The sequence below is a fragment of the Macaca thibetana genome, chromosome 3, assembly GCF_024542745.1.
Source record: "Macaca thibetana thibetana isolate TM-01 chromosome 3, ASM2454274v1, whole genome shotgun sequence".
NCBI lineage: Eukaryota > Metazoa > Chordata > Mammalia > Primates > Cercopithecidae > Macaca > Macaca thibetana.
The window spans coordinates 130,076,274-130,207,678 of record NC_065580.1 but is presented as its reverse complement, the minus strand read 5'-3'; the positions used below and the strand labels follow the sequence as shown (position 1 = coordinate 130,207,678).

The window sequence follows — 131,405 nt, the reverse complement described above, 5'->3', positions numbered from 1 at the left end:
GTGAGGTATACTCTCAGTCATTTGGTATCCTCTCTCTGAGTATGCCAGATGATTAAATGGAAATTACTGCACCACTAAACACCAGTACTGCAAACTCTTATTTAAAAAATTGACACCTAGGACATAAAGAATGATCCTAGGCTACGCGTCATGGCTCATGCCTGTAATCCTAGCACTTTGGGAGGCCGAGGCAGGCAGACTGCCTGAGCTCAGGAGCTCAAGACTGGACTGGGCAACATGCTGAAATCCCGTCTCTACTAAAATACAAAAAATTAGCTGGACGTCACAGCATGCACTTGTAGTCCCAGCTACTCAGGAGGCTGAGGCAGGAGAATTGCTTGAACCCGGGAGGCAGAGGCTGCAGTGAGTTGAGATCATGCCACTGCATTCCAGCCTGGGTGACAGAGCGAGACTTCCATCTCCAAAAAAAAAAAAAAAAAAGAATGACCCTAACACAGCTATTTCCTTTGGCATTTATGAGATGGAAGAAATACCCATATTTGAGGGTTGGTTGGAAACTGTTTTGATATTGTATGAGGTATTTTAATACTGTGAACATGAAAAGATGAGAACCCTGCAGGCCCCGTGGGAATGGAGAGAAGGAAGTACATTAGAGGGTGCTGTAGGAAATACTTTCATTCTAGGCACTGCTTTTTAAACCACCCCTCAACTTTCTTTCCTCAAAAGAATAGAAAAAACAAAGAGGACAAAAGACAAAGAAACATTCCACATGACCCTCTGTACCCTTATTTGTTATAATAGAGGAAAAGCATTTTAGGGATTTTCTTGAGTGCAGTTTGTGATGTGATCCATGTTATTTATTATCTGTTAATGATTTTCAAAATTTCAATTTAAAACATTCAGAAGTTTAGCTTTATCAAAGTTAGTTGTTCACATGTACAACGAGTTTGGTTACCTTAATGTGTATGAACACATAGCTAGTGAATTGACATAACTATTAAACTGGAGAATCAACAGAAACATGCCAAGAACTGGCCCTTACCTTCCACAGTGACCTCAATGTCAGGAAGCCTTTCATTACTCTCAGGACTTCATGGTCTTTTTGGGGACTGCGAAGCTGTAAAATAAGCACAGAATTACTTTAGTCTGTAAAATAAGCACAGAATTACTTTAGTCTATTGGAGGAAAAAAATACAGAAGGAGACGCTTTATAAGAGCAGAGTATTAAAATTCATTCAGTTTGGCTCTTTTCCAAGAAACCTGTGGCTGGGCGTGGTGGCTCATGCCTGTAATCCCAGCACTTTGGGAGGCCGAGGCGGGTGGATCATAAGGTCAGGAGTTTTGATTTGAGACCAGCCTGGCCAACATGGTGAAACCTCGTCTCTACTAAAAAAAAAAAAGAAAAAAAGAAAAAAAAGATTTACTGGGCATGGTGGCACACACCTGTAGTCCCAGCTACTCAGGAGACTGATGCCGCAGAATTGCTTGAACCCGGGAGGCGGAGGTTGCAGTGAGCCGAGATTGCGATTGCGCCACTGCACTCCAGCCTGGTCGACAGAGCGAGACTCTGTCTCAAGAAAAAAAAAAAAAGAAGGAAACCTGCAGAATTAAACTTATAGTGTTATCCTCCACAAGGGGCTCAACAAAGCCATGGAAACATGAAGTGATATTGCAAATGTGACACTTCCAATAAAATGTTTTTTTTAAAGAAAAAGAGGTCCATTAAATAATATACCTTAAAAAGCCAGGAAACTAACTGCAAGTCCTACAAAGATAGTGGCCAATGATTCTGTGATTTAAGGAATGCTGATAAAGAATGTCTTAATGCAGCGAAATATAATATGAAGTACAGGTAATCTTCTACTTTTAGTGTTTATTTTATTAGCCATTACAGGAGGCAAGTAGAAAATAACTATTTCTGGTCTAGAAAACCAAGAAATGGTACAGTAGCCAGTACAATGGTAGCCTCACAGCTAGTAAAACGGTTGTGATATGACCAGGGTTTTTTCCTAAAGGTGTTCACAGAGTCATCCTGTAATGTCACAATAATTCCTATCACTGTGGATGAAAATCCTGACTTTTCCTTCCCATGACTGGCAAGTAAGTGTATGAAGAGTAAATTACTTCTATCATGAAAAAGAAAGTTAACACTAGTGTACTTTCTTCAGCCACTAAAATTCTGCAGAAACACAGATATAATAAAAAAATCATCAGGCCGGGCACAGTGACTCACACCTGTAGTCCCAACAGTTTGGGAGGCTAAGGCGGGTGGGTCGTCTGAGATCAGAAGTTTGAGACCAGCCTGACCAACTTGGTGAAACCCCATCTCTACGAAAAATACAAAAATTAGCCAGGCATGGTGGCACATGCCTGTAATCCCAGCTACTCGGGAGGCTGAGGCAGGAGAATCACTTGAACCTGGGAGGCGGAGGTTGCAGTGAGTCAAGATCGCGCCATTGCACTCCAGCCTGGGCAACAAGAGTGAAACTTTGTCTCAAAAAGAAAAAAAAGGAAAGAAACTCAGTTGTCAATATTTAGTCCCTAACAAGACTGACCCAGGAATAACAGAGCAGATAAAACCCAGCAGATTAAACTTCATTCAAGTACTAAGGCATACTGCGAGCCACCACAATGCCTCTGAACACCGTGGAGGCAGTGGTCACTATTCTTGTACTGATGAAGACGACTGGGTATGGGATGCAGGGTCCACGGAGAGTGCCAGGACCGTAGCTCAGAGCCAGGCTTTCCATCAAGGACTTACAGCCACACTTGTCACCTCTAGCTGGAAAAACATTTTAGTAGAAATGTCATTTTATTGTTTTAATCCCAGAAATGACCACAGTGGCAAATAGAACTTACTTTTTTATTGTTGTTGTTGTTGAGGCAGAGTCTCACTCTGTCACCCAGGCTGGAGTGCAGTGGTGTGATCTTGGCTCACTGCATCCTCTGCCTCCCAGGTTCAAGTGATTCACCTGCTTCAGCCTCCCAAGTAGCCAGGTTTACAAGCACCCGCCACCACGCCTGGCTAATTCTTTGTATTTTTAGCAGATACGGGATTTCGCCATGTTTGCCAGGCTGGTGTCAAACTTCTGACCTCAGGTGATCTGCCCGCCTCGGCCTCCCAAAGTGCTGGGATTACAGATGTGAGCCACCATGTCCCGCCTAGAACTTACTTTTTAACAACAAACTTGATTTTATTACTCTCACGAAGGATCCTTTCCAGTCATGGAATTCCAAACGAGAAGGGGTTCGAAAGGGGATCCCCTCTGGCAAGGCTTCTACATACAGGAACTCGGGATTTGATTCAAACAGGATATGGTACTTTTACTGCCTCAGTGAGTCCAAGAGCTTGAGCTGAAAGTTCAAGAGAACATAATTTGTGGAAAATAAAATTTGATATAGACCTTCTTTTATTTGTATCTGCATTCTCAGTACATTACGGACAAGTTCCCTACAATCGAGCAATATTCACTTCATATTGAAGGCATTTTGCTTAGGATATTGGGCAAATCTGAAGAACAAGCCTAAAAAATAAGTACTTTTAGGAGGAACATTTGGGGAATGTTCCTGCGAGCACTCCCCATTCGTTACTTCCTTCTCCATGACAGATACACCCAATCAACTCAAACACACTTTCTTGCTAAGCTTGCTCAGAATTGTTCAAGACAGCACTCCAGGAAACCACTGTCAACAAATCTAAGTATTTGCCTCACGTGTGTCAGCCAGATTCGATGTACAGATAGCGGAATGACATTTAGCCCAATGCCTCTCTTCCTCTCCCATCCTGACACATGAGAAAGCTGAATCCAAGAGAAATGAAGTTGTCTGCTTGGTTTCAATAGCAAGTATAGTAGCAGAAATAAACCAAAGCCCGGTTTCTGGGACCTTCCTCTTTTAGTTCCTGAACTTCCATAATTCATTCAGACATGATCCTTCATTGATATGTTATTAAACACCAACAGTAGGGGAAGGACTATGAGTCCCTTCATGTCCATATGAAAGGGTGAGACTCTTGTCTCCAAAAAATAAAAAATACCAAAATGTTTCAATTAAAAAAAAAAGGGGGGTGATGGTCTTTGGTAATGTTTAAATAGAAAATAAGAGTATCACTTTCAAATAAGCTGACACTTTCTGAACGTGTAATAACCAGGGTCACAGAATCACAGAGGCCAGTGAGAAGATTAAAAAGCACCCCTGTGAGCCCCAGTGACACAAACACCGCCAGGAACATTTCCTGTTCCTGTCCCTCCAACTCATCCACAGCAACATAATGTCGGCAAGTGGCACGATCTGCCTCCCCTACCTCCAGGCAGCCACAGGGAAAGTAGAGAGCAAAGGGACCATTCCCTGTGTCACTGATTAGTGAGGCTCAATGGGAAACACAAAGCATGAGGGGCACCCAAAGGTAGGTGACAAGTTCAGTGTCTCCCCTTTGTCTTCCTGCTTCATGTATTATCTGCATCTTCTGCTCTTCTCATGATAAGGAAGGAAGCAGCAATAGCGTGTCTACTGTGGAAATGTGGGACTACTCATCGGGCATCATGGAACTTAATGTAGAAGTTTATACAGCCCTGGGAGCTTTCAGAACCTAGTGTCCTAACACGTACATCCAAGTTTTCTAAGGCTCTTGACCAGGCAGTAGACTGTGAGCCCCCAGGAGTTTACACAGGTTTTCTAGGGTCTTCATACAGCTAACCACAGTCATGGCAACTCCTTAATCTCCTTTTTAAACAAGTGTTTTCCCAATTGTTCCCTTAAAATTGGGCAGTTTAGGTTGGGCACAGTGGCTCATGCCTGTAATCTCAGCACTTTGGGAGGCAGAGGTGGGCAGATTACTTGAGGTCAGGAGTTTGAGACCAGTCTGGCCAACATGGTAAAACCTTGTCTCTACTAAAAAAATACAAAAATTAGGTGGGCATGGTGGTGGATACCTGTAATCCCAGCTGCTTGGGAGGCTGAGGCATGAGAATCCCTTTAACCCAGAAGGCAGATGTTGCAGTGAGCCAAGACTGTGCCACTGTACTCCAGCCTGGGCGACAGAACAAGACTCCATCTCAAAAAAAAAAAAAAAAAAAAAAAAAAATTGGGCAGTTTAGAGCCTCTGATATAGGAAGTGAGTGTGCACAATGATTGGCGGCGATGAGCTAATAAGCATCATTAACTAGGCCATGGTGGTTTTTTAAAATTGTGATTTGCCTGGCGAAGTGGCTCACGCCTGTAATCTTAGCACTTTGGGAGGCCAAGGCAGGCAGATCACCTGAGGTCAGGAGTTTGAGAACAGCCTGACCAACATGGAGAAAGCCTGTCTCTAGTAAAAATACAAAATTAGTCAGGTGTGGTGGTGCATGCCTGTAATTCCAGTTACTCGGAAGGCTGAGGCAGGAGAATCGTTTGAACCCAGGAGGAGGTTGCAGTGAGCCAAGATTACACCTCAGCCCGGGCAACAAGAGTGAAACTCCATCTCAAAAGAAAAAAAAAATCGATACCCATCAGATGGTGAGGCATCCATAATGTGACAAGGTGCCAAGGAATATCCCTAAGGGTGGAACTACAGCAAAGTCTCCTGGATTTCCTTCCTTGGGTCCCTTCCCTGGGCCCACTCCCCACCCATATAACCACATCCTCACTCTTCTCCCCTAAACACAAATTGAGGGACACTCAAAGCAAGCATGGTACTCACTTCTTAACCGATCCATCCCCTCCTCCATCCCCAACACATGGGGAGAACTTATGTTAGCCTTGAAAATAAGAAACACTTACCAGCCTACAGTTATTTTTCCAGGCTGCCTTTTTTTACCCTCTCACCTGGCAGAAATTTATTCTCCTGGCCAGTAGCTATTTGTAAAACTGGTCTGCCTCCCTATTTTCACACCAAGATACTAATTATTTAGTAGAAAAGGGAGTATTCTAAATCAGACAATTAGCAAATCGCCTAGAATTTCCACCCCCTCCACAGAGGCACACAAACAAGAGAATTAACCCAATTTGTTGTCTGTAATAAACAGGATGTTCTACCCACCACTGAGCCCCAGAGCTTGTAATGGCTACAATGGCCCAGTTCCCTATTTTATTACTGTGTGCAGAAATTTGAAAGGCACCCCTCTCCCACCCCCATCTTCTCTTACATACTTTTGTACATCAATCCATTAAGAATCTGAAGTGTAATATATCTTACTCACTATTACCCTGTTAAATTGCTCTACAGCTGCCATGGGAGTAATTGCAGTGATCAGTGATTCAGACATCTTGAGCAAAGGGCTTTAAGTAGGTTTCATTATTAAACCTTCCAAAGGTCTTATTATTGAAATGAACCTGAGAGAGAGCAGTATGCCTCCTTGAGGCAGTCATACTAATGATTCTTAAGTTATGAAAAGATGTCAGACTCATCATCAATGTTGCGCTTGTGAGTATGAGTAACTGGGAATTTATCAACCAATAAAACCAACTGGCATTCTAAGAATGAAGAACAATAATCTCATTTTAAGTAGCATATGCAGTGCTGTGCAACCCTTTAAAAAGCTGCCTTTGGCCAGGCGTGGTGGCTCACACCTATAATCCCAATACTTTGGGAGGACAAGGCAGGCAGATCACCTGAGGTGAGGAGATCAAGATCATCCTGGCTAACATGGTGAAACCCCGTCTCTACTAAAAATACAAAAACTTAGCTGGGTGTGATGACACATGACTGTAATCCCAGCTACTCAGAAGGCCGAGGCAGGAGAATCACTTGAACCCAGGAGGCAGAGGTTGCGGTGAGCCGAGATCGCACCACTGCACTCCAGCCTGGGCAACAAGAGCCAAATTTTGTCTCAAAAGTAAATGAATAAATAAATAAATAAGCTGCCTTTGACCGGGCACAATGGCTTAGGCCTGTAATCCCCACCATTTTGGGAGGCCAAGAGGGTGGATCACCTGAGGTCAGAAGTTCGAGACCATCCTGATCAACACGGCAAAATCTTATCTCTACCAAAAATACAAAAATTAGCCGGGCATGCTGGTGCATGGCTGTAATCCCAACTACTCAGGAGGCTGAAGCAGGAGAATCGCTTGAACCCGGGAGGTGAAGGTTGCAGTGAGCTGAGATCTCACCACTGCACTCTGGCATGGGTGACAAAGCAAGACTCCATCTCAAAAAAAAAAAAAAAAAAAAAAAAAAGAGCTGCCTTTGCTCACTGAAGTATTGCTTATAAGAGCAAATACTGGAAACAACTCAAGTGCACACGTATAAGGAACTGATTCAATAAAGTAGGAGGCAGCCATCCACCCAATGGAATACTATGCAGCTCTGATTTAAGAATGAGAAAGCTTTCTCTGTACTAACAAGGAAAGATCCCCAAGACACACTGTTAAGGGCAAAACAGTACAGAACAGGTTACTATGAGCTACCTTTCATGTAAAAGAGTATGAGGGGGGTAAGAACAAATGTTCATATTTGCTTTTATTTATGTAAACACTCGATGGATATATAAGGAGCTATTAAGAGTGACATATGATAAGGTGGAGGAGTTCTACAGGGTGCACCAGACAGGGCTGGAAATAATATTAAAGATCTCAACATATGCCTTTCAAAATAACTTTTCATATTTTTAACTTACCTTTACTACCTATTTGTTTGGGTCAGGGCTCCATTTCCTCCACTTTGGGACCAGGTAATCAGGCTTCAGACTACCTACCTCTGCCTGTCAGAAGTCACTAACCTCATGAAAGGAGTAATTTAGGTTAAAGGAGGAGCAAAGCTATTACTCAACTGTTTCCTTAGAAAAGGAAAAACTGGGCTGGGCGTGGTGGTTCACGCCTGTAATCCCAGCATTTGGGAGGACAAGGCGGGCAGATCACAAGGTCAAGAGATCGAGACCAGCCTGGCCAACATAATGAAACCTCATCTGTACTAGAAATACAAAATTAGGGCCAGGCATGGTGGCTAACGCCTGTAATCCCAGCACTTTGGGAGGTTGGGGGGGGGCGCCGATCACGAGTTCAGGAGATCGAGACCATCCTAGCTAACACAGTGAAACTCTGTCTCTACTAAAAATACAAAAAATATTAGCTAGGCGTGGTGATGGGGACCTGTAGTCCCAGCTACTCGGGAGGCTGAGGCAGGAGAATGGCGTGAACCCAGGAGGTGGAGCTTGCAGTGAGCCGAGGTAGTGCCACTGCACTCCAGCCTGGGCAACAGAGCGAGACTCCATCAAAAAGAAAAGAGAAGAGAAGAGAGGAAGACAAAATTAGCTGGGCATGGTGGCACGGGACTGTAATTCCAGCTACCCAGTAGTCTGAGGCAGGAGAATGGCTGGAATCCACGTGGCAGAGGTTGCAGAGAGCTGAGATCGTGTCACTGCACTTCAGCCTGGGCAAGAGCGAGACTCTGTCTCCAAAAAAAAAAAAAAAAACCTGATAAAACATATGGGCCCCTAAAATTTGAACATTTAGATGCAAGACTGAGTTAAAATATCTTTAAAACAATAAAAAATGTACAAACAGCAGAGGTGTGACAATATGCTAAAAAATATATAAGGAGAGTGAAAGAGCAGGTTAGTGGTCCTCCTTCCCTGCTCCCTTTACAGTTTGATTTCATCCTTGGCTTTTCATAATGTACTTTTCTAAAGAGGGCAGATACGCATCCAGGTCTAGGATTACAACTACAGGTGTCTGTCTGTTTATTTGTTGAGACAGAGTCCCACTGTGTCACCCAGGCTGGAATGCAGTGGTGCAATCTCGGCTCACTGCAACCTCCACCTCCCGGGCTTAAACGATTCTCCTGCCACAGCTTCCCAAGTATTACAGGCACCCGCCAACACGCCAAGCTAATTTCTGTATTTTTTGTAGAGACGGGGTTTCACCATGTTGGCCAGGCTAGTCTCAAACTCCTAACCTCAAGTGATCCGCCTGCCTCGGCCTCCCAAAGTGCTGGGATTACAAGCATGAACCACTGTGCCCGGCCTGGATTGCAACTATTTTAAGACCACGTTCTGCACAATGCCTTTTTTAAAAAAAAAATTTTTGAGACGAAGTCTCACTCTGTAGCGCAGGCTGAGTGCAGTGGCATGATCTCAGCTCAACGCAACCTCCACCCCCCGGTTCAAGTGATTCTCCTGCCTCAGCCTCCCAAGTAGTTGCAACTACAGGACCCGCCACAATCCCTGGCTAATTTTCTGTGTTTTTAGTAGAGATGGGGTTTCACCATGTTGGCCAGGTTTGTCTCAAACTCCTGACCTCAGGTGATACGCCCACCTCAGCCTCCCAAAGTGCTGGAATTACAGGCATGAGCCACCGCACCCAGTCACAAGTGCTATTTTATTAAATACTTCTGTGGTCCCCCTTCCCCAGACAAAAAGAAAAAAGGAAAAAGGAAAGGGGAAGTCATTGTTCAGGGCCAGTAAAGGGTTTATCTAGCTTTGTGGTATAAACGAACTCGTAACACTTAATAAATTTAATAATATTTAATAATATTTAATAAATTTAATAAATGTATTAATATTTAACAATATTTAATGGATTTAATAAATTTATTAATATTTAGCAATATTTAATAAAATTAATCCATTGCCTAGTCCTTACATCAAAACACCAAGGACAACTAGGCCCTCCTACCTCCTCGTAGCTTCAACTAGATAAATGCAAACATGTTGGCTCACGCCTGTAATCCCAGAACTTTGTTTTTTCTTTTTTTTTTTTTTTTTTTGAGCCTGAGTCTCATTCTGTTACCCAAGCTGGAGTGCAGTGGTATAATCCCAAATCACTGCAACCTCCGCCTCCAGGTTCAAGAGATTCTCCTGCCTCAGTCTCCTGAGTAGCTGGGACTACAGGTGCCTGCCACCACGCCCGACTAATTTTTTGTATTGTTTTTTTATTAGAGACGGGGTTTCACTGTGTCAGCCAGGATGGTCTCGAGCTCCTGACCTCGTGATCCAACCGCCTCGGCCTCCCAAAGTGCTGGGATTACAGGCGTGAGCCGTCTCTTATCATTCATTCCCTAAACAACACCCAGAGCGTCTCCTCAAAACTTAAATTAGGCCAGGCGCGGTGGCTCAAGCTTGTAATCCCAGCACTTTGGGAGGCCAAGATGGGCGGATCACGAGGTCAGGCGATCGAGACCATCCTGGCTAATACGGTGAAACCCCGTCTCTAATAAAAAGTACAAAAAACTAGCTGGGCGAGGTGGCGGGCGCCTGTAGTCCCAGCTACTCAGGAGCCTGAGGCAGGAGAATGGCATAAACCCGGGAAGCAGAGCTTGCAGTGAGCTGAGATCCGGCCACTGCACTCCAGCCTGGGTGACAGAGCGAGACTCCGTCTCAAAAAAAAAAGAAAAAAAACTTAAATTAGATCATTTAATTCAGGGGTCAGTAAACTTTTTCTACACAAACCAGATAGTAAACATTTTAGGCTTCTGGGCCATATGTGCTCTGTTGAAACTACTCAACTGTGCTCTTGTAACATTAAAACAGCCATGGACAATATGTAAATCCATGGGTGACACTGTGTTCCAATATGGTTTATTCATAAAAATAGGCACCAGGCCAGATTTGACCCATGGGCTGCAGTTTGCCGACCCCTGATGTAATTGCAGTGCTTCCTACTCCATTGGAATTAATCCAGATTCCTTTCCATGGCCTAGAAGGTGCTCCATCCTCATCTGAGTATTACTGGCTCCTTCAGGCTCCACTATGCTCCAGCCACCCTGACCATCTTTGTGGTGCTTAAACACCATGCCAAGTCCGTTCACATCTCAGGTCCCTGCACTCGATGTCCTACCCATCAGGACCACTCTTGCCCAGATCTTCTTTGAGCTGCCTCAGCTCAAATGTCACCTCCTCAGAGAGGTCTTCACTGCCCACCCCAATAGGTCAGTTCCCATCCCAATGCCCAAATATTCTAACTCCCACAGCTCCATTTATTTTCTTCAAATTACTTATCACCATCTGAAAACATATCATTTGTTGCATGTACATAGCCTGCTTTCCCACCACCACATCACCACTAGAATGGAAGCTCCCTGGGAACAGAGACTGTCTTACTCATTCTCCCTAAGTTCCCAGCACCTAGATCTGTGCCTGGCACTTAGCAGGGGCTCAAAAAATATCTGTTCTCTAAACTGTTATTGCCTCTAGTCTCACTCCTTCCAACTCACTGGTATCCTCACTACCACTAGTGATCTTTCGAAAACACAAATGGGGCCAAATATGGTGGCTCATGCCTGTAATCGCAGCATCTTGGAAGACTGAAGTGAGAGGATCCCGTGAACCCAGGAGGGTCAGGCTGCAGTGAGCCATGATCATGCCACTGCACTCCAGCCTGGGATACAGAGGGAGACCCTGTCTCAAAAAAAAAAAAAAAAATTAGCACTGTATGGTGGTGCACACCTGTAGTTCCTACTACTTGAGCGGCTGACGCAAGAGGATCCCTGGGCCCAGGAGTCTGAGGTTAGTGAGCTATGATTGTGCCACTGCATTCAAGCCTGGGCAACAGAACAAGACTCTGTCTCAAAAAAAAAAAAAAAAGAAAAAGTGGGCTGGTAACAGTGACTCATGCCTGTAATCCCAGAGTTTAGTACCTCTTTTTAGCCTTTTAATTTCTGAAAAGCAGGAGGGCAGAAAAGATTAATCAAATTAAACACAACAGCAGGGAGGCCACAATGAGGAGGTCTCCAGGGGTCTTTTAGCAAACTTCCTAAAACATGTCTCAGCTGTGTAGAAATAAGATTTTACTGGCCGGGCGGGGTGGCTCAAGCCTGTAATCCCAGCACTTTGGGAGGCCGAGACGGGCGGATCACGAGGTCGGGAGATCGAGACCATCCTGGCTAACACAATGAAACCCCGTCTCTACTAAAAATACAAAAAAATTAGCCGGGCGTGGTGGCGGCGCCTGTAGTCCCAGCTACTCGGGAGGCTGAGGCAGGAGAATGGCGGGAACCCGGGAGGCGGAGCTTGCAGTGAGCCGAGATCGCGCCACTGCACTCCAGCCTGGGCGACAGAGCGAGACTCCGCCTCAAAAAAAAAAAAAAAAAAAAAGATTTTACAGTTGCGGTGGTGTGGGCCCGTAATCCTAGCACTTCGGGAGCAGAAGCGGGGCAGATCACTTTGAGCTAAGGGCAACACAGAGGAAACCCCCGTCCCCTCCCCCACCCCCCAGTCCCACCCCGGTCTCTACCAAAAACACAAAACTTAGCCAGGCCTGGTGGCAGGCGCCTGTAGTCCCAGCTACTCAGGAGGCTAAGGCAGGAGAATTGCTTGAACCCAGGAGGCAGATGTTGCCGTGGGCTGAGACCGCACCACTACCAGCCTGGATGACAGAACAAGACTCCGTCTCAAAAAAGAAAAAAAGAAAAACAAAACACAAGGTTAAGAGAGACCTCAAACCTTACAGATACAAGTTTAACAGGGACCCCAAAGCAAAAAATCCCAGTCTTTTTTCTCCCAATCATTGAAACACTAGGGGGGTGTAATAGTTTTGCAGCCTAGCTATAGCAGGCTGATGCCCACAAGATGCCCATATCCTAATTCCGGGAACCGGTGAACATGACCTTACACAGCAAAAGGGGCTTTGCAAGTATAATGAAATTAAGGGTCTTTGGCCAGCTTGTCCCCGCAGGGTTTATGTACTCACCTGGATCCTTATAAGAGCAGAGCAAGTGATGGAGAGCAGAGGGAGATGTAGCGATGAAAGCAGGAAACTCGCGTCACTGGAGAAGGGCAGCACAAGCTGAGGAGAGTAGGCCGCCTCCAGGGCCAGGAAATGGAATCTCCCGCAGAGCCTGGGAAGGCACCAACCCTGCTCCCACCTTGACTCCGTGGGACGGACTGTAGAATTCTGTGCTGTTTTAAGCCACTAAGTGTGTGCTAATTTGTTGCAGCAGCAACAGGGAACTAGTATTGTAGTGAAGCCTCAAAACCCACCTGAAGGGGCCAGGCGCAGTGGCTCGTGTCTGTAATCCCAGCACTTTGGGAAGCCGAGGTGGGCAGATCACTTGAGGTCAGGAATTCCAGACCAGCCTGGCCAACACGGTGAAACCCCATCTCTATAAAAAATACAAAAATTCGCCAGGTGTGGTGGTGCATGCCTGTAATCTCAGCCACTCAGGAGGCTGAGACATGGGAATTGCTTGAACCCGGGTGGTGGAGGCGAAGGTTGCAGTGAGCCGAGATTGCGCCACTGCACTGCAGCCTGGGTGACAGAGTGAGACTCTGTCTCAAAAAAACAAAAAAAACCCCACCTGAAGAAGGTTTCCAGTACTGCCAGCAGTCCCCCGTGCAACACCCAGAAGCAGACATTCCTTTGCTGCGGGCCATGGACAGGCAGAAGGAAGCGCCTCCTCATGGCAGAGGCCTACCCAGGAGAAACCCAAGGGAAGGCACTGCCAGGCCAGCCCCTCTGCCAAGGCCATTTTCTTTTTTTTTTTTTTTTTTTTTTGAGACAGTTTCACTCTGTCTCCCAGACTGGAGTGCAGAGGCACGATCTCGGCTCACTTCAACCTCCACCTCCCCAGTTCAAATGATTCTCCTGCATCAGCCTCCTGAGTAGCTGGTATTACAGGAGCACAGCATACCTAGCTAATTTTTGTATTTTTAGTAGAGATACGGTTTTGTCATGTTGTCCAGGCTGGACTCGAACTCCTGGCCTCAAGTGATCCACCTGTCTCAGCCTCCCAAAGTGCTGGGATTACAGGCGTGAGCCACCGCACCCAGCACTCATCAAGGTCTTTGATGGCAGGTTTTTCTAGGTGATCAGTCCTTGTCTGGTCTGGCTGTGTCCCACTTTCCCTCTCACCAAGTTGGAACCCCTAGCTAGTTACCAGAGGAGGAGAGTGTGTACCCCAATCCCAGCTTGGTATTAAGGAAGGAGACCACTACTACTCCTGCTGCCCTCCTCCCCGCACCTTGTCTAGTTCACAAGACAGGAGGAAAGAGAGAAAGAAACCAAAGTAAGATAAATAGCCAGACAACCTTGGCACTACCACCCGGCCCTAGGAATTTAAAAAAAAGTAGTAATAATAACATCAACCCCTGACCTAAACTACTTGTGTTATCTGTAAATTCCAGACACTGTATGAGAAAAAGCATTGTAAAACTTTTTGTTCTGTTAGCTGATGCATGTAGGCCCCAGTCACATTTCCCATGCTTGCTCGATTTATCACAACCCCTTCACATGGACCCCTTAAAGTTGTAAGCCTTTAAAAAGGCCAAGGATTTCTTTTTCCGGGAGCTCGGCTCTTAAGATACGAGTCTGCCAATGCTCCCGGCCTAATAAAAAACCTCTTCCTTCTTTAATCCGGTGTCTGAGGAGGTTTGTCTGCGGCTGGTCCTCCTACAGTATGGTTCAGATCTGCATTTAACTCATGAAGCCTGGTTGCTCCCCATGCCCTGGAGGAAAAAAGGGTCTCACTGCAGGTATGATACAGGACGGGCCTGTCCCCAGAACCCTGTGAGAGGGAAGCCCAATGTCCCACCAGGTTGGCAGGGCTGGGGAAGGGAGAGTTATGGTAGCCCCAAGACTAAAAAGACACAGCAGAGGAGCAGGACAGCGCTCCCGTGGAACTCATACCGCTGCCTGAGGGGGATGAGGGAGGAGTGCACCAGCGCGGCTTTTCCCCTCCCTCCCTGCCATGTTACTCTGATCCCCTCCAGGTGAGCTGCCCACTTTGGGCCCAGGGTTGCCGCTGGGGCCTGTACCCAAATGCAGCCCCCCATGGCCATGGCCCCAGGAGTGGGGCAGAGCAGGGAGGAGTCCTGGACACAGGAGACACAGGGGCAGGAGGGAATGGGCCTCAAACTCCAGGAGGGGACCCTTCTCATGGGTCCTGCTTTCTGGCCTCTCCTCGCTTACTCCTGGGCTGATGACCCTGGGAAGAACGGAGCCAACGTTTCTCACCTTCAGGTCCGAGAGGTTCAATTACCGTGCCCTTAGAGAGGTGCGAGCCCCTGAAACGATGCAAGGTGCCCGGCCTAATCTTTATATTATTAGTAGAGATGGGGTTTCACCATGTTGGCCAGGTTGGTCTCGAGTTCCTGACTTCAAGTGATCCGCCTGCCTCAGGCACCCAAAATGCTGGAATTATAGGCGTGAGCCAAAGCGCCCAGCGAGCCCTATTTATTTAAGCCTGTACATTTTGCCCTTGTTAAAGTATTTGAACATTCAATTATCATGTTTTCTTTCAGCAGTCCCTCCCGGTTGCACACTTGGATAGTTTTTTTATTTTCTTAGACAGGGTTTACCTCAGTCTCGCAGGATGGAGTGCTGTGATGGGATCACAGCTCATTGCAGCCTTGAACCTTGGGGTTCAAGTATCTGGGAAGCTGAGGTGGGACTTGACAGATGGGGTCGTGCCATGTTGCCCAGGCTGCTCTTTAACTCCTGGCCTGAACGGTTCCTTCCGCCTCGGCGGCGCGCGGACATAGTTTTCTAGTTTTGACCCACAGAAACACTGTGCTGGGTCAGAGTTTGTCAACTGCCCTTCTCCAGCCAGCAACACACAGAACATGCTGGGGAAATCGCGGTTACCAGGCTCTACCCTGAGGAGAAAACACCCCAGCTCCAGGCACGGTAACGTCACTGTGACGTCGCCGAAGGCTTTGCAGTATTATGTAGCCAAAGACCCGCTCTTGTGACGTCAGCGAGGTCACGCGCCTGTGACATCACAGAGACCCGGCCCTCACGTGGAGCCAATCGGAACTCGAGGAGCGGCCCCTGGGTTTTCCAGGAGCGCGTATGCGCAGACGCGTGGCCCCGACTGCCGGTCAATGTCCGCAGGCTGCGGGTTAGTATCCGCAGGCTCCCACCCGGCCCCCGCCACCGATAAGCTACAAGGAGGAGCTTTACCACTGGCTCTACTACTACTACTTGCGCGACTTCTCAGCCTGCGGCATAGGGCGCAGCAAGGGCCTGACGCTGAAAGAGCAGGCGCTGCGCGCCAAGCGGCTGTCGCCTGGCGGGCACAAGCACAAGGTCGGACAGAAGCTCCTCAGTGGCCACCGCAAGCCCGCTAGCTCCGGCTGCAGCCCTTGCCGCACACTCGCCTCACCTGAGCCTGGGTACGTCGCTCCCCAACACCTCCCCCAGCCACGTCCCGGGGACCCCGGCTGCGTCCCCGCCGCCCGGCGCCGCTCATCCTGTGCAGGGTCGGCCCCCTCTGAGGCTGCCCCGCATTAGGGAGCTGCACCCCCGGCTTGACCTCTGATGGCCGTTGCAACAACATCAAACTTTGGAACTTTGTAGGGGGGTACAAGGGGCTAGGAAACGAAGAAAACATCTTTTTAAAAATATAAGCGATCGGGCCGGACGCAGTGGCTCACGCCTGTAATCTCAGCACTTTGGGAGGCCGAGGCGAGTGGATCTTGTGGTCAGGAATTCAAGACTATCCTGGCCAGCATGGTGAAACCCCGTCTCTACTAAAAATACAAAAATTAGCCGGGCGTGTTGGCGGCCACCTGTAATACCAGCTACTCGGGAGACTGAGGCAGAGGCGGAGGCAGAGAATTGCTTGAACCCGGGAGGCGGAGGCTGCAGTGAGCCGAGATCGCGCCACTGCACTCCAGCCTGGGCGACAGAGCGAGACTCCGTCTAAAAAGTGCTCTTGCTCAGACTGAAGAAAGTAATTGGGCCGGCCCGGTGCCTCACGCCCTTAATCCCAGCACTTTGGGAGGCCGAGGTAGGCGGATTCCTTGAGCTCAGGAGTTCCAGACTAGCTTGGGCAACTTGGTGAAATTCTGTCTCTACAAAAATACAACAAATTAGCTGGGCATGGTGGCGCGCGCTTGTAGTCCCCGCTACTTGCGGGGCTGAGGCTGGAGGATTGCTTGAGCCCAGGAGGTGGAGGCTGCAGTGAGCGTGATCTCGCCACTGCACTCCAGCCTGGTCGACAGAGTGGGACACTGTCAAAAAAAGAAAAAAGAAAAAGAAAAGAAAGTAACTGATCTGTGTTTTTGTCTGATTTCCTACAGGATACCGAAGGACCTGTTCAAAGTATTTTCTGTAACTCCAACTGTAACTTGGTTCTAGGAAGACAGAATCCATATTTGGTCAACAGACCTTTTCGCCCTCACTTAAGTTTACTGCTTCGATATCTTTTCCTTACTAATTGATTGTTAATTAAGTAGTGTCCAAGTGAGTTAGCCTTTTTAGGGTTTATTAATTAAAAGAGAGCATCAAGAGTGACAGTTTAACTTCCAGGTTTTTTTTTTTTTTTTTTCCAGTTACTGTGGTAACTCTTTTCAAGTCCACAAATGATTTTGTTCTTAACTGTAAAGAAGAAGTTAGAAATGTAAGTGGGGAGAGAACAAAGTTAGGAATATGTGTAAGATTTCTACCTAAATATCAGCTGGGCGCAGTAGCTTACACCTGTAATCCCAGCACTTTGGGAGACCAAGGTGGTCAATCGCCTGAAGTCAGGAGTTCGAGACCAGCCTGGCAAACATGGCAAAAGCCCATCTCTACTAAAAATACAAAACTTAGATGGGAGTGGTGGTGGGCGCCTTTAGTCCCAGCTACTTGGGAGGCTGAAACAGGAGAATTGCTTGAACCTGGGAGGCCAAGGTTGCAGTGAACCGACATCATGCCACTGCACTACAGCCTGGGCGACAGAGCAAGACTCCATCTAAAAAAAAAAAAAAAAAAAAAAGAAAGATTTCTACCTAAATGTCACATACTGTTCTGAAGGTTAATATTTGGTATTCTGATGTATTTTGCACAGTGTGTCAACCTCAAATAATCAAAAGGGTCAGAATCTAAAGGGAGTTTATTCATGCAGAGAGTTTAAGGAGGGTCACCTGGGAAGCACAGATACCCAAGAGTGGAAGACAGTGTTCCAAGGCTTAGAAGTTTGGGATCACTTGCATAGACAAAGTTTAGGGAAGCTTAGCAGAATTTCAGCATCTCTCCGTGTAAGGCTTAATACATACTTAAAACAATCTGATTGGTCCGGGTGGTCTTTCTTTCACTTTGTCACCCACGCGGGAGTGCAGTGGTGCAGTTGCAACTCAATTACAGCCTCAGCCTCCCTGGCTCAAGCGATCCTCCCACCTCGGCATCCCTAGTAGCTGGGACTAGAGGCATGCACCAACACACCTGACTAATTTTTGTATTTTTTGTAGAGACAGGGTTTCACCACGTTGCCCAGGCCAGTCTGAAATCCCTGGGCTTAAGCAGTCCGCTCACCTCAGCCTCCCAAAGTACTCGGATTGAATGCATGAACGGCTGCACCCAGACAAGGTGGTCTTTTTTTTCAGGAAAGGTGTATTTAACCTTCTACACTGAAGATGTAAGTCATGGGGTCTTTTGTGCCATCTGGTGTGAGTTAGGTACAGAACAATAAAGGAGGCAGTTAATCTGTAACAAAGTTGAGTGATTGGAAGGAGAGGAGGACTAGTCTCTGGTCTCTCATAGTCATTTACCGACTGAAAATAATAAGGAAGGAATAAATTATAATTTAAGAAGCAGAAGTTACGAACATGCTATGTGACTCTGTCAGGGTGTAACTTCCCTCGAGGCATAGTAAATCTTATAGGGGGTCCTGAAACTTTTTTCTTTTTTAGTTACTAGGATCTCTGCACTGTTGATCCCACAACAATTCTTCGAGGTAGATGCTGCTATCCACTTTTTCGTTGTTTGTTTTTGAGACAGAGTCTTGCTCTGTCGTCCACGCTGGAGTGCAGTGGCGTGATCTCGGCTCACGGCAACCTCTGCCTCCTGGGTTCAAGCAATTCTCCAACCTCAGCCCCGCCAGTAGCTGGGATTGCAGGTGCCCACCACCACACGCAGCTAATTTTTGTGTTTTTAATAGAGACGAGGTTTCACCTTGTTGACCAGGCTGGTCTCGAACTCCTGACCTCAGAAGATCCACCCGCCTCAGCCTCCCAAAGTGCTGGGACTGCAAGCATGAGCCACCATACCCCGTCCGGGAGGGAGAGGTTACAGTGAGCCAAGATCACACTACCACACTCCAGCCTGGGTGACAGAGTGAGACTCTGTCTCAAAAATAAATAAATAAATAAATAAAATACTTAGGATCTCCATTTCTGTGGGTCAGGAATTCAGGAGTGACAGAGCTGGGTCATTTGGGCTCAAGGTGTCTCATGACATTGCAGTCAAGCTGTCCACTGAGACTGCAGTCACCTAAAGCCTGTTTCCAAGATGGCTCGCTCATGTGACTGCTGACCGGAGGCCTCAGTTTCTGTCACATGAGCCTCTCTACAGGCTACTTAGGTGTCATGGTGTGACAGCTGGCTCTCCCAAGTGAGTAATCAAAGAGTGAGCAAGAGGAAGCCACAGAACCTTTTATGATGTAGTTTACAAGGTTGCAAGCCATCACTTTTGCTTTTTCCCATCTGTCAGAAGGGAATCATGTAACCCAGCCCACACGGATAGGAACTGTGCTCCGCCTTTTGAAGAGAGTATCAAAGAATTTGTGGACGTATTTTAAATGACCATACTATGTTTAATTATTGCAAGTACCGTCACTGTAGAAAAATTGGAAAATAGGGACAAGCAAAAAAAAAATCACTTGTAATTTCACGACTCAATGGATAGCATTACTAGTTGGGTGTATATAATTCCAATATTCAAAATATATATTTTCTCAAAATATAAACACACTAGATGTACTGTGGTGTAATCTGCTCTTTCACTTAATGTATTTATGTATTATAAAAAATACCTTTCATGTCAAATATTCTTTCCTTTTTTTTTTTTTTTCATTGAGATGGAGTTTTGTTCTTGTCACCCAGGCTAGAGTGCAATGGTGCAATGTCCGCTCATTGCAACCTCTGCCTCACGGGTTGAAGCGATTCTCCTGCCTCAGCCTCCCAAGTAGCTGGGATTACAAGCATGCGCCACCACGTTGAGCTAATTTTTTGTGTTTTTAGTAGACACAGGGTTTCACCATGTTGGCTAGGCTAGTCTCAGACTCTTGACCTCAAGTGATCACCCACCTCGGCCTCCCAAAGCGCTGGGATTACAGGCATGAGCCACCGCACTTAGCCCCTCATAACATTTTTTAATGGCTGCACACATTTCATCATATGTATGTATCATAACTTATTTAATGAATTCTGTTATAGGACACTTAGTTTGTTTACAGGTTTTCCCTGTTTTACACATTTTGTTAAATGAACATCCCTACAGCACATTTATTTGTGCAATCATGACTGTTTCTTAAATCCCTAGAAGCAAAATTTTTGCAACACAGTTTGCATAATTTTAAACTTCAAATGCCTGTTACCTAATTTGAGCAGAATTTTTACTGCAATAATCAAGAGTCCATTTGGCCAAATTCCTTATCTATGACAACACCTGTGAAAGTTCAAATATTGATAACTGTAAGTGAATTTGTTGAGAGTGACTGAAATCACTATGGAATGAGAAGTTGCTATAAAAATTTTACTAAAGAGTGAACTGGCCAGGCGCAGTGGCTCATGCCTATAATCCTAGCACTTTGGGAGGCCAAGGTGAGCAGATTGCCTGAGCTCAGGAGTTTGAGACCAGCCTGGACAACACAGTGAAATCCCATCTGTGCTAAAAATACAAAATTGGCCAGGCGTGGTGGTGGGCACTTTAATCCCAGCTACTCGAGAGGCTGAGGCAGGAGAATCACTTGAGCCCAGGAAGCGGAGGTTGCAGTGAGCCGAGATCGCACCACTACACTCCAGCCTGGGCGACAGAGTGAGACTCTGTCTCAAAAAGATAAAATAGGGAGATGCGAGTGTGTTAGCACCAGCACCAACACACTACCAAACAGTTTTCCAAAGTGGGGGCACCAGTGTAAACTCCCATTAGAGCTGTATGGATTTCTCTTACAGCACGTCCTCTAAATCTTCGGCACTGTTAGTGTTTCCAGCTTTAGGATTTTTGGTGACTCTATAGAGGGATCTCATAGTGGGTATTTTGTTCATTTTGTTTTTGGGTTTTGGGTTTTTTTTTTTTTTTTTAACAAAATATATTCCAATTTAAAACAGAGTTCATTTCAGGAGAAAGATATGAAAAGTCAACTTCCATCGGTGTCTGGATTAAGGGCCAGGGCCAGTGGCCACGGAAGGTGACACTGAGCCGCTCCTCAGCCCCTCCTCCTGTCCCCCAACGTGCATGACACATGCATTTCAAACAATAAAAGCTTTGAAAACAGCATCGTAGAGCCAGGCACGGTGGCTCACGCCTGTAATCCCAGCACTTTGGGAGGCCGAGGCGGGCGGATCACGAGGTCAGGAGATCGAGACCATTCTGGCTAACACGGTGAAACCCCGTCTCTACTAAAAAATACAAAAAACTAGCCGGGCGAGGTGGCGATCGCCTGTAGTCCCAGCTACTCTGGAGGCTGAGGCAGGAGAATGGTGTGAACCCGGGAGGTAGAGCTTGCAGTGAGCTGAGATCCGGCCACTGCACTCCAGCCTGGGTGACAGAGTGAGACTCCGTCTCAAAAATTAAAAAAAAAAAAGATGAAACAGCATTGTATAGAATATTCTTTTTAAAATAAGGTTGCAATTGTTTGAAATCAGGACAGTGTAATATACAAGTATCACCGGGTCTTGTCCACTAGGCCAGCCGCAGGATCTGCTGCCACCACTGGGGACATTGGCAAGGGAATGACCCTCTAGGGGAGCCGGGGGACCCAGGACGTGGGTCTTGCGGTGGCCAGGGCCTGCTGCTGCCTGGGCATGACATGGTCAGAGAAGGTGGTCGGCACTCACGAGAAAGCATTGGCAGGTGAGATTTCACCAAGGTGAAAACGCACACCCCACACGTGGTCCCACACATGACACGGGTGGGGGTCGGCTGCCCCTTCCCTGACCTGAGGGTGTCACTGATGTGAGAACCACTGCCTGGGACTCTACTGGGGCAGGCACCCCTACCCCAGGCCTGCAACACCAACCTCTGCTTTTTTGAGGGGTCGGGGGATCAGGCACTCGGATCCAGAGGACCCAGGCCAAGACGGTTTGGTGGCCTCAACCTGGCTCTGGGATGCTTGGCACAGCCCCCTCCCCTGGAAGGGCTAATACTAAGCACACCCCCAGCCTGCACGCTGGGCGATTCCACCCTTGTGCCAGGTCCAGGTCCCCTTGTGCGATCTGGGCCCTCAGAGATGCCACAAGTCCAGGCCCCCTAGAGGGGTCCGCTGCCGGCAGTGGATACACTGGCCCCGCCAGGGGTGGCACCATCTGCTCCCCCAGGGCACGGCCGGGCCCCAGCACTCACCATGGGGGTTTCTGGCGCCAACCCTCTTAAGTAGACATTTGGCACCAAAAAAAGGACGCTTCTGGGAGAGACAAAAGCGGAAAAGTGGCGAGGGGAGCGGGGGCGCTGCCCGGTTTCCCAGTGGGGCTGATCACCAGAAATGTACCTGCCCCCTCCACGGGGCTCCCCCTCTTCTCCCGCCAGAAGCCAGCAGATAGCCCTGCGCAGAAGAAGACCCGGGCAGGCCTGACAGTGGCAGGCGGGAACTGCTGGTCGGGGTGGTCTTATTTGGGGGCTGTTTCTTTTATAATCTGCCAAGGCCAGAAGCAGCCGTCCAGGGTCCCAGAATGGCAGGTGAGGGCAGCACGGGCGATCCATCCTGGGACAGCTGTGCGAAGCCCAGACCCACGGAGTGCTGCAGTGGTCAGTCAGCAGCAGGCGAAAGAGCCACCTCCCCAAAAACAGTCCCCTCGTTCCCCACCTTCCGAGTCTCTGGGGGAGAACCAGTCTGGGTGCCTCAGTGCCTAAAGGGGCCCCGGGAGGCGGTCCCCCGGGCTGTGGCTCAGTGCGCAGCCGTGGCCTGGCGGGCTCCCCATCAGACCGTGGCTGTGGCCAGTCAGGCCTGGAAGCTGCCAGGGCCGGCGCCTGCTGCCACCTTCCACGTGGCCCTGGCCAAAGTGCAAGTGCTGGCTTCCCGCTCCTTGGAGGCGGACACAAGTGCCTGGGACAAGGCCACGCATGGAGATGCTGGCCACGTCCCTCTCTCTACGTCTCCGGTACACACCTGGGAATATTCTGTAAAAGTCCCCACTCTACCCCCACTGTTTCCAAATTGGGGACAACAACAAAGCAGAACAAAACGAAAAGAAATGGCCCCATCCAAGTGGCCTTTGGGTGTTACCGGGGACATCCCTCCAGCCTCCCAGTCCACCTGGGCTCCAGTGGGGTGCACTCCAGCTGGGGCAGGGTGGCCGTGCAGCCCTCTGGAGCCCCTGGGCAGCCCCAAGCAGCCAATGTCGCCCCTAGAGGCACAACCCAGAGGAGCCCCGAGCCTCCATGACTCCAGCCCAGGGACCCTTCCCATCCTCTGCAGAGGGATGGGGTACCTGGCCATATTAGAGGACCCTGGGCGTTTTTTCAACCTGTGAGGTCAGGCGGTTCTTTTTACAAAAAAAAAAAAAAGTTTAGACACTTCCCAGGGTGGGCGACTGAGGGAGTCCCCCAGCCCCTCTTCAGGAGACCAGTGGGCAAAACACAGCATTGAGTTGTCGAGAGGCCAGGCGCACTGGGCGTCAATAACTTAAAAAAGGGGAAAAATGTCAGTCCCCGAGTCTCCACACCTTTCCTGATGAAGAAGAAAAGAAGCGGGAAAGAGAAAGAAAAAGCACATGGGGTTGGAAGGACAGCCGCGGGAGGCTGCTGGTGTGGGGACCCCCATGCTGGCTGGCAAGGGGCTCCGTGAGGCCCAGAGTCGCTGGGGACACGGGGCACTCGTGTGTTTTATGTTTCGTTGGGTGTTTTCTTTTTTTCTTTTCTTTTTTTTTTTTTTAGAAAAAAGCCAGTCATAAGTCAAAGCCGGAAAAAGGCTGCCTTTGCCCGTTGACAAAAGGTGAGAAGGCGCGCGAAGTGTTCGGAGAGATATACATCCTCTGATAACTGTGAAATAAAAACCATTTCTTAAAAATATTAAAAAACAAACAAAACAAAGACAACTCCTCCGCAGGCAGAGGCCCCGGACCGGGCTCAGCAGCGCCACCCGGCGGCAGCCGCGGGCTCGGTGTGAAGGAAAGTTTGTCCGGGCCCTTGTCTCCGTCCGGTCTCCCTGGGCCTGGGCGCTTTCAGACCGGGTTGTGCTCCTTGAGGTTGAGCTGCAGGATGGTGCCCTTCACGGCCGCGAGCACGAAGCGGATGTTCTTCGTGTAGATGATCTTGTCGCCGTCGGGGTTCGTGTCCACGAACATCTTCAGGATGAACTCCCGCGCCGCTGGGCGTCCCGCTGGGGCCCGTCCAGCTCGGGGACGGAGCCCACCAGGTGCGAGTACAGGATACTGTCCTCCAGCAGGTCCTTCTTGTTGAGGAAGAGGATGACGGAGTTCTGGAACCAGGGATAGTTGACGATGGTCCGGAACAGGGCTTTGCTCTCCTCCACCCGGTTCTCCTTGTCCGACTCCACCAGGACTTGGTCGTATTCACTGAGGGCGACGAGAAACAGGATGGACGTCAGGTTCCCAAAGCAGTGGATCCGCTTCCTGGAGCCGACCGCTGTCCCCCCACATCCACCATCCTGAAGATGATGCTCTCCAGGTCGAAAGATGCCGGTGGTGGGCACGCGGCCCCGCAGCGCGTCCTGCGGGGTGGGCAGGTGGCCCGAGGCGGCCCTGCGGGCAGCGTCCGTCAGGCAGTACTTGGCCGGGTCCGAGAGCTGGCACTGGCGCCTGCGGTCGCAGCACTCCTGGATGCCGGGGTCGTCCCACAGGGTCCTGATGGCGCTGACGTACCAATGCTCGAAGGTGGTCACCTTCTCTGCGTCCACCTCTCGGATCAGGAGCCACTGGCCTTGTTCTGCTCCTCCTTGTGGAGGATGTTCAGCATCTCCACGGCCCGGATCGTGGCCTGGGTGGCGGTGAAGATGTGGTAGACGAGCTTGGTGAAGCCGCGCTTGGCCTCCTCCCAGTAGCAGGCGCCCTGGACGATGCGCGTCTGTTTGATGAAGATGCTCTTCCCGCTCTCGCCCCTGCGGAGCAGCAGCAGCTTGAGCTGGCGCCGGGCGTCGCGCTTGTCCCCTGCAGCTGCTTCTGGATCTCGGTGTTGATCCGCTCCTTCACCTCCTCATCGCTCAGGCAACGCGCCATCACGGACTCCAGAGTCATCGTCCCGGCCCGGCCGCCGCCCACCGGCCCCCCGCCCGCCCTGCCCCGCCTCGGCCGCTGCCTGCGAGCCGCCGGGTCCCCGCTGGGGCAGCGCCAACCGCGGACTCCCGCGCTGCCGCTTAGCCTGCGCTGCCGCCGCAGCCACCGCCAACCGCAGCCTCTGCAGCCGAGCGACAGCGCCCGAGTTGGGTTTTTTTTTGTTTTTTGTTTTTTGTTTTTTTTTTTTGAGACGGAGTCTCACTCACTCTGTTGCCCAGGCTGGAGTGCAGTGGCGCGATCTCGGCTCACTGTAACCTCTGCCTCCTGGGTTCCAGCGATTCTCCTGCCTCAGCCTCCCAAGTAACTGGGATTACAGACGCCTGCCACCACACCTGGCTAATTTTTTTTGTATGTTTAGGAGAGATAGCTTTTCACCGTGTTAGCCAGGGTGGTCTCCATCTCCTGACCTCGTGATCCGCCGCCTCGGCCTCCCAAAGTGCTGGGGTTACAGGCATGAGCCACTGCACCTGGCCTAATTTTTATTAGAAACTGTGTTTCACCACGTTGGCCAGGCTGGTCTCGAAGTCCTAACCTCAAGTGATCTGCCAGCCTCAGCCTCCCAAAATGCTGTGATTACAGGCATGAGCCACCATGCCCTGCCAAAAGTTGCAATTTTTCCCCCCCGGGGAGATGGAGTCTCACTCTGTCTTCCAGGCTGGAGTGCACTAGTGTGATCTCGACTCACTGCAACGTCTCCCTCCCGGGCTCAAGCTATTCTTCTGTCTCAGTCTCTGGAGTAGCTGGGATTACAGGCACATGCCACCATGCCATGCTAATTTTTTTCTATTTTTAGTAGAGATGGGGTTTCACCATGTTAGCCAGGCTGGTCTTGAACTCTTGACCTCAGGTGATCTGCCCACCTCAGCCTCCCAAAGTGCTAGGATTACAGGTATGAGCTACCACACCCGGCCCTTTTTATTTTTTTTTTTTTTTTTTTTTGAGACAGAGTCTCGCTCTGTCACCCAGGCTGGAGTGCAGTGGCCGGATCTCAGCTCACTGCAAGCTCCGCCTCCCAGGTTCACACCATTCTCCTGCCTCAGCCTCCCCAGTAGCTGGGACTACAGGCGCCCGCCACCTCACCCAGCTAATTTTTTGTATTTTTTAGTAGAGACGGGGTTTCACCGTGTTAACCAGCATGGTCTCAATCTCCTGACCTCGTGATCCGCCCGTCTCGGCCTCCCAAAGTGCTGGGATTACAGGCTTGAGCCACCGCGCCCGGCCTTCTATTTTTTTAAGAGAGGGAGTCTCACTATGTTGCCCAGGCTGGATTCAAACTCTCAGGCTCAAGCCATCCTCCTGTGTCAGCCCCCTCAGGAGCTGCGATGACATGCACATGCCACTGTGCTTGGCATCTTTTCATGTTTTTCCATTTCCACTGGATTGTAAATAAACTGAAGGCAAGGTCCAGAACCTGTGTGTGCTTGCAGGCCCATCAGCACTACAGATATGTAGCCTGAGCTGGACAGAGATTTAGGGCATAGAACTTTATTTTCATTTTATTTTTTGTAGAGGTGGGATCTCACTATGTTGCCCAGGCTGGTCTCAAACTCCTGAGCTTCCAGTGATCCTTCTGCCTCAGCCTCCTGAAGTGCTGGGATTACAGGTGTGAGGCACTGTGCCTGGCCTTAGGGCACAGAATTAACGCAGTGTGAAAGGAAGTGCATCTAGCCCAGCCCCCCATTGATGGATTCATCTACATTCACCAGACAAGGTAGGGAGTTCAGGATGAGTTGCTATTATTTACAAAGTGATAACGTTTCCACTTGAAATCATGGTCCTGTGCATTCATTCACCCTTCTAACTTTTCAAATCAGGAGACAGTGACTAGAGGCCCTGCCCACCATCCCCACAGCAAATGTCATGAGAATTTCAGGTCCATCCTGACAACCGTCCCCTCTCAGTGCCTTGGTGAGTTTCCTCGGTATTTAAGAATGCTTACCAGTCTTCGGGCTTCCACCCCAAATCCAAGAAGTAGATTTCTTTCAGCTTCATTGACTTTTTATTAAGGGAGCAAGCAATTTTCTCTGGCAGTGAAAGCATTCTGCAGATGTGCAGTTCTATAGAGGAAATGTAAACCAGATACCTACCCCGCAAACAACTCACTTTTTTTTTTTTTTTTTTTTTGAGATGGAGTCTCGCTCTGTCACCCAGACTGCAGTGCAGTGGTGTGATCTCGGCTCACTGCAACCTCCACCTCTCGGATTTCAGCCATTCTCCTGCCTCAGCCTCCTGAGTAGCTGGGATGACAGGCGCATGCCACCATGCCTGGCTAATTTTTTTGTATTTTTAATAGAGATGGGGTTTCATCATGTTAGCCAGGATAGTTTCAATCTCCTGACCTTGTGATCCACCTGCCTCAGCCTCCCAAAGTTCTAGAATTACAGGCGTGAGCCACTGCATCAGGCTCAACTCATTATTCCAGTAAGGACAGACAAGTCTCAGAACCTGCCAGAAGGGGATGATTCTACCCCTATAGCAAATTTAGAGAATATTAAAAAGGAAAATTAAAAGCACCTCTATCCCTCAAACCCAATGGTAACTACTGCTAAGATTTTGCTTTTTTTCCCATTTTCTCTTTTCTTTCCTTCCTTCCTCCCTCCCTCCTTCACTACCTTCCTATTTCTTTCCTTTCTCTCCTTCCTACTTTCTTTGCTTCTTTTCTTTCATTTTTCTTTCTTTTTCCTTTCCTTTTTCCTTCCTTTCTTCTTTTTCTTTCTTCCCTCCCTTCCTCTCTTCCTCCCTTCATTCCTTCCTTCCTCTTCCCTCCCTATCTTCCTTCCTTCCTCTTCCCTCCCTATGTTCCTTCCTTCCTTTCTCTTTCTCTTTCTTTTCTTTCCTTCTTCTTTCTTTCTTTCTTCCTTCCTTTTTCTTCTTTTCATTGTTCCTTTCTTTCTTTCCCCCATCCTTCCTTCCCACCTGCCTGCCTTCTGTGTGCTTTGCATCAGATTTTGAAACACATTTGGAACCATGCTTAACATTATGCTAGGACAGTTTTCTACATAGTTATACTTCAAAATTTTTAAAAATAAATAACACAAATGGGTGTACCATAATTTAAACATTCACCTGTACAATGTAAACAATGAAATCTTTTATTCCTATAGTCAATATTTGTATGTGCATTTTTTATATGTTTTTGATTATTATCTTAGGATAGATGTCTAGAAATGGAGTTAGTGTGCCAAAAAGTAAATTTTTTTTTTTTTTTTTTTGAGGCAGAGTCACTCTGTCACTCAGACTGGAGTGCAGTGCTGTGACCACAGCTCACTGTAGCTTCAACCTTCTGGGCTGTGCAAGCAATCCTCCAACCTCAGCCTTCTGAGTAGCTAGAACTACAGGTGTGTACCACCAAGCCCAAATAATATTTTTAAAAATTTTTTGTAGAGATGCGGTCTCACTGTATTGCCCAGGCTGGTCTTAAACTCCTGAGCTCAAGTGGTCCTCCTGCCTCAGCCTCCCAAAGTGCTGGGATTACAGGTATGAGCCACCACCACTCCCAGCCTAAAAAGATTTTTAAGGCTCACGACATACTGTGCTGAATTGCTCTCTGGAAATGTTACAATTTTTGCTTATCAGGGAGGTACATTTTTCTGTACACTCTACCTTGGGAGGCGGAGTTTGCAGCCGAGATCGCGCCACTGCACTCCAGCCAGGTCAACAGAGTGAAACTCTATCTCAGAAACAAACAAACAAACAAACAAAAATAGGCAACAAGGAAGGATGCTTAGGATGTAACACTAAGCAAAAGAAGAAAATTTGATTGTGCTTTGCTTACAACTGTGTTTCAAATGTAATCACTGGGGAAAAACAAGGGTATGGCAAAACAGTAGCAGTGCTAGGCAAACTGATTTGCGTTTATTTTCTAAATCAGTTATGATGCACTTCTAATACTTTGGTAATGAAGAAAAAAAACTATGCTTTGTCCAGCACGAACTGGGCATGACTAGACTTGACAGCAGTCTGTGGTGTAGCTATCCAGAGAGTTTGGTTGACGCCAAGCTCAGGCTGAGATGACAGCATGGCGTGGCAGCTAAGGAATTGACATGGCACCCAGCTGGGTTTCGCAGTGGCATTAGAAAACACCATAGAAGCCTCCATGCAGCACTCACAGCCAGAGGCTGGGTGGCACTGCAGGGGCTGGGGACCTTGGATGAGCATAGCACCATTGCTGTTTGTTTCACAGAGCAGAACACAGGCTCAGTCAGGCTCAGCCACCTCCCCACACAGGTCACACAGCCTTGGGCTGGAACACGTTTCCCATGCAGGGCTCCTTCCCAGGCACCCCAGTCAAACTCGATGAATTAAGAAAATTATGGCTGGGTGTGGTAGCTCACGCCTATAACCCCAGCACTTTGGGAGGCCAAGGCGGGTGGATCACCTGACGTCAGGAGTTCGAGACCAGCCTGGCCAACATGGTGAAACCCCGTCTCCACTAAAAATACAAAATTAGCTGGGCATAATGGCATGCACCTCTAATCCCTGCTATTTGGGAGGCTGAGGCAGGAGAATCACTTGAACCCAGGAGGCGGAGGTTACAGTGAGCCAAGATCGCACCACTGTACTCCAGCCTGGGTGACAAGAGCGAAACTCTGTCTAGAAAAAAGAAAAAGAAAATTCTGATGGTGATGCATGCCTGTAATCCCAGCTACTCAGGAGGCTGAGGCAGAAGAATCGCTTGAACCCAGGAGGCGCAGGTAGCAGTGAGCTGAGACTGTACCACTGTGCTCCAGCCTGGGTGACAGAGCGAGACTCTGTCTCAAAAAGAACAAAACAACAACAAAAAAAGAAAATTCTGAGATGTCCAGGACCACCATGGATTAGAGGATTTTGCATGTGTGTGCTTTTTCTGTTTACACATGTATGATATGAAACAGTTAAATGATACAGAACTGTGTAATACATTGAGCAGGTACAGTGGCTCATGTCTGTAATCCTAGCACTTTGGGAGGCCAACGTGGGAGGATCACTTGAGCCCAGGAGTTCGAGACCAGCTTGGGCAACATGGTGAAACCCTTTCTCTGCAAAAAAATTTTAAAAGTAGCCAGCCGTGGTGACGCACGCCTCTAGTTCCAGCTACTGAGGAGACTGAGGCAGGTGGATCACTTGATCCTAGGAGTTTACAACCAGCCTGGGCAGCATAGCAAGATCCCATCTCTACAAAAAAATAAAACAATTAACTGGATGTGGTGGTACATACCTGTAGTCCCAACTATTCGGGAGGCTGAGGTGGGAGATTTGCTTGAGCCCAAGAGGTTAAGGCTGCAGTGGGCTGTGATTGCACCACTGTACTCCAGCCTGGGCAACAGAGCAAGACCCTGTCTCTTAAAACAAAGCAAAACAAAACAAAAAATATGTAACATGTGAAGGAAAAAGCTCCGGTCACATCCTCCTCAGGCAACCACTAGTAATCCTAGTATCTACCCTTTTGTATGTTTTTTTTTCTATGTGCTAACTCATGTGATGACAATTTTAAACAAATTGTCCCGTGTTCTCACCTGGAATTTTTTTTTTTAGACGGGACCTCCCAGGTTCAGGTGATTCTCCTGTCTCAGCCTCCCGAGTAGCTGGGATTACAGGTGCCTACCACCAGGCCCGGCCAATTTTTGTATTTTTAGTAGACACGGTGTTTCCCGATGTTGGCCAGGCTAGTCTCGAACTCCTGGCCTCCCACCTCGGCCTCCCAAAGTGCTGGGATGACAAGCGTGAGCCACCATGCCTGGCCAAGGACTTTGTCTTGTTCCCACGTGTCCTCGGTGTCTAAAACAGACTAGCTTGGGAGGTGCATGCAAAATGTTCTCAGCCTGCTTCTGTGTGAAGGCCAGGGTGGGCACCTGTACGGAATTGGGGTCCCTGAGCCCATTGGAGTGGGTGCCATGCTTCAGAGTTGGGGCCCCCTGGCCTGCCATTCCCCAGCTCTCTGGTCTGACGTCAGCAGTGCGTGGCTTAGGAGATGATGAACGTGGCTTCCCGGCGTCCTCTGTTCTCTTTTAGACAAAGGTCCAAGTGAGGACCCTTAGCCCGAGGAGTGGCCCATGGAGGGTGAGGCCCTGTCTACCCCCCACATTTTATGCCCACCCCCACCCCATCTCTTCTCCCCTGCCCTCCACCTCCCCTTGGCCTCGGGGTCTCTTCCTTCTCTCCATCCCATCTCTCTCCAGCACCCTGGTTTGGGGATGGGAGTCCTGTGGGCTGCCTGAGGTGGGAGGAGATTTAAAGACCCGTCTTCCAGAAGGTCTTTAGGAGGTACCTGGTCAGAGCTGCGAGCGGTTCCCACTGCTAAGGGAAATTACAAGGCTTTGTTTTCATTACACACCCTGCTGCCTTCCGCAAAGGTTTTAAGACTGGGAACTGAGCCTCCTCTATCTGAACAAGTAGAATAGAGGCCTGAAAGCACAAAATTGGCTGTGTCCAGCAGACACGCCCATTCTGAGGAACATGAGAATTCCCACCCTGCTGAGAATGGAAGTAGGACAGAGAGAGAGGGAGGCCAAGGTGAGGGTGGGTCTGTTTCACCTCTGGAGTACCCTGGAATGGAATGAGTGAGTGTCAAAGGAGAGAACCCAGCCTGGCTGGAGGAACCAGGAAGTCTTAACACAGTTCCACTGCCACCTGGTGGCGGCGTGCTCAATTCGCAGGCTTAGTGTGTACCCACTAGTTCTCAGTCACGTACTATACTCAGTCACATACCTAGAAAGACCCATGGTCACTGCTAGTACACAGAACCTTCCAAATCTTCATTTAGACCGGTGGTGCCCTAGATTTGATTTCACAAACAAGATTGTGAGCCCAGGAATTGTGGATCTGTCTGCGTGTGACATTTCTGAGGAAATAAGTTATCCACCGCCACCGCCCCAGCCTTCCCCCATTCCAAGATCCCACCACAGGGCCAATCTTGGTACCAGCAGAGCAGGAACATCAGCCAAGAAGCTGCCACCAAAAAGCCTCAACAGACTGCCTTTTGCCTTCCAGACAGCCACAGTGACGTGATCCAGCCCCTGTGGAAGCAGGTGGAGCTGCTCGTCAACACACATTACAGTGAGCAACAAGTGGGACGGGGTCTGGGGGCATCCCGGCCCCCTCCAGCTGCCCTGTTTGCAGAAGGACTTTGGACCCATCCCCTTGCCTGCTCCCATCTGAGCTGCTCTCTGGGCAGGGACAAGGGAGGGAGAGAAGGGAGGAGCTGGGACCCTCCTTAAAAAGAAAAGAATAAGATAAGATTAACCTCAGTGGTGTGCCAGGCATGAGGCTAGGTGCTTCCCCATGTTTTTTTGTTTTGTTTTGTTTTTTTGTTTTGAGACAGAGTCTCACTCTGTCATCCAGGCTGGAGTGCAGTGGCACAATGTCGGCTCACTGAAACCTCTGCCTCCCAGGTTCAAGCGATTCTCCTGCCTCACTCTCCCGAGTAGCTGGGATTATAGGTGGCCGCCACCACGCCCAGCTAATTTTTGTATTTTTGATAGAGACAGGGCTTCACTGTGTTGGCCAGGCTGGTCTTGAACGCCTGACCTCAAGCAATCCGCCCGCCTCTGCCTCCCAAAGTGCAGGGATGATAGGCATGAGCCACCGTGCCCAGCCCCCCATGTTGTTTTATCCCATCTCACAAAATCCCCATGTCTTAAGACCCACTTTACAGATGAAGAGAACTGAGGCCTGGTAAAGGGGTGTGGCTCATCCAAGGCCCCACACTACTCAGTGGCAGAGATCAGGCTCATTCCACGGCGTGGTGTTGGGCCACACCAGCGTGTGGGGTTGCCTGTGGTGGCAGGAGGGACACTGGAGGGGCCTTACTGGAAGGGTGAGGTCAAGTGGACTTAGGGGGAGGTAATGCCGAATCTCAGCAGCCATTAGTGGTGACTTCTGTGCTGCCTGGGCATGAGGGCATGGACCCAGCGTGGGCCTTGGGGTAAGCATGGGTTGAGTTCTTATCCCCTGGCTCTGCTGTTCAGTGGCTCTGTGACCTCAGACAAGTCACGTGCCCTGTGAGCTCCAGGGTCCTTTCCTGCAAGCTGGGAGGCCACTCTGCCCACCTCCCAGGAAGGCTGGCAGGCCTTCAAAAGGGTTCTGGCAGCTTTGCCCCCTACATAGGCACAGGACACAGGGGTTGAGGCTTCTGGGTGGCCTTACAGCAGCCATGTCTCTGCAGCCAAGGCCATTGGCATCTCGGAGCCCGTCAAGGTGCCGTACTCCAAGTTTCTGATGCACCCGGAGGAGCTGTTGGTGGTGGAGCTGCGTGAAGGCATCTCCCTCCACAGGTCCAACTGCTTTGGGGTCGCCAAGTTCCAGAAGGTTCTGAAGGCCAGCAATAGCATCCAGTTTGTCTTCAAGAGGTAAGGCCCGACCAGGTCCACAGGAGACAGCGCCAGGCCTGCTCAGCACCCAGGGGCAGGAGCAGCACCGAACTGCCATCAAGCGACTCTTGTGCCTCAGCCACACCAATAGCTGGGACCACAGGTGTGTGTCACCATGCTCAGCTAATTTATTTATTTATTTATTTTTATATATTTTTTGAGACGGAGTCTCACTCTGTCGCCCAGGCTGGAGTGCAGCGGCCGGATCTCAGCTCACTGCAAGCTCCATCTCCCGGGTTTACGCCATTCTCCTGCCTCAGCCTCCCGAGTAGCTGGGACTACAGGCGCCCGCCACCTGGCCCGGCTAGTTTTTTGTATTTTTTTTTAGTAGAGACGGGGTTTCACTGTGTTAGCCAGGATGGTCTCAATCTCCTGACCTCGTGATCTGCCCGTCTCGGCCTCCCAAAGTGCTGGGATTACAGGCTTGAGCCACCGCGCCCGGCCCATGCCCAGCTAATTTATTTATTTATTTATTTATTTATTTATTTATTTATTTATTTATTTTATTTATTTAATTTTTTTAGAGAGAGGGTCTGGCCACATTGCCCAGACTGTTCTCAAACTCCTGGACTCAAGCCATCTCCTGCCTGGTCCTCCCAAAGTGATTACAGGCGTGAGCCACCATGCCTGGCCACTATTTCTTTTCTTTTTTTTTTTTCTTTAGACAGAGTCTCACCTCTGTCTCCCAGGCTGGAGTGCAGTGGTGCGATCTTGGCTCACTGCAACCACAGCCTCCTGGGTTCAAATGATTCTCCTGACTCAGCCTCTCGAGTAGCTGAGACTACAGGTGCCGGCCACCACGCCTGGCTAATTTTTGTATTTTTAGCAGAGATGGGGTTTCACCATGTTGGCCAGGCTGGTCTTGATCTACTGACCTCAAGTGGTCCAGCCACCTTAGCCTTCCAAAGTGCTGGGATTACAGGCGTGAGCCACCGCACCAGGCCCCTTTTCTTTTCACCTTTTTTTTTTTTTTTTTTTTTTGACAGCAAGGTGTTAGATGGGGTTTGGCTGCAGTTGGCACACATGAGGCTCCCCAGGCCTGCCAGACCCAAAGTCACTGAGCTGACCCCTTTCACAGTCTCAGGAGAGCAGTGTTCAGTTTGTCCAGATGCAGAATGGGAACGTCCCATCAGCTCACGGGTTCTCCAGGCTGGCGTGTTGGTGTCCTGGGCCAGGGGCTGGGGGCAATGTCCCATCGTCCCAGGATGGGAAAGTCTGGCAGTAGCTTCTCCAGGCTCTTTCTGTTTCCTTGAGCATGTTGTGTTTTTGCCAGTGAGGGCCCAGGGCAGCATCCGTGGATACACCATGTGTGCCCAGCTAGGATAAAAAGTCCCTTTGGAGAAGGTGGTGGCAGTTATTGAGTAAAAATGTGGTGGGGGATTTCAGGAACAGTGGCTCATGCCTATAATCCTGGCACTTTGGGAAGCTGAGGTGGGAGGATTGCTTGAGTCCAGGAGTTCAAGACCAGCCTGGGCAACATAGCAAGACTGTGTCACTACAAATTTTTTTTTTTTTTTTTTTTTAAGCTCTGATGTGGCAGCACATGCCTGTAGTCTCAGCTACTCAGGAGGCTGAAGCAGAAGGATCACTTGAGGCCAGGAGTTCAAGACTAGCATGGGCAACATAACGAGACCCCATCTCTAAAAAAAATTTAAATTAGCTGGGCATGGTGGTGCACACCTGTTACACCTGTAATCTCAGCTATTCAGGAGGCTGAGGTGGGAGGATCACTTAAGCCCAGGAGGGGTTTGAAAGCTCCAGTGAGCTATGATTGCACCATTGCACTCCAGCCTGGGTAGCAGAGCAAGACCCCTCCTCAAAAAAATGAAACAACAAAACAGGGAATGGGAGGATCATATTTCCATTCTGTGTTTGTTAATTCTGTGTTACTGTAATAGCATACATTTAGGCTTGGTTTACGGCTGGGCACGATGCCTCATGCCTGTAATCCCAGCACTTCGGGAGGCCAAGGCGGGCACTTGAGGTCAGGAGTTTGAGACCAGCCTGGCCAACATGGTGAGAGCCTGTCTCTACTAAAAATATACAAATTAGCCAGGCGTGGTGGCTCACGCCTGCAATCCCAGCTGTAATCTCCCTGTCGTCAGGAGACTGAGGCACAAGAATCACTAGAACCCAGGAGGCGGAGGTTGCATTGAGCTGAGATCACGCCACTACACTCCAGCCTGGGGAACAGAGTAAGACCCTGTCTCAAAAAAAAAAAAAAAAAAAAAAAAACCAGAAAAGAAAAAATTATGCTTGGTTTGCTTGAAAGTGGCAAGAAACAAGAGACTCTTAAGGGTTTATTCCTCCAGGGGAATAGATGGTTCTCAAACTGGGAGACTCACAGTGTCATTTTAGCATACAGTGGCGAGGAGACCCGCTTGGACAGGGAGCTCTTCTGCAGGGCCTGCTCTATGCCAGGAGGGAGGCTGCTGCTCCACGACACACAAAGAGCAGATAGCGAAAAGCTACACAACAGGGCTGGAGAGCAAGAGTTGTGATTTGTGCAGTAGAATCAAAGGCTTCAGCAGACCAGGATGAAATGCAGCCACATACCTGGTGTGTCTGGGCATATTAAAAGGAAGATTGAACTGGGCATAGTGGCTCATGCCTGTAATCCCAGCACTTTGGGAGGCTGAGGTGGGCAGATAATTTGAGATCAGGACTACTAAAAATACAGAAATGAAGGCCAGGCGCGGTGGCTCACACCTGTAATCCCAGCACTTTGAAAGGCCAAGGTAGGCGGATCACCTGAGGTCAGGAGTTCGAAACCAGCCTGACCAATATGGAGAAACCCCATCTCTACTAAAAACTACAAAATTAGGCCAGGCGTGGTGGCTCACGCCTGCAATCCCAGCACTTTGGGAGGCCGAGGTGGGCAGATCACGAGGTCAGGAGATTGAGACCATCCTGGCTAACACGGTGAAACCCCGCCTCTGTTAAAAATACAAAAAGGTAGCCGGGTGTGGTAGTAGGCACCTGTAGTCCCAGCTATTTGGGAAGCTGAGGCAGGAGAATGGCGTGAACCTGGGAGGCGGGGCTTAGAGTGAGCCAAGATTGCGCCACTGCACTCCAGCCTGGGCAATAGAGCGAGACTCCATCTCAAAAATAAAAAACAAACAAACAAAAAAACAAAGTTAGCCGGGTGTGGTGGTGGGTGCCTGTAATCCCAGCTACTCGAGAGGCTGAGGCAGAAGAATTGCTTGAACCCAGGAGGCAGAAGTTGCAGTGAGCCGAGATCGCGCCACTGCACTCCAGCCTGGGCAACAAGAGCAAAACTCCATCTCAAAAAAAAAAAAAAATTAGCCAGGCATAGTGGCATGCACCTGTAATCCCAGCTACTCAAGAGGCGAAGACAGGAGAATCACTTGAACTCGAGAAGCGGAGGTTGCAGTGAGCCGAGATCGCACCCCCGCATTTCAGCCTGGGGGACAGAGTGACACTCTTGTCTCAAAAAATAACAAATAAATAAATAAAAAGGGAAGATTGCATTTCAGGCGGTTTAAGGATAAACTTGTGATAGACATATAACCCATCAGATGTATGAAAATATAGGGAAATAAAGATTCACAAGAGAATATGTGTAATTATAGCACAGTAATTGGCTCTACTGTATACATGTATAGTACTGTACTGGTTGAAGGAGAGTTTCCTTCAACAGATTCCCAGCATGAGCAATGTGGTGAAACCACATCTCTAGGGGAAAAAAAAAAAAAAAAATAGGCTGGGCGCGGTGGCTCAAGCCTGTAATCCCAGCACTTTGGGAGGCCAAGACGGGCGGATCACGAGGTCAGGAGATCGAGACCATCCTGGCTAACACGGTGAAACACCGTCTCTACTAAAAAAATACAAAAAGCTAGCCGGGCGAGGTGGCGGGCGCCTGTAGTCCCAGCTGCTCGGGAGGCTGAGGCAGGAGAATGGCGGGAACCGGGGAGGCGGAGCTTGCAGTGAGCTGAGATCCGGCCACTGCACTCCAGCCTGGGCGACAGAGCGAGACTCTGTCTCAAAAAAAAAAAAAAAAAAAAAAAAAAAAAGCTAGGCTTGGTGGCATGCACCTGTAGTCCCAGCTACTCAGGAGGCTGAGGTGGGAGGATCACTTGAGCCAGGAGGTTGAGGCTGCAGTGAGCCATGATCGCACCACTGCACTCCAGTTTGGGTGACAGAGTAAGACCCTGTCTCAAAAAAAAAAAAAAAAAAAAAAAAAAAAAGTAATTACATTCTGGCTGGGCTCACGCCTGTAATAGGCCCAGACAGGAGGATCGCTTGAGCCCAGGAGTTTGAGACCAGCTTGGGCACTGTATCAAGACCCCATCTCCACAAAAAAATTAAAAAATTATCACACCTGTAATCCCAGCACTTTGGGAGGACAAAACGGGAGGGTCACTTGAGGCCAGGAGTTCAAGACCAGCCTGGTCAACATAGTGACCCCGTCTCTATTTTATTTTTAAAATTAAAAAAATTAGCCAGGTGCAGTGGTATGTGCCTGTAGTCCCAGATACTTGGGAGGCTGAGGCGGAAGGCGGAAGAATCGCTTAGGCACAGAAGGTCCAGGCTGCTATGTGAAGGTCCAGTGAGCTATGATGGCACCACTGCACTCCAGCCTGGGGACAGAGCAAGACCTCATCCCTTTAAAAATACAAAGAGAGGCCGGGCGTGCTGGCTCACACATGTAATCCCAGCACTTTGGGAGGCCAAGGCAGATGGATCACTTGAGGTCAAGAGTTCGAAACCAGCCTGGCCAACATGGTGAAACCCTATCTCTACTAAAAATACCAAAAATTAGCTGGGGGTGGTGGTGCTCACCTGCAGTCCCAGCTCCTCAGGAGGCTGAGGCTCAAGAATCACTTGAATCTGGGAGGTGGAGCTTGCAGTGAGCTGAGATCACATTACTGCACTCCAGCCTGGGCGACAGAGCAAGACTCCTTCTCAAAATAAATAAATATATAAATAAATATAAATAAATAAAATACAAAGAGACAAACAAACTAAAAAACCATCCTGGGCGCTTGCCGGGTCCCAGGCTTGCAGCCCAGTGGTAAATGCCACCAAGTCCTGCCCTGGAGTTGCTGATGTCACCCAGACAAAATCACAGTATCATGTCAGGTAGAGATAACTGCTGTGACAGGACGTAACTCAGAGTGAGGGGGAGAGAGGGACAGGAGGAACCTGGATAAGGAGGTGACACTGGAGCAGTGACCCAATGAAGGGAGAGGGCCAGCCAGGTGGTGCATAAAGAGTGTGGGAGCAGGCCAGGCGCAGTGGCTCACCCTGTAATCCCAGAACGTTGGGAGGCTGAGGCAGGCAGATCATGAGGTCAAGAGTTTGAGACCAGCCTGACCAACATGGTGAAACCCCGTCTCTACTAAAAATACAAAAATTAGCCTGGCGTGGTCGTGTGTGCCTGTAATCCGAGCTATTCAGGAGGCTGAAGCAGGAGAATCGCTTGAACCCAGGAGGTGGAGGTTGCAGTGAGCCGAGATCACGCCATTGCACTCCAGCCTGGGTGACAGAGGGAGACTCTGTCTCAAAAAAAAAAAAAAAGACTGTGGGGACAGAGAAAAAGTCATGCAAAGTCCCTAAGGCAAGAACGTGCTTGTGTGTTTGAAGGCTCGCAAGGTGCCCTTGTAGCTGCTGCAGGCTGAGTGAGGGAAGGATGGTGAGATTGAGGCCAAAGAGGTAGCAAGGGACCAGGCACGGTGGTCCACGCCTGTAATCCTACCACTTTGGGAGGCTGAGGTGGGAGGATTGCTTGAGCTCAGGAGTTTGAGAACAGCCTAGGCAGCATAGTGAGACCTTACCTCTATAAAAAAGAAAAACAGGTCAGGAGTAGTGGCTCACGCCTGTAATTCCAGCACTTTGGGAGGTCGAGGAAGGTGGATCACCTGAGGTCCGAAGTCCAAGACCAGCCTGGCCAACACGGTGCAACCCCGTCTCTAAAAATACAAAAATTGGCCAGGCATGGGGGGTGAGGGGGGCCTGTAATCTGTAATCCCAGCTACTCAGGAGACTGAGGCAGGAGAATTGCTTGAACCTGGGAGGCAGAGGTTGCAGAGAGCTGAGATTGTGCCACTGCACTCCAGCCTGGGTGACAAGAGCAAAAAAAAAACTCTGTCTCAAAAATAAATAAATAAATAAATTAATTAATTAATTAATTAAAAGAAAAATAAAAAGGTGGGCAGGGGCCAGATCACATGGGTTTGGGGCCAGCTTAAAGAGTTTGAGGCCGGGCGCGGTGGCTCAAGCCTGTAATCCCAGCACTTTGGGAGGCCGAGACGGGCGGATCATGAGGTCAGGAGATCGAGACCATCCTGGCTAACACAGTGAAACCCCATCTCTACTAAAAAATACAAAAAAAGTAGCCGGGTGAGGTGGCGGGCGCCTATAGTCCCAGCTACTCGGGAGGCTGAGGCAGGAGAATGGCGTGAACCCGGGAGGCGGAGCTTGCAGTGAGCTGAGATCCGGCCACTGCACTCCAGCCTGGGCGACAGAGCAAGACTCCGTCTCAAAAAAAAAAAAAAAAAAAAAAAAAAAGAGTTTGAATGTTATTTTATTTTTTAAAAGTTCTTAGAGACAGGCTCTCATTCTGGTTTTTGTTTTGGTTTTTGCTTTCAACGCCCACTCCCTCAAAGCATAAACCAGGGGCACCCGGGCAGCTTGAGGTTAGGTGCCCATTCAACAGCAAGTCCTCATGAGTGACATTTTCTATGGTTCTGTGTAGAGACATCTTGTGCTCATGAGCATTGGTTTTTTGTTTTTGTGTTTTTTTTCCCTAGTTTTTGAGAGAGTCTCACTCACTCTGTTGCCCAGGCTGGAGTACAGTGGCGTGATCTCGGCTCACTGCAACATCCGCCTCCCGGGTTCAAGCGATTCCCCTGCCTCAGCCTCCTGAGTAGCTGGGATAACAGGCGCATGTCACTACGCCTGGCTAAATTTTGTATTTTTAGTAGAGACGGGGTTTCACCATGTTGGCCAGGCTGGCCTCAAGTGATCTGTCCACCTTGGCCTCCCAAAGTGCTGGGATTAGAGGCGTGAACCACCATGCCCGGCCTTTTGTGGATTTTTTTGAGACAGAGTCTCGCTCTGTCACCCAGGCTGGAGTACAGTGGTACCATCTCGGCTCACTGCAGCCTCCACCTTCCAGGTTTAAGCAACTCTCCTGCCTCAGCCTCCCAAGTAGCTGGGATTACAGGTGCGAGCCACCATGCCTGGCCATAAGCATTTGTTTTAAGAGACAGGTCTTTCTGTAGCCCAAGCTGGAGTGTCACAGTCATAACTCACTGCAGCCTTAAACTCCGGGGCTCAAGCAATCCTGCCTCAGCCTCCTGAGTAGCTGGGACGGCAGGAGCACGCCACCACACCTGGCTAATTTTTACATTTTTTATAGAGAAGGGGAGTCTCGCTATGTTGCCCAAGCTGGTCTCAAACTCCTGGGCTCAAAGCGATCCCCTTGCCTCAGCCTCCCAAAGTGCTGGGATTACAGGTTGAGCCACCGCGCCCAGCCATGAGCAGTTTTTAAAGTCACGATGGCTTTCTCCACCTGTCATTTGGAAAGGGAGGCAGGTTAGCGCAGTGGCCGACGGGAGAGGCCATCTGGTGGGTTTGAGGCCAGCTCCTCCTGTTACTCCCCGTGGCCTTGGCAGCCGGCTGTGCTTTTTAAGCAGAACCACTGTCACTACTTGGACCTGGACTCAGGGGCTCTGCCCAGCTTCGGCCTCTCTGAGGTTACTGTTGGGAACTCGCTTCCCCTTTCGGAACCTGAGTTCTCCCATAAACAGGAGGGGCCTAAATGCAGTCCGAAGCCTTTTCTAGCTCCCGAGACTGTGGTTCAAGGCAGGGCTATGCTTCCCACTCCCAGCCCTGGCCCCGTGACCTCAGCTCTGTGCCTGGCACTGTACAGAAGCCCACCGCCAGAGTGGGCACCAAATCCTCATCTACTGGGGACCCAGGGGGTGCCCTCCCTGAGAGTTTGGCCCTTGGTCTCACTCCCAGGCAGAGACTCCTAGGTGCTGCTGCTTGATTACCCCTGTGACAGAGAGCTCATTACCTCTCCAAGTCCATTACCTCTCCAGAGAGTTCATTACCTCTGCACTCCATGGCCCACCCTGCCATCCCCCGACAGCCCTGCTCTGGCCAGCATGATTTTCCCAGTGTCCTCTACCCACCACAAACCCCAGCCCCCCAACAGGCTTGCTCTAAGGGGACAAGTTGTGCTGAAGATGGGGCCTTAAGAAGCAGTGCTCTATGATAAAGAAGGTTGACTCATGTCCGGGCAAGGCTTTCTGGAGTCTGTGGAGCTAAAGACATTAGTATAATACGGAGCTGGGCTTGGTCACTGGTGCTCCCGACTGCAGTGACACAGCAGTCTCAGATGTGAGCCATAGATCTCAGACCTTTCCAGAAGCTTGGAGTTCTTGCTATGTAGTGGGCCCCGACTGTTTCTACACTTTATTTATTTATTTATTTATTTATTTATTTAGAGACAGAGTCTTGCTTTGTCACCCAGGTTGGAGTGCAGTGGCGCTATCTCAGTTCACTGCAACCTCCCCCTCCTGGGTTCAAGCGATTTCCCTCCCTCAGCCTCCCGACTTGCTGGGATTATAGGTGCCTGCCACCACACCCAGCTGATTTTTTGTATTTTCAGTAGAGATGGGTTTCACCATGTTGGCCAGGCTGGTCTCAGACTCCTGACCTCAAGTGATCCATCCTCCTCGGCCTCCCAAAATGCTGGGATTACAGGCATGAGTTACTGCACCAGACCTTGTTTCTACACTTTAAACCAGCTCCACGGGAGGCCCTCTGAGGCCGCCTGCTCCAATCCCCGGCAGTGACAATCGTGCAATGTCCTGGGAGCAGGAGTGAGATATCAGACAGTTGTGTTCAGGACTGGGCGGGTCTCACTCCCAGCTGGACCCTTCAAGCCCAGCGCAGCCCCCCAGATTCCACACATGGGGCGACAGGGACTCCAGGCCTGAACTGTGCGGGCCCAGGAGGGTCCATTACAGGGATATGCAGACGGAGGCCCAGAGGGGAGGGCTGGGCAGTCCCACAGATGCTTGGAGGGACCTCTGTGATAGCCCCCACTTGTGTTTTCCAGGCCTGAGCTGCTCAAAGAGCCCATCGTGGAGAGTCAAGGTACCCAGCGCAGGGTTGTGGGCCGTGGTGTGGGTGGGCAAGGGAGGGCCCCAGGGGCCTCTGCCACCAGCCCCTCCTCCTGCTGCCTCTGTCCTGCTCCCATCCTGGCCCTGGCATTCTCCCCACACCCCCGCACTGGGTTTCCCCTAACGATGCCATCTTGGGTCCCAGGAACTGCCTCCTCACTTGGCTTCTCTCCCCCTGCCCTGCCCCCAGAGAGGGACTCCGGGGACCCTCTGGTGGACGAGAACCTGAAGAGACAGGGCTTTCAAGGTAAGGTTGAGCTCAGGGGGAGGTCTGTTGTCCCAGCACCATGACCTTGACCTGGTTTGGGTTTGGAGGGCCAGGCTGGAAGTGGGGAGGAGCTGGCCCCCAACCTCAGGGCCTAAGGAACCAGGCAAGCCAGGTTGGCAGCCCAGGCCCGGCTGTACCCTGCCAGCTCTGTGTTAGAGACTCCAGGGGAGAGGGGGTGCCTACAGGTGGATGGTGGGGGGAACTGGGTGGTGGGAGAGTACAGGGCCCAGGAGCCTGTCTGCTCCCCGCCGCCGGCCGTCCCCACTGAGGTAGCTGACACGCCCACTCCTTATTCAGCAATCAGCTGTGGTCTTAGTGCTTTGAAATCAGAATAGGAGGCAGGCGCAGCACCTCACGCCTGTAATTCCAGCACTTGGGGAGGTCAAGGAGGGAGGATGGTTTGAGGCCAAGAGTTCAAGACCAGCCTGGGCAACATAGAACCCGTCTCTATACCTATTTTTTAAATTATTATACTTTAAGTGTAATAATTAGGGTACATGTGCACAACATGCAGGTTCTAGGGTACATGTGCACAATGTGCAGGTTTGTTACATATGTATACATGTTCCATGTTGGTGTGCTGCACCCATTAACTCGTCATTTACATTAGGTATATCTCCTAATGCTATCCCTCCCCCTCTATGTCTATTTTTAAGAAAAGAAATCAGAGGCCGAGTGCAGTGGCTCACGCCTGTAATCCTAGCACTTTGGGAGGCCGAGGCAGATGGATCACTTAAGGCCAGGAGTTCAAGACCAGCCTGGCCAACATGGCAAAAACCCGTGTCTACCAAAAAAATACAATAATTAGTCGGGCGAGGTGGCGCGCACCTGTGATCCCGGCTACTTGGGAGGCTGAAGCGGGTGAATTGCTTGAACCTGTGAGGCGGAGGTTGCATTGAGCTGAGATCGTGCCACTGCACTCCAGCCTGGGTGACAGAGCAAGACACTGTCTCAAAAAACAAAAAAAAAGAGAGCGAGATGGTGGCATGCTAGCACTTTTTTGTTTGTTTGTTGAGAAGGAGTTTTATTCTTGTTGTCCATGCTGGAATACAATGGCATGATCTCAGCCTACTGCAACCTCCGCCTCCCGGGTTCAAGCGATTCTCCTGCCTCAGCCTTCTGAGTAGCTAGGACTACAGGCTCCCACCACCACACCTGGCTAATTTTTGTACTTTTAGTAAAGACAGGGTTTTGTCATGTTGGCCAGGCTAGTCTGGAACTCCTGACCTCAGGTGATCTGCCCGCCTCAGCCTCCCAAAGTGCTAGGATTACAGGCATGAGGTACTGTGCCCGGCCTTTTTGTGTTTTTTTGTTTGTTGCGGTTTTTTTTTTTTTTTTTTTTTTTTTTTGGCAGAGTCTCACTTTGTCTCCCAGACTGGAGTGCAGTGGAACGATCTCGATTCATTGCAACCTCCGCCTCCTGGGTTCAAGTGATTCTCCTGCCTTAGCCTCCTGAGTAGCTGAGATTACAGGCGCCCAACACCACGCCCAGCTGATTTTTGTATTTTTAGTAGAGATGAGGTTCGGCTATGTTGGCTAGGCTGGTCATGAACTCCTGACCTCAGGTGATCCGCCTACCTTGGCCTCCCAAGGTGGTGGGATTACAGGTGGGAGCCACTGCCCTCAGATGGTGAGTGATTTTTTTTATTGTATCTTGAAAGTTTGGGGTGTTATATTAGGAGGCTCTCAATCTGATTTAAATATTCTTTAGCCAACATCACACTGGTGGGAAAAGGGAGTTGCGACCTCATTACCACGGGTGGAGGTAGAAATCCAGGCTCCCCTCTCAGCCCTGACCAATACCACAGAGAGGGTGGAGAGGACAGGAACAAACACTTCATTCTCACCAGGCAGGGCTGGAAGTTCAGTCTCCACACAACGTCTACTGACACTGTGGAGAAAGGGAAGTGCCCTACATTTCCAAGAGCAGGAAAGGAGGAATTTCAGGTTCCCCATTCAACCTTTTTTAACACACAGAGGAACCTGGGGGGAAAAAACTAAGTACAAATTTCTTTTTTTGGCAGAGCGGGGCATGGAGGCTCATGCCTGTAATCCCAGCACATTAGGAAGCCAAGGTGGGAGGATTGCTTGAGCCCAAGACTTTAAGACCAGCCCGGACCGCCAGGCGTGGTGGCTCACACCTTGTAATCCCAGCACTTCAGGAGGCCGAGGCAGGTGGATCACGAGTTCAGGAGATCAAGACCATCCTGGCTAACATGGTGAAACCCCATCTCTTTTTTTTTTTTTTTTTTGAAATGGAGTCTCGCTCTGTCGCTGGGGCTGGAGCGCAGTGGCCGGATCTCAGCTCACTGCAAGCTCCGCCTCCCGGGTTTACGCCATTCTCCTGCCTCAGCCTCCTGTGTAGCTGGGACTACAGGCGCCCGCCACCTCACCCGGCTAGTTTTTTGTATTTTTTTAGTAGAGACGGGGTTTCACCGTGTTAGCCAGGATGGTCTCGATCTCCTGACCTCGTGATCCGCCCGTCTCGGCCTCCCAAAGTGCTGGGATTACAGGCTTGAGCCACCGCGCCCGGCCTGAAACCCCATCTCTACTAAAAATACAAAAAATTAACTGGGCGTGGTGACACACACCTGTAGTCCCAGCTCCTTGGGAGGCTGAGGCAGGAAAATCACTTGAACCCAGGAGGCGAAGGTTGCAGTGAGCTGAGATTGGGCCACTGCACTATAGCCTGGGTGACAGAGTGAGACTCCATCTCAAAAAAAACACCAAAAACCAAACAAACAAAAAAACCCAGCCAGGACAACATAGTGAGAGTCTGTCTCTATAAAAAATTTAAAAATTAGCTGGGTGCAGTGGCGTACATGTGTAGTCTCAGCTACTCAGGTGGCTGAGATGGGAGGCTAGCTTGAGCCCAGGAGGTCCAGGCTGCTGCGAGTTATGTTCGCACCACTGCACTCCACAGCCTGGGTGACAGAGCCAGACCCTATTCCCTCCCCACAAAAAAAAAAAAAAAAAAAACCCAAACCAAAAAAGAATTTCACGATGGCAGCTACAAAGCCCTAAAGTTCAAGCATGGGACCCTGTGCAGACACACCTTTGTGCTTCTCAATTTTCTGTTTTTCATATTGATCCTGAAAGCTCTTGTTCTCCATAGGTGATTTATATGTTTCTATTGCAAATTGATTTTTTCTCCATAATGTTTGCTAAGTGGTTAGTAATGGTATATAGGAAAGTCATTTTGTACAGTTAGCTTTTATGGCTATTTTTGAATTTCATCTCTCACTAATATAGAGATGAAATTCTATAGTTTCAATATAAATTCTCTTGGGTTTTTTTTTTTTTTTTTTTTTTTTTGAGACTGAGTCTGGCTCTGTCGCCCAGGCTGGAGTGCAGTGGCCGAATCTCAGCTCACTGCAAGCTCCGCCTCCCGGGTTCCCGCCATTCTCCTGCCTCAGCCTCCCGAGTAGCTGGGACTACAGGCGCCCCCCACCTCGCCCGGCTAGTTTTTTTGTATTTTTTTAGTAGAGACGGGGTTTCACCGTGTTAGCCAGGATGGTCTCGATCTCCTGACCTCGTGATCCACCCGTCTCGGCCTCCCAAAGTGCTGGGATTACAGGCTTGAGCCACCGCGCCCGGCCCTTTTTTTTTTTTTTTTTTTTAATTTTTTCGAGACAGGATCTCAGGCTGGCATGCAGTGGTGAGATCACAGCTCACTGCCACCTCAAATTCCTGGGCTTAGGTGATCTTCCCACCTTAGCCTCCGCAATAGCTGGGACTACAGGTACACACTACCACACCCAGCTAGTAGTTTTTGTAGAGAGGGGGGTCTCTACAAAATGTTGCTGACATTGCTCTCAAACTACTGGCCTCAAGCAGTCCTCCTGCCTTGCCTCCAAAAGCGATTACAGGCGTGAGCCACCACACCCAGCCTTCTCTTGAGTTTTCTACATAAAATAACCATCTACAAATAATAGCTATCATTTTTTCTAAGTTCGGACAACAACCCCATGAAGCAGTAATATTATTAACCCCATTTCACAGCTGACGGATCTCAAACAAGAGATTTGTTTAGGGCCAATTAGCTAATAACTAGCGGAATAAAATTCAAAACCAAATCCAAGTCTTCCAGCTCCAGAGTTCATGTCCTCACCACCAGACAATAACAGCTCTATACTGATTATGTTAACTCCTTTTTCCTCTACTTTTATGTCTGTTTGAAGACTGCCAGAACAAGGTTGATTGTGGTGACAGCAAATATTCTTGTCTTCTTAATTTTAACTGGCAAATGTCTTTCATGTTTCATTTTTAGGTATAGCTTAACCAGAAAACCTCTGTAGCATGAGAATATTAATAATAATGTATATTTTCCTAAGAAAGAACCAAATCAATTTTTGAAAGAGGGATGGATTATGAAACTTTATTGATAACGACTTCAGCTCCAAAGGTGTATTCCATTCACATTTACCCTACATAAAATACCAACACCTTCTTGTTGCAAAAACAGAAACTCCGGCCATTGTATTGATGCTGACTTAAGAAAAATAGAAACCTCTATATAAGGCAAGAGTCCATACCAGAAGAATTTAACCAATATGAGATACTTCCAAAAAAAATCAATTCAATGACCTACTTTATGGTATGTAAGAGACCCAAAAAAGTCAGCTTTTGAGGGAAGTTGATATGCAGTTTATTGAACAAACAGAGTGTACAGTAACTAAAAGAACTGTGTATTTCCAGGAGGAATTAAGACCACATATCTGGATTCGCACCTAAAAGCACATAGAAAATTAAACCAAAGAAAGGGAAGTTTTTTACTGAAATCACTTGGGCCCAGGTTATTCTATACGAAGATTCTCACTGGCATTTGATAGTAACTCATCACCTTCTGTGCGAGCTTGGGAACCAGCTGACTGAGTGAACTGCTTCCTGTCTTCAGTGCATGATGACACAGATGTGTCAAGCTTGATAGACCTTACATGTAAATTTTTTTTTTTTTTTTTGAGACAGATGATACGGAGCCTTGCTCTGTCGCCCAGGCTGGAGTGCAGCGGCGCGATCTCAGCTCACTGCAAGCTCCGCCTCCCGGGTTTACGCCATTCTCCTACCTCAGCCTCCTGAGTAGCTGGGACTACAGGGGCCTGCCACCTCGCCCGGCTAGTTTTTTGTATTTTTAGTACAGATGGGGTTTCACCATGTTAGCCAGGATGGTCTTGATCTCCTGACCTCGTGATCCGCCCATCTTGGCCTCCCAAAGTGCTGGGATTACAGGCTTGAGCCACCATGCCCGGCCCTTACATGTAAATTTAAGAATAAGAAGTTTTATACCCACCCTGGTTTTATTCCAAAATTACTGCTCTGCAATTTTGGGCTCCATCCTTAGGAAGATACTGGAAAAGCAAGGGAACCTTTCTCAGCTGCCTGTGTGAAGTGACGCTGTTCCAGAACGGTGCCCTGGGGCCTCATGCACTATTTCACAAGTATAGCTGCATAATCTATGGAAGTCACTGAATGGAAGAATCATCATTAATGGTATATTTAGGTTATGGAAGGTTCTTCTGAGATAAGAAAAGGTTCTACAATGCAGGTAGCTGTTGAGCCTCCTAAATATTTTACTCATTTAGTTAACATCACACTGTGCATTGAGTGCAAGATTCTTTGGTTACACCATATTAACCACCAGGAGCATAACTCCTGGTTTGTAAAAGAGATCAGTGGTTCTTAATGGAGGGTGATATGGCCCCAGGAGACATCTGACTATGTCTGGAGAGACCTGTTCACAGCTCTGGGGGGTGCTACTGGCATCTCGTGGGTATGGATGGCAGGAATGTTGCTGAATATTCCCCCAGGCACAGGGTGGCCCCACGGCAAACACCTCTCAGGCCACTAATGTGAACAGTCCCGAGGCTGAAATGTGCTGAAAGAGGTTCAGAAAATGTGTCTGGACTGTTGGAGAGTCAAATGTACATTATGGAGGCTGCAAGGCGCCCCCTGCATCTCACAGCTGAGGGACCCTGTCACCTCTCACCATGGGAGGCCAGTTCATTCCCGCCTTCCATTCCAGGCCCAGTGCCTGCTCCTTCTCACTGAAGAACCCAACAGAGATTTGCTGAATGAATGAGGGAAAAATAAGCTAGAAGCATGGTTTAAAGTCTTCCATTGACTACATTAAACAGCAATTTTATGTGGCCTAAAATTTATTCTGAACCTTAGTGGTGTCATAGTCTCTGACTATAAAGAACCTCAAAGTTAGGGCTAATACGTTCTTAAAGATGGAGTGCACATCTTAAGGGGAGTTTGTCTAAACACTTCTCGAGTCATTTTAGTAGGACAAACCAAATAAAATGGTGCTAAAGGCAAACATTCAATATACTTCATTTTAAACTAAAAAATTAACATATAAAATGCCATGCACAGCAGACACCATTCTTTTTTTTACATATTTACAATTTTACATATTTACTTATCAATATAATTTCTATCTTTACAATTATAAAATTATTTCGAACTGTGGACATACACTTTGTAGCATTCATTTGTTTTGTCCTTTAAAAGGCAATTATTTACCAAACCACAGTGAATGCCAGAGGAAGCACATAGGAGAATCATGGAGGGGAAAAAGATTGAGACAAAATTTGCACACAAGCCTTAAATGAATCTGTATCAGTAACTCAAATAAATAGTATTTTATTATTAACTAAGCTTCCCCTGCTAGGAAAAACAAAACAAAACAATCCCCATATACTGTACCTTTAAAAATGCTCTGACATTTATAAGCAATTTAGTTACATTCTAGATCCCAATCAGTTGAGTGTAGTAAGGGCTACCTACAATTTAGGCTCAAATAAATACTCTCCATGTAAACTGTGATCATCCTGCATAAACTTGAGGTTGCAGTGGTGGAGGAAGTTTATCATTTTCAATGTTTTCAGAGTCAATAGCTGCTAACGGTTGATTTGGAGGCTTAATTTCCAGCGGGTATTTCTCAACAATGTCTTGAACTTCTCTTGTAATTCCATCTGTCCAATCTATGAGGTCTTTTTCCAGTTTCTTGGCTTCATTCATGATCCTTTCTTGTCGTTCATTCAACTGAGACAGGAGATCCAAGTTCTTATACATTTGCTTGACGCCTAAGCAAGCATCAGGAGACCAACTCTCAGCTTCTTGCTTCCTGGGAGAGGTCTGGCCAGACATGTAGCGATCAAAATCCTCCTGACTTAAATTCAAAGACTGGGCGTCTAACTTCTCAATGAAAGCCACGGCACAGCACTACAAGAAGAGGACGTTAATACAGTCATATTAGGAAAGCTACGCATACTCCAATCGATTTGTAAAAATCTTTTGATCACAGAGAATTTAAAATAGAAGCAAAAGTAAACAAAACAAACTCATGAACTTCCGTGTAACTCAGCCTGGAAAATTACCTACTCCTATTCCCGGTCATGCTTCCTGTACACTCCCAGGAGCTCTGGGGCCAATGTCTGGGTGCAGCCTCCCCAGGTGCACCATGAAGCCATTCTGTCTGAGTCTTCCCAGACCTGCTATCCCCACCCAGGATACAGTGGGTGTAGGTCCTCAAGACACTGGTGTGGCACACGGACCTCTGATCCTCAAATAAATATTTTAACACCAAGTGGTTAAAAGAACAGCTCCAGGCCGAGCCCGGTGGCTCAAGCCTGTAATCTCAACACTTTGGGAGGCTGGGACGGGTGGATCATGAGGTGAGGAGTTTGAGACCAGCCTGGCCAATATGGTGAAACCCCGTCTTTACTAAAAATACAAAAATTAGCTGGGTGCAGTTATGGTGCCTGTCATCCCAGCTACCTGGGAGGCTGAGGCAGGAGAATCGCTTGAACCTGGGAGGCGGAGGTTGCAGTGAGCCGAAATCATGCCACTGCACTCCAGCCTGGATGACAGAGCAAGACTCTGTCTCAGGAGGAAAAAAAAATAAAAAAAAGAACAGCTCTGAAGCGACAGTACCTGAGTTGACTGTCACCTCTTTCACTTAACAACAACAGTGAGTGACCCTGGGAAAGTTACTTAAGCTCTCTGAGGTTTCTGTACCTGTAAATGGGGGGAAATACCATCCAGATTTATTGTGAGAATTAACAACATAGCACATGTCACGGGCTTCCAAGAGGCCTGCAGTGAGCAATGAATACATGGTAGCAATTACTAGTACAGAAATACCACTGCAAATGCCCAATTCAACAGACATCTGAGCTGGGTGTGTTGGCTCATGCTTATAATCCCAGCACTTTGGGAGGCCTGAGACCTGGAGTTCGAGACCAGCCTGGGAAACAGTTGGGGTGGAAACCTCACTTCTAGAGAAAAGGAATAAAGAAAAAGAAAAATGTGATTCATCCGAGGAGAACGGAAGCGCACGCCCATCTGGCTCATGGTGTGTGTGGAGCTGCTGTGGCCCCTGTGACTGGAGAGAGGAGGTGATTCTAACTCCTCACTTAGGTGAATGGAGACATGGCATGGCCACTAACAGAAATAAAGAATACTGGAAAAGAAACAAACATCTGAAGGGGACGTAGCTCTGAACAAATTATATTTGAGGTGCGATACAAGTGTGAGGTCAAGACAGGTGACACAGAGCTGTGGGTCATCACTGCACAGGTGAGTGACAGCTCTTTGACAGAGGAGATGGTGCAGGAAGAGATGCAGAGACGATGGAGTCCCAGGGAATGACACAATTCAAGGTGGAAGTAGAAGACACAGACTTTACAAAGAGACAAGGAAGTAGTGGGATTGTGGAAGCCAAGGAACAAGTTGCAGAACCAAGGACTCATGGAGAGTGCTACGAGAAGCGAAGGAAGATGAAGGCTGCGAGTGCCCGCGGGGTTTGTCAGCTGGAAACTTTTTACTTTTGCCAGAGCAGTTTCATTGGAGCAGTGGGTGCAGGGGACGAGACAGACTCTGAGTCAGGCCAGAAGAAGATGAAGAGGGAAGGCACAAAAGTACTTAAGGCTGCAGGCCAAAGGCCCTAGAAGCTGCTGAGTGTGTGCAAGCCAGCCACCTCTACTGTCAGTGACTGTGGCTACACTTGAATGTGTCCTGGTCCTCCTTCACTTCTCTCACTACCTGCCATGTCCACACTTCTTAGGGACTTCCAGGTTGTCTGACCTACTCTGGATAAAGAGCTGAATCCAAAAGGCTCTTCCCTCGCAGGCAAGTGTATGTTTCATTTATATTAAGAAATATGAGGCCAGGTGCGGTGGCTCATGCCTGTAATCCCAGCACTTTGGGAGACTGAGGTGGGTGGACTGCGTGAGGCCAGGAGTTCGAGACCAGCCTGGCTAACAAGGTGAAACCCCGTCTTTACTAAAAATACAAACATTAGCCGGGCATGGTGATACACGTCTGTAATCCCAGCTACTTGGGAGGCTGGGGCATGAGATTGGCTTGAACCCAGGAGATGGAGGTTGCAGTGAGCTGAGATCACACCACTGCATTCCAGCCTGGGTGACACAGCGAGACTCCATCTCAAAAAATAAAAATTAAAAAAAAAAAAGATATATGAGTACTTCTAATCTCATTCTATATGGGCCACTTAAACTTTAATACTATGGATTAAACCACCATGTGCCTGGGAGGATGGAAAACAGTGTGAATAAAGGTGAAAGCATCTGATCAAGAGCATTCCCAAGTCCCTCCACCTGCAAATCACTCCCGAGATGCTGGTGACTAGAGTAACACGTAGCTGAACACAATGGTCGAGGGTGATGAGTGATGGGGCAGGTCCAGGTATGAAGGAACCTGAGGCTTATACAATTTTTGGAATCTACTTACAGGAAAAGGAAAAAAAGTGACAAATACAAAAGTAAGTATAAATGTGAATATATACTTAGAATCTAGAAATAAATCATGACATATTTTTAGAGTCTCAGAGATTCAAGTACCTGTCTTAAGACATTTTTTGGCAATTTATCAGAAATGCCCCCTATGCATCCTGGCTTCCCCTCCCCACCTCTTAGTTCCCAGGCTCTCAACACAAAAAACCAAGTCCATAAGCTGCCCCAAGGCTCCAAATTCATTAGCTTCATAGTACATTCCCTTGAAAGCAAATAAGCAGAGTTTAGTAGGAAGAAAAAGGAAGAATTCAGGTCAGGAGTGGCGGCTCATGCCTGCAGTTCCAACTCTTAGGGAGGTCGAGGTGCGAGGATTGCTTGAGTCCAGCAGTATGAGACCAGCCTGGGCAACATAGCGAGACCCCATCTCTTTAAAAAAAAAAAAAAAAAGAACGAAAAAATTGGCCCAGTGTAATGGTGCATGCCTGTGGTATCAGCTACACAGCAGGCTGAGGTGAGAGGACTTCTTGAGCCCGGGAGGTCAAGGCTGCAGTGAGCTACGATTGTACCACAGCACTCCAGTCTTGGTGACAGAGTGAGACTCTGTAGTAGAATGAATGAATGAATGAATGAGGGAAATATTCAGCCTTATTAATTTAAATATAATTTGCCTTCTTCATGGTTGAAAAGGCCCAGCCAAGTGAAGGACTCTTCTACCCAGGACCGTGGGGAGTGATGCCCAACACATGTCATCTGTTTCCGTAGGACAAACACAAGCTCTGATCAAGTGCTGGGAGGCAGAGTGTCTGTATGGCCTGGTCCTTGTGCTCCCTGATGCAAAGTGAGCTTCCTCAGTCATGCTGCCTTCTCAAACAGGAGCATTCACCTGTCATGGGCCTGAGTCACCTGTCACATCCCCAAAACCACCACCTTCCTAGTTCTTCTCTACAACACCAAGAACTCACTTACTCACCAGATTGGTGAAATAGTAGCCATCCTCTCCAGTCATCAGTCGGCTTGGATTGCAGAAGCGTGTGATATACTGGATATTAGACTGAAGGCGTGGGGGGTTGCCCTTCAAAACGATGTAGATGAGGGTGGGGAGGAAGTCATCCGCTGACGCCGGCTCGTTCTTGGTGATCTTGATGGCATTGAAGATGTGCTTGCTGCACTTGGTGATGCAGGCCAACTTGTCTCGAGGCACACGCTTGGAATCCATTTCAATGATATCTACAAAGCAGAAAAGACAGTATTTCCCATGAGAAAAGAATCACAAAAAAGAAGCAATAGGAAAATCATGTTTTATCTCTAAAGTTATGAAGGAATCCTCACTAACCCCCTTTCCAGCAGTTAACTTAGTGTATACATGAGTTACTAAATATGATCTCACACTCACATAAAACAGAACCAAGAGCTAGGTACTACACAGTGTGCCCTACAAGCACATTTCTCTAATCTTCAGATTATGCAATGGATACTCTTATTAATATTATCCATTTTAGTGATGAGGGGGCTGAGGTTCAGAGAGGTTAAATGATTTGCCCAAGATCATACAGACAGTAGGGAGCAGGGTGGGAATTTGAAACCATGTCTACCTGACTGTAAAGCCCACACTCCTTTTTTTTTTTTTTTTTTTTTGAGAGGGAGTTTCACTCTTTGTTGCCCAGGCTGGAGTGCAGTGGCCTGATCTCTGCTCACTGCAACCTCTGCCTCCTGGGTACAAGCGATTCTCCCGCCTCAGCCTTTAAAGTAGCTGAGATTACAGACGCCCGCCATCATGCCCAGCTACTTTTTGTATTTTTAGTAGAGACGGGGTTTCGCCATGTTGGCCAGGCTGGTCTCAAACTCTTGACCTTAGGTGATCCGCCCACCTTGGCCTCCCAGAGTGCTGGGATTACAGGTGTGAGCCACCATGCCTGGCCAAGCCCACACTTCTAATCACAATGTAAGCTGCCTCTGAGCTCCATGGAGAAGGAAGAAGTTGTCTGATGAAGAATCTTTTTACTGCTTCTGTGCCTCTGTTACATTTTAGAATGTTTTCGACAGTCCCAGTTTGCATACTGCTATTTAGAAATGTGGTTACTACACAAAGCATCTTTGTATTGGATGTGAGAATACAAAAATTAGCCGGGTGTGGTGGTGTGTGCCTATAGTCCCAACTACTCGAAAGGCTGAGGCAGAAAGATGGCTTGAGCCCGAGAGGTTGAAGCTGCAGTGATCACACCACAGCACTCCAGCCTGGGCAAGAGAGCAAAATCCTGTTTTTCTTTTTTTTTTTTTTTTTAAAAAAACAGCTACTGGAATCCAACACACTTAGGTCTACAGTGACCAACTCTCCAGCATGTGGATCTCCCCTAGCTACAGAAATCATGACATTCACACCTGCTGATTGGCAGAGGGGATCAAGCAAGGGAATACATTTAATCTCAAAATAACATTTTACCTCTCCCAGGGAAAAATTTCACTACCCACGACTACCACTAAGTCCAAGCAGTGGGCTCTCATGAACGCCCACTCTTTTCCAACGAGCCTGGGGGACAGCGAAGGGTGCTGAAACACACGCTGACAGCACTGCTGGAGAGGGAGCGTGCCTCTGGGGGTGCACATCTGCCGGCAACTTGGAACATCATAAAATAGCCAAGGCAGCTTAATTTTACACCAAATTCTTGCCACTAGCAGGAATAAAAGTTTCAGACTCGGGCCAGGCAGTGGGGTCTACCAAAGGGTTCTTTCTGTTCTTAGATCATCCCTGAGGTCGCCTCCTAGGCCCATCTGCTATGAAAGACAACGTGTAGGGGACAGATGTGCTAGGTAGTGCACAGGCCTTATTTTAACTTATGAGTGCTTTTACTCCCTTACTTATGAGGCTACTGTGTGAATTACATAATTTTTGCTTATTTTATTGTTTGCTTCCTTTAATCCTTTAATTCTGGGTTATAATTATTGTTATACTGATCTATTTATTTTTCTTTTTATATGGAACTTATTATACATAAGAATTGGGTAAGATTGGGTAAGATTTTTTTTTTTTTTTTTTTTTTTTTTGAGACGGAGTCTCGCTGTGTCTCCCAGGCTGGAGTGCAGTGGCGTGATCTCGGCTCACTGCAAGCTCCGCCTCCTGGGTTCACGCCATTCTCCTGCCTCAGCCTCCCAAGTAGCTGAGACTACAGGCGCCCGCCACCACGCCCGGCTAGTTTTTTTTATTTTTAGTAGAGACGGGGTTTCACCATGTTAGCCAGGATAGTCTCGATCTCCTGACCTCGTGATCCACCCGCCTCGGCCTCCCAAAGTGCTGGGATTACAGGCTTGAGCCACCGCGCCCGGCCGGGTAAGATTTTTTAAAGCCATTTTTACTACCTTGATTTATCTTTAGCTTTCTACCTTTTATTGATTTTTTCTTTCTCTTTTAAAGTTTAAACCACTTTCTTGTTAACCTTTATTTATCAGTGTTCTTTCATCTGGCATCCTATTCATCTTTATTGTTGACATTTTGAAAGCGAGTAAAAAGTGAATTATGTTTTATCTGGATGTGTGTGTGGCTGCTATTGCCATGAGGCAGGGCTGGGGTGGAAAAAGGGAGAGAAGGGAAGGAAAAGGAGAATAAAGGAAGATAAACACCCCCAGGGACTTCTTCCACATGCTTCATCCTGCAGATACCCCTTCCTAGCATCCTCCAGCCTGAAGGAAGTCTTCATGGAACTCTTTGGATTCCCATCCTGGTGTGCGATTCCACGATTTGCATTGCTTCAAAGTCTCAACTAGGAGATATGCGAGTAGAAAGCAACACCCAGGAAACTCACTGCTGTCTAATAATTTCCCTCCCCAGCCTGCCTGCTATGATTTACTCTTCAGAGCCCTGCATAATTGCTCTATGTCTTCTCCCAGGGCTCTGCCTTGTCGTGAATAGGAAGCACAGGGCTGAGTGTGCGCTCCATCTCTGCTGGGTCCAGGTGTCCAGGCTTATCTTTAATGGAGTTGTGAAATCAAAGGCTATACCTCCAGGTCATGGTTTCTCTACATGGACACTCCTGACATTTGGGGCTGAATAATTCTTTGTTGTAGGGAACTATCTTGTGCATTGTAGAATGTTTAATAGCATCCTTGGCTTCTACCCACTAGATATTAGGAGTACCCCCACAGCTGGACATTTTAAAATGTCTCCAGGCCTGGCTCAGTGGCTCACACCTGTAATCCTAGTAAGTTAGGGAGGTAAAGGTGGGAGGATCACTTGAGTCTAGGAGTTCGAGAACAGCCAAGGCAACATGATGAAACTCTGTCTCTACAGAATGTGAACAAAAATTAGCTGGGTGTGGTGGCACGTGCCTGTGGTCCCAGCTACTCGGGAGGCTGAGGAGGGAGGATCGCTTGAGCCTGTGAGGTCAAGGCTGCAGTGAGCCACGATCGTGCCACTGCACTCCAGCCTGGGTGACACAGAGATCCTGTCTCAAAAATAAATAAATAAATAAGTCAGTCTCCAGATGCTATCCAATGTCTCTGGGGGACCACTGGTGCCTGGCTAAGAACCACTGCCCCCATAGCCACACAGAAGTCATGCAGGCGAAGCCAAATGGGAAAGGGTGTCTGTCAACAGATGAATGGATAAAGAAAATGTGGCGCACACACACAGTGGAGTACTATTCAGCCATATCAAAGAATGGGATCCAGTCATTTGCAATAACATGGATGAAACTCCGGGAGGATATTATGAAGTGAAATAAGCCAGGCACAGAAAGACAACCATCACATGTTCTCACTCATTGGCGGGAGCTAAAAACTTAAAACAATTCAAGCATGTTTTACCAGAAAGATGGTTACCAGAGGCTGGGAAGGGTAGTGCGGGGCATGGGGGATAGTGGGGTATAGCGGCCAAGGGGTAACCAGATAACCAGAAAAGTTAGAAAGAATGAATAAGACCTAGTATTTGCTAGCACTACAGGGGAACTATAGTCAAAAGTAATTTAATTGTACCTTAAAAATTAATTAAGAGAATATAACTGGATTGTCTGTAACACAACAACTAAATGCTTCAGAGGATGGACCCCATTTCCCCTAAAGCAATTACCACTCATTACCTGCCTGGATCAAAATAGCTCATGGAACTCATAAATCTATACACCTATTATGTACACACAAAAATTAAAAATTAAACAAAACAGAGAGAGAAAGGGAAACTTCCACCATCAGCCACAGGCCCTGACACTCTCCTTGTCCTAAACTCTTGGAGCTAAGAGGAGCTGATGATGGACTCTCTGGTCCCCTTCCTGGGGTGACACACTCTTCCTTTCAGAAGTCCTGAAGAGTGTTCGACCTCAGGGCAGAGGCCTTGAAGACTCTCAAAATTTTATGCAGTTCTCTTCAACAGACCTCGTATTTGTTACTTGTCAGCCCAGAACATGAGTCTCCTGCCCTAGAAGAATGTGACCCACACTGCGTAACTTGATGGGCAGCCTCTCGTATCGAGTCCCACTATTCGGGGAACACAGATACACTTCCCTGATCCCTCAGGCCACCCACCTCTACTTTCACCACTGATGCGTCACACAAACACTTGCTACCAGCTGATGCCCCAGTGAACCATGCCCTACCTGGGAGAAAGAGGCCAGGAAGCCTGGGGACTTCCCTGTTAGCAACAGGCCGTAAAGGCTACGTTGGCTTGGACAAAACTCCCATGGAACACTCTAAATATAAACCAGCTGATCTTGAAGTTTCTAGTAAAAGTCAGAAAAAACACAAGTCCCAGGTCCGTATTCAGGCTTTTAGAAGGCCTCCACCTTCAACCTCTTATGGGGTTCCCGGAGCAAACGGTGCAGGAGGCAGAGTAGTCATGACCTATGCCATAGCCTAGCAGAAAAGCTTGCAAGAAAAAAACACAATAGTATTGACCTGGGCCACTTGGATCCTACCTCCAGAACTTGCACAGGAAATTATAGAAACCAGTAATTTACTTAATAACAGGAGTTGACATGTGAAGATACACAAAGAGAAGCAGAACCCGAGAAAGTGGAAGAATCACATCAGCAGAGAAATGCCTGGAGCAGACCTTCTTGCCGTTGTAAAGGCAGTAAGATAGCCCACTCCCTGGAGGAACCTGGGGGGTAGGGTCCTGAGAGACTTCGCCTCCTTTATAATCCTGATAATACCCTCAGCAAACCTCCATCTCTTCCTGTGGCTTGAGTGAGTCTCTGGTTCCTATAACAAAAGGAGCCTACTCGATGGCCAGCCTCCAACACTACTAATCAACTGACCCGCTTCCTTTCCAGTAGAATTTCATTAACAATGTCTACATGAACAAGCCTTTCTAAGTCTTCTTTCTAATAAAGGAGACACTGGCCAAAGTTGAACATCCCTTCATTAAGATTTTTTTTTTAAATTGAAACGTTTGTGTTGCAGTCTTGCTGGGTCATTCCCATGAATGACAAACAAACCTTATAAGGAGGCTGCACCTGTCTAGAACGGCAGCGCCACATCAACCTGGGGCACTTCATTTATTTAGCGATCAAACCAGAAAAATAACTCTCAGGGCTTCTCTAATTAACAACCAGTCAGAGGCATCATTTTAATATGTTCCTCCAGCATGGGGATTACCTTGCCTTACCAGTTCCCTTCCTCTCTCCAAAATTATTTTGAATATATAAATGCAACTGAAACTTAAGAAATTTGTAGGCCAGGCGCGGGGGCTCAAGCCTGTAATCCCAGCACTTTGGGAGGCCGAGACAGGCGGATCACGAGGTCAGGAGATCGAGACCATCCTGGCTAACACAGTGAAACCCCGTCTCTACTAAAAAATACAAAAAAACTAGCCGGGTGAGGTGGGGGGCGCCTGTAGTCCCAGCTACTCAGGAGGCTGAGGCAAGAGAATGGCGTGAACCCAGGAGGCGGAGCTTGCAGTGAGCCGAGATCGCGCCACTGCACTCCAGCCTGGGCAACAGCGCGAGACTCCATCTCCAAAAAAAAAAAAAAAAAAAAAAAAAAGGAACAAATTTGTTCTATCATGGGAACAGTCAGCTAAATAAAAAGAGAAAAAAATATTTATTCTGTATTTGACCTTAGTTGAGTTCAGTGCCCAAGAAACGGGACCATAATCCCTGAAAATAAAGGGGGAAAAGAGTTAACCTGCTCTTCTGAATGCCATCAAATTCATAAAACTAACAATCTCACAAATCACTTTTACTACATTCCAATGTACCTTCGACAATCTGCATTTTACAAATGTATAGACTAATATTACAGCAACATGTTACCCTTAAGGGGAGAACATCCCAATAAAAAGGCTCTTGGTTTCACTGACCTGTGATCGCCTTCACCACCATGTCAGACACTTCTGGGATGTCTTCATTAACAGGGACACACAGCATCTGAGGCGTAACCCAGCGCAGGGCTCTAAAGAGAGAGAGACAGTAAACAAAGGCTCCAAGGATGAACCGTGGCCATTCGTCTTGTCACCTCCTTCAGTTTAGGGAAAGCCTGAGGCATCATTGATCACTCAGACAATCCCAGGCCCACACACATCAACCCTCCAAGTACTAGGAGGTCAAATGACATGACAAAGCAGCTAGGATCCTAAAATGAGACTTGTACACTTATCACAAGAATGGAAGGCCATCTTGCTGACTGAAATGACATTACACAGTACTACCAACACTGAAATGCACTCGGTATTTGAAAGTCACCATTTGAGAACTGGCTGCTGCCTGTCCTCACTGTCTACAGCATTAATGTTTTTTTACACTCAGTCCTCAACCTTTTTTTTTTTTTTTTTTTTGAGATGGAGTAACTCTGTTGCCCAGCTGAAGAGCCGATCTTGGCTCACTGCAGCCTCTGCATCCTGGGTTCAAGCAATTCTCCTGCCTCAGCCTCCCAAGCAGCTGGGACTACAGACGCCCACCACCATGCACAGCTAATTTTTGTACTTTTACTAGAGACGGGGTTTCACCCTGTTGGCCAGGCTGGTCTCAAACTCCTCACCTCAGGTGATTTGCCTACCTTGGCCTTCCAAAGTACTGGGATTACAGGTGTGACCCACTGCACCTGGCCTCAGCCCTCAATTTCTGAGGCACACTGGAGTTCGTGTAGGAGGCCACGGGCAGGATCACCATGCCTGAATCACTCACTGTGTGTTTCCTGGTCCCACCCTAACTGCACTCCAACTACCCTGCTGCGGGCCTCCCCTCTTGCTTGGTTACTGCTTCCATTCTGTATCTTGGTCCAGGGCCCCTCTGGTTACTTCTGACTCCTGACCTTGGGCTCTGTATCTTCAACCTGCCCAGTATCAACTCCTCACTTCAGCTGTGAAACTTCCAATACAGATCTGGCAAGTACCAGCCCCTGTCTGGAACCTGGGACTCCAAGGCCCCTCTCCCCTTAAAACACCTCATCAGCTCAGCCTTGGCCCTGTTCCCACACTTAGGTGGTCTTTTCCTCACTGTCCACCACAACTGGAGTGCAGAGTGCTGGGGCTCGCCCCAGTGAGCCTGGAAGACTGGGTGCTGTGGGCAATGTCATCAATCCAATGCTAGTGAAAGATGTGACTGGGGAATGGTGAAAAATGTGCACCCCTGGGAGGAATGAGGAAAGATGACATCCACTGACTTGTTATTTTTTTGAGAAGCAGTCCTGCTCTGTTGCCCAGGCTGGAGTGTGGTGACACGATCTCGGCTCACTGCAACCTCTGCCACCTGGATTCAAGTTATTCTCGTGCCTTAGCCTCCCAAGTAGCTGGGATCATAGACGTGCGCCACTATGCCTGGCTAATTTTTGTATTTTTAGTAGAGACGGGGTTTTACCATGCTGCCCAGGCTGGTCTTGAACTCCTGGCCTCAAGTGATCCACCCACCTCAGCCTCCCAAAGTGCTAGAACTAAGGTATGAGCCACTGGGCCCAGCCAACATCCCCTGCGTTGATACGGATATTCACAGCTTCCTGCTTGAGGAAATGGTAATGGACCAAGAACACAGTCCCCCAATTCCTTGGCGATTTCAGGGATTGAAAACAATCTCAAACGCCAAACACAACTCTTACCAAAAGCTGCTTTGACAGAGATGGATAGGTAAAGTCACATTCCTTGTCTTTCTGACACAACAGAGCAGCTTCCACTCTAAGGAAGCAGGAACGTGAACTGTTGCTTTCCCTTAAGGTTTGAAAGGCAGGTGCCTTATTTTCCCCCAGTGTGTTCTTCCATTAGTAAATAGTAAGTATAAAGCAAAACAAAATAAGCAACTACCTGATCCTCTTTTGAATGGCAAGATCTTTCTTCTCATCATCAGTAGTTTCTGGACAGAACACGTGTTTATAGAGACGAGTCATGATGTACTTTTCAATCTGATCCATTATCTTCTCGACTCTTTCTGGAGGCACTGAAATAACCAGACAGAGAAAAGATCAAGATATATATATATATGTGTGTGTGTGTGTGTGTGTGTGTATATATATGTGTGTGTGTATATATATGTGTGCATATATATGTGTGTGTATGTGTGTGTGTGTGTGTATATATATATATTTTTGAAAACAGAGTCTGGCTCTGTCACCGAGGTTGGAGTGCAGCGGCATGAACTTGGCTCGCTGCAACCTCCACCTTCTGGGCTCGAGCCATTCTCCTACCTCAGCCTCCCAAGTAGCTAGGACCACGGGCACACACCACCATACCTGAATAATTTTTGTAGGTTTTTTTCTTTGTAGAGATGGGGTTTTACCATGTTGCCCAGGCTGGTCTCAAAATCCTGGGCTCAAGCAATCTACCTGCCTCAGCCGCCCAAAGTACTAGGTTTATAGGCATGAGATAGCATGCCCGGCCAAGAGTATGTTTTCATAGTACGTTCTACACAGCAAAAAACTAATTTACTAGAAATACATTAAATACACTCAGAACAAAAGTATAAGAATGTTATATTTAAAAATATGCTTACAGGCCGGGCGTGGTGGCTCACGCCTATAATCCCAGCACTTTGGGAGGCCGAGGCGGGCGGATCACGAGGTCAGGAGATTGAGACCATCCTGGCTAACATAGTGAAACCCCATCTCTACTAAAAATACAAAAAAATTAGCCAGGCGTGGTGGCGGGCGCCTGTAGTCCCAGCTACTCAGAAGGCTGAGGCAGGAGAATCGTGTGAACCCAGGAGGCGGAGCTTGCAGCGAGCCGAGATCGCGCCACTGCACTCTAGCCTGGGCGACAGAGCGAGACTCCACCTCAAAATAAATAAATAAATAAATAAATAAATAAAAATATGCTTACAAAATAACTTACTGGCCAGGCACGGTGGCTCACTCCTGTAATCCCAGCACTTTGGGAGGCTGAGGCAAGTGGATCACCTGAGGTCAGGAGTTCAAGACCAGCCTGGCCAACATGGTGATATCTCCTCTCTACTAAAAATACAAAAATTAGCTGGGTGTGGTGGCACGCACCTGTAGTCCCAGCCACTCGGGGGCTGAGACAGGAGAATCACTTGAACCTGGGAGGCAGAGTTGCAGTGAGCCGAGGTCACACCACTATACTCCAGCTTGGGCGACAGAGTGATATTCTGTCTCAACAAAAACAAACAAACAAAAAAACTTCTTTCAAATGTTGGGCTGCCTTCCACAGCATCCTCAGTTCTAACTGAAGTTGTCTGGCAGGACCTAACAGTGTACACCCTGCCAAATGGGGAGACCTCAGCAAGGTCACTCCCTGTCCTACATTGAAAAGGCATTTGCAACTCCCAAGACTGATGAATGCTGATGAAATTTATCCTTTCATTTTTCTGAGGTTTACCATAACACCTTAGAGCTCTCGGAGGTATACAAATGGAGCAGATTTCTCAGATACACACATGTCCTGAGTACATCCTAAAGTCTAACATCACTGGAGGTTGAATCCATAAAGAATCCCTAAAAACCTGAAGTGCCCTCCCCCCACTTTTTTTTTTTAACTATTAATACAATGACTCACCAAAATGGTGATTCCAAGATGGGAAATTCATTTAGCAAAGCCTTCCAAGAAGTTTTTTTCTTTCTCTCTCTCTCTTTCTGTTTTGGAGACAGAGTCTCGATTTGTCACCCAGGCTGGAGTGCAGTGGTGCAATCTCAGCTCACTGCAACCTCCACCTTCCAGGTTCAAACAATTCTTGTTCCTCGGTCTCCCAGGTAGCTGGGATTACAGACACGCACCACGACACCCGGCTACTTTTTGTATTTTTAATAGAGGTGGGGTTTCACCATGTTGGCCAGGCTGGTCTTGAACTCCCGGCCTAAAGTGATCCGCCCACTTTAGCCTCCCAAAGTGCTGGGATTACAGGCATGAGTCACTGCACCAGGCCCTAAGAGGTTTTCGTCTGCTCCACCCCTGCCCCTAATGGAGTTATTAAACATTACTCAATAAATTATCCAATTGCTCCTGGAAAGATACACATGGCACAGTTAAAGGCACTGCTAAGTGTAAGACCAGTTCCCAGAATGTCAGTGAGGTTACAGGATGAAGTCTACAAAACAGCCAGACCATCAGGGAAAGAAAGAAATTGCTAAGAGACTGAGCAGTCGACCCTCTGCAATACCCGCAATCTCTCAATGGCTAACAGTGTTACCTTTCCCGCGAGTCTGCATCCTTTCGGCCACATTGTGGTAGAAATCCTGAGCACACTCTGACTGTTCTTCAATGCTCAGATCCTGCAACAGAGAGACAAAGTGGCCACTTGTAGCTGAACAAAGTGCAGAAGCACAGCTCTACATTCTAAGAACTTTCCAAAAGCCACTCCTTGTACTGGTAGTAAGCCTAAAAGTACTCACAGGTTATATTAATCCTGCAGGAGAGTAAATCCTATCCATTAATATTATTTCCAATATCCACTGTTGCCAGACTTTTCCTTAGTTCAGCTAAAGATGGGGTCCTTGTCTGTCTCACGGCCACAAAAATTTAGGCTCACAGACAGTTTGAATGGTGAGTAAGACAGGGTTTTATTAGATGAAAAGGAAGAAAAGGGGGAATCAGAGACTCTCACAAGGCAGAATCCCTGCTAGAGTGCTTCCTGCCAGCAGCTAAAATCCCAGGCTCCACACAGAAAGAAGAGGCGCCAGGCTCCTCCCCGCTACAAATGGTGCAAACTTTCCAAAGCTCCACCCCGGGGGGCAGGCCGGCTGGAGTTTTTCCGGGGACCCCTTCCCACCTAGCAGTCTCACCATGACCATCTCACTCTTTTTTCTATATCTACATAGTCTTAAATAGATTTAATGCATGTTTTGATAATTTACATATTTTATGGACATTTCTCTTTAACCCACTGAATCATTTTTGGTGGCTTTATAACATTCCATCATATTAACTGACTTATTTGACTCTTCTCTACCACTGTGCATTTGAGTTGCTTTCCCTCTTTCACTGTTGTGCATCGTAGCTATAAATAATTTTGTAAGGACTATCTTCTTTTGGGTTACTTCTCTGTGATACATTTCCAAAAGTGGCATTAACCACTTAATAAGAATAAATAACGTTATAACTCTAAGCATCTATTGCTACTCATACTCCTCAGAAACTCAGTGCACACTGTCATTAACCACGTGTATGTGCTTATTTCCCTATGGCCCTGACAACATTGGGTCTGATAATTTTCATTTGGTTTTACTGATTTTATAGGTGTAATATATGTATGTTTCTCACTTTCTACCAAAGAGAATTTAAAGTCTATTTAAAAGATATATGCAGTTCAGCACAAGAGACTAGAAAATAAAAAGAATAACAAATAACTATAATCCCAGTGCTCTGGGAGGCTGAGGCTAGAGATCGATTGAGCCTACAAGTTCGAGACCAGCCTGGGCAACATAGTGAGACCCCATCTCAGAAAAGAAAAGTTAAAAATTTTTAACAACAACAAGTTAAAAAAAAAAAAAAAAAGCAAATTAAACACGGAGAGAGACGGAAAGCAGAGCCACAGATGACAAGACAGAAATGTTTTCCTGGAAGATGTCTAAATTAGTCAAGAGTCAGCCCATACACATCTGTTTCTAACTAAACTTTTTAGCAGTCATCATTAAGATGAAAACAGTTACATAATTCAGGGTTCAAAAGACGAAAGCAAACCAATCCTTCAGGTGAAATTCTGACATCAAAATCAAAAATTTCTCCCAAGGGTTCTCACAAGGATGTCACGGTAGAAGAGCATGAATAAGGCCAAGAACAAACCCCCTGGACCAGCTGTCACAGACTTCATCTACATAGGCCATTGACATCACACGCCAAGGGCCGATACATCCTGTGGAAGCCTGCAGCAGTCTGACGGTCTGGCTTAAGTCTAAAAGAATGGCAGGATTCTCAGGGTCACGGGCAGTCACCTCGTTCCCTCAGTGAAAAAGGCCAAAAGCACTCACGGCACTTTGTGATCACCGTGACTGCAGCCCTCGTTACTGTCGACTGCTTACCCATATCCATGCCATTTGTTGAATTAAAACTGATCCCTCATCTATAAAAGCCTAGGAACTACCTTTAGTAAAGTTCAGATATTTCACTATATTAAGCTCTTATTTATATTCATGACTTCCCACTGTTTTATTTTCTATTGCACAGATATTTTTTTTAAAGTTAATACTATTAAGCCTTTTATCTGGTCATTAAAAACAATTCTTTTGGCCAGGCGCAGTGGCTCACGCCTGTAATCCCAGCACTTTGGGAGGCCGAGGCGGGTGGATCACCTGAGGTCAGGAGTTCGAGACCAGCCTGGCTAAAATGGCGAAACCCCGTCTCTACTAATAATACAAAAATTAGCTGGACATGCTAGTACACACCTGTAATCCCAGCTACTCAGAAGGCTAAGGCAGGAGAATTGCTTGAACCCTGGAAGCGGAGGCTGCAATGAGCCGAGATCACACCATTGCACTCCAGCCTGGGTGACAGAGTGAGATTCTGACTCAAGACAAACAAAGAAATTCTTTTTTTTTTTTTTTTTTTAAGTTTTAAATTTTATTCCTCTTTTTACTTAATTTTTTAACACATATAGAGACAAGGTCTCACTGTGTTGCCCAGGCTGGTCTTAAACTCCTGGGTTCAAGTGATCCTCTGGCCTTGACCTCCCAAAGTGCTGGGATTACAGGTGTGAGCCACTGCGCCCGGGGAAAACAATTTTTTGATAGTTCAATTTTAGCTCCTCTTTACAGCTGAAATACATATCCTATCTACTTTCTTTTTTTTTTTTTTTCCGAGATGGAGTCTTGCTCTCTTGCCCAGGCTGGAATGCAGTGGCGTGATCTCACTGCAACCTCTGTGTCCTGGGTTCAAGCGATTCTCCTGCCTCAGCCTCCGAAGTAGCTGGGATTACGGGCATGCACCGCCACACCCAGCTAATTTTTGTTGTTGTTTTTTTCTTTTTTTTTGAGACGGAGTCTCGCTCTGTCACCCAGGCTGGAGTGCAGTGGCCGGATCTCAGCTCACTGCAAGCTCCGCCTCCCGGGTTCATGCCATTCTCCGGCCTCAGCCTCCTGAGTAGCTGGGACTACAGGCGCCCACCACCTCGCCCGGCTAGTTTTTTGCATTTTAGTAGAGACAGGGTTTCACCGTGTTAGCCAGGATGGTCTCGATCTCCTGACCTCGTGATCCACCCGTCTCGGCCTCCCAAAGTGCTGGGATTACAGGCTTGAGCCACCGCGCCCGGCCTTCTTTTTTTTTTTTGAGACAGTCTCACTCTGTCACCCAGGCTGGAGTGCAATGGTGGGAACTCGGCTCACTGCAATCTCCGCCTCCCGGTTCAAGTGATTTTCCTGCCTCAGCCTCCCGAGTAGCTAGGATTACTGGCACCGGCCACCATGCCCAGCTAATTTTTGTATTTTTAGTAGAGACAGAGTTTCACCATGTTGGCTAGGCTGGTCTTGAACTCCTGGTCTCAAGTGATCCAGCTGCCTCGGCCTCCCAAAGTGCTGGTATTATAGGCATGAGCTACCATATCAAGCTCATATCCCAATTTACTTTCTTCTCAATACTTTCACAGTTAGCTCTTTGATTTGGCTGAAATATAAGGTGCATGGTATGAAACACAGAACTAAAATAAACTTTATACAAGCCTATCTGTCATCAGCAGCAGTTAGTAAAGCATGACCTTATTCCCTCTTGTCCTCCCAGTTGTCATATAACTTGCTCCTGAGAAATGAAATCTATTTTTGAAATCTCTGGTTTATTTCACTGTTCTATATTTTCATTTTTTACCTAAATCTTATCTAGGTGTGACAACTTTCATTTTAGAACATATTTAAAAGTCTGCTGGATTTAGAAGCCTCCCTGCTTCACAAATTCCTACTTTTTACCCCTCACACAAAAAAAAATCATATGGTATATGTGTTTTCCTGTTTTTCTAGAATATTGAAACATTGTAATTTAAATGATATTTTAAGTGTTTATACTGACCTGCAAAGTTTGTCCTTTTTTTTTTTTTTTTTTTTTGAGACGGAGTCCCAATCTGTCACCCAGGCTGGAGTGCAGTGGCGTGATCTTGACCCACTGAAATCTCCGCCTCCCAGGTTCAAGCAATTCTCCTGTCTCAGCCTCCTCAGTAGCTGGGACTACAGGTGTGCGCCACCATACCCGGCTAATTTTTTTATTTTTAGTAGACATGGGGTTTCGCAAAGTTGTCTAGGCTGGTCTTGAACTCCTGACCTCAAGTGATCCACCCGCCTTGGCCTCCCAAAGCGCTGGGATCACAGGCGTAAGCCACCACACCCGGCCACCATCAAACTGTCTTTTAATTCTTTGAATGAACTTCTAAGTTGCCACATTAAATTCTCAATATTTAACATTCTTTATTGCTGTTGTCTTTTAAAATTACTTTTTTTTTGAGATGGAGTCTCACTCAGTCACCCGGGCTGGAGTGCAGGGGCGCCATCTCGGCTCACTGCAACCTCCACCTCCCAGGTTCAAGCAATTCTCCCGCCTTAGCCTCCTGTGTGGCTGGGATTACAGTCACCTGTCACTACGTCCAGCTAATTTTTTTGTATTTTTCATAGTAGATAAGGGGTTTCACCATGTTGGACAGGCCGGTCTTGAACTCCTGACCTCGTGATTCGCCTGCCCTGGCCTCCCAAAGTGCTGGGATTACTGGCGTTAAGTCACAGCACCTAGCCTAAAATTACTATTTAAAAAAAAATGCTAGGCTGTTTTTTTTTTTTATCACTAGTATGTACACTGTAAGTAAATTCTGTGGACTTATCTTGCCATGTTGCTGTATCTGTGCTTCTATTACTGTTCTGTTTTCCCTTGAATTTTTTTTTTCTTTTTTCTTTTTTTAAATCTTTTAACAAATGGTTTATTGATACTATGTTATAATGCATGACAAAATATTAGTATCTAATTCTAGACTTCATGGCCACCCCACAGGATGAATCTTTTTTTTTTTTTTTTTGAGACGGAGTCTCGCTCTGTGGCCCAGGCTGGAGTGCAGTGGCCGGATCTCAGCTCACTGCAAGCTCCACCTCCCGGGTTTATGCCATTCTCCTGCCTCAGCCTCCCGAGTAGCTGGGACTACAGGCGCCCGCCACCTCGCCTGGCTAGTTTTTTGTATTTTTTAGTAAAGACGGGGTTTCACCATGTTAGCCACGATGGTCTCGATCTCCTGACCTCGTGATCCGCCCGTCTTGGCCTCCCAAAGTGCTGGGATTACAGGCTTGAGCCACCGTGCCCGGCCCACAGGATGAATCTTTGGAACAGAAAAAAAAAATAAAGATTTTGTTTTCCCATAATCATAAAGTTATTATACTCAGTCCAGGCACAGCTAGTACAACATTCTGCTCAACCCCACAGGCTCCACTCCCTTTACCACCTATTTATAATGTGTTTGGGTCACTCATAGGAGTGAAACACTGTCAGCATCAATAGTTAGTAGCACTTTCAAAATACATTTTGTTGTACTGAATAGAAACCGTAAGTATTCAATTAGTCCAGTAATTCCAAATGGTCTTATTACTTCTATACCTAAGATATGATCTTACAACATTTATGTAGCTAAATACTTATACTTCCCATGCTTTTTGAGGATTCCCAAAAGACTTTAGGGGGTTCCCAAGACTTTTAGGGGGTTAATTTTTTTTCACAATAAAAGAAAGGAACAGTGTCAATCCATGAGAGTCAGACCAGCAGTTTAATAAGATCCTCTTCATAGCTCAGTTCCCGGTGCATACAGAAATTCAATACAGCCCCATCACTCTCAGTTCTTAGAAGAATTTGAGAAGGATAAGAGCAGTAACTATCAGTTTTGTTTAACAGCCTAAAAGTGAAAACAGATGTCAAAAAAAAAAAAAAAACCAGCCAAATTCTTTCATCCCAGGATGTCTGAAAAGGAGAGACTCTATGGAGTGTGGATACAGAAAAGGAGTTATTCCCACCAGAAAAAATTGAACTGTGGACACAGTCACTCAAGACCAGAGAAACCACCACTGTGAGTAAGTAGCTTCAATTTCACTGTTACCGGGGGGGACACACCAGAAAGCCTGGGACAAAGCCTGGGCTAGAGCCCTTAGGATTCATTCTCAGGCTTCCTGGTGCTGTGGTTCAACAGCCTTTGTGGGGATGGAAAGAACCAGATACTATCACCATCACGTGTAAAAAAGAATACCACAGCAATAGCTGTCAAAAACCAGCTGGAGCTGAAGTTACACACCATTTGAAATCCACACTGTACTTGCTTTCTTGTTGAAGGGCTTGAGACGTGTGCAGAGACACCTTAAACATGTGTAGGTGACCTTCCTTTTGAAAGGCAGAGGAGGGCCTCTTGTGAACTCTTTCTACTCATTTGTTTTCCTATCAGTTCACCATTTCAACTAGAAAAGATGCTGTAAGCTACCTCAGCTGGCTTCTAATTTGGACATAGCACCAATACTACACACACAACTGAATGAATGACCACATCTTCCTGGTTCTTCCATTGGGCAGGGTCAATATGCTTCTTTTGGACTGAAAAGGTGTGATCTTGTTTGAGAAAAGTGTGTAAATGTAGGGCCAGATTTTGTTTGTCTCCGTTCCGGAAAATTGGTGGAGCACTCCTCGGCTCTTGTATAATTCAATGACTGGCTTTGCCACGACTTTGTACTGTCTTAGCTTGGCAGCAACTGCTTCGGGTTTATCATCCTCCTGCTGGACTAATGGCTCACCAGTGACATCATCAATACCATGTACATGAGGTGGATTGAAGTCCAGGTTATATACCCTTCCGCTAGGAGGGTGAATTCAATGGCGGCTGAGACGATCTTTAAGTGTTTCAAATGGAATGTTCAAACTGATCACTAGATCCACTTCACAGATTTTGTCCAGGGCTTCGGCTTGTCCTAATGTCCTAGGAAAACCATCAAGGAGCCAGTGCTGGCCACGCCTATTCTCCAACTCAGACATCATTAGGCGTGTGATCACATGGTCTGGAACCAAAAGACTTCTCTCTATATACTGCTATGCCGTCTCACCAACTTCGGTGTTGGCCTTGATGTTCTCCCCCAAGAAGTGGCTGCTGGAGAGATGCTGGAGGCCAAAGTTCTGGGCGATCCTCTGGCACACGGTGCCCTTGCCCGAGCCGGGTGGCCCGAGGATGACTGCGCGCAGGAGTTTGGAAGCCACTGTCTTCGCGAGGACGGGGGCAGCCAAACGCGCAGCCCCGACCACGGCCCTGGAGGGGGCCCTGGGAATTTTGTTTCTCGGCCCCCTACCTCTGGCACCCTCCACTCGCACTGGGACTCGCCGGCTCCCCTTGGATATTCTTAGTAAGATGTTTTCCTGAAGTTCCTAAAAATTACATTTGTATTCATTCTAAAAGCACTCATTACTCATTACACGGTGAGTAGAACTCAAGTCACTGTACCAATTCTATAAAAAAGTCAAGAAAATGCTCAGATGGCTTTCAATTTACATGGGAAGACTGAATGCAATAATTATAATATTCTGTAATTACAAACAAGAAGGACAAAGTACCGTGGGGTACACTGTAAGTGTCACTTTTTCTTACTGGAGCTGTCTCCTTCTCTAGATTGGTACGGTGGTAGCAGCAGTAAGTGTGCTTATTTTATACTAACGCCTGTGGTGAGATGGTGGTGACCAGATCTTTCTAGCGATGCTTGCGAGAAAAGTTGTTACCTTCCTGCTCTGAGGTGTGAACCCAAGTAGATCCAGTACTACTCTATGAGAAAAGTCCTGATGCTACCCACCCTACCCCAGAGTTGACTGTGAAAGCAGGATGGGCCTCGATCTGAGCATGCTCCGTAGGTCAAATGCGTGGGTTTTTATTACCACCACCCCACACCTCTATTTCCAGTTCTCCAAGGAGACTTCCATCTAGCCCTCACCTATGAATTGATGAAATATATTTACATGATACATTCTCTATCTCTGTACTAAATTAGATCACCAGACAAATATATCCATGGACTATACTTTAGGTTTGCTGGAGATATTCTTTCAGAGAACTAGTTTTAGTTTTCAGCCTGGACTTTCTGTTTTTTTTAATCTTTTTAGACAAAAGTCTTGCTGTGTTGCCCAAGCTGGAGTGCAGAGGTGCCATCTCGGCTCACTGCAACCTCTGCTTCCCAGGTTCAAGTGCTTCAGCCTCCCTTGTAGCTGGGATTAAAAGCAAGTGCCATCACACCAGATAATTTTTCTATTTTTAGTAGAGACAGGGTTTTGCCATGTTGAACAGGCTGGTCTCAAACTCCTGGCCTCAAGTGACCTGCCTGCCTTAGCCTCCCAAAGTGCTGGGATTATAGGCATAAGCCACCGCACCCAGCCTATGCCTGGACTTCTATGTAGGTAATCGCAGTAGTAGCTACGTGAAGAATATGCCCATAAGAACATGTTTTTAACTCCAAGTACCATCAAATTATGACCCTATTCTCTCACTGTTATTTTAAATTAATTTTGTAAACCTCAAATCCTTTCAATAAGCAGAACGGGTCTATATAACAAAACGACTACCATTATGGAATGTAAGATTTTTTTTTTTCTTGAGATGGAGTTTCACTCTTGTCACCCAGGTGAAATCACCCATCTTGTCACCACCCATCACGCAATGGCGCGATCTTGGCTCAATGCAATCTCTACCTGCTGGGTTCAAGCAATTCTCCTGTCTTGGCCTCCCAAGTAGCTGGGATTACGCCCAGCTTGTTTTTGTATTTTTGGTAGAGACAGGGTTTCATCGTATTGGCCAGGCTGGTCTCGAACTCCTGACCTCAGGTGATCTGCCCACCTTGGCCTCCCAAAGTGCTGAGATTATAAATGTGAGACACCGCGACCAGCCAAGATGAGTTTGTTTTTTTTTTTTTAAACTATTAAACCCTCAAGTCTAACTTTATTATGGGGGACAACATTTTAACTGATATTTGAATTTTCCTTTATGGCGCTATAATTTAACTTGTTATTGTTTTATTATTTTTTCAGAAATTGCATTTGACTACATTGCCTACGATGGAGTGTAGTAGCTATTCACAGATGTAATTGTAGCTCACTGCAGCCTCACATTCCTAGGCTCAAGCAATCCTCCTGTCTCCCTCCTGAGTAGGGGGGACAGCAGGTACACACTGCGGTGCCCAAATCTATCCTTCTAGTTCATGTATTTTCTGCAAGAGCTTATCCATTCATTTAATCTTCTTAGGTAGTTTACACATGGTTTTACACCTTTCATTTGCACCAAATTTTAGCACTTAGAACAAACCATATTCATTCTTGTGATTATTATTACAGGTCTGAGCATTCCTAACCCAAAAATCAAAAATCTGAAATGCTCTAAAATCCCAAATTTTTCAGTGGCGACATGACACCACAAGTGGGAAATTCCACATCTGGCCTCATGTGACGGGCCGCAGTCAAAAAGCAGCCAAAACTGTTTCATGCACAAAACTGCTTAAAATGGCCGGGCGCGGTGGCTCAAGCCTGTAATCCCAGCACTTTGGGAGGCCGAGACGGGCGGATCACGAGGTCAGGAGATCGAGACCATCCTGGCTAACACGGTGAAACCCCGTCTCTACTAAAAAATACAAAAAACTAGCCGGGCGCGGTGGCGGGCGCCTGTAGTCCCAACTACTCGGGAGGCTGAGGCAGGAGACTGGCATGAACCCGGGAGGCGGAGCTTGCAGTGAGCTGAGATCCGGCCACTGCATTCCAGCCTGGGCGGCAGAGCGAGACTTCGTCTCAAAAAACAAAACAAAACAAAAAAAAAAAAAAAAAAAAAAAACCTGCTTAAAATGTGGTATATAATATTACCTTCAGGCTACGTATGTAAGGTATATACACAACAAATGAATTCTGTGTTTGGACTTGGGTCCCAGTCCCAAGTTATCTTATATAGGTGTAAATATTCCAAAATCTGGGAAAACCCCAAATCTGAAACACTTCTGGTCCCAAGGCTTTCGGATAAGGGATGCTCAGCCTGTAGTGCTTGCTTCCAACTAGAAACTCTCTGAGTTCCTTTTAGAGACCCGAGCGGCCTGTCTTACTGGTGTCAAGGGATCATGTTCTCCTCAGTTCCACACAACCCCTACAATTTTTTTTTTTTTTTTTTTTTTTTTTTTTTGAGACGGAGTCTGGCTCTGTCACCCAGGCTGGAGTGCAGTGGCACGATCTCGGCTCACTGCAAGCTCCGCCTCCCAGGTTTACGCCATTCTCCTGCCTCAGCCTCCCGAGTAGCTGGGACTACAGGCGCCCGCCACCTCGCCCGGCTAGTTTTTTGTATTTTTTAGTAGAGACGGGGTTTCACCGTGTTAGCCAGGATGGTCTCGATCTCCTGACCTCGTGATCTGCCCGTCTCGGCCTCCCAAAGTGCTGGGATTACAGGCTTGAGCCACCGCGCCCGGCCAACCCCTACAATTTTACAGTACAATGCAGAAAACTCCTTTTCTATTTCCACTGCAGTTTATGCTCCAGTATTTATTTCATAATGTAAAAGAACTCCCCTGCCACTCTGTCTCTCGTCCCGCTTTCCATTCTTGTAGGACTTACACTATGTTACAGATCTGCTTATTGTCCATTTCCCCCACTAAACTGTTAGCTCCACAAGGGCACCGTTCACCACCATATCCTCACGCCTAGAACAGGGCCAGGCACATGGTTAGTGTTCAGTATGGGTTGACTGAATGAATGTGGCCATTTATTACCATTCCTCCCTTTATAAGATGGTGAAGACAATTCTCCATAGATCTCTTTCTACCCATCTGTGAGCAAAGACAATGATTGCCTTTGTTTTGCAACATCTTTTCAAGGATTTCTGTATAGCAAACAGCTTTAGGAGACAGAGATAGTACCTCCTTCAAGAGAAAAGGCTAGACTGCTTACTGTCTAATAAGGATGCCTAAGTCCAAGGTTCCTCTCCTCTAATACAACTCACTGCATGCACAGGCTTTCCCTGGTCTTCTCTGCATTATCCCATAGCAACAGATACTCAGGGGATAAGCACAAATGCAAATACTCTGGCTACTGCTGCTGCTGTAAGAAACTGGCCTTGTCTCTGACCCAGGAGACTCGTGTCTTCGGCCAGTATCTGTGAAACCATGGCAGGTTAATTTGTTAGCCTGCAAATAAGGTAACTCTCAGGCCCCTCACAGTGTTTGCCAAAGGGGCAAAGTGAGAGCAGGTTTGTGCTGGTAAGTCCTTTTAGGCTCAACAGAACTCCAAAAGGTTTGTCATAGTCTTCCAAGAAAAAAAGATAGTAGAGCAGTGAGCAAATCCTTTTCCTCAAGTACTCTCTAATCATTGTATGGGATCATCTTTTCTATAACAGCTTTTTTTTTTTTTTTGAGATGGAGTCTCACTCTGTCGCCAGGCTGCAGTGCAGTGGCGCGATCTCAACTCACTGCAACCTATACTTCCCAGGTTCAAGCAATTCTCCTGCCTCAGCCTCCCGAGTAGCTGGGACTACAAGCATGTGCCACCACGCCAAGTTTTGTATTTCTAATAGAGATGGGGTTTCACCATCTTGGCCAGGTTGGTCTTGAACTCCTGACCTTGTGATCCATCCGCCTCGGCCTCCTAAAAGTGCTGGGATTACAGGCGTGAGCCACCGCACCTGGCATCTTTTCTACAACATCTGAGTAAAGTTGTCATTTTATTTTATTTTTCTAAAATAAAGTTTTACTTTGTGATTAAGACATTGACAAGTGGGTGTCTATCTTTGAATATTATGCTGAGAGGCACTCTATACACTTTCTTAACGGTCTGGCTGAGATCTTTGTTTCCACTTCCAGTTTTGAAAACCTTTGACTATTTTCCTTGACCATGTTTTCTGTGTATTTCATCTGGAACTTCTGTCATTACAATGTGAATCGTCACAGTCTATTTTCTGGGTTCATTAAATTTTGTCTGTACTGCTGTTAACTGCTTAACCTATTTAGGTTTTAGCTTTGATGTCCATATTTTTTTGTATTATCAATTTGTGCTACCTTCAATAATTTTTTAAAGGAAAAGAAACATGAGGGCTTTAATCCTCTTTAAAAATGAAACACACATTTAAAGAGTGCCAAGGATGCAGCCCTCATATTCTGAGAAAGTCCATCTCACCAGGGAATATATCTTGAGGTCATTAGTAACTAGTAGAACACAGATTTAAACATTTCCACATTTAGATGAAGAAAACAGGGCAAAACTAACTGATTTTCTCAAATTCAATTACTGGCAAAATAAAGGTGGTGGGAACCATTAAGGTACATATGCTCATTTTGCACCTCCAAAAACAAACAAAAAAGCCAGAAATCTGTCATTTTTAGCAGCTAGACAGGAACTCACATGTTCTTCATAAAGGTCATCATAAAATTATTTTTAGCACAAGAAATGTTTCGACCCTAGCTTTCCCTTTATTGAATGAAATGTGTAGTGGGCTAAGAAATCCAGTAACTCCCATGCTACAAGCTGCACAAGAGAGACACAGTGCAGACGGGAGTGTCCAGATTGCCAAAAAGTAGAATTCCCAAAGACATTTTGTTCATTTAAAATACTTTGATGTCACTAGAGTCTGAGCAGATACAGTGTGATTAATGAAACTCTAGATAACCTGTAGTGTCCTATTGGCCTTTTTTTACTAAGTAAGTGGAACGATTAAACATGTGGTACTAAAAAATCAAAGAACACTCCTGAATACGAGTTCATTAATGTAACTGTGAGATCAGCTTACTGGGCTGTTTACCCACTGGTTACTTCTGCTTTCCAAGAGCCTTGGGGAAAGTAAAAAGTATTCATAGATGAGAAAAGATGAACCAGCTTTTCATGAATTATGGAAAGAGATTTAAGGAAAAAAAAAATCTTGTAAGAGGCAGCTAAGCCTTCTTCACCATACCAACAAGGGCGGGTCTCAGGAGCTGCCCATGCAGCTTGAACCTCACTTTAGTAACCAGAACCACTGGGCTCAGCTCTTTCCCCTAAACCAGCATGTGGAACAAGACCTCATGCTAGATCTTCCTGTGATTCGTAAGTGTGACGGTTGGGTTTTCACGCTGGGTTTTCATGTGTGAGATATGCCTCCCTCAAACCTTGTTACAACACCGGCACATTGCCTGTCAGATGTGAACAAAGATGAAAAAAAGACCGCATGCTCATAAGGGTGGAACTTGGCACTGACAGGGTTCGGCTTGGCAGTGCTTGCTGAACACTTCCTGAATCTGGACTTCACTCATTGTGAGAGTCTCACAGAGGTTCTTCAGGTGAGGGTTACTGTCTTTAATTTCTTCTTCTGGAACACACAGTGTTGCCTTCTCCAAAACTTCTGCCACCTCTAACGAGTCCTCGCAGAAGCCCTGAATGCTATACATATTTGCCTCCTCCACCAATTTTTGGCTGCTCTGCTGCGAGCCCTCAGTATCTGCCAATGCTTGCTTATCTTCTTCCACAGCCTCCTTCAGCTGCTCTTCCAACTTGACTTCTTCCATGAGTATCTTGTCTGTAGAGGGAGTATCTGTCCCCCATTTGGTTTGGATCCACGTCCTCCTCCAAGTGCTGGCAACTGTTCTTTTGTTTTGTAGTTGTGTGCAGAACTGAGAAGGTCTGGAGACACTGCCAACACCGGGAGACTGCGTGGCACCAGCCTCACGCATGGAGCCACCATGGCTGCCCCGGGATGATGATATAAGTTTCCCCTTGCCTATCAGTACGTGCTTCTATGAAACATTTTAAATTATTTTTATTAATTCAACACAATTATCAAATACATCATGTATCTACTTTTGTTCCTTATGACATAGATTCAGAGAGCTCAGAGCTATTTCCACTGCCTCACTTCTCATCCTTGGTGCTTCTAATTTTAAAATTGGGTCCTGGGTTGCTACCCCTACTGAAGTTCTCACAATAATTAAAGCCTATTTGCTGGCTAAAGGTTCTTTATTTTGGGTACATACTTCTGTTCTTCTAACAGTAATTACATGGCAGGGCAAACTACTCCTTGATTAAACTTATACTTTAGAATAGCAGAGTCATTTTAAGGTATAGGAGGACACTTATCTTTCTACTTATTCTGAAAAAGAACATGGGAATTAAGATATAGCCATGTCTTAAACTGTGTATTTTTTTGTCTTCATTCAGGTACAAAGCTTTAAGTCCATAAAATATAATTAGTATCAGAATTTTTTTTTTTTTTTTTTTTTTTTTGAGACAGAGTGTTTTGCTCCTGTTGCCCAGGCTGGAGTGCAATGGCGCGACCTTGGCTAAGTGCAACCTTCACCTCCCAGGTTCAAGTGATTCTCCTGCCTCAGCCACCCTAGCAGCTGGGATTACAGGCACCCACCACCACGCCCAGCTAATTTTTGTATTTTTAGGAGAGACGGGGTTTCACTATGCTGGCGAAGCTGGTCTCGAACTCCTGAGCTCAGGCGATCCACCCAGCTTGGCCTCCCAAAGTGCTAGGATTACAGGCGTGAGCCACTGTGCCCGGCTCAGTATCAGATTTTTATAGAAGGACTGGCTAGAATAACAGTGAAACAAGCAAAAGGTGTTATGTTATGCTTAACTGCTTCCTTAGAAAAAAGAGCTTATCGGCCAGGCACGGTGGCTCACGCCTGTAATCCCAGCACTTTGGGAGGCCAAGGCGGGAGGATCACGAGGTCAGGAGATAGGGACCATCCTGGCTAACACAGTGAAAGCCGTCTCCACTAAAAATACAAAAAACTAGCTGGGCGTGGTGGTGGGCACCTGTAGTCCCAGCTACTCAGGAGTCTAAGGCAGGAGAATGGCGTGAACCCAGGAAGCGGAGTTTGCAGTGAGCTAAGATTGCACCACTGCACTCCAGCCTGGGTGACAGAGTGAAACTCTGTCTCAAAAAAAAAAAAAAAAAAAAAAAAAGAGCTTATCAGAATGACTATTAAGAAGTCTTATTGTAGAAACTGAATTGATTGCCATGAATGGAGTATTAAGGGATTAATACAAATTTAAAAAATAAAAATAACTGAATTGAGAAACCCAAAAAATGAGGGGTGTTTTTTGTTTGTTTGTTTTTGAGATGGAATCTTGTTCTGTTGCCCAGGCTGGAGTGCAGTTGCATGATCGGCTCACTGCAACCTCCACTTTTCGGGATCCAGTGATTCTTCTGCCTCAGCCTCCTGAGTAGCTGGAACTACAGGTGAGCACCACCCTGCCCAGCTAATTTTTGTATTTTTAGTAGAGACAGGGTTTTACCACATTGGCCAGGCTGGTCTTGAAATCCTGACCTCATGATCCACCCACCTCGGCCTCCCAAAGTGCTGAGATTACAGGTGTGAGCAACCGCGTCTGGCCCCGAGTTTATTAAAAAGCATTAATGCAATATCCAACAAATTAAAGGGTAGGTACTTTGAGGAAGTAGAGCCTGCCCCCTTTAAAAGTAGGACAAGCTACACTTTCAGAATAGGGAAAAAATGTATCTGAGGGATTTACTAACACTTAGCAAGGGCAGGATTTAAATAGGTTGAGCAGCAAAAGAGTTTTTCTAGAAGTTTTATTTACTTTTATTTAATTGCTGTCTAAAGATATCTTAAAGTGAGCGTTTTCATATAAATAATTTACAGAAAAAAGTTCGTTACAAAGCCACAGATCTCATTCAGTTAGGTAATATGGTTTTCTAGTTATTATGGGAAAGGTTAACACTTAACTGGGTCTCTATAATGCTATAAAATTACCCTCACCAAATGAAGCTCTGTACAGATGACAAAGAGAATGTATACCTCTTCATAAGTGACCATATATACTCCTGAATCCTCCTGAATCCATAATCACTCTCAGACCTGTGTGAAGCTTGGTTCTTAAGGTGAGATTCTTAAATTCAAGTTAGGCCAGGCATTGTGGCTCAATCCTGTAATCCCAGCATGCTGGCAGGCCAAGGTGAGGCTAGGAGATTATGTGAGGCTACAAGTTCATGACCAGCCTGGCCAACAGAGTAACACCCCGTATCTACTAAACATACAAAAAATTAGCTGGGCATGATGGTGCACAACTGTAACCCCAGTTATTCAGGAGGCTGAGGCATAAAAATTGCTTGAACCTGGGAGGCAGAGGCTGCGGTGAGCCGAGATCATGCCACTGCATTACAGCATATGCAACAGAGCAAGACTCCATTTAAAAAAACAAAAAAACAATCAGGTCAGGCATGGTGGCTCATTTCTGTAATCCCAGGATTTTGGGAGGCTGAGGCGGGCAGACCACTTGAGGTCAGGAGTTCAAGACTAGCTTGGCTAACATGGTGAAATCCTGTCTCTACAAAAAAAAAAAAAAAATTATCTAGGCATGGTGGCACATGCATGCATAATCCCAGCTACTTGGGAGGCTGAGGGAGGACAATCACTGGAACCTTGAAGGTAAAGGTTGCAGTGAGTAGAGATCACACCACTGCACTCCAGCCTTGCCAACAGAGCAAGACTCCTATCTCAAAAAGAAATAATAATAATTCAAGTTATGTTGTACAGATTAGGTTTTAAAAATTAAGCTTTATTAATTTGGCTCAGCAATTTAAATTCTTGCTCTGATGACTTGTAAGAACAGAAAAGTAGCTGATGACAACTGCATTTTCAACATAAAAGGATTCTGTGTTAATGACATAGCTGCCTGTCTAATTTGCAATGGAAATATCTTGTTTTAAAGAATGTATAGAGGTACTATAAGAGTATACATGTTTTAACATTAAGTAGCTAGTAAGACTAACAAGAAAGAAAAAAGAGCAAAATAAACAAGCTTCAGAAAAGTATTAGCAAACAACAGTATTTGCTGAATAGCACTGGGCGCCGTGGCTCACACCTGTAATCCCAGCTCTTTGGGAGGATAAGTTGGGAGGGTCACCTAAGGTCAGGAGTTCAACACCAACCTGGGCAACATAGGGAAACCCCGTCTCTACAAAAAATAAAAAACTCAGCCAGACATGGTGGTGTTCGCTGACAGTCCCAGGGAGACTAAGGCAGGAGGATCACTTGAGTCTGGGAGGTCAAGTCTGCAGTGAGCAGTGACTGCACCATTGGGCTCCACTCTAGGTGCAAATACAAAATAAATACAAACCTCCACGCTGCTTCAAAAAAAGAAAGGAAGGAAGGAAAGGAAAGAAAGAAAGAGAGATGTGTTGCATAGTAAAGCATTACACGTCAATACTGCAGTGGGTATGAAAATTATGTAGGTGCTGAAATTTAAATTCTAAAAACAAAAAAAATCTAAGTGTAGACAGATAAAGTGTTTCTTGATAAAGATAAAATGGCTTAAAAATTTTAATGCAGTTCAGAAAAGATGTAATTTTCTAGACTTGACCCATATGCTGAAAAGACTGCTCACTGCTGGCATATACTGGGATTGGAGAAAACAGAAATGATGTGGGAAAAGATGTGGGCAACAGCAGATCACTCTTCTGGATCTCAGAAATTTTAGAAAGAATAATACTGTGGGATGCAGTAGGAACAATTAACCGTTTATGGCAAGGCCGCCAGGGCAGTTTTTAAACAGGTAAGAATGAATTCTCATATTGCATAGGCCCTTAGGATACCATCTGGAAAGTTTAGTTGGTGGTAATAACATTAATTTAAAGGTTTTGAGCAGTTTTGATAAATTGAGTACAAAGGCTATTTTATACTACCACATTCTTCACAATGTCAGAGGAACTGCCCCAAGAAATTTATATGATTACTGATCTGAAGTTAGTTAGGTTAGTTCAGGTGTAAAGAATGTTTATTTACTTATTTGTTTTTTTTTTTTTTTTGAGATGGAGTCTTGCTCAGTCGCCCAGGCTGGAGTGCAGTGGCCGGATCTCAGCTCGCTGCAAGCTCCGCCTCCCGGGTTTACGTCATTCTCCTGCCTTAGCCTCCCGAGTAGCTGGGACTACAGGGGCCCGCCACCTCGCCTGGCTAGTTTTTTTATATTTTTTAGTAGAGATGGGGTTTCACCATGTTAGCCAGGATGGTCTCGATCTCCCGACCTCGTGATCTGCCCGTCTCGGCCTCCCAAAGTGCTGGGATTACAGGCTTGAGCCACCATGCCCCGCCTTATTTACTTATTTGAAAGGACATTAACTTGTGGCCAAAGGCCAAAAGGGCTTCTCTAGGGACATTCAGTTTAAAAAACATCTCTTTCATATGCAGTATGTGCAGACTTCACACTAAAGATACCTGAGATACATGCATAGGACTTGGCCACCTAACCATGAAACACATAGTATAGAAATGGAAAATAGGTGGCTTAGTGGCTCTTAAAACAGGAGGAATCTGAGGCCATATCCAGGTCTCTGATATAAACTAGTGATGCCTTACAAATAAATATGGTGATATTTGTACCAGTTAATTACCTCTTTACTTTAGTATACTCATTTAGAAGTCTACTAAATTATCATAGAATAAGAACACATCACACTTCTAAGGAAAAGAGAAACAACAAATCTGAGTTGTGCAATTTTCTAAAACATATTATGATACAGCATATATGCTATAAGTACTACAGTATACATATACTAATTTAATATAGCTATCTCATCAACATTTCATGTGGGCTCAAGAAAAAAATAAATACAAAACCTCAGTTTTTAGTTCTGATAAAAATGAAAGATAGTGTCACATGAACTCTGAATTTTTCCATATTAAGGATATCTATCTGGCCGGGCGCGGTGGCTCACGTCTGTAATCCCAGCACTTTGGGAGGCCAAGGCAGGCGGATCATAAGGTCAGGAGATCAAGACCATCCTGGCTAACACGGCGAAACCCTGTCTCTACTAAAAGTACAAAAAATTAGCCAGGCGTGGTGGCGGCCGCCTGTAGTCCCAGCTACTTGGGAGGCTGAGGCAGGAGAATGGCGTGAACCCAGAGGCACAGCTTGCAGTGAGCCGAGATCGCGCCACTGCTCTAGCCTGGGCCACAGAGCGAGACTCCGTCTCAAAAAAAAAAAAAAAGAAAAAAAAAAAAAAAAAGATCTCTATCATGGTTCCTAACTTAAGAAAAAAAAAAGATCAATGAAAGCTTACTTGTTTTAACTCTAAATGTTTTACTCTAGAGAGAAAAAATACCTAAAGAAAGAGAGCTACTTACTTACACAGTCTAATTACATTTCTGAAGGGTGAGAAAGCCAGCTTTTCTCCTTTACAAGCTGAATTCAATATCTAAAAACTATTTTGACACAGGTTTACTGCTTATTAGCCTAGTGATTGCTGACCCCAGCTAGAATATAGCTGAACAGTTAAACACTCTGCTGCTTTTCTAATTTCCTTTTTCCAAGACTTCCTTAGAAAGAACTTTTGGAGCTAATTCTGAGCTTAATGGTTATAGAATGTTACAACAGAATTAATCCCTATTTACAAAATGAATTCCTTTACAGGCAGTCTTATGAATTACTGCCACTGAAATTATGGGTAAAAGTAACAGGTGTGAAAGTCACAAGTTCTGCTTGACATTGGCAAAATCTAGCTGTGTAACCTGGACAGGTCACTTATCCTCTTTGGCTCTCAACTTCCTCATCTATAAAACAAAGGGACTGAAACTCCATAGCTGCTAAAGTTCCTTTCATTGTCTAAATTCTATCTGTCCTTTCTCTAACTGAATGAGAAAAATTCTAAATCAAAATACAAAAAACAAAACAGAATTCAACAACAACCACCACCCTTAAAATTACTGCAACAACCGTTAAAATTACTGCCACCAGCCTGACGATGGTTGCACAGAGTTAAAGGTCGTCTATGGCGGTTTATACCGTTTACAAGGTTACAAGTCAAAAAGGCCTGTTACTAAAGCACATCATTCAAGTGGCTTCAAGGTCAGATTTCCACACAAAGATGATCCAAACACCACTGAGTTGCAGTGGAAAAGTACTAGCCTGAGAGTCGGGTTTTGGCTTGATTCAGAGGCTTTTCTTAGGTAAGTAATTTAACATCTCTTGGTCTTGATTTTCTCAGGTATAAAATGACAACGTTACACTATATTATCTCTAAGACCTTTCCTCAAACCAAAACTCTGTGTTTCTACGTGGTTATTCCCAACCTACCCTTTTGTAATGCATTCCTTCCAAAAACAGCTTGGTCTGTTTATAGATTTCTTGGCCTGTCTTGTGGAAGGTCTTGAGAAATTCTATGAACTCCTTAGACACTCTATCCGTTTCAATGCTGGTTTGCCGGTTTATGGAAGGACTGGGAGCTTTTGCTTCCTGAATTTCTGCTGGGAAAATTAAACATAGTAAGTTTCATGACATAAAAGATCCATGCATGGAATTACTTTAAGTATGTAACTTAAGGTTATTTAAATTATGTTTCATCAAAGTTAAACTTGAATTTAAATCATTTTATGTTTGAATGGTTGGACAACTTTCCTTAAAGTAAACTAAATCTGTTTTACAAGTAGGAAGTATGAGTAGACAAAACTACATTATCTAAAAGATATTCCTACTGAAATAAAAGTTGTTCTATTAGCATTTTCTTTGCCAAAATATATCATGCTTTGATCTATATATTCAATCATGAACACTGAAATGGCACCACTAGGCTTCTCAAAGACTGCTTGAGTTTATAAAACTAGTCAACAAATAGAAAACAATCAATAGAAGCACTGAAATGTCAGATGACTTATAAATGTTAGACAACCTTTCCAAATCCCATTTTACTTGACAAAAAGGCAAAGGTTAATGTGTTTATGTGGAGACTCACAATAATTTACCCACCATTTCATTGGTGAGTCATACTGATCAAAGTGAAAGAATGCATCCAAAGTGTTAATAGCATGATGAACACGACAAAACACACGATGAAGAGACAAGGGAAACATGCACCACACTATCTGATCAGCTGGGCAGACAACTCTTTCCCCTCTTCAAATAAACACACTGAAAGGAAAATGGGACATTTACACAAGAGAGATAAGGATGTTGTAACAGGCAGTATGTGCTTTTAGAAAGTACGAACTACCACTTGGTCTCTGATCACATTCTAAACCTCCTGATTTTGAACTATGCTCTCTAATGTTTATAAGGAATTTAAGTTTCCCATATCCCAATGATTTCCTAAAAAGAAAAATAATTTTTTTAAAAAGTACGTTTTATTTTGAGACAAAGTCTTGCTTTGCCACCCAGGCTGGAGTGCAGTGGCATGATCTCAGCTCACTGCAACCTCCACCTCCCAGGTTCAAGCGATTCTCCTACCGAGCTACTCAGTCTCCGAGTAGCTGCTCTCTCTACAAAAAGTAAGAACATTAGCCAGGCATGGTAGTGCATACCTATAGTGCCAGCTATTTGGGGGAGCTGAAGCAGGAGGATCGCTCGAGCCCAGGAGTTTGACACTGCAGTGAGTTATGAAATCGCCCTACTGCACTCCAGCCTGGGCGACAGAATGAGACCTTGTCTTTTCAAAAAAAAAAAAAAAAGTAAGGTATGTACACTGTGCTATGTTTTATGTAAAATGGGGTAGTGGGATAAGAATATATGTGTTTATAACTCAGAATAAAAGCACAAAAGGATACACAAGAAAGTAATAACAAAAGTTGTCTGAAAGTGGGAGAAACAAAGCAGTGTTGCTTAGGAACTAGATGGGCAAGAGACAAACTAGAAACGAAACTTCTGACCATACCTGTTAGCGCCATTTGGATATACTACCTATTTTTTAAGCACATAAATAAATCATGTACAATCTAATTCAAAACAAAAAAGGGAACATCTTTTCTAAAATATTGTTTATCTCAATTGAAAACCAAAGATTGTGCTGACATCGGTATGATTAGAAAAAAATTCTTTAGTGTTTGGAAGTGAATCCTTCTCTGATAACTCCGCTTCTAGTCATGATGGAAAACTCTGATCGCATCAGGTTTACCCTACTATCTTAACAATTGGAAGGTCAGACAAATATATGAACAAAAGGTTTTCAGACACTAGATGACAGGCAAACAGCAGATTAACTCCTGAAAGAAGGAAAACAAACATAGTCTGTCCTAGAGAGTCCCAGCTCACTGCTGGGAGAGTTTTAAAGTCTTGGCACAGGGAGAGGCCACTCAAACAGAGCATAGCTGACTTGCTGAATTGAGGAGACAGCATTTGGAGTTCTGGGAGGCCAATGTGACCAGAATTTGCAAGGCAAAATATCATGCAAATGCTATGGAGGGGAGAGGACTACACAGAAAAAGCTCCAGGTAACTGCAGAGGGTTCCCTTGAGTGTGGCTGAGTACTGCACATGCGTATGAGGAAATTACCCAAGATGAGAGAAAGAACCACCAAGTAACATGTAGAACCACAGCACAAAGGACGGGAGGAAGAAATATAAGAATCCTGTTTCGGCCGGGCGCGGTGGCTCAAGCCTGTAATCCCAGCACTTGGGAGGCCGAGACGGGTGGATCACGAGGTCAGGAGATCGAGACCATCCTGGTGAACATGGTGAAACCCCGTCTCTACTAAAAAATACAAAAAACTAGCCGGGCTAGGTGGCAGCGCCTGTAGTCCCAGCTACTCGGGAGGCTGAGGCAGGAGAATGGCGGGAACCCGGGAGGCAGAGCTTGCAGTGAGCTGAGATCCGGCCACTGCAACTCCAGCCCGGGAGACAGAGCGAGACTCCGTCTCAAAAAAAAAAAAAAAAAAAAAAAAAAAGAATCCTGTTTAGGGAGGGGAACATCATACACTGGGGCCTGCTGGGTGGTGGGGGACAAGCGGAGGGATAACATTAGGAGAAATACCTAATGTAGGTGACAGGTTGATGGGTGCAGCAAACCACCAGGGCATGCATATACCTATGTAACAAAACTACACATTCTGCACGTGTAACCCAGAACTTAAAAGTATAATAAAAATAAATAATAAATTACATGTAAAAAATTCCATTTAAGATTCTTTTCTGTAAAGTGGTATAATACTATTGTTTTAAATTTTTTTCTTTTTTCTGTAAAGTGGTATAATATTACTTGAGGGTAGATGATAAGTTAAAGATGTATTCTGTAAACCCCAGAACAACCAGTAACAAAAACAGAACAAAGAGGTATAGCTAACAAGCTGATAGTGGAGATAAAGGTGTGGTCATAAAGAAGGCAAGAAAAGAGGAGAAAAGGAACTAAGACAAGATGAGATAAACACAAAGAGCAAGATGGCAGGGGTAAACTTTCCCTTATCGAAAATCACATTAAATGTATGTGCTATAAACAGTCTGATTAAATGTCAGAGATTATCAGATTAGATTAAAAAACAAGACCCCACTTCATGTTGTCTGTAAGAAATTAACTTTAAATATAAAGATACAAACATGTTAAAAACTAATGAAAGGAAAAGGATACTCTGAAACAATGAAAAAGAGCTTAAGTGGTTACACCAATGTTAGACAAAGTAAACTTAAGAACATGGACCATATTGGCCGGGCGCAGTGGCTCATGCCTGTAATCCCAGCACTTTGGGAGGCCAAGGCAGGCAGATCACAAGGTCAGGAGATCGAGACCATCCTGGCTAACATGGTGAAACCTCGTCTCTACTAAAAATACAAAAAATTAGCCGGGCATGGTGGCGGGCGCCTTCAGTCCCAGCTACTCGGGAGGCTGAGGCAGGAGAATGGCGTGAACCCGGGAGGCGGAGCTTGCAGTGAGCTGAGATCTTGCCACTGCACTCCAGCCTCGGCAACAAAGCAAGACTCCGTCTCAAAAAAAAAAAAAAGAACACGGACCATATTACCAAGAACAAAAGGGCATCTCATCATAAAAAAGGGGTTCATTTTTCCAGAAGACACAGCAATCCTAAATATGTATATACTAATAACACTGCTTCAAAACACAAAAAACAAAATCTGACAGAACTGAAAGGAGAAACAAATTTGGACATTTCAATATTCCTCACTTAGTAATTGACAGAAAGGTGATTTTTAAAAAGTCACTAAAGACAGAAGACTTGAACAATGCAATGCTATCAACCAATTTGACCTATCTGACTCTGACAGAACACTCAACCCAATAAAAACATAATACATATTCCATCTGACAAAATAATAATGGTAGTAACTTACATATAGATAATGTCTATTAAGCACTAAGTACTTTTACAATGCTATTTTGTATAATCCTCACAAGTCTATCGGGTTATACACTTATGATATTTACAAATGAGGAAGCTGAGGCTTGAATATGTTAAGTAACTTGAGTAACGTTGCAGTCACTTATACAGTAAAGACTGGAATTTGAACCCAGCTCTGTGCGCTTAAATCCAAGGCCTGAGCTGTTGACTATGCTACAACTACCTCAGTAAGCCAAAGAGAGGACTGAAGACTCTTCAGAAGAACACCAATCCCTCTGACTTTGGAGGTCTGTAGGCCAGTCAAAGACAAGAAAACCCTACTCATTTCCTTTATTGCTTTGCTTACAATATGCTTCCCTCCCACATATACTTATCCAAAGAGACACTTCTACTTTAAAAAAAAAAAAAATCCCCTTTTAAAATGTAAATGAGGATTAATTCTATTAGCTAGTTATGATCATACAAGTTACTAAAATCAACACTTGGTTGTTTTTCTCTAAGCTTCCTAAAAATTAACCCCTACTAAGAGGCTAGAAGTTTGGATTAGAGAGGGGAAAGTGAGAGACGGTTCAGGTGTTCGGTACACAGGGAGGACGTGAGTTATGTCTGAATAGCCAAACAGGGATTCAATGTGTAAGGTGAAAGAAGTCAAGAAGAAGAAAATATGGAAAAGAACAATGTCACCCATATTACAGTTTATAGTTCTGGCTAGGGCTCAAATGGCAAGTGCTTGCTCTTCAACTTAAAGTCACCTTGTGTTTTTGGTTTTTTTTTTTAAATCAGGGTCTCACTTTGTCACCCAGGCTGGAGTACAGTTGCATGAACACAGCATACTGCAGCCTCAACCTCCCAGGCTCAAACGATCCTCTCACCTCAGCCTCCTAAGCAGTTGGGGCTACAGGCACTAGCCCAGCTATTTTTAAATTTTTTTAAGAGATGAGGATCTCACATTGTTGCTCAGGCTGCGGTGCAGTGGTACGATCTTGGCTCACTGCACTCTCCACCTCCGGGTTCAAACAATTTTCCTGCCTCAGCCTCCCAAGTAGCTGGGATTGCAGGCACACGCCACCACCCCCGGCTAATTTTTGTATTTTTAGTAGAGACAGGGTTTCACCATGTTGGCCAGGCTGGTCTCGAACTCCCGACCTTAGATGATCCACCCGCCCCGGCCTCCCAAAGTGCTGGGATTACAGGCATGAGCCCCTGCACCAGCCATATTTCTCTATTTTACTAAATTAACACAAGGATTATGATTTTTGTTCAATCAGTTTTACTTCATTTATTGTTCTTATTTATTGATTTCTTCATTTTATTTTATTTTATTTTATTTATTTATTTATTTTTTGGAGACGGAGTCTCGCTTTGTTGCCCAGGCTGGAGTGGCACGATCTCAGCTCACTGCAACCTCTACCTCCCAGGTTGAAGCGATTCTCTTTCCTGTTGTTGTTGTTGAGACGGAGTCTCACTCTGTCGCCCAGGCTGGAGTGCAGTGGCAAGATCTCAGCTCACTGCAAGCTCCACCTCCCAGGTTCACGCCATTCTCCTCCCTCAGCCTCCCGAGTAGCTGGGACTACAGTCGCTGGCCACCGCGCCCGGCTAATTTTTTGTGTTTTTAGTAGAGATGGGGTTTCACCATGTTAGCCAGAATGGTCTCGATCTCCTGACCTCGTGATCCGCCTGCCTCGGCCTCGGAAAGTGCTGGGATTACAGGCGTGAGCCACCGCGCCAGGCCTCAAGCGATTCTCTTGACTTTGCATCCCAAGTAGCTGGGATTACAGGTGCTCACCTCCACACCTGCCTAATTTTGGTATTTTTAGTAGAGATGGGGTTGCGCCATGTTGGCCAGGCTGGTCTCAAACTCCCGACCTTAGGTGATCTGCCCGCCTCGGACTCTCAAAGTGCTGGGATTACAGGCGTGAGCCACCGTGCCCGGCCTTATTGTCCTTATTTATTTGGACACTCAAATTATCCCAGACTTGGTCAGTGGAAATCCCTCCAAGCTGGCTTCTGGATCTTCTGAACTGTCCCCAAAATATTGAAGGGGCCTTTTTTCCCTGCCCCAGTCCCAGAATCAGTCATTTCTCCAAGAAGCCCTGGTTCACTTTAAAGAATAATAGTATTTAGAGTCTAAGGTCTGGGTGGTATTGGTATTTTTTTTTTTTTTTGAGACAGAGTCTGGCTCTGTTGCCCAGGCTGGAGTGCAGTGGTGTGATCTCGGCTCACTGCAAGCTCCGCCTCCCGGGTTCACGCCATTCTCCTGCCTCAGCCTCCCGAGTAGCCAGGACTGCAGGCGCCCGCCACCACGCCCGGCTAATTTTTTGTATTTTTAGTAGAGACGGGGTTTCACCATGTTAGCCAGGATGGTCTCGATCTCCTGACCTTGTGATCCACCTGCCTCGGCCTCCCAAAGTGCTGGGATTACAGGTGTGAGCCACCGCACCCAGCCGGTATTGGTATTTTAACTCTAAAAAAGAAAAGATATGCTTTGTAGGACCACTGTCTTCAGATCCGTTCGTGAAAGAGGTACATAAGATGATACTTGGGATGACAAGATTACAGGAGTTCTGAAAGAAAAGGGCACTTTGAAATGTATAAGCAAGTATCTCAGCTTGGCCAACCACTATGACTTCCTCTATACAGCTCACTCACCCTGACTGTGGAGACTAAAACACTTTAACTGAGTCTTTACAGTCAAGATATTCCATGTGCTTTCTCTGAAGGCATATCCAACTCTACAAGAATGTGAAAATATCTTCAAATTCCTTAGAAGGTTATTTGTATTTTGTCTGCTACCAAGCTCCTATGTATGGCGTAAAAGCTTTCCTTTATGCTACTAACAGAAACAAATAAAATACCAAGAGCAAGGGCATCACAGACTAAAGAAGATCAAGAATACGGAATACAAAAAATCTGTTTCTAGTCTAGACCCAATACATTAAAACTGCACTCAGGCTAACCTTATCCACACATAATGGCCAAAGAAGTAATCAGTGTGAAATGCAAAATTTACCTGGCTAAGTTCTATTAAGTGGTCTGTGAAACAAAGACATAATGGAATCTTCTTTTCTAACATGAATTTTTAAAATACTTTAAGGTCTTTATCCCCAAAAGCTTTCTACAGACAAAAAGCAACTAAAGAACAAAATATCTAAAGTACAAATCTAACATTCAAAAAGATGGGGGGCGGTGGGGAGACAAGAACAAAAGTAAAAACCATTCTGCATACATATTTTTTAAAACAAAATTCACTTGGATTCTTTCTTTTTAATTAATTACTTTTTTTAATGTTGGTGTCTCACTCTGATGTCCAGGCTGGAATATAGTGGCACAATCACAGCTCACTGAAGCCACTAACTCCAGAGCTCATGTAATCCTCCTACCTTAGTCTTGCAAGTAGCTGGGATTATAGGTAGGTACAAGCCATGGCACCCAGCTCCAGAATTGTTTCTTTTTAAAGTACAGACTCTGTACTAAATTGTAAATCTTCTTTCCATAGTATAATGCAAACTGTACAGAGGCTTTTGGGACACAGGTTTTTAAAACCACCAAGGAGAGTCAGCGAATATAAATGATGATTATGTACTTAAGTAACAGAAATTTCATATATATATTATTTAATATATATATTAAATAACCTGAGTTTCTGAAGTATACACATTGGATAAAGGAATATAATGGAAAAATATAGACCCAGGAGTTAGGAGACCCAAGATCTCATACACAAACTCATTGTGCAACCTTGGGTAAATTAGTTAACCTTTATGGACTTTCATACTGTCACCTGCAAAATGAGGCTATTAGAGCTGATAATTTTATAATTTTTTTTTTGTTGCTGTTGAGATGGAGTCTCACTCTGTCGCCCAGGCTGGAGTGCAGTGGCCGGATCTCAGCTCACTGCAAGCTCCTCCTCCCGGGTTCACGCCATTCTCCTGCCTCAGCCTCCCAAGTAGCTGGGACTACAGGCGCCCGCCACCTCGCCCGGCTAGTTTTTTGTATTTTTTTTAGTAGAGACGGAGTTTCACTGTGTTCGCCAGGATGGTCTCGATCTCCTGACCTTGTGATCCGCCCGTCTCGGCCTCCCAAAGTGCTGGGATTACAGGCTTGAGCCACCGCGCCCAGGCAATTTTATAATTTTTAAAATTATTTTATCTGCTATAAATACTTATTTCACTACATATCATCAAGAAACAGACCTTAAGCTAAATAGGAATGAGTAGTCTTAATAGTAAATGCCTTTGCGCTCCCTGCAAGATTATTCTATCAGAAGAACAACTTCCATTTTAAAATAGCTAACACTTACTGGAAATCTACTGTGTGTGTCGGGCACTGTGCTAAGCTCTTAACGCGCATTAACTCACTGAACCCTCATCACATGCCTCTGGTAGGTATTACTGTCCCTCACTTTTGACAGGACTCGGAGTCGTTAGTCCACCCAGGGTCACAAAGCTGGTAAATGACAAAGTTAGGACTCAAACCAGGGGTGATTCCAAAGTCACCTTACTAACCATCTGTCTATTCCACCTCCTAATAAATAAATCATGAGCCCAATACATTCTTATTTAATCTCTGGCAGGAACTAATTTTTTTGCTCGTTTTTCGTAGAGACAAAATTGCTACAACTGGCAGCCAACCAAGAAACAACTTCAAATTCATCATATAATCCATCTTTTTTCTTTTCTTTCCTTTTTTTAGACAGGATCTTGCTCTGTCACCCAGGCTGGAGTGCAATGGCACCATTTTGGCTCACTGCAACCTCCACCTCCTGGGTTCAAATGATTCTCCTGCCTTAGCCTCCTGGCCTCAGCTGGGACTACAGGCATATGCCACTGTGCCTGGATGATTTTTCTATTTTTTGTAGAGACGGGGTTTTCTATTTTTTGTAGAGACGGGGTTTTATGTTGCCCAGGCTGGTCTCAAAAACTCCTGAGCTCAGGAAATCCATCTGTCCTGGCCTCCCAAAGTGCTGAGATTATAGGCTTGAGCTGCCGCACCAGGCCTGGTATCCATGTCTTAAAGAGAAGCGTGTTTTTGGTTATAAGCAATATTTCCTTTTAATAAAACAAAAGGAAACAGCAAAAGTCACAAAACCTAGAAGACCGGCAAGGATCTTAAGGGGTAACACTGTCTTATTTTTCATTCCGTTGCCTCCAGGAGAGAAGACCTCATTACAATTACCCCAGGGCAGGAACCGGGGAGCAAGTGAGGGGGCTCCCAGAGAACAGGTCTTCTGACAGCATCAGTGGTGGTTCCCAGTCTCCCTCATTATTTCACGTTGACTGCATAACTCTGAGTAACAACATACATTTTCAGAGACCGAGGCCCGACAACAAAGATTCTTTCCTGCTTCATGTTGGGCCACTTCAACTGGCTAGGCTGCTCAATCGTAGAACAACTGTGACTTAAGTGACAATCCTCTTGCTGGTTACATGGCATTTTAAGAAGCAGGGTGAATATGATCACCTACATACAAATCCATGCACTGGAAAATAGCTACTACGGCTCACTCTCATCCCCCCAGGAGCCCAACGTGGGCCTTTTCCTATATTTTCTCAATACACTTTCTCAAGACACAAGTTGTCTCTCAAATAAGCTCTCGAGCAGAAAATCTCTCTCAGATGACTTTCAAGCCCAGAAATCACCATTTCTGACAAGCTGTGAACAGTGAGGGTATTACACCACAGAACAAACCAGGATCCACAAATAAAGACACAAAAAAACAAAACATCCAAAGAGATAAAGTCATTTGGATGGGGATGACTTTCATAAACAAAACTACCTATTTCAATTCTCTTTATTCCTCCTATAAACAAATTTCTCTAAAACACAATGTCTTTCAACCAAAGAGAGTATTGGTTTCATATATTGTCTGACCCTCAAACCCACTTTCAGTCTCAAATCTGAGCTGATGTTCTCAAAAAGTTGACAGAAATTACAACCTGAGCCTGTGAGCATTGTGGATCTACTCTGTGTCTCACTCAGGCAGAGAAGAAAAAAAGAGTATCAGAACATTACCCTTCTTTGATCCGACCCTGGAAGACGCACTGAAGAATTTCTTCACTGTGGTAACCTTGCGGGTCTTCTCGTTGGTTTTCTTTTCTTCAAACTTGGAGAATGTGAGGGATTGGGCCCCTTGGCTGCTCTGACTGCTGGCAAAGGCCTCTTCTTCCTCCCGCTGGAGTCTGCAATTCAAGAAAGGATTAGAATGATCTAGATATTCTCCAAGGTTTCTCTTTATCTGAAGGTTATTACTCCACTAATTCAGGAGGATCTCAAGATTTTAGAACTAGAGACTAAATATACCAAATCAGCCTGAGGTCTCACATAGCTACAGGATGGACTGCTCTTCATGCACTACAGATTTCAAATGGGATCTTCTCATGCTCATTCAGCAACTGCTCTAGGGCTACATGAAAGAAATCAAGTCTAGTCCTTTTCCCTAACAAGCTCAAGGCTGGAACAGAGAAAAAGGTAAGTAAACAACTGCTACATAATGGGACAGCTGCTACATTAGAGAGTAAAAATTGAGTGCTGTGAGAACACAGGAAAGAACAACTCAATCTGCTGGGGGAGTCTGTTGGGGCCTTACAACACTGATGTTTGGGCTGGGTCTTAAAGGATAAATAGGATCCTTTTTTTTGGGTTGTTTTTGAGACACAGTGTCACTCCATCACCCAGGCTGGGGTGAGATGGTACGATCTCGGCTCATTACAACCTCTGCCTCCTGAGTTCAAGCGATTCTCACGCCTCAGCCTTCCAAGTTATTGAGACTACAGGCGCACACCACCACGCCTGACTAATAAGGCCGAATAGTATTCTAAGTGAAAGGATATTCCAAGAAGGAGGAACTACAAATGTGCAAACCTGTGGTTTGCTTCACAACAAGCTGAATGTAGCCAGAGCACTGGGAGTGTAATGAATGGTGATGCTGGATACACAGGAAGGCACCAGAGGGTAAGGAATCTTGATTGCTAAGCCCACATTCTGGATTTCATCATGTGGTGGGGAAGCAAGAAAAACTGTAAATCCAAGAAGTTATCGTTGTCAGATCTGTGCTTTAGAAAGATCATGCAGGTAGCTGTGTGAACAACTTGAAGGGTAGAGAAACTAGAGACAGGGACAAGAAGTAAGAGTATATTACAAAGGTTTAAGTAAAAGAAAATAAGTACCTGGAAAATAGGAGTAGAAAAGGTAAAATTCAAAAGACTTTTCTGAATTGGAAGAAACAAAACTTGGTCGGCCGGGCGCGGTGGCTCAAGCCTGTAATCCCAGCACTTTGGGAGGCCGAGACGGGCGGATCACGAGGTCAGGAGATCGAGACCATCCTGGGTAACACAGTGAAACCCCGTCTCTACTAAAAATACAAAAACTTAGCCGGGCGAGGTGGCGGGCGCCTGTAGTCCCAGCTACTCGGGAGGCTGAGGCAGGAGAATGGCGTGAACCCGGGAGGCGGAGCTTGCAGTGAGCTGAGATCCGGCCACTGCACTCCAGCCTGGGTGACAGAGCGAGACTCTGTCTCAAAAAAAAAAAAAAAAAGAAACAAAACTTGGTCAAGTTGTAGGTAGCAAGGGAGATGAAGGAGAAATTAAGAATGAAACCAAGATTTTTTAGCTAACTTGGTAAATAGTGATGCCATTAATTGAATCAGAAGGGTTAGGAGGAAAATGTTCAGAATGGGGAGAATAATAAATAAAAGCAATAAATTTGGCTTTGGATTAGCTGCATGTGAACCACCTGTATTAATTCCCAAACACAGGTCAGGTGCGGTAGCTCACGCCTGTAATCCCAGCGCGGGGAGGCTAAGGTGGCCAGATCACTTGAGCTCAGGAGTTTGAGACTAGCCTGGGCAACATGGTGAAACCCTGTCTGTACATAAAATATAAAAATTAGCTGGGTGTGGTGGCATACTTCTGTAGTCCTAGCTACTTGGGAGGCTGAAGCAGGAGGATCACTTGAGCCCAGGAAGCTGAGGTTGCAGTGAGTCAAGACTACACCACTGCACTCCAGCCAGGGTGAGAGAGCAAGACCCTGTCTCAAAACAAATAAACAAACAAACAAAAACAACACAAGCACTATCTAAAAGACAATGATTTTCCAAGTGTGATTCCCCAGACAGCAGCAGCAGCATCACTAGGCAACTTGTTAGAAATGGAAATTATCTGGTCTTACTCCCAAGCTACTAAAATCAGAGACTCTGAGGGTAAGGTCCAGCAGTCACTGCTTTTACAAACTTTCCAAGTGATTTAGCAGGGTTACAATTAAAAGCAGTAAGAAATAGAACAAAAGTCACAGGTGGAGGTGCTAAGCCTGAGGATGGAATCAGGACACCTCTTTCTTTGGGACAGACAAGAAGTTAATATAAAGGTATTAGTACATTTTTATGTGGCGAGGGGATGAAGCTGACGGAGTTTGTGCCTAGTGGCCTCTACTCTGTTTTTGAAACAGGATCTGCTACTGACAGCATCAGGCATGCAGGGGAAACCTTGAGGAGATCATTCATGTTCTGGGCTAAAATTTTCTCTCTTTGATTGACCACAGTCACTGAAAGCAACGTGTGATTTCTAATTCTCTGCGTTCACCACAGATGTCAACAAAGTAGTCACTCAACAAATATTGGCTGACTGGATGAAAAAACAAAAAACTAGCTAGAGGAGTTGGAAGAATTCCATTTGACTCTCTTCTGTTGAAGCAGTTTTAGAATTTCTAGAATGCTCTGGCAAAGAGCATTTTATTAGTTACTATGCTCACTAGCCTTCCCATCATTTATTTATTTATTTATTTATTTATTTATTTATTTATTTATTTATTTTTTGAGGCAGAGTCTCACTCTGTCTCCCAGGCTGGAGTGCAGTGGCACAATCTCAGCTCACTGCAACCTCCAACACCTGGGTTCAAGCAATTCTCCTGCCTCAGCCTCCTGAGTAGCTGGGATAACAAATGTGCACCACCACACCCAACTAACTTTTTAAATATTTTTAGTAGAGACTAGGTTTCACCATGTTGGTCAGGCTGGTCTCGAACTCCTAACCTCAGGTGATCCTCCTGCCTCAGCCTCCCAAAGTGCTAGGATTAGAGGCGTGAGTCACTGCGCCCGGCCCATCGTTTAATTTTTAATTTTTAACATCATTATTTTTCTGGATAATATCAACTGCATTTGACCTAATTTTTAAAGAAAAGTTAAATTTCTACAATGCAATGACTATATACAAGTCAACAGATTTCTACTACAGTGTTTTATCACTGAGCTAGATGCAATGCTGAATATATTAAAAGAATGAGGGAAATAATGCTTGATGAGTGCCATTTGCAAGCCCTGCACTGGGTACATATTTATTAGCTCATTTAATCTTCACTAGGAAATATGTCTATCTCCATTCTTCCACTCCAAGGAGCTTATTATCTAAATTTGAGAACTAAAACTAACACAACCCAAAGAAAATAATCAGAAGTTAAGACAAACACAAAATGAAGAAACTACTGAAAGCTGTTCATTAAAAGTTAACTGAGAAGAGGGCAAAACATCCTTTTCCTTAATATTAAACTGACGTGCTGATAGCTTAAAGCAGAAGTGAAAAAATGTATTTGGAAGGTGACAGAACTACGTATCCAGTCGCGTCACTGTTCAATCACCCCTAGTTAAGTCCTTTTACCGCTCCGCCAGCTCCCAGTCCTCCTGAATCTGCTTCTGCCTGGCCTTGTGGTACTCTTCCCTCCAGCACTTGGAGCAGAAACCCTGCCAGGCTGGGTTGCCGTAGTAACCACATCCTTTCTTGCACAGGAGGTCCGACTGATCCACATGAATTCCTCGGCGTTCAGACTTCAGGCTCATCTTCTTCCTGCTAACCAATGAACAAACAAGAAAGTGCTGTTGAAAATGGATTATCATTCTACTAACTAAAATCTTACCAATTATGAACAAAAAGTGAGTCATTCCATTATCTTCAAGCTGTAAGAGAGGGAAGGAGGAAATGAAGGAGGGAGGGAGGGAGGGGAGGAAGAAAGAAAAAAGAAATATTAAATATAGTAAATTTCACGACACAGCCATATGAAAGAAAGACTTATTCCCCACCCAAAATACCAAAAAAAAAAAAAAAAAAAAAAAAAAAAAAATTAAGAAAGGGCTAACATTAGATTAAAGACCTAAATGTAAAGGCTGGAAACTAGAAAACTCCTAGAAGAAAACTTAGGGGAAAAGCTTCCCGACACTGGATTTTGCAACGACTTCTAGGATATGACACCAAAACCACAGGCAACAAAAGCAAAGTCAGACAAATACATTCCATCAAACTTGAAAATGTCTGCACAGGCTGGATGAGCTGGCTCACGCCCGTAATCCCAGCCCTTTGGGAGGCCGAGGGGGGCTGATAATAAGGTCAGGAGATCGAGACCATCCTGGCTAACATGGTGAAACCCCGTCTCTACTAAAAATACAAAAAAATTAGCCGGGCGTTGGCGGTGGCTCATGCCTGTAATCCCAGCACTTTGGGAGGCCGAGGCAGGCAGATTATGAGGTCAGGAGTTGGAGACCATCCTGGCTAACATGGTAAAACCCCGTCTCTACTAAAAATACAAAAAAATTAGCCGGGCGTGGTGGCGGGTGCCTGTAGTCCCAGCTACTCGGCAGGCTGAGGCAGAAGAATGGTGTGAACCCAGGAGGCGGAGCTTGCAGTGAGCCATTCTGTGAACAACACACAGAATGAGAGAACATATCTGCAAACCACATATCTAATAAGGGGTTAATATCCAGAATATAAAGGAACTCTGACCACTCAATAACAAAAAAACCAAGATAATCTGGTTAACAAATGGGAAAAGGACTTCAATAGACAATTCTCCAAAGATATACCAACAGCCAACAAACAAGTGAAAAAATGCTCAGCATCACTAATCATCACAGAAATGCAAATCAAAACCACAATGAGATACCATTTCATACCCATTAGGATGCCTACTGTAAAAAAACAAACCCAGGATGCGCACAGTGGCTCATACCACTTTGGGAGGCCAAGGTGGGAGGATCACTTGAGGCTAGGAGTTCAGGACCAACCTTGGCAACACAGCAAGACCCCATCTCATCTCTACCAAAAAATGCAAAAACGAGCTGGGTGTGATGGTGTACGCCTATAGTCCCAGCTACTCGGGAGGCTGAGATAGGAGGACTGCCTCAGCCCAGGAGTTGGAGGCTGCAATGAGCCATGATTACACCACTTCACTCCAGCCTGGGAGACAGAGCGAGGCCTTGTCTAGAAAGAAGAGGAGTGAAAAAAAATTGAAATAATATCATAATTTCCAAAGTCAGTTTTCTTTTCTACTGTGTAATATTTAAACTCATTTGTTCATAGTCTCACAGCTGTATGGTAAATCGCTATGCAACAATTTCCTTTCAAACTGAAACCACATGGTCTTCATTCTTCTCCACAATAACAAACTGCCAAACAAGCACAGAAAAAAAGCAGCACTCCTCACCATTCATTCAAGAGACACACATGTGCAGATAAAATTAAACCCTATATCTTGGGGATCTTATTAATTTAACTCAAACATTTACTAAGTGCCAACTGTGTGCAGAGAATTGAGCTAGATGGCACTGGTGATGCAACTGATAGAACACGTCCCTTGCCCTCATGAAGCTCATAACCAAAAGTACAGGCAGACTGAAAAATGCAGAAAAAGAGGGTGTTAGGAAACTGTTGGGGAGCAACAGACATAGGACTTCTGACATAGGGAGTACAGAGACCACTTGGGGATCCTGGTGACAGACCTTAAAGAGCCTTGTGTTGAAAGGGTCTCGGAAAGATGACAGAAAGAGGAAGGACATTCTGGACAGGAAGGATGCCTTTCACAAAAAGCTCAGAAGCAGGAAGGCAAATTTAAAATATGAATGATTTGTATAGACAGAAGGTAAACTAAACAAGTTAGGTGGGAAGTCAAATCATGATGGCTTTTTAAAACTCTAAGCTACAGAGTCTGGACTGAAAGTCAACACTGAAAGCTCCTGAAAAGGGGAAAGCATGGTAAGATCTCTATCTTAAGACATAAAACTTGAGATGTAGAGTTCTGTCTTCTAGCATGACCAAGTGAGAAGGAAAATAAATCCCCTCCTGCAAAAGCAACTGTAAAGATGGACAAAACTTCCACTTTCTGCGATGTATCTACGTCCAGATCAAGGAATGAACTCAAATGTCAAGCCCTCCCCTCTAACTTCGCTCTTATTTTTGCAGGTTTCTCCTGTGTCTCCTCTGTGCATGCACAGGCTCTGCTGATCAGAGTGGAAGCCTAACTAAAAACTGAGATGTTTGGGCGCAATCTCAATCTTTGTCTGAACCAACAACAATCTTTGGCTGAATATTAAGGTGTGCAGACATGGGGGTGACAGCTAGAAGGAAGTCAGGCATAAATGAAAACAAGGAAGAAAAATTGAGCACAGCGACTGCAGTTGCTGGGGAGAGAGGCCTCACAGATTTCACCCAGCTATCAAACCTGGTCAGTATGCACTGTGCACTACTTTTGAGGATTCTGAAAAGCAAAATGGAGAAGTGGGGAAGACCAGAATTGGAAGTACTACCCAGCCGTCTAAGAGATTACCTCCTTCTCCCATCCAATACCACCAGCCAACCTGGAAATGGGCCCCACAGCACACAGAAAGCTCCTCTAGATCGGGCTCTAGGCATGTGAAAGGGAACTCATAACAGCCAGAGAGAATATGGGGATCTCTCCACTTACCATCCCCACTTTCTCTTGAGCCACAGTGCCCAGCAATCGTGTGCTTTGTTTGCAGCTATGGCTGAAATGAGAGAGTACAGCAGCCAAACTCTGAGGCAGGAGAACTATCGATTTTTCCCAATCTCTATCCTTGGTCTCAAACGTATAGGCAGTGGTGGAAGGACATGACAGAGTGGGATAACTAAATCCACAGTTTTCTGGACAAAGAAAGGAAATATGAGCTCCTGGGGAACAAAAAGTATGGGAAAAACTGCTGAGGAGAACTCAAGAAAGCAATTTCTAGGCTTACCCTTAGGCTGCATATGCACAGATCTTATGCTATTCAGTACCAAAGGTTTCTAAATTGGGACTAACAGAGAGACCACTATGCAGATCTCAGATCAGCACATGCATGAAACAGATGGAAACAGCACTACAAAACTCTGAACAATGAACTGACATTAAAGCCACAGCCCACAGAATCTGCATCCCAAACTTGGCAACAAAACATTTTGCTCTGGGAATAACTGTTTTTTGTTTTTTGTTTTGTTTTGTTTTGTTTTTTTTAGTAGAGACGGGGTTTCACCATGTTAGCCAGGATGGTCTCGATCTCCTGACCTCGTGATCCGCCCGTCTCGGCCTCCCAAAGTGCTGGGATTACAGGCTTGAGCCACCGCGCCCGGCCAGAAAAACTGTTTAGAAAATAAAAAGACAAGCTACAAGTACAGGAATGGGAGAACATACTTGCAGCAAATCACCAATTTGGCAAAGAACTTACATACCCAGAATGTATAAAGAACTCTCAAAACTCAGTTGTCAGAAAACAAAACACCCAACTTAAAAATGAGCAAAAAACCTCAACAGACACTTTACCAAAGAAGACAGACACACTGGTGTCGCACATTTCCGTGAGAGGCCTTTGCTACATACTGTCCAGTCAACAATGTTTGTATATTGAACATCCTTACAAGAGAAAGATGACAGTTCCTTCCACAGCAGAAGACAATTTGTTAACTGTCCAGTACAGTAAATATAATGTCTCCCTTCACATCAAAGGTTTGAAACGTTTGTTTGCCATCCCTTATGGAGAGCTGAGTTCCCTGAGCTTGGATTTCCTACTTGTGTCATTGCCCACAGGGAACTTACAGGACAAAGGTAGTCAGTACATGTGAACATGAAGCTGGTTCTGCTGATGTCCTGTGACCTGTGTCCTCCTCTTTTGCCTCCAACCAAGAAGTTTCTCGTCTAGGGACAATATCCATGCAACTATGGAGACTAACTTGCTACTTTTAAGTAGGGAGGATTTAAAACTCAGGTCCCTTGCAGTTATTGATGTGGTGGCAAAGCAGCACATGAATAGTTGTTCAACATTGTTCAGTCATTAGAGAAATGCAAACTAAAACCACCATGAGATATCACTCAAATCTATTAGAATGGTTAAAATAAAAAATACTGACAGAGCCTGGGCAACATGGCAAAATCCACTCTCTACCAAAAAATACAAAAAAAAAAAAAAAAAAAAAAAATTAGGCAGGGATGGTGGTGCATGGATATGGTTCCAGCTACTCAGTAGGCTGAGGTGGGAGGATCACTTGAGCCCAGGAGGTGGAAGCTGCAGCAAGCCAGTATCATCACACCACTGCACTTCAGCCTGGGTGACAGATGAGACCCCACCTCAGAAAAAAAATAAATACTGACAATACCAAGTGGCAGCAGGGATGCAGAGTAACTACAACCCTCATACATTCCTAGTGGAATGCAAAATAGTACAGACACTAGAGAAAACACTTTTATAGTTTCTCAAAAATGTATACATACAATGACCATCCAACCATACAATCCCTCTCCTGGGTATTCCCTCTAGAGAAATAAAAACTGCTATTTGCAAAATTCTATATACAAACAGTTATAGTAGCATTATCTGTGATGACAAAAAAATGACAACTAAAATATCCTTCAATGGGAGAATGAATAAACAAACTATGGTACATCCATACAACAGAATGCTACTCAGGAAAACAACAGGTATCAGTACACCCAACAACTTCGATGAATCTCAAAGGCTTTATGCTGACAGAAGCCAGCATCTTAGTTCCTTCTGGCTGCAGGAACAAAATACCATAAACTGGGTAGGTCACAAAAAACAGAAATTTATTTCTCACAGTTCAGGAAGCTGGCAAGTTCAAGATCAAGAAGTCAACAGATGTTGGTGTCTGGTGGTTCAATGAAGGTACCTTCTCCCTATGTCCTCACATGGTGGGAGGGGAAGACAGGCTAGGCTCTCTGCAGTCTCTTATAAGGGCACTTATAAGCCCCAGTCATGGGGGCTCCACTTTCATGAACTACTCACCTCCCAAAGGCTCCACCTCCTAGTAGCATCACTTTGTGGTTTAGAATTTCAACATATGGATTTGGGGGACACACAAAGATTCAGACCATAGCAGCCATCTTAAAACTTAACACACTGTATAATTCCATTTAGGAACCAGGGGTAGGAAAGGATGTGACTATAAAGGATGAGCACAAGAAAGTTTTTAGGTGATGAAACTTCTGTATTCTGATTGTGGAGGTGCTTACATAAATCTATTAAAATTTAAAAATTCCCAGAACATTATACTCCTCCCAAATCAATTTTACTCTATGATAAAAAAACAACAACCACCACCACCACCACCTCGGCTGGGCACGGTGGCTCACGCCTATAATCTCAGCACTTTGGGAGGCCGAGGAGGGTGGATCACCTGAGGGCAGGAGTTTGAGACCAGCCTGGCCAACATGGCAAAGCCATGGCAAAGTCTCTATTAAATATACAAAAATTAGCTGGAAATGGTGGCAGACGCCTGTAATCCCAGCTACTCAGGAGGCTGAGACACAAGAATCATGTGAACCTGGGAGACGGAGGTTGCAGTGAGCCAAGATCACGCCATTGTACTCCAGCCTGGGCAACAGAGGGAGACGCTGTCTAAAAAAACAAACAAACAAACAAAAACTTGAGAGGCAATTTCTAGGTTAGATTAGGTAGAAGTACAGAACAGGAGACACAGCTACTGACCAAGAGACAACTACAATTAGAGGACTAGAGGTAACACAGTGGGTAGCCAGGCGTGGTAGCGCTTGCCTGTAATCCCAGGTACTCAGGAGGCCGAGGCACGAGAATCGCTTGGACCTGGGAAGCAGAGGCTGCAGTAAGCCGAGATCGCACCAGGGCACTCCAGCCTGGGCAACAGAGTGAAACCCTGTCTCAAAAACAAATAAATAAATAAATAAATAATAAGAGGTAACACAGTGGGAATGGAAAGAAGACAATGGTAATCTACCTTAGAGGTCAGATCTGTAAGAGTTATTTAATGCGAATTGGCAGGGAGAGGGAAATCTAATTAGAAAGAACTCTCAAGTTTACTGTTTACTTCCTCTGCAAGGTTAAAGCCCTCCAAGGTCAGGATTTAGATCTAAGACATCAGCCATTTATAAATAGTAGATAAGGCTGAGGGAGAAAAGAAGAAAATAAGAAGTAGAAAAAAAGAAAAGAATAGAGGCCTAGAATGTTTTTAAAGACCATCTACTACGTCCTATGGTAAGAGATAAAGATACTAACATTAAGAAATCATGACTTATTCCACCAAAAGGTGGTAAGTGGCAGAGGCATCACTAAGCATTAAGCTTCCTTTTTTTTTTTTTTTCAGAAGAGGGTCTGTCATTCAGGCTGGAGTGCAGTGGCGTGATCACAGCTCACTGCAGCCTTGACTTCCCGAGCTCAAGCAATACTCCCACCACGCCTGGCTAACTGTTGTATTTTTTTGTAGAGGCGATGTTTTGCCACGTTACCCAGGTGGTCTTGAACTCCTGGGCTGAAGTAAGCCTACACTTAGTATGCCAAGTTCTGGGTTTCAAATTATTTTGAAAGTCTAAGTTAATCTTGCCATTATCATCCTGATGTTCCTTTTCTTCCCTTCCAAGAGAAATAGGCAAAAGGAAATATCTATTTTTTTGCACAGATCAATTAAGTGTTTTAAATTTTGTGCTATAAGTATGATGTTGTACTATATGTATGAAGTACACTATACGTATGAAGTATACTATATGTATGATGTTACTAAAATGAACATAGTTTGGGGAGTCTGCCTAGCACATAACCTCCCGTGTTATCAGGAAACTGTCCTCTCAATCCGCAAAGATAAGCTGGCAGCAGCTATGTTTGTATAAGGTGAATGGTCCCCCAATTCAGGGTCACAGCTGATTCTCTCCAACTGTGTTAGAGTCTTTTGCTTGGAGTTTTGGAAATGGGACTAAGTCGAGGCTGTTCTCTTGAATGATGGAACTGTGTAACATGATCATCTTCCATCAAGTGGTCTGAGTATCAGGATAGTCTACACAGTGAAATAGACATACTCGAAGAAGCAGAGAAAAGTAGAAGGCCCTGTAGGTCCTGAGTGATCACAGACATTAGTCGTATGTGCACTCGAACCCCAGCTCTGCCACGTACTGGAAATGTGATTTTAGGCAAACTATAATTATTCTGAAACTCCCTTTCCGATGTCCCTCTCCAACCTCTCTGCTCCTATCATTCTCCACCTTTTCACCAAACTAAGCCTCACAGGACCTGTGTACCCATGACCTTCACTCTCTGGTGCTACACCTGTGATTAAGTCACCTTACACTGCAAAAAGACTTTGCAGATATAATTAAGTTGACTAATCATGGAAATAAGGAGATTATCCTGGATTATCTAGATGGGCCCAATGAAAGCACACGAACCCTAAAATGCAGAAGAGAACAAGGACCCAGAATGGCCAAAACAATATTGAAAAAGAATGTAAGAAAACTTACATTTCCTGATTTCAAACCTTACTACAAAGCCATGGGAATTACTACAGTGTGGTACTGGCACAAGGACAGTCATAGAAATCAACAGAATAAATTGAGATTTCAGAAATAAACCCACACGTCTTCTGTCAACTGATTTTCCACAAAAGTACCAAGACTATTCAATGGAGGAAAAAAGAGTCTTTTCACCAAATTGTGCTGGGAAAACTGGACAGCCACATGCAAAAGAACGATGTTAGATGTTAGATGCTTATTTCATACCACATACAAAAATTAACTCAGAATCAATCAAAGACTTAAATGTAAAAGCTAAAACTAAAGCTCTCAGAAGAAAATACAGAGGTAAAATTTTCATGATATTGGATTTGACAAAGGATGTTTAGATATGGCACCAAAAGCAGGAGCAACAAAAGACAGATAAATTGAACTCCAACAAAATTTTAATGTTTGTGCTTCAGAGGACCTTATCAAATGAAAATAGAACCCACAGAATGAGAGAAAACATTTGCAAGTCATTTATGTAATAAGGAACTTCCATCCAGAATATATAAAAAATTCTTATAACTCAATAATAAAAAGTAAGTAACAATTTTTTCAACGGGTAAAAGATCTGAATGGACATTTCACCAGAAAGACAGTCAGTCATGAGTATGTGAAAAGATGTTCCACATCATCTGTCATCAAGGAAATGCAAAACGAAACCAAAATGAGATGCCACTTCACATCCAGTAGGATGACTAGAACCAAAAAGTCAGAAATAACAAGTGTTGCCAAGGATGTGGGGAAACTGGAACCCTCATACACTGTTTGTAGGAATGTGAAATGGTACAGCCATTGTGGAGAAGCCCTGCAGTTTCTCATATGATTAAACAATATTACCATAGAAACCAGCAATTTCACTCCTAGACTAAGAGAAACAAAAACATGTTCACAGAGAAACTTGTACATGAACGTTTGTATCAGCATCATCCATAATAATCCAAGAGCAGAAACAACCCAAATGTACATCAAGTGATGAATTAATAAACAAAATGTGGTATATCCATAAAATGGAGTATTATTTGGTCATAAAAAGGAATGAAGTACTGATATATGCTACAACATGGTGAACCCTGAAAACATGCTAAGTGAGAGATGCCAGTTATAAAACACCACACATTATACGATTCCATTCATCCGAACATCCATACCAGGGAAATCTAGAGAGACAGAAAATAGACTGGTGGTCACTTAGTACTGAGAGGGAACAGGATGGAAATAAAGGGGATAGAGAAAGGGCATGAGTTTCTTTGTGAGATGATGAAAATATTCTAAATTTGGCTGTGGTAATGGTTGTAATTGTGCACTTGAAAAGGGAGAATTGTATGGTATGTGAATTATACCTCAATAAAGCTGTCTTTTTCAAAAACAGAAGAGACAAAATGTGCAGTTAGGGAGCGTCAAATCACTACTGATGGTTTTGAAGCTGGAGGAGACTAAAAGCCAAGAAATTTGAGTGGCTTCTAGAGGCCGAGAATGACTTCTGGCTGACAGCCAGCAAAGAAATAAGGACCTCACACCTTCACCACATGAAAATGAATTCTGCCAACATGAGTGTGTGTGGAAGGAGACTCTCCCTATCACCTCCAAATAAAAACCCAGGATGAGTGATGCTTAATTCTGACCTCCTGAGGTCCTCAGCAGAATACCCAGTGGAGCCTGCTTGAACCTCTAATCTACAGAACTTTGAGATAATAAATGAGTACTGTGGACACGGGCAATGACTCACGCCTCTACTCCCAGCACTTAGGAAGGCTGAAGTAGGACAACTGGTTGAGAATGGGAATTTGAGGCTGCAGCGAGCTATGATGGCACCACTGAACTCCAGCATGGGCAACAGAGACCTTCTCTTTTAAAAAAATAAAAACAAAAAATAAATGAGTGTTTCAAACTGCTATCCTTTCCACTTCCCCCTTTGTTAGGAGAGGCTTTGCAAGCGCTGTTCCAATGTCAGGAATGCTGTGGCCCTTGCTGTCCAGGAGGTGGTTTCTTTCTCATCGTTTAGGTTTAAGCTTTCACATCAGACTGTGAGAAGCCTTCCCCAGCCTCTGTGAAATACTACCCACCCAACCTACCCCACCCTCACCTCTGTCGTGGACCCAATGCCATTTCTCCACATCCTATTTCTTATTATTCTTGGGGCAGGCAGAGGGGCGCAAGGTGGGTTAGAGGCAGGTCTTACCACGTAGCCCAGGCTTGAACAGATGTGACCTACCATGCCCAGCCTTCATGTCCTATTCCTTTTTCTTTTTATTTTTGGTTTCTTTTTTTTTTTTTTTTTGAGACGGAGTCTCGCTCTGTCACCCAGGCTGGAGTGCAGTGGCCGGATCTCAGCTCACTGCAAGCTCCGCCTCCCGGGTTTACGCCATTCTCCGGCCTCAGCCTCCCGAGTAGCTGGGACTACAGGCGCCTGCCACCTCGCCCAGCTAGTTTTTTTTTGTATTTCTTAATAGAGACGGGGTTTCACCGTGTTAGCCAGGATGGTCTCGATCTCCTGACCTCGTGATCCGCCCGTCTCGGCCTCCCAAAGTGCTGGGATTACAGGCTTGAGCCACCGCGCCCGGCCTATTTTTGGTTTCTTTTCCTTGAGACTGGGTGTCACCTTGTCACCTAGGCTAGAGTGCAGTGGTGCAATCATGACTCACTACACTCGACCTCCCCAGGCTCAAGCGATCCTCTTGCCTCAGCCTCTTGAGTAGCTGGGACTACAGGCATGTGGCACCACACCTGGCTAAGTTTTGTATTTCTTGTAGAGACAGGGTTTTGTCATATTGACCAGGCTGATCTCGAATTCCTGGCCTCAAGTGATCCACCCAACTTGGCCTCCCAAAGTGCTGGGATTATGGGCGTGAGCCACTGCACCCAGCCTCCATGTCCTATTTCTAATAAATATTTTTTATTTACTTCTTTACCTGTTGATCTGTCTCCCTCACTGCCAGAATGCAATTTGCTGAGGACAGAGACCTTATTTTCCTTCTCCACTGTTACATTTCTAGTGATTCAAATAGTACCAGTGTGATGTTATATATTGGTTTTCATCCACGGTCCCTGGCTGGTAACTACCATAGTCCTCCTCCTAGGTTTTGTTTTGTTTTGAGACAGGATCTCGCTCTGTTGCCCAAGCTGGAGTACAGTGGTGAAGTCTCAGCTCACTGCAACCTCCGCCACCTCCCAGGTTCAAGCAATTCTGCCTCAGCCTCCTGAGTAACTGGTACTACAGGTGCCTGCCACCATGCCCATGGTGTATTTTAGGTAGAGACGGGGTTTCACCATGTTGGCCAGGCTGGTCTCGAACTCCTGACATCAAGTGATCTGCCCACCTCAGATTCCCAAAGTGCTGGGATTACAGGCATGAGCCACCATGGCCAGCCCCAGGCTTTTGTGTTATAAGGCTGGGTGTGTTAGGCCTCATGGGCAGCCTCTCTGACTTTTCTCTACCCTCCTTTTACCTGCCCCAAGGCAGGACTCTACTCTGGATTGGTCTTAAACCCTCCCCAGAGAGGGTCCAGCTCTATACTCTGAGGGACGAATGCTGATGTCAGGAAGCCTCCACAAAAACCCAAGAGAACTGGGCCCAGGAAGCTTTCAGGTAGCTGAACACAGTGGAGGTTCCTGGAGGGCTTACACCCAGGGAGGGCATGGAAGTTCCGCACCTTCCCCTAGTCCTCGCCCCCAGCATCTCCTTCACCTGGATCCTTTGCAATATCCGTTGTAATAAACCGGTAAACATAAGCATCTCCCTGAGTTCTGCAAATCACCTCGGCAAATTAATCAAACCTAAAAAGGGAGCCATGGGAACCCGAACTTGGAGCTGGTCAGTTAGAAGTTCTGGAGGCCCGGAGTTGCAACTGATGGGGGTTAGGAGGGGCAGTCATGGGGACTGAGTCCTCACCCTGGGCAATCTGACACTATCTCCTGGTAGATAGTGCAGGAAGTGAACACTATCTCCTGGTAGATAGTGAAGGAAGACACCCAGTCGGTGTGGTGTGTAGGGGAAGAATCCGCACACATATGGTCATGGAAGTCTTCTGTGTTGATGATTGCTTGGCATGAGCAGAGGAAAAACACAGTTTGAGGAGGTTTTTCCCTGCACAACTGGGCATATCATAGGTTCTCAAATCTTTGTTGAAAGAACAATAACTGAATGAATAAGGTTATTGTAGAGACCATAGAATAACATGGCTATAAAGCAATGATACATACTCAATGCTTAATAAATACAAAAATCCCTTCCCCGGGGCCAGGTGCAATGGTTCATGCCTATAACCCCAGCACTTTAGGAGGCGAAGGTGGGAGGATGGCTTGAGGTCAAGCATTCAAGACCAGCCTGGGCAACACAGCAGACCCTGTCTCTCTATTAATTAAAAATGTTCAAAAATCTCTTCCCCTCATGAGTGATTAGCCATTATGTTAAAATTATACATGCTGGCTGGACATGGTGGCTCACATCTGTAATCCCAGCACTTGGGGAGGCTGAGGCAGGCAGATCACACGGTCAAGAGTTTGAGACCAGGCTGGCCAACAGAGTGAAACTCCGTCCTATTAAAAATACAAAAGTTAGCCGGGCGTGGTGGCATGCGCCTGTAGTCCCAGTTACTCAGGAGGCTGAGGCAGGAGAATCACTTGAACCTAGGAGGCAGAGGTTGTGGTGAGCTGAGGTCGTGCCACTGCACTCCAGTCTGGGCAACAGAGTGAGACTCTGTCTTAAAAAAAAAAAAAAAAATTATACATGCTAATCAACTTTACAAGGGATTAACACATGTAAACCATTAACACATGTAAAAACCTGGAGGCTCAAGGGCAACATGTTGAGTTTTTGAAAAACTCCATCTTAAAAGTTCACATACTCTAGGATTCATACAACCTTTCCAAATGACAAAACTACAGATATGGAGAACAAATTAGTGCTTTTTCCAGGTTAAGAGTGGTGAAAGCAAGGGAGAGGAGGGGAAGGAAAATGGTATAAACAGTTAACCCAGCAAGCCTGACTTGCTCAAATGATGCACATTCTCAGACGGGCCTGCAGGTGAGACTGGCCCTTGGTCAGCTCCTAGAAACTCAGGTCTTTTACTAGCCCTATGCCCTAAGTGATAAGGGTGTTTTGTATGGTTACGGTACTGAACCACACTGTTCCAGCTTGTCTAGATATTTTGTGCAAACTGTATGATTTATGGTAAACACCTGCTTTCCTTCTGGAGTCAGTCGCAAAGCCTATGTGATATGTGATATAAAGTCTATGTGATATAAAGTCGCATATGCCTATGTGATATGGTTTGGATCTGTGTCCCCACTCAAATGTCACGTTGAATTGTAATCCCCAGTGTTGGAAATGGGGCCTGTGAAAGGTGATCTGATCATGGGGCAGTTACTCATGAATGGTTTCGCACCACCCCCTGTGGTTCTGTGCTTGTGAGATCTGGTTGTTTAAAAGTGTGTAGCACCTTCTCTCTTGCTCCTGCTCCCACCAGGGGAGACACTTTGCTCCCCCTTTGCTTTCCACTGTGATTGGAAGCTTCCTGAGGCCTCCCTAGAAGCAGAAGCTGCAATGCTTCCCGTACAGCCTGTAGAACTGTGAGCTAATCAAACCTCCTTTCTTTATAAATGACTCAGTGTCAGGTATTTCTTCATAGCAATGTGAGAATGAACGAACGAATACACTATGTGACCAGCCTCCAGTAAAAGCCCTGGATTCTGAGGCGTACCTGAGCTTTCACAATAAAAAACACTTCACACGTGTTGCTAGAGTTTATGGCTGGGGAAGTAAGCACATCCTGGGCAACTCTGCTGGGAGAAGACTCTTCGAATCTTAACAGTGCTGGTGTCCTGTAGAATCTGCTCAATGCACAACTATCCTTTATTAATCCTGCTTTGTATCCCCTCACTGCAACAAACCATAGCAAGGAGTAAGTATGACCTGTGAGAGCCCCAAGCGAATTACGAAACCTGGGGGCAGCCCTGGGGACTGCTGACACAGGATGTGACTAAAAAGGCAGGAGGGAAGTCTTTGGGGTAATGGAATAGTTCTATATCTTGACTATGGCGGTGGCTACAGGAATCTACGTATGAGATAAAATGTGCATGACACTATACACATACGTAGCACAAATATGAATTTCCTGGTTTTGACATCGTATTACAGTTATGTAAGATTAAGCAAACTAGAAGAGTACACAGGACCTGTCTGTACTATCTTCACAGCTTCGTATGGATTTGAAGTCATTAATTGTTCCAAATTTTAAAGTTTTGTTAAAATTCACAAATGAACGTTTTTTAATAAAAATAAACAACTATCACAGGACCAATGTGTATCAGTTAAACACACCACTCATTCTGCTGCTTCTAAGTATAAAAAGAGAGCAAGGGTACCACCAAAAGAGAGTGCCATCATTTGAAAGGCTATGTAGTGGTGGTGACAGTGTCTGTTATGGTAGAAGGCAGGAGAGTCGGCACACCCAGACTGGACATCAGAGTTACAGACGGCATAGCCTGTAAACGCAGGAAGAAACATGGAGGATCAACTGCGTGAAACTCAACTCTTCCTCTCCTGGGTAGACAGACCTTTCCCTAGACAGGTAACCACCACCAGCACTGCTTCCAGAGGGAGCTCTGAGGGGCCACACGCAGCTCCTATGGGAGCACTGCATTCCAATAAAGAGGAGCTTGATTGAGCAACCTGGACATAAAGAATGCACAATTCAATTGGTCCCACTGATGTCAGACAAGACAGAGTAAAAATGATCTCTGCTGCTGGGACAGTTAGGATTCTACAAATCGTGCCCCAGGGCTAGGATTTATTCCGGGTCCAGGTACCCTAAAAAGGACAGAGAGGTACAAAGCTTACTTACAAAGCTCCCAGAACTATTAGTACTCTTTCTTAAGGCTCTGGATGCAAGCCAGTTTCGTCTCAGAAAAGCAAAACAAAAACACTTTGCAGATGTGAGTAGTTTCCCGCTATCCTTCTTGAGGGTCCGCTTCCTATTCCTGGGTTCAATGTCATGCCCTCAGAAGTCACTCCTCTCCTCCAGGCAACTCATCTGGGACTTACAGGAAACATCCAATCAATTCTAGCAAAACAATAAGCTATCCTTTGACCTCAGTTAAGAAATAAAACTTATGGGTGATTGTTTTCCCTTAATTTTTTTTCCAGTTAGAAAATAATACTCACTATTTACAAAACCTGATATATATAGACAAGCAGAAAAAAATGTTTTAGTCATCATCCAGAGACAGTTACTGTATATGGTACATATTCCTATAGTGTTCCCTCTGCATTCATTCAAATATTTATATACTGATTGATTACTGTACGACAGGCACTTGGGATACAAATGTTAAGTAAAAATAAACCGTTTCAGTCATTGTGGAGCTTACTGTGTAATATGAGAGTATGACTATATATTTGGAAGGCCTAAAGGAAGAAAATAAAACACTATTAATGCTGAGAAATTAACTTTAAAATGGCTAACTTTCAAAAAGAATTCATATTTATGTGAAATAAGCTAAACAGGTACATGAAATCTGTGGAACTCTTGTAACAGACAATAACAAGTTAGAAAGTATAAAAAAGATCTCAGTCATAATAGCATCAATATGTAAAGTCTTGTAGAAAACATTTTAATGAGAAAATATAATCCACATAAAAATACAGAAATATACTTAACACAATGTGCGAAAATAAATGTTATAACCATGTCAAACATTCCGAAATGTGTAAGTTTACTACAAATGGCCATAAAAATCCCACAAGACTTTTTGGAACTCAACAAAATGATTCTGTCAGCAAAAATAAACAGACTCAATTATTTTTTGATTTTCTAAATTAATTTTCTGAATTTATTTGCAAACTAGTTAGAAGACTGTGAACTCACAGACCTGTCAAACAAACCATTACAGTATACACTGACTCAAAAATGAATCTAATATAATATATAAGGTAATTTAATGTTAGAAGAAGGAGGGGAAGGAGAAATTTTCAATAAATAGTGTTGCAATAACTGGTCAGCAATCTGATACCCCCTACATTAATTACAGGTATCTTTAAAAAGTTAAAGTTTTTAGAGACAAACAGAAAATGGAAAGAACTGAAATTAAGTATTCATGAAAGTCCTAAAGAGGTGAGGATCTAAGGTTACAAACTGCAGGAAAAGTCAAAAAGGAAACAAGACTTAAAACACATAAACTGAAACGTCTAGCTAGTTTTTAATAGGCTATCTGTAGCCAAAACATAAAAGCAAATAAGAGACTAGAAAAAAAATCTGAAGTAAACAGGACAATGAAGTATTTTATTACATTCAGAAATAGTACTAACAAAATTTATAAATCTGTGAAAGACAAGCAGGAAAAGGTTATGGGCAGACCATGACCTTGAACAGACCACAAAATGTGAACAGTGTGCTAGAAACAGAAACGGAATGCCAAAGGTATGTGCCTTTAAAATTCTGACATATCCCAAACTGGTCTGACAAAATATACTATTTACATTCCCACCTACAGTGTATGAGAGAATCTGGTCTCCCATAACCTCATAAGCATAGCATTATTGAACTTCAATTTTTTGTCACTCTGACAGGCAAACAAAAAAAATCATTTAATGTGCATTTCCCTAAGGTTAGCCACCTTTACAGATATTTATTAGCACTTGCATATTTTCTTTAACTGATTTTGCTCATTTTTCATATCATTACTATTTTCTTTCGATTTACAGATACTCTTCTTATATATCTTTTTTTTTTTTTTTTTTTTTTGAGACGGAGTCTCACTCTGTCGCCCAAGCTGGAGTGCAGTGGCCGGATCTCAGCTCACTGCAAGCTCCGCCGCCCAAGTTTACGCCATTCTCCTGCCTCAGCCTCCCGAGTAGCTGGGACTACAGGCGCCTGCCACCTCGCCCGGCTAGTTTTTTGTATTTTTTAGTAGAGACGGGGTTTCACCGTGTTAGCCAGGATGGTCTTGATCTCCTGACCTCGTGATCCGCCCATCTCGGCCTCCCAAAGTGCTGGGATTACAGGCTTGAGCCACTGCGCCCGGCCTCTTATATATCTTTCAGTCCTCACCTTCATGGTATGAAGACACCATCATTCTAATAAAAGGCTTATTAGTATTTCCAATCTGTAATCCAAGGTTCACCAACTTTCATATGATTAAATATGCTTCCAAAATGAATGTGAATGTCAATGTCAGAGTTTTAATGTTAAATATAACGAAACAATATTTGTCCAAACGTTAGCCTGGACAAATAATTCCAAATGATAATCAACTCCCTGGAACATAATGTAGAGTTGATTGCTGCTGGAATGAGCAGAGCAAGCAGGGCAGCATTCTTAAGGAATGAGTTCCAGACAACAGTCTTCTATTGTACTAGATCAAGCCCTCCTTGGTTAAGCAAAATTGTAACTCTAATCTGAGCATGCCATTCTCTGGACTAACAGCTCAAAATTACATACAAGATAATCTGGCTACTGTAGCCTACTTTGTACCATTTCTCTATGCTCTCACCCAGGGAAGCAGCACAAATGGTCCATTTATTCACTAAGTTACTGACCAAAAATTATTTCTCCTAACTCCACCTAAAGGAACAGCAACCTGCAATACATGAGGTGGTCTCTGTTAAAGGCATTTCTTTTCTTTATGTTTTTTTTCTTCTTTTCTTTTATTTGACATACGGTCTTGCTGTATAACCCAGGCTAGAGTGCAGCGGCATGATCACAGCTCACTGTAGCCATGACTGCCTGGGCTCAAGTGATCCTCTCCACTTTAGCTTCCCAAGTAGCTGGGACTACAGGTGTGCACCACCATCCCTGGCTAAATTTTTTTTTTGGGGGGGACGGAGTCTCACTGTCGCCCAGGCTGGAGTGCAGTGACGCAATCTCCACCTGCTGGGTTCACACCATTCTCCTGTCTCAGCCTCCAGAGTAGCTGGGACTACACGCACCTGCCACCATGCCCAGTTAATTTTTTGTATTTTTAGTAGACACAGTTACCGTGTTAGCCAGGATGGGCTCGATATCCTGACCTTGTGATCCACCCGCCTTGGCCTCCCAAAGTGCTGGGATTATAGGTGTGAGCCACTGCACCCGGGCAACAGAAACAGGATCTCACTATATTTCCCAGGCTGGTCTCGAATTTCTGGCCTCAAGCAATCCTCCCATCTTGGCCACCCAAAGTGCTGCTATTACAGGCATGAGCCAATGCACTCAGCTCAGAATTTTTTTCTCAAAGGCATATCATAGTTTTAGTTTTGCTGCAGCCATTTCATCCGTAATCACTTGCTGTGGCTGGGTAAAGTGATACACACACACGCGCGCACACTGGTTTAGAGAAATACAAAACGCAATGCCTAGACCTGAAATGCATTTATTCAGATTTGTTAGATATGCGCAATCAAATATTCGTGCTATGCTCTAAGCTTTTAAGAAGTCTCTTGTATCTAAAGTATAAAACACATATGTAAATGACATCTAACTGAGCTGGACAGGCCAATGTACTGGAAAAGAGCTACCACGTTGCCACAGGGCCTCGCCCTATTGGCCAGGCTGCTCTCCAACTCTTGGGCTCATGTGATCTGCCCACTGTGGCCTTCCAAAGTGCTGGGATTACAGGTGTGAGCCCCCACGCCCGAGCTAAATTCTCAACAGAAATAATAGAAGCCAGAAGATAACCTGACAATGCTGAAAGATTCTAAAGTATGAATGGCTTAAAAAAAAAAAAAAAAAAAAGGCTGAAAGATAAAACCTGCCCACCTAGCATTCAGTGCTCAGTGACTATTTCCTTTAAAAACTGATGGCTGCCGGGCGCGGTGGCTCACACCTGTAATCCCAGCACTTTGGGAGGCTGAGGTGGGCAAATCATGAGGTCAGGAGATCGAGACCATCCTGGCTAACACGGTGAAACCCCGTCTCTACTAAAAAATACAAAAAACTAGCCGGGCGAAGTGGCGGGCGCCTGTAGTCCCAGCTACTTGGGAGGCTGAGGCAGGAGAATGGTGTGTACCCGGGAGGCGGAGCTTGCAGTGAGCTGAGATCCGGCCACTGCACTCCAGCCTGGGTGACAGAGCATGACTCCGTCTCAAAAAAAAAAAAAAAAAAAAAAAAAAAAAAAACTGATGGCAAAGGCCTGGCACAGTGGCTCACACCTGTAATCCCAGCACTTTGGGAGGCTGAGGTGGGCAAATCATGAGGTCAGGAGATTGAGATTGTCCTGGCTAACATAGTGAAACCCTGTCTCTACTAAAAATACAAAAAATTAGCCAGGGGTGTTGGTGGGTGCCTGTAGTCCCAGCTACGCAGGAGGCTGAGGCAGGAGAATCGCTTGAACCCAGGAGGCAGATGTTGCAGTGAGCCAAGATTGCACCACTGCACTCCAGCCTGGGCAACAGAGCAATACTCCGTCTCAAAAAAAAAAAAAAAAAAAAGATGGCAAAAAACAGACATTTTCAGAGGAGAAAAAAAAAATTGTTATGCAAAGACATCCACTAGAAGAAATACCAGGGAGAGCTCTTCAAACTGAAAGGAAAATTACCCCACCCCAACTAGAACACAGAGATGCAGAAGGAGCCTGGCCCAAAATACAACTTTTCTATCCACTGGGTAACCCCAAAATTTGTGTGAATCACTTTATTACAGTGGTGTGGAACCAAACCCGTAATATCTCTAAAGTATGCCTGTTATATTTTACAGTAGCCCTGGGGAAAAAAATATACCATCCAATAAGAATTGTTATAAACTCTACAAATAATTAGAAGAAATGAGTTTTCCACAAATTTACATCAAACTCTGGGTTCACAGCATCACTTGTTCTTTACAAATAGGGCAGTAATACACCCCAGTTAGCAAGCAACAGTCCTGGCCTAAAAGCACCCGCTTTGATTCTCAAAAGTGACCTCCTGTGGATAGTAAGTAACATGGTCATCCTATTTATGAACTCACTTAGAATACCCTTGTGTCTGTTCACCTTCAAATCCTACCTTGTTCAAGGATCAAGGGACATCTGACTCCATCTTCCCCACTGACAGGATAATTCTCTCTCCAGTTCCTGTAGCTTTTTATAAATACAGCCATTATGATACTCATGTCCTATTACAATTACTTGCTTACATGTCCACCCCATGCTCTTAGCCACTTAGCAGAGTGCCAGGAACTGAGCAGGTGCTCAACAGATGTTTTCTAAGCTTCTCAAACGATTCACCAGAAGACTGGCAAAGCACATGCAGAGACAGTGTTCTCTCACTTTTGTCCCTTACACACTCTCCAGGGCTCAGTAAAGGTGGGAGTAAAAAATTAAACAGCAGGCCGGGCACGGTGGCTCACGCCTGTAATCTCAGCACTTTCAGAGGTCGAGGCGGGCAGATCACGAGGTCAGGAGATCGAGGCCATCCTGGCTAACACGGTGAAATGCCGTCTCTGCTAAAAAACATACAAAAAATTAGCCGGGCGTGGTAGCGGGCGCCTGTAGTCCCAGCTACTCAGAAGGCTGAGGCAGGAGAATGGCGTGAACCCAGAAGGCGGAGCTTGCAGTGAGCCGAGATTGTGCCACTACACTCCAGCCTGGGCGACAAAGCGAGACTCCATCTCAAAAAAAAAAAAAAAAAAAGAAAAATTAAACAGCAAACAACTAACCTGACAAGCAGTGGTTCTCAGACTTCAACGCACATTAAAATCACTTGGAAGACTAGTTAAAACACAGAGTACTGGGTCCTACCCCAGAGTTTCTGATTCAGCTGGCTTGGGATAGGGCCTGAGAATTTGAATTTAACAAGTTTCCAGGTGATACTGCTAGGAACTACCTTTGAGATAAAGAAAACACCACAATTACGAAAATGTCCATTTATTCTCATGACTTCATTCCCAGTGGGAGACTCCCTTTTCTGAATATGAGGAACCATGAGAGAGCTTTTGGAAGAGACAAAAATCAAGACTTTTTTTTTTTTTTTTTTTTTTTGAGACGGAGTTTCACTCTTGTTCCCCAGGCTGGAGTGCAGTGGTGTGATCTCGGCTCACTGCACCCTCTACCTTTGAGTTTCAAGTGATTCTCCTGCCTCAGCCTCCCAGTAGCTGGGATTACAGGTGCCCACCACCACACCCAGCTAATTTTTGTATTTTTAGTAGAGACAGGGTTTCACTATGTTAGCCAGGCTGGGCTCGAACTCCTGACCTTGTTGTGACCCGTCCACCTCGGACTCCCAAAGTACTGGGATTACAGGCGTGAGCCACCACGCCCAGCCAAGACTTTTTAAAATTGGGACAGAGTCTCCCTGTCACCCAGGCTGGAATGCAGTGGCACAATCATGGCTCACTGCAGCCTCGAATGCCTGGGCTCAAGCAATCTTGAGCCTCAGCCTCCTGAGTAGCTGGTACCATTAGTTCAAGCCACCACACCTGGCTAGTTTTTTTTTTTTTTTAATTTTTGTTTATATAGATGAGGTCTTTGTTGCCCAGGCTGGTCTTGAACTCCTGGGCTCAGGTGAGCCTCCCACCTTGGCCTCCCAAAGTGCTGGGATTACAGATGTAAGTCAATGCGCCCAGCCTAAGATTATGACTTCTGGGGCTCAAGAGCCCAGTGAAATAGGAGTCAAAGGTCTGGGGAGGAGGCTGGTTTTCCCCTGAAGATATAATCCAAATTCGACAGCCACACAGAGAAGGTTTCAAAACAAAACTGAAAGCCTCTGAAAATCAAGAGTGAAATTTTCAGCAATCTCACTGTTCTCAAAAGACAAGTATGACAGTATAAAACCACTGTTGGGGAGGGACTCCTATAAACTCACCAGACTATCAACTGAAAGGCTTAGGTGGGTACCTGCTAGGAATAAGGGCAAATCAGAGTGAAATGCAGCCTTATCCAACCTGCAACACAACCTCAACCCTCAGCTCAGTCTCTAGCAGTATTAGGTGATCAGCCCCACTCTACCTGCCTAGCAAAAGGAACAGTGATTTCTTCTCTGAAAAACAGCATCATCCAGACCCTTACTGTATTCACAATGCCTCACATTCAGAAAACTAAAAACCAACAGAAAAAGCAGATAATAGAAATAGATGCTCAGATGATTTATACTTGATTTTACCAGAAAGACTTACTTAATGGTATGCTTTTAAAAACAGAAAAAAAGAGGGAAGGCCGGGCGCGGTGGCTCACACCTGTAATTCCAACACTTTGGGAGGCTGAGGCGGGTGGATCACCTGAGGTCAGGAGTTTGAGATCAGCCTGGCCAACATGGTGAAATCCCGTCTCTACTAAAAAATACAAAAATTAGCCAGGTGTGGTGGCACACGTCTGTAATTTCAGCTACTCAGGAGGCTGAGGCAGAAGAACTGCTTGAACCTAGGAGGTAGAGGCTGCAGTGAACCAAGATCACACCACTGCATTACCGCTTAAGCAACAATGTGAGAGACTCCGTCTCAAAAAATAAGAAAAAGAAAAGAGGGGCCGGGCGCGGTGGCTCACGCCTGTAATCCCAGCACTTTGGGAGGCCGAGGCGGGCGGATCACAAGGTCAGGAGATCGAGACCACGGTGAAACCCCATCTCTACTAAAAATACAAAAAATTAGCCAGGCGCGGTTGTGGGCGCCTGTAGTCCCAGCTACTCGGGAGGCTGAGGCAGGAGAATGGCGTGAACCCGGGAGGCGGAGCTTGCAGTGAGCCGAGATCGCGCCACTGCACTCCAGCCTGGGCGACAGAGCGAGACTCCGTCTCAAAAAAAAAAAAAAAAAAAAAAAAAAGAAAAGAGGGAAAACTTATAAAAAGATTAAGACTTTCAACTGCAAACTGGAATTTGTTAAGTGTCAAACTGAAATTCTAGATCTGAAAAGTATAACTTCTAAAATTAAGAATTCAAACCGTATATTTAACAGCAGAACAAACACAGAAGAAAAGTATTTTCTAGTACTCAGATTCTTCTCCAAACACACGTAAAGCATTTGCTGAAGAATGAAACTGAAATCTTTGCATTTCACTGACCTAAATGGCAGAATCACTATCATAATCACTATTGCTTATGTTTGGGGCTGAACTGGTTGGACCTGTAGTCCAACTGGCTGACCAGTTTTTCTGTCAGAATCTAAGAACCTTAACCTTAAAATAATCTCAACTTATTTCTCAAGCACCATTATATGTGTGTATATTTAAATGTACCAATGTATTTACAGCACTAGAAAAATATGTATCTTTTAATGCACTGAGTTACTAGATGGAAGTATTGAAAAGGCAAAAATTCCTCTTTAAGGAAATAGCTTACATCCTATAAGTGCTCTTACAGGTAATGAAAAAACTGTGTCTGCAATTTGTTCCCTAATATGTCACAAGCCAAAAATAGGCTCTTGGGAGAAAGCAGTGTCTACTCAATATAGCTGATATTTAAAGAACTTAAATACTGAATTTCAGTACTGTCTCTGTCATAAAACACTGTATTTCCTGGGGCAAGTAACACCTTAACAATGTTTTATAAAAGCATCAGCAGTTAGCATATGGGTATGAAAGCACTTTGCCATTGAATTTCTCATACATGGTATTAAAAAGTGTCCATTCATGACTATACAACATTTATTTATTTTTATTTATTTTTTGAGACAGAATCTCGCTCTGTCGCCCAGGCCGGAGTGCAGTGGCGTGATCTCTGCTCACTGCAAACTCCGCCTCCCGGGTTCACGCCATTCTCCTGCCTCAGCCTCCCGAGTAGCTGGGACTACAGGTGCCCGCCACCACGCCCGGCTAATTTTTTGTATTTTTAGTAGAGATGGGGTTTCACCGTGTTAACCAAGATGGTGTCGATCTCCTGACCTCACGATCCACCCACCTCGGCCTCCTAAAGTGCTGGGATTACAGGCATGAGCCACCGCGCCCGGCCGACTATACAACATTTAAAACCCTAGACAAATAAAATCCACATGCACTCATTACAAATAAAATCTACACTCTCACTAGACAAAATCTACATTCTCAATACAACCCCAACTGCAATGGCCAATAAATTTACACAAATAAAAGTATAATCCAACTTGCTAAACAGGACCCAAGCATATTATCTCCTGAGGCACCAGTTATGATAAGTTTTAGACATTCTATTTCGTTAGTCTATGGTTTTGTTTGTTTGTTTGTTTGTTTTTAGAGATGGAGTCTTGCTTTGTTGCTGAGGCTAGAGTGTAGTGGCTATTTACAGATACAATTATAGTGCACTGCAGCCTCTAACACCTGACCTCCAGCAATCCTCCTGCCTCAGCCTCCCAAGTAGCTGGGACTACAGGTGAACAACACCTCGCCAGGTGTTTTTTGTTTTTACACTTTGTATTTGCTTTCTTACAATATTCTATTCAAAGCTTTGGTCACCAGCCCAACTCCTTTTTGAGGAACACATTTAGAAAACAATGTCAAAAGCTTTACAGATATACAATTAAGGAAAGATAGCATTACATAACTATATTTAGGCAAAGGCAGTTTCACCCAGTTTACTGAGTAGGAGTGAATAAGGATGGTCTCTCTCCATTAGCACAATGCCTGGCTCCTGTTAGCATTTGATAAATCTGAACTATTATTACTTGAAAGTGCAACTCTTCAGCTGGAGCAAAATACAGACAATACAACTTACTGGATATTTCATCTAAGATGAGTGGATCTGCTCCCATTTTAAAAATAAATCATATGCCTGGGCTTTCAAGCCAATGCTCTCTGTGCTGGCGCTCGCATCGCAAAACCTACTTCCAGAAATGAATCTTCAGTCTGTTTGGTATTCCCTCAGCCCATCTCTGTACGGAGGTGAAATGGCTTTCATTCAAATATGTGCCCCTGTCGGACACACACTGGGTCATGCCACCACTGAGGCTTTGGTGGAGGAAGTCATGGTGAGCCTCAAGGCCTGATATCACCTACCACGAGCCTCAGGGAACCCAGCTGGCATGGCAGCAGCGGTCTTGCTCCTATGACATAAAACAGTTTTTGGAGTGTGCCCAGAACCAAGGTGACAGGAAACTCTGTGAGGGTTTCAATAAGGTGCTGAAACAGTACAGACTTGCAAACAGATTGGTCTAATCAGAAAGTCTGAATTGGAGAAATGGAAAATCAGCTCTCACAACCAAGTTATTTAGCCCACAAATACAATTGATAGTGAAGGTATAAAGTATAATCGTCAGGTAAACCTCTCCTCTCTCATAGCTTCCCTGCTTCAGGACTGCAATGGAAAAGGGTGTTCTTACTGTGCAGAATTTCATTAAGATGGCTGGGTAGATGTTTGTGTGGCACCCTTAAACTAGCTGTTATGATTTTATTCTTTGTTGAGTTAATCAGAATAAAGTGATTTTCTTCCAAAAAACAAACAAATATGTGCCCGTGTCAGACTGTTCCATTGTGATACCCCCATGATAAAGCATGCCTGTTAAAACATATGGCTCCGTGATTCACCAACAACAGAAAACAGATGCACTCAAGGAACTTGTCAGGAAGCACAAACTCAAACCCCACTGCTGATAAATTCATTACAAAAGATCCACTGAGAAAGTATGGAAGGTAGCTGAAGAATGTGCAATTTACCTACTTATCTAGATAATCTAAAACAGATCCTTAAATCAGTCTAGAGATCTAAGTACTCGGATCACATTATTTTGCAAGCAAGAGAAATGTTTTTATGGAATGTTTTGATGTTGTATCACCGTCTTACACAAAAAGCCAATAAGGAGTTTTACTAACACATAAAGTAAAACTCGACAACTACCTTTGAAACGCATGCTGTAAAGAGTCTTTGGGAATCCAAACCAGAAATGATCTCTTTTGTCTTATGGTCACTGACCCATGTAACTGATTATATTTCTCTCTGAACTGGCTACTCAAAAGCAAAGCCAAATGTGTGGCCTTCTAACACGTAAGACTTCAGTCCAAGTGCTCTGTGTACACAGTTCATTCCTGTTTCCATCTTAATTTCCCCTCAGTCCTGAATTCCTCACCCACTTATCTCTGTATGTTACCAACAGCATGTCGCACGTATCTTTGTAAGTCATTACAAATCCTTTCTGGAACAAGATGTGGAACAAGTAAATGATATATTCCACTGAAAAAAATTATAGCTCAATAAGAAAACATTTTCTTTGATTAATAAACATTTTCTATGTTCAATTTCTAAAGGCATTTTCTTTTATGTGCTCCAAAGTACCTTCTAAAGGAAAAATGAAAGTGCTTAAAATTAGAAAATTCTAACAGAGGAACTACAAAAATAAAACACTTTCATTATGTATTTTTAACTGCAAAGCACACAGAAAATTATAAATATACCCCTATGTGAAAATCCCCCAAAAGCGATTTTTAATTTTAGAATACCATAAATTCAATTACAGTTGTGTATTTATTTTGAATGGGAACTGAATAGACTAGCTTCAAATGTGGTTCAGAAGGTCTTTGTACAATTCCTCCTGAGTTGTTCTGTGCCTAGCATAGAGGATGCTGCCAAACCATTCCTTAGTGTCAAACAGCAGAGAATTTAGAGCCCTCAAAATTCTTGCTACATTCCTGCTTCAGAGATTTCAGCAATCTCCTCACTGTTACCAGGGGAAAATAAAAAGCTTAATACTCTCTCAGTGTGTAATATTTTACGCATTCATGAACACATACTTACTCTAACTTCTGACTTTTAACCACATTTAATTAATTGATCATAATCATGGTTTTTGGTCATCTTAGTGTCCATTGCCAAGAGAGCTATGCTACCAGAAACAAAATGTTCCACTAGGGCCAGGCTCGGTGGCTCACACCTGTAATCCCAGCACTTTGGGAGGCCGAGACAGGTGGATCACCCGAGGTCAGAAATTCGAGACCAGCCCGGCCAACATGGTGAAACCCCGTCTCTAGCTCGGCATGGTGGCGCGTGCCTGTTAACACCAGCTACTTGGGAAGCTGAGGCCAGAGAATCACTTGAACCCAGGAGGCAGAGGATGTAAGCCAAGATCGCACCATTGCACTCCAGCCTGGGCAAAAAGAGTGAAACTCAGTCTCACCACACCCCCTCACCAAAAAAAAATTAGCTGGGCATGGTGGCGGGAGCCCAAGATGGTGGGTTGGGCTGAGGCACAAGAATCACTTGAACTGGGGAGGCGGAAGTTGCAGTAAGTAGAGATCGCGCCACCACACTCCAGCCTGGGTGACAGAGCAAGACTCCATCTCAAAAAAAGAAAAAAAAAGGTCTACTATAAATTACACTTTGTATCCCACTGACAGTAACTTCACTGAAAACAGGAATTTCACAGGAAACTTGAAAACAGCACCATAAAAGTATAATGTTTTCCTAAAGCATTTTAGGACCTTTATCCAAACATCAAACAGATAAACATAAGTTAAATAGTATTAAGTGGGATAACTGTAATTTCACATGTTTACATATTGTAACAATAGTCCAGATTATTTAAACTCACTTCAGCCATGTGAAGTAACACACATGATGTTTCTACAGTGCTTTATGATAGAAGTGTGCATTTAATAAGACTTTCAAGATGTTTGGTCTGTACTATGAAACTTCTTTTTATAGAGACAGGGTATCACTCTGCCAACACAGGCTGTAGTGCAGTGTGGCTTGATCACAGCTCACTGCAGCCTGGAACTCCTAGGCTCAAGCGATCCTCCCACTTCGGCCTCCCATAGCACTGGTATCATAGGCATGAGACACTGCACCAGCCTGAAACTCTTGGTTTTAGTGTGATCACTTTTTTTTGTTTGTTTGTTTTGTTTTTGAGACAGAGTTTCACTCTGTTGACCAGGATGGAGTGCAGTAGTACGATCTTGGCTCATTGCAACCACCGCCTCCCGGGATCAAGAAATTCTTGTGCCAAAGATTCCTGAATAGCTGAGATCACAGGTGCACACCACCATGCCTAAGTTTTTTGTATTTTAGTAGAGACAGAGTTTCACCATCTTGATCCAGGCTGGTCTCCGACTCCTAGCCTTAAGTGATCTGCCCACCTCAGCCTCTCAAAGTGTTGGGATTACAGGTATGAGTCACTGCACCCGGCCTACGGTGTGATACCTTTACTGATGGGCTAAGAAGCCACTCACTTGGTACCATTTCTATCTCAGTCACAGGTGTTAGGTTTACACAGGTATTTCCTACATTTGAGGGATATCTCTGCTAGAGATGTTTGCTCTGCAGCCAATAAAACCACAAGTGCCAGAAATTAAACTCACAGTCAAGATAGAAATTCTATGTCTCTAGCCAAACACTCACATAGGTAAACAGAATCTTAGTTCTATATGTAGACATCACAATGAGTAAGTACTGATAACATTTTTTTCATTGAAAACCAGCAACAAAATTCAAAGAAATCAATGAATTATTCTTATAAAATCAGTTAAGTACTCATTAAACACTTGTGTGCCCAACTGGTGTTGAGAATGTAGAGATAAATGAATGCAGAATTCCTGTTTACAAATTAGCTGGGTCAGACATCCTTACAGAAAGAAACAACTAGAAAATGAGTATACATTCACTTCAAGCATCTTTTTTTTTTTTGTGGAGATGCAGTCTTGCTATTTTGCCCTGGCTGGTCTCCAACTCCTAGCCTCAAGCGATCCTCCCACTTTGGCCTCCCAAAGTGCTGGGATTACAGGTGTGAGCCACCATGCCTGGCATCACTTCAAACATCTAATAAGCAGAGAAAATTAAAATACAAGACAGCAGTAATTAGCTGGGCGTGGTGGCACATGCCTATTGTCAGTCCCAGCTACTCAGAAGGCTGAGGCAGGCAAATTGCTTGAACCCAGGAGGCAGAGGTTGCAGTGGCCAAGATTACGCCACTGCACTCTAGCCTGGTCACAGAGCAAGACTGTCTCAAAAAAAAAAAAAAAAAAAAAAAAAAGCAAATAATCAAGCACTACACTGAAAACATTTATCCTTATCAGCTACATAGCAGCCTGTGTGTAAGAGCTACATAAAATTCCACGTTAGGGCCGGGTGCAGTGGCTCATGTTTGTAACCCTAACACTTTGGGAGGCTGAGGCTAGAGAATCACTTGAGGCCAGGGGTTGGAGACCACCCTGGGAAACATATAGGGATTCCATCTCTACAAAAAAATTTAGGCCAGGTGTGATGACTCACAGTTGTAATCCCAGCACTTTGGAATACCGAGGAGAGCGGATCACGAGGTCAGGAGATTGAGACCATCCTGGCTGACACAGTGAAACCACATCTCCACTAAAAATACAAAAAATTAGCTGGGCATGGTGGTGGGCACCTGTAGTCCCAGGTATTCAGGAGGCTGAGGCAGAAGAATGGTGTGAACCCGGGAGGCGGAGTTTGCAGTGAGCCAAGTTCACACCACTGCACAACAGCCTGGGCGACAGAGCAAGACTCCATATCAAAAAAAAAAAAAAAAAAAAAAAGGAAAAAAAAAATTTAGCTAGGCAAGCTAAATTAGTAGGTGGCAGGCCTGTGGTACCAGCTACTTGGGAGGCTGAGACAAGAGGATCGCTTAAGCCTGGGTGGTGGAGGTTGCAGTGAGCTGTGTTCCTGCCACTGCATTCCGCCTGAGTGACAGAGAGAGACGGACACATTTCTTTTCCTTTTTTTTTTTTTGAGATGAAGTCTCACTCTGTTGCCCAGGCTTGAGTACACTGGTGCAATCTCAGCTCACCAAAACATTCGCCTCCTGGGTTCAAGCAATTCTCCTGCCTCAGCCTCCTGAGTAGCTAGGATTACAGGGAGGTGCCATCATGCCCAGCTAATTTTAGTGTTTTTAGTAGAGACGGGGTTTCACCATGTTGCTCAGGCTGGTCTCGAACTCCTGACCTCGTGATCCGCCTGCCTCGGCCTCCCAAAGTGCAGGGATTACAGGCATGAGCCACAGCGCCCGGCCAGAGAAACCCATTTTAACCACACAAGGACCCAGCTAAAAACCCTTCCCTGGTTCTGTTACCATCAGATAAATCCTAAGCTCCTGTATCTCTGTCCTGCACTTTTTCTCTTTAATAACCACCCTCCAGGCTCTGTAGCTGATGCCTGTAATTTCAGCACTTTGGGACACTTGAAGCAGGAGGATTACTTGAGTCCAGGAGTTTGAGACCAGCCTGGGCAACACAGCAAGACCCCATCTTGACAAAATATTTAAAAATCAGCTGGGTGTGACAGCACCCATCTGCAGTCTCAGCTACTCGGAAGGCTGAGGTGGGAAGATCACTTGAGCCCAGGCAGTTGAGACTTCAGTGACTCATGATCGTGTCACTGTACTCCAGCCTGGGTGACAAAGTGAGACCCTGTCTCTAAATAAATAAGCACCTCCTTATAGTTACTGGTCTCCTCTCCTTTGGTCCCCCCCTCTCCCTCACTCCACCCTGTTAGTCTAAATGTTACTCATTCTTCAGGACACCTGCAGAAAGTATTCCCTGATCCCTTCCAGGCTCCACACCCAACAGCATAGCCTAAATGCCCAGCTCCTTCCTCGGTGCTCCATCTTAGCTCACACTGCTTACCACACTGTTTTCAAAGTATCTTGACTGTCCCTTCTCCTCAACTGGGCAACTTCTAGACAGCAGAAACATGACTGCTTAGAAGGTCATTAAAAATTCAAATCCTGAACACTTCTTAATCCTGCGGATATGAATCAGTAACTCTTAAAAGCAAAATGTTATTTATCATTAAATATTAATAATGTAATCACATTTTCTTGCATCTCTGGCAAGTATCTTGGTACAACAATTTTAAGGAACAGACTTTTTTTTTTTTCTGAGATGGAGTCTGGGCTCTGTCGCCTAGGCTGGAGTGCAGTGGCCGATCTCAGCTCACTACAACCTCCGCCTCCCGGGTTCATGCCATTCTCCTGCCTCAGCCTCCCGAGCAGCTGGGACTACAGGTGCCCGCCACCACGCCTGGCTAATTTTTTTTTTTTTTTTTTTTTTTTTTTTTTTTTTTAGTAGAGACGGGGTTTTACCGTGTGAGGCAGGATAGTCTCGATCTCCTGACCTCATGATCCGCCCGCCTCGGCCTTTCAAAGTGCTGGGATTACAGAAGTGACCCACCGCGCCCGGCCAGAACAGACTCTTTAACAGCAGTTAAAGAGTCTGGCTCACGCCTATAATCCCAGTACTCTGGGAGGCCGAGGCGGGAGGATCGCTTAAGACCAGGAGTTTGCCACCAGCCTGGGCAACACTGTGAGATCCTACCTCGAAAAAAATAATAAAGAAAAACAAAGCAGTTTTAGGTTTAGAGGGGGGAAAGTAACTCTCCAAGCCAAAAACCAACTCCCAAGGTGCTCCTGTGAACTCGTCCTGGGAAAATTTCCTATCTAATCTCAAAGGCAAAACGAGCCCACGGGCGCCCACGACACATTTCCCAACCACAAGGATTGGTCACCCGCGCTGAGACACCGCCAGCTGCCTATGACCTAGCCTCCAAAGCGGCAGAGTACCTCCCTCTCTCTCCCTAAACTTCCGTGATGGGCATCCCTCGGCTCTCCTCCCAGACGGTTCGGAAGTAGGGACTTCTGCTCCTAACCCCAGCCCCGCAGCCTCGCCCTCAGCCACGGGGTGGAAGTCACCACCACAGGCTTCAAATCCCCTCCCAATTCCGGGACGCTTCTGTCCCCCCAGGGTGACGCGGGATCAAGTACCAGCGCCCCTGCCGCAGCCGGGGGCTGTGGTCTGGGTCCGAGTGTCCCATACCGGCGCGTTCCGGGGAGGTCGTGGGAGGGGCCCCGCGCGACCACAGACGTTGCTTCGGAGCTAGCGGCCTGGACAGAAGGTGGGAGCCAGGCCGAGGGGAGCCGCCGGAGAGGGAGGTGGCCAGGAAATGCTCCGCGTCAGGCCGTCGGGGCTCGGCCGGCGCTGGAGATTCCGGCAACGAGCGCCTGGGACGTAGAGGCCGCGCACTGTGAGGATTAAGGGAGCCGAGGGCGGCCTGGAACGGGGAAGGCGGCAGTGACGGGGGACAGAATGTGGGACTAAGGACAGCGGGAGGCACCGACGCGCAACTGCCCCGGCCCCGCGGACGGCACGGACCGATCGCCCCGCCGCCCCCAGCCCGAGACGCCCCGCCGCCCCGCTCCCGTAGCTGAGAGCTGGGCAGCTTTTAGCTCCAGTCCGTCCGCTCCGTACCTCGCCCGCGTCTCCGCCGGCGTCCAAACCGCCGCTCTCCCGCTTCGCTCGGGTAAGTCGGGGCTCCCAGGTTTGCTCCCGCCTCACACCCACCCTCCTGCTCGCCCCGCCCCCGGCACCGCCAGCGAGCGCACGTCACGCACGGCGCGTAAACGTCACTTCCGGGGCCTTTGGTTCTTGACGGGAGGAAGTGCGAGTGGATCCAAAGCGTCGAGCGAAGTGGGGGAACGCCCTGACGCCGAAGAGCAAATGGAAGAGGGCGGCCTCCGGGCCAAAGCTGGGGCGCTGGGGAGCCCTGGAGAAACCGGCGTTTCCTAATCTGTGGCTCAGTCCCTGCTTCCGGCTTCCGACGCGCAGCAGCCGGAGGGCGACGCTGCGGCCGCGGTGGTAGCGCGAATGGCAGGTGGAGCGGAGCCACTGCGCCGAGGGACGCTTCAAAAACTATGAGTTTCAGCCCTTCGCGGATCCTAGGATGTGACAGGTGTTCGAGTTAAAAGGTCTTAAGGCGATCGGTTGATTCAAAAGCAGCTGAATCTTTAGGAGGCCCAGGCAGGAGGATCGCTTGAGACCAGGGCCACAGAGCAAGATCCTCGTCTCTACAAAAGAAATTTTACAAATCAGCCGGGCATGATGGCGGGCACCTGTGGTCCCAACTACTGGGGAGGCTGAGGTGGGAGGATTGTTTGATAGCCCAGGAAGTTGAGGGTGCAGAGATGCCATCTCTGAACTCCAGGCCAGGTGACAGCAGAGCGAGATCCTGTCTCAAAAACAACATACTCGACACCCAGAAGTGAAATAAATTAGCCAGTGTCACAAAGTATTAATGGTTGAGTCACAAATTGAATCCTGTTTACGTGATTCTTTACGTGATTCCCATGTAAGGAATGTTAAAACAGTAAATACTAATTGCTGTGCGTCCTGGATGCCATCAATGGCGTAACGTGCAGTCACAGCAAGAAAAAAAAGAAAATACTGTGCTGTGGCTGTGAGATAGACCTGGGTTGAAATCCCAGCTTTGCTAATTGTCGCTGCGGTGTTCTTGGACAGGTTGCCTAATTTTTCCGTCTTTTTTTTTTTTTTTTTTTTTTTTGAGAGTCTCACTCTGAACTGGAGTTCAGTCGTGGGAGCTCAGCTCACTGCAACCTCCGCCTCCTGGGTTCAAGCGATTTTCTCACCTCAGACTCCTGAGTAGCTGGAATTACAGGCACCTGTCACCACGCCCAGTTCTTTTTTTTTTTTTTTTTTTTTTTTTTTTTTTGTATTTTTAGTTGATACAGGGTTGCACCATGTTGGCCAGGCTGGTTTTGAATCCTGACCTCAAGTGATCTGCCCACCTTGGCCTCCCAAAGTGCTAGGATTACAGGCGTGAGCCACCGCGCCCTGCTAATGTTTGTATTTTTACTAGAGACAGGGTTTCACCATATTGACCAGGCTAGTCTTGAACTCCTGACCACAAGTGATCCACCAGCCTTTGTCTCCAAAAGTGCTGGGATTACAGGCATGAGCCACCGCGCCCGGCCCGAATTTCTAGTCATTATTCGTTATCGTTAAAGTGGGGATTAATTGATTCGTTTCTCAGATTCTTCCTAAGTGCCTAATGTGTGCTGTGCTGAGGGTACAACAGAGTATAAAACAAAAGTAAGGCCAGGTGCAGTGGCTCACGCCTGTAATCCTAGCACTTTGGGAAGCCGAGGCGGGCAGATCACCTGAGGTCGGGAGTTCAAGACTAGCCTGACCAACATGGAGAAACCCCCATCTCTACTGAAAATACAAAATTAGCCAGGCGTGGTGGTACATACCTGCAATCCCAGCAACTTGGGAGGCTGAGGCAGGAGAACCACTTGAACCTGGGAAGTGAGGGTTGCAGTGAGCCGAGATTGCGCCATTGCACTCCAGCTTGGGCAA

The 131,405-nt window shown here is 45.7% G+C and overlaps 1 protein-coding gene and 3 pseudogenes across 6 annotated transcripts; 1 reads left to right on the top strand and 3 right to left on the bottom strand.

The window, feature by feature from the left end:
- Positions 1-23,625: 23,625 nt before the first annotated feature.
- LOC126950302 (guanine nucleotide-binding protein subunit alpha-11-like) lies at positions 23,626-24,986 on the bottom strand (annotated as a pseudogene).
- A 22,169-nt stretch (positions 24,987-47,155) lies between these two features.
- Positions 47,156-129,609, bottom strand: RABGEF1 (RAB guanine nucleotide exchange factor 1). Of its 5 annotated transcripts, XM_050783577.1 has the most exons (10): positions 129,501-129,609; positions 97,544-97,732; positions 93,909-94,075; positions 83,918-84,087; positions 64,110-64,191; positions 61,775-61,907; positions 59,843-59,934; positions 53,528-53,784; positions 49,585-50,026; positions 47,156-49,549 (listed from the first exon to the last, which is right to left on the bottom strand). In XM_050783577.1, the coding sequence occupies exons 2-9, from the start codon at positions 97,720-97,722 to the stop codon at positions 49,628-49,630; spliced, it is 1,479 nt and encodes a 492-aa protein (XP_050639534.1). In that variant the 5' UTR covers positions 97,723-97,732; positions 129,501-129,609; the 3' UTR covers positions 47,156-49,549; positions 49,585-49,627. The 5 variants fall into 5 exon arrangements, with proteins under 5 accessions (XP_050639534.1, XP_050639532.1, XP_050639535.1 ...); XM_050783575.1 differs by having other exon boundaries at positions 47,156-50,026; XM_050783578.1 differs by having other exon boundaries at positions 47,156-50,026; positions 83,918-84,084.
- On the bottom strand, positions 69,374-77,007 carry LOC126949793 (adenylate kinase 4, mitochondrial-like; annotated as a pseudogene). Its single transcript, XR_007723966.1, has 2 exons — positions 76,987-77,007; positions 69,374-71,266 (listed from the first exon to the last, which is right to left on the bottom strand). The product of XR_007723966.1 is annotated as an adenylate kinase 4, mitochondrial-like (transcript).
- On the top strand, positions 76,910-77,020 carry LOC126951873 (uncharacterized; annotated as a pseudogene).
- Positions 129,610-131,405: the final 1,796 nt, after the last annotated feature.

Bases quoted from the DNA above. Each gene is read 5' to 3' on its own strand.
- RABGEF1 (XM_050783579.1), bottom strand. From the start codon at position 97,657: ATGTGGTTACTACGGCAACCCAGCCTGGCAGGGTTTCTGCTCCAAGTG. The intron at 94,076-95,784 runs GCTAATTTTTAT...CTTGAATTGCAG, and splicing joins GAAGTATGCCACCACACCCA to ACTCCAGCGGGAGGAAGAAG. The intron at 84,085-93,908 runs GTAATGTTCTGA...TTTTCCCAGCAG, and splicing joins CAGGGTCGGATCAAAGAAGG to AAATTCAGGAAGCAAAAGCT.